This window comes from Mucor mucedo (genome assembly GCF_025094135.1).
Source record: "Mucor mucedo strain NRRL 3635 chromosome Unknown EV154scaffold_116, whole genome shotgun sequence".
NCBI lineage: Eukaryota > Fungi > Mucoromycota > Mucoromycetes > Mucorales > Mucoraceae > Mucor > Mucor mucedo.
Genome location: NW_026252400.1, coordinates 12,152 through 135,913, shown reverse-complemented (window position 1 = coordinate 135,913; position 123,762 = coordinate 12,152). Strand labels below are relative to the sequence as shown.

General features: G+C 37.1%; 44 protein-coding genes and 1 non-coding gene across 45 annotated transcripts in view; 27 read left to right on the top strand and 18 right to left on the bottom strand.

Moving 5' to 3' along the window:
- The first annotated feature begins 4,422 nt into the window (after positions 1-4,422).
- Positions 4,423-5,514, top strand: EV154DRAFT_554995 (uncharacterized protein). The gene is made up of 4 exons (XM_051605246.1): positions 4,423-4,660; positions 4,713-5,024; positions 5,090-5,263; positions 5,327-5,514. Exons 1-4 carry the CDS (start codon positions 4,427-4,429, stop codon positions 5,474-5,476), a joined length of 870 nt encoding a protein of 289 aa, XP_051453459.1. The 5' UTR covers positions 4,423-4,426; the 3' UTR covers positions 5,477-5,514.
- Positions 5,515-8,799: 3,285 nt separating this feature from the next.
- Positions 8,800-9,516, top strand: EV154DRAFT_574852 (uncharacterized protein; the record flags this gene model as incomplete). The annotated part of the gene is made up of 3 exons (XM_051606439.1): positions 8,800-8,887; positions 9,162-9,215; positions 9,287-9,516. 3 exons carry the CDS (start codon positions 8,800-8,802, stop codon positions 9,514-9,516), a joined length of 372 nt encoding a protein of 123 aa, XP_051453458.1.
- Positions 9,517-19,340: 9,824 nt separating this feature from the next.
- EV154DRAFT_t104 lies at positions 19,341-19,424 on the top strand. Its single transcript has one exon. It is a non-coding gene; the product is annotated as a tRNA-Tyr (tRNA).
- A 2,766-nt stretch (positions 19,425-22,190) lies between these two features.
- Positions 22,191-23,408, bottom strand: EV154DRAFT_428091 (uncharacterized protein; the record flags this gene model as incomplete). The annotated part of the gene is made up of 3 exons (XM_051596395.1): positions 22,191-22,971; positions 23,034-23,118; positions 23,174-23,408. The coding sequence occupies 3 exons, from the start codon at positions 23,406-23,408 to the stop codon at positions 22,191-22,193; spliced, it is 1,101 nt and encodes a 366-aa protein (XP_051453457.1).
- Positions 23,401-24,097, bottom strand: EV154DRAFT_522601 (Tim10/DDP family zinc finger-domain-containing protein). The gene is made up of 3 exons (XM_051603015.1): positions 23,982-24,097; positions 23,859-23,927; positions 23,401-23,803 (listed from the first exon to the last, which is right to left on the bottom strand). Exons 1-3 carry the CDS (start codon positions 24,027-24,029, stop codon positions 23,666-23,668), a joined length of 255 nt encoding a protein of 84 aa, XP_051453456.1. The 5' UTR covers positions 24,030-24,097; the 3' UTR covers positions 23,401-23,665.
- A 238-nt stretch (positions 24,098-24,335) lies between these two features.
- EV154DRAFT_568042 (uncharacterized protein) lies at positions 24,336-24,779 on the bottom strand (the record flags this gene model as incomplete). Its single annotated transcript, XM_051606054.1, has 1 exon — positions 24,336-24,779. The coding sequence occupies one exon, from the start codon at positions 24,777-24,779 to the stop codon at positions 24,336-24,338; it is 444 nt and encodes a 147-aa protein (XP_051453455.1).
- A 728-nt stretch (positions 24,780-25,507) lies between these two features.
- Positions 25,508-26,353, top strand: EV154DRAFT_522598 (uncharacterized protein). Its single transcript, XM_051603014.1, has one exon. The coding sequence runs from the start codon at positions 25,767-25,769 to the stop codon at positions 26,022-26,024; it is 258 nt and encodes an 85-aa protein (XP_051453454.1). The 5' UTR covers positions 25,508-25,766; the 3' UTR covers positions 26,025-26,353.
- Positions 26,354-26,474: 121 nt separating this feature from the next.
- On the top strand, positions 26,475-28,367 carry EV154DRAFT_605959 (elongation factor Tu). The gene is made up of 5 exons (XM_051607506.1): positions 26,475-26,577; positions 26,644-26,687; positions 26,745-26,805; positions 26,862-27,172; positions 27,256-28,367. Exons 1-5 carry the CDS (start codon positions 26,484-26,486, stop codon positions 28,165-28,167), a joined length of 1,422 nt encoding a protein of 473 aa, XP_051453453.1. The 5' UTR covers positions 26,475-26,483; the 3' UTR covers positions 28,168-28,367.
- Positions 28,368-28,431: 64 nt separating this feature from the next.
- EV154DRAFT_522592 (NUDIX hydrolase domain-like protein) lies at positions 28,432-30,497 on the top strand. The gene is made up of 7 exons (XM_051603013.1): positions 28,432-29,043; positions 29,108-29,427; positions 29,484-29,582; positions 29,649-29,804; positions 29,860-29,958; positions 30,024-30,130; positions 30,188-30,497. The coding sequence occupies exons 1-7, from the start codon at positions 28,694-28,696 to the stop codon at positions 30,422-30,424; spliced, it is 1,368 nt and encodes a 455-aa protein (XP_051453452.1). The 5' UTR covers positions 28,432-28,693; the 3' UTR covers positions 30,425-30,497.
- Positions 30,498-31,948: 1,451 nt separating this feature from the next.
- Positions 31,949-33,379, top strand: EV154DRAFT_605957 (uncharacterized protein). The gene is made up of 5 exons (XM_051607505.1): positions 31,949-32,198; positions 32,270-32,449; positions 32,517-32,717; positions 32,778-32,917; positions 32,978-33,379. Exons 1-5 carry the CDS (start codon positions 31,997-31,999, stop codon positions 33,008-33,010), a joined length of 756 nt encoding a protein of 251 aa, XP_051453451.1. The 5' UTR covers positions 31,949-31,996; the 3' UTR covers positions 33,011-33,379.
- Positions 33,380-35,056: 1,677 nt separating this feature from the next.
- EV154DRAFT_428121 (Oxysterol-binding protein-domain-containing protein) lies at positions 35,057-37,169 on the top strand (the record flags this gene model as incomplete). Its single annotated transcript, XM_051596398.1, has 2 exons — positions 35,057-36,902; positions 36,967-37,169. 2 exons carry the CDS (start codon positions 35,057-35,059, stop codon positions 37,167-37,169), a joined length of 2,049 nt encoding a protein of 682 aa, XP_051453450.1.
- Positions 37,170-37,243: 74 nt separating this feature from the next.
- On the bottom strand, positions 37,244-37,740 carry EV154DRAFT_522584 (uncharacterized protein). Its single transcript, XM_051603012.1, has 3 exons — positions 37,645-37,740; positions 37,444-37,566; positions 37,244-37,380 (listed from the first exon to the last, which is right to left on the bottom strand). Exons 1-3 carry the CDS (start codon positions 37,696-37,698, stop codon positions 37,369-37,371), a joined length of 189 nt encoding a protein of 62 aa, XP_051453449.1. The 5' UTR covers positions 37,699-37,740; the 3' UTR covers positions 37,244-37,368.
- A 605-nt stretch (positions 37,741-38,345) lies between these two features.
- On the top strand, positions 38,346-39,264 carry EV154DRAFT_554987 (ribosomal protein L23/L15e core domain-containing protein). The gene is made up of 2 exons (XM_051605245.1): positions 38,346-38,500; positions 38,835-39,264. Exons 1-2 carry the CDS (start codon positions 38,488-38,490, stop codon positions 39,254-39,256), a joined length of 435 nt encoding a protein of 144 aa, XP_051453448.1. The 5' UTR covers positions 38,346-38,487; the 3' UTR covers positions 39,257-39,264.
- A 938-nt stretch (positions 39,265-40,202) lies between these two features.
- EV154DRAFT_471096 (NADPH-dependent cytochrome P450 oxidoreductase) lies at positions 40,203-42,547 on the top strand. The gene is made up of 2 exons (XM_051597867.1): positions 40,203-40,424; positions 40,487-42,547. Exons 1-2 carry the CDS (start codon positions 40,215-40,217, stop codon positions 42,410-42,412), a joined length of 2,136 nt encoding a protein of 711 aa, XP_051453447.1. The 5' UTR covers positions 40,203-40,214; the 3' UTR covers positions 42,413-42,547.
- EV154DRAFT_450070 (uncharacterized protein) lies at positions 42,514-44,268 on the bottom strand. The gene is made up of 2 exons (XM_051597198.1): positions 43,468-44,268; positions 42,514-43,404 (listed from the first exon to the last, which is right to left on the bottom strand). Exons 1-2 carry the CDS (start codon positions 44,135-44,137, stop codon positions 42,641-42,643), a joined length of 1,434 nt encoding a protein of 477 aa, XP_051453446.1. The 5' UTR covers positions 44,138-44,268; the 3' UTR covers positions 42,514-42,640.
- Positions 44,269-44,339: 71 nt separating this feature from the next.
- EV154DRAFT_522576 (uncharacterized protein) lies at positions 44,340-45,430 on the bottom strand. Its single transcript, XM_051603011.1, has 2 exons — positions 44,829-45,430; positions 44,340-44,758 (listed from the first exon to the last, which is right to left on the bottom strand). The coding sequence occupies exons 1-2, from the start codon at positions 45,394-45,396 to the stop codon at positions 44,403-44,405; spliced, it is 924 nt and encodes a 307-aa protein (XP_051453445.1). The 5' UTR covers positions 45,397-45,430; the 3' UTR covers positions 44,340-44,402.
- Positions 45,431-45,779: 349 nt separating this feature from the next.
- On the bottom strand, positions 45,780-48,749 carry EV154DRAFT_428120 (heat shock protein 70 family; the record flags this gene model as incomplete). The annotated part of the gene is made up of 8 exons (XM_051596397.1): positions 45,780-46,464; positions 46,525-47,229; positions 47,295-47,377; positions 47,434-47,568; positions 47,624-47,988; positions 48,071-48,170; positions 48,238-48,495; positions 48,591-48,749. 8 exons carry the CDS (start codon positions 48,747-48,749, stop codon positions 45,780-45,782), a joined length of 2,490 nt encoding a protein of 829 aa, XP_051453444.1.
- Positions 48,750-51,074: 2,325 nt separating this feature from the next.
- Positions 51,075-52,708, top strand: EV154DRAFT_568030 (uncharacterized protein; the record flags this gene model as incomplete). The annotated part of the gene is made up of 6 exons (XM_051606053.1): positions 51,075-51,401; positions 51,508-51,751; positions 51,837-51,940; positions 51,992-52,090; positions 52,196-52,337; positions 52,425-52,708. 6 exons carry the CDS (start codon positions 51,075-51,077, stop codon positions 52,706-52,708), a joined length of 1,200 nt encoding a protein of 399 aa, XP_051453443.1.
- A 1,146-nt stretch (positions 52,709-53,854) lies between these two features.
- Positions 53,855-54,317, top strand: EV154DRAFT_485510 (uncharacterized protein; the record flags this gene model as incomplete). The annotated part of the gene is made up of 2 exons (XM_051598759.1): positions 53,855-54,016; positions 54,162-54,317. 2 exons carry the CDS (start codon positions 53,855-53,857, stop codon positions 54,315-54,317), a joined length of 318 nt encoding a protein of 105 aa, XP_051453442.1.
- Positions 54,318-54,658: 341 nt separating this feature from the next.
- Positions 54,659-55,619, bottom strand: EV154DRAFT_522570 (uncharacterized protein). Its single transcript, XM_051603010.1, has 4 exons — positions 55,546-55,619; positions 55,367-55,489; positions 55,148-55,308; positions 54,659-55,085 (listed from the first exon to the last, which is right to left on the bottom strand). The coding sequence occupies exons 1-4, from the start codon at positions 55,582-55,584 to the stop codon at positions 55,046-55,048; spliced, it is 363 nt and encodes a 120-aa protein (XP_051453441.1). The 5' UTR covers positions 55,585-55,619; the 3' UTR covers positions 54,659-55,045.
- A 290-nt stretch (positions 55,620-55,909) lies between these two features.
- On the top strand, positions 55,910-59,548 carry EV154DRAFT_522568 (uncharacterized protein). Its single transcript, XM_051603009.1, has one exon. It carries the CDS (start codon positions 55,989-55,991, stop codon positions 59,382-59,384), a length of 3,396 nt encoding a protein of 1,131 aa, XP_051453440.1. The 5' UTR covers positions 55,910-55,988; the 3' UTR covers positions 59,385-59,548.
- A 930-nt stretch (positions 59,549-60,478) lies between these two features.
- Positions 60,479-63,003, top strand: EV154DRAFT_522560 (uncharacterized protein). The gene is made up of 3 exons (XM_051603008.1): positions 60,479-61,585; positions 61,640-61,828; positions 61,940-63,003. Exons 1-3 carry the CDS (start codon positions 60,565-60,567, stop codon positions 62,767-62,769), a joined length of 2,040 nt encoding a protein of 679 aa, XP_051453439.1. The 5' UTR covers positions 60,479-60,564; the 3' UTR covers positions 62,770-63,003.
- EV154DRAFT_522549 (Cation/H+ exchanger) lies at positions 63,004-64,917 on the top strand. Its single transcript, XM_051603007.1, has 8 exons — positions 63,004-63,190; positions 63,249-63,514; positions 63,600-63,644; positions 63,702-63,784; positions 63,850-64,038; positions 64,100-64,148; positions 64,206-64,385; positions 64,443-64,917. The coding sequence occupies exons 1-8, from the start codon at positions 63,079-63,081 to the stop codon at positions 64,872-64,874; spliced, it is 1,356 nt and encodes a 451-aa protein (XP_051453438.1). The 5' UTR covers positions 63,004-63,078; the 3' UTR covers positions 64,875-64,917.
- A 1,412-nt stretch (positions 64,918-66,329) lies between these two features.
- On the bottom strand, positions 66,330-67,053 carry EV154DRAFT_428108 (uncharacterized protein; the record flags this gene model as incomplete). Its single annotated transcript, XM_051596396.1, has 3 exons — positions 66,330-66,562; positions 66,621-66,847; positions 66,914-67,053. 3 exons carry the CDS (start codon positions 67,051-67,053, stop codon positions 66,330-66,332), a joined length of 600 nt encoding a protein of 199 aa, XP_051453437.1.
- Positions 67,054-67,795: 742 nt separating this feature from the next.
- EV154DRAFT_29970 (uncharacterized protein) lies at positions 67,796-68,650 on the bottom strand. The gene is made up of 3 exons (XM_051594852.1): positions 68,637-68,650; positions 68,421-68,582; positions 67,796-68,355 (listed from the first exon to the last, which is right to left on the bottom strand). Exon 3 carries the CDS (start codon positions 68,290-68,292, stop codon positions 68,035-68,037), a length of 258 nt encoding a protein of 85 aa, XP_051453436.1. The 5' UTR covers positions 68,293-68,355; positions 68,421-68,582; positions 68,637-68,650; the 3' UTR covers positions 67,796-68,034.
- A 979-nt stretch (positions 68,651-69,629) lies between these two features.
- EV154DRAFT_574820 (uncharacterized protein) lies at positions 69,630-72,149 on the top strand (the record flags this gene model as incomplete). Its single annotated transcript, XM_051606438.1, has 4 exons — positions 69,630-69,785; positions 70,806-71,104; positions 71,388-71,544; positions 71,807-72,149. 4 exons carry the CDS (start codon positions 69,630-69,632, stop codon positions 71,948-71,950), a joined length of 756 nt encoding a protein of 251 aa, XP_051453435.1. The 3' UTR covers positions 71,951-72,149.
- A 31-nt stretch (positions 72,150-72,180) lies between these two features.
- Positions 72,181-72,898, bottom strand: EV154DRAFT_574818 (uncharacterized protein; the record flags this gene model as incomplete). Its single annotated transcript, XM_051606437.1, has 1 exon — positions 72,181-72,898. Exon 1 carries the CDS (start codon positions 72,670-72,672, stop codon positions 72,181-72,183), a length of 492 nt encoding a protein of 163 aa, XP_051453434.1. The 5' UTR covers positions 72,673-72,898.
- A 1,336-nt stretch (positions 72,899-74,234) lies between these two features.
- EV154DRAFT_545490 (cytochrome P450) lies at positions 74,235-76,438 on the bottom strand. The gene is made up of 9 exons (XM_051604657.1): positions 76,130-76,438; positions 75,988-76,060; positions 75,638-75,910; positions 75,245-75,573; positions 75,148-75,175; positions 75,023-75,081; positions 74,829-74,948; positions 74,482-74,764; positions 74,235-74,417 (listed from the first exon to the last, which is right to left on the bottom strand). The coding sequence occupies exons 1-9, from the start codon at positions 76,412-76,414 to the stop codon at positions 74,299-74,301; spliced, it is 1,569 nt and encodes a 522-aa protein (XP_051453433.1). The 5' UTR covers positions 76,415-76,438; the 3' UTR covers positions 74,235-74,298.
- A 1,048-nt stretch (positions 76,439-77,486) lies between these two features.
- On the top strand, positions 77,487-78,120 carry EV154DRAFT_605944 (30S ribosomal protein S21e). Its single transcript, XM_051607504.1, has 3 exons — positions 77,487-77,607; positions 77,708-77,886; positions 77,990-78,120. Exons 1-3 carry the CDS (start codon positions 77,558-77,560, stop codon positions 78,019-78,021), a joined length of 261 nt encoding a protein of 86 aa, XP_051453432.1. The 5' UTR covers positions 77,487-77,557; the 3' UTR covers positions 78,022-78,120.
- Positions 78,121-78,669: 549 nt separating this feature from the next.
- On the top strand, positions 78,670-80,355 carry EV154DRAFT_568021 (uncharacterized protein; the record flags this gene model as incomplete). Its single annotated transcript, XM_051606052.1, has 3 exons — positions 78,670-79,147; positions 79,220-79,765; positions 79,829-80,355. 3 exons carry the CDS (start codon positions 78,670-78,672, stop codon positions 80,353-80,355), a joined length of 1,551 nt encoding a protein of 516 aa, XP_051453431.1.
- Positions 80,356-82,652: 2,297 nt separating this feature from the next.
- Positions 82,653-83,391, top strand: EV154DRAFT_428125 (GAF domain-like protein; the record flags this gene model as incomplete). Its single annotated transcript, XM_051596399.1, has 4 exons — positions 82,653-82,757; positions 82,831-82,980; positions 83,042-83,200; positions 83,275-83,391. 4 exons carry the CDS (start codon positions 82,653-82,655, stop codon positions 83,389-83,391), a joined length of 531 nt encoding a protein of 176 aa, XP_051453430.1.
- A 276-nt stretch (positions 83,392-83,667) lies between these two features.
- On the top strand, positions 83,668-85,110 carry EV154DRAFT_522527 (uncharacterized protein). Its single transcript, XM_051603006.1, has one exon. The coding sequence runs from the start codon at positions 83,779-83,781 to the stop codon at positions 85,045-85,047; it is 1,269 nt and encodes a 422-aa protein (XP_051453429.1). The 5' UTR covers positions 83,668-83,778; the 3' UTR covers positions 85,048-85,110.
- Positions 85,111-85,219: 109 nt separating this feature from the next.
- On the bottom strand, positions 85,220-86,659 carry EV154DRAFT_522526 (uncharacterized protein). Its single transcript, XM_051603005.1, has one exon. The coding sequence runs from the start codon at positions 86,506-86,508 to the stop codon at positions 85,504-85,506; it is 1,005 nt and encodes a 334-aa protein (XP_051453428.1). The 5' UTR covers positions 86,509-86,659; the 3' UTR covers positions 85,220-85,503.
- A 1,128-nt stretch (positions 86,660-87,787) lies between these two features.
- Positions 87,788-89,345, top strand: EV154DRAFT_522522 (uncharacterized protein). Its single transcript, XM_051603004.1, has 6 exons — positions 87,788-87,947; positions 88,039-88,145; positions 88,230-88,344; positions 88,402-88,999; positions 89,055-89,141; positions 89,214-89,345. The coding sequence occupies exons 1-6, from the start codon at positions 87,852-87,854 to the stop codon at positions 89,282-89,284; spliced, it is 1,074 nt and encodes a 357-aa protein (XP_051453427.1). The 5' UTR covers positions 87,788-87,851; the 3' UTR covers positions 89,285-89,345.
- Positions 89,346-89,805: 460 nt separating this feature from the next.
- EV154DRAFT_471062 (uncharacterized protein) lies at positions 89,806-92,161 on the top strand. Its single transcript, XM_051597866.1, has 4 exons — positions 89,806-90,580; positions 90,630-91,512; positions 91,577-91,823; positions 91,879-92,161. Exons 1-4 carry the CDS (start codon positions 89,908-89,910, stop codon positions 91,906-91,908), a joined length of 1,833 nt encoding a protein of 610 aa, XP_051453426.1. The 5' UTR covers positions 89,806-89,907; the 3' UTR covers positions 91,909-92,161.
- A 194-nt stretch (positions 92,162-92,355) lies between these two features.
- Positions 92,356-94,231, bottom strand: EV154DRAFT_29724 (uncharacterized protein). The gene is made up of 2 exons (XM_051594836.1): positions 93,484-94,231; positions 92,356-93,364 (listed from the first exon to the last, which is right to left on the bottom strand). Exons 1-2 carry the CDS (start codon positions 93,836-93,838, stop codon positions 92,586-92,588), a joined length of 1,134 nt encoding a protein of 377 aa, XP_051453425.1. The 5' UTR covers positions 93,839-94,231; the 3' UTR covers positions 92,356-92,585.
- A 596-nt stretch (positions 94,232-94,827) lies between these two features.
- EV154DRAFT_545485 (phosphatase 2C-like domain-containing protein) lies at positions 94,828-96,907 on the top strand. Its single transcript, XM_051604656.1, has 4 exons — positions 94,828-95,191; positions 95,282-95,623; positions 95,697-95,864; positions 95,927-96,907. The coding sequence occupies exons 1-4, from the start codon at positions 94,867-94,869 to the stop codon at positions 96,541-96,543; spliced, it is 1,452 nt and encodes a 483-aa protein (XP_051453424.1). The 5' UTR covers positions 94,828-94,866; the 3' UTR covers positions 96,544-96,907.
- A 4,741-nt stretch (positions 96,908-101,648) lies between these two features.
- EV154DRAFT_522504 (UDP-Glycosyltransferase/glycogen phosphorylase) lies at positions 101,649-106,036 on the top strand. Its single transcript, XM_051603003.1, has 13 exons — positions 101,649-101,751; positions 101,820-101,850; positions 101,913-101,924; positions 102,026-102,393; positions 102,489-102,754; positions 102,826-102,997; positions 103,078-103,720; positions 103,803-104,115; positions 104,173-104,497; positions 104,560-104,619; positions 104,683-105,123; positions 105,196-105,726; positions 105,793-106,036. Exons 1-13 carry the CDS (start codon positions 101,695-101,697, stop codon positions 106,000-106,002), a joined length of 3,429 nt encoding a protein of 1,142 aa, XP_051453423.1. The 5' UTR covers positions 101,649-101,694; the 3' UTR covers positions 106,003-106,036.
- EV154DRAFT_450029 (uncharacterized protein) lies at positions 106,037-107,344 on the bottom strand. Its single transcript, XM_051597197.1, has 5 exons — positions 107,144-107,344; positions 106,934-107,084; positions 106,789-106,878; positions 106,403-106,726; positions 106,037-106,324 (listed from the first exon to the last, which is right to left on the bottom strand). The coding sequence occupies exons 1-5, from the start codon at positions 107,269-107,271 to the stop codon at positions 106,121-106,123; spliced, it is 897 nt and encodes a 298-aa protein (XP_051453422.1). The 5' UTR covers positions 107,272-107,344; the 3' UTR covers positions 106,037-106,120.
- A 323-nt stretch (positions 107,345-107,667) lies between these two features.
- On the top strand, positions 107,668-109,483 carry EV154DRAFT_554965 (RIO1 family-domain-containing protein). Its single transcript, XM_051605244.1, has 3 exons — positions 107,668-107,855; positions 107,917-108,629; positions 108,696-109,483. Exons 1-3 carry the CDS (start codon positions 107,793-107,795, stop codon positions 109,381-109,383), a joined length of 1,464 nt encoding a protein of 487 aa, XP_051453421.1. The 5' UTR covers positions 107,668-107,792; the 3' UTR covers positions 109,384-109,483.
- Positions 109,484-111,465: 1,982 nt separating this feature from the next.
- Positions 111,466-112,328, top strand: EV154DRAFT_485489 (uncharacterized protein; the record flags this gene model as incomplete). The annotated part of the gene is made up of 2 exons (XM_051598758.1): positions 111,466-111,938; positions 112,232-112,328. The coding sequence occupies 2 exons, from the start codon at positions 111,466-111,468 to the stop codon at positions 112,326-112,328; spliced, it is 570 nt and encodes a 189-aa protein (XP_051453420.1).
- Positions 112,329-112,362: 34 nt separating this feature from the next.
- Positions 112,363-113,136, bottom strand: EV154DRAFT_522497 (acyl-CoA N-acyltransferase). The gene has a single exon (XM_051603002.1). The coding sequence runs from the start codon at positions 112,992-112,994 to the stop codon at positions 112,401-112,403; it is 594 nt and encodes a 197-aa protein (XP_051453419.1). The 5' UTR covers positions 112,995-113,136; the 3' UTR covers positions 112,363-112,400.
- Positions 113,137-113,206: 70 nt separating this feature from the next.
- On the bottom strand, positions 113,207-115,612 carry EV154DRAFT_522495 (Cation/H+ exchanger). Its single transcript, XM_051603001.1, has 9 exons — positions 115,426-115,612; positions 115,102-115,367; positions 114,968-115,012; positions 114,828-114,910; positions 114,574-114,762; positions 114,464-114,512; positions 114,227-114,406; positions 113,777-114,169; positions 113,207-113,716 (listed from the first exon to the last, which is right to left on the bottom strand). The coding sequence occupies exons 1-9, from the start codon at positions 115,535-115,537 to the stop codon at positions 113,630-113,632; spliced, it is 1,404 nt and encodes a 467-aa protein (XP_051453418.1). The 5' UTR covers positions 115,538-115,612; the 3' UTR covers positions 113,207-113,629.
- Positions 115,613-117,618, bottom strand: EV154DRAFT_522486 (uncharacterized protein). The gene is made up of 3 exons (XM_051603000.1): positions 117,280-117,618; positions 116,794-117,165; positions 115,613-116,655 (listed from the first exon to the last, which is right to left on the bottom strand). The coding sequence occupies exons 1-3, from the start codon at positions 117,599-117,601 to the stop codon at positions 115,847-115,849; spliced, it is 1,503 nt and encodes a 500-aa protein (XP_051453417.1). The 5' UTR covers positions 117,602-117,618; the 3' UTR covers positions 115,613-115,846.
- A 4,886-nt stretch (positions 117,619-122,504) lies between these two features.
- EV154DRAFT_605928 (cytochrome P450) overlaps positions 122,505-123,762 on the top strand; it is a 2,203-nt gene continuing 945 nt past the window's right edge. Inside the window, exons 1-4 of the mRNA XM_051607503.1 lie at positions 122,505-122,830; positions 122,897-122,969; positions 123,042-123,314; positions 123,376-123,704. Of these exons, the coding sequence (XP_051453416.1) occupies positions 122,546-122,830; positions 122,897-122,969; positions 123,042-123,314; positions 123,376-123,704 (960 nt within the window). The 5' untranslated portion in view covers positions 122,505-122,545. The remainder of the gene's footprint in view (positions 122,831-122,896; positions 122,970-123,041; positions 123,315-123,375; positions 123,705-123,762) is intronic.

Genomic DNA, 123,762 nt, shown 5'->3' with positions numbered 1-123,762 from the left:
TTATCCAGATAATACTCGGATGTAATGATCCCATATAGAAAGACCATAATGAGATGTCAATAACAATAACAATAACATTCATTCTTAAACTGTGTATGTCTTGTAGCACAACATTCAGGGGAAAATGTAGTTCTTATTTAAGATAGCTGTGGCACCTCAACGTGGCTGATGTAACCTTCATATGTTTTCATATTCATGTTATTATTTAAATGTATGCCTTATACTTGTATGAAGGATGATATGAGATCAAGCCTGTACATAAAGTAAATGATCAGTATTTAATATAAAGTACCAATAAGAATTATATTTAGGATTATCAAATGGAAGATTTAAGAAGTGTAGATAGAGTCATATATTAAGTATATAGCCTCGATCACGACAATGCTACGCCATTATTCAACTGCGTTTCATCACGGATAGTCGAAGGACTAAAGGCGTCCATAATGTTTGTTAATAAATATTTCATATTGGTAGATGACATGATTAGTTCAGGGTTGTAATAAAAAAATTCTTATCAAAGCATGTAAACCAGACAGGTGGTCCAAAGAAAAGGAATCACAGTTGCGCTTTCGGAAAATCTTTCACCATGTACCAATAAATATAAAAATTTATTTTCAGTTCTTTCGGACTTATAGTGGTAGTAAAAAGTGAAAAAGAATAAAAACAAATTTCACGAAGTGGAAATTGGCTTATTTTATACTCTCTGGGCAAATATTTCTCCGAAAATTACACCCTCGAGATTGCACCCTTTTGCCCCGCACAGCTCATTTTGTACAGCAAATAAAGCGTTTGACATGAGATCATAGATATATCATGTCGTATATTGTAAAGCTCTGTTTTACTGTAAATATATGACAGTTAGCTTGAAATAGCCGGTGATAAATTCGGTTGCGTATAGTTTTTTATACATTACATGAGCTATATGGCGTCAATTATTGGTCGATTGCTTTGCTATCGAACGGTTCATAATAGAAATAAATGTTTATTATTAGTCTCTAGGAATGATATTAGAGCCTCAATTATTAGATAGATCTATAATATTGGTTTGGATGGGAAGTTTAAATGAAGAATATTGGACGGATTACGAGGAAAAACCGATTTATTTGTATAAAAAAAAATAGAAAAATTAGCAACAGTAGAATATACACATACCCTGCGTTTATAAAAATATAGATCACTCATTTGAATTACCATGCATTCATTTGTATTGCTGTAATTATTGCGTATCCGTTGATTTTAAGCATATATTCCTTGATTTAAAGTGTCCGTCCATTGATATTGTCAGTCATACCTCTAAAATATCCCACTTACAAACACCCTACGTGAATCCATTAACGCATCACTTATTATTAAAAGTTATGTCTGAATACCCATACCATTGAACCAAAAATCATACATTTAAATCAAGTCTGTCAAGATTGGCCATATGTCAAAGAGGGCCTTGCAGCCAGACATTGCATTGATCCAACCATCATCAATCTTCCTCGTGATCCAAGTTCGTATCAATCCATCCACTTTTATATACAAACGTACCAGATGCGATAATAAGAAACAGGGTGGCCATAAAAATTGCAATCGGGTCCGTGACAAAATATGATCCACATAGCTGCACTAAAAAAAGTATCAAAGAGGAGCTATTGTTTAGGATTAGTTTCAGCTTGGTTTGTGTTACAAATATTGAAGCATTACCTCGAAATATACTGTTTTCTGGACAGATAGGGTCAGTAAATAAAAAAAGAAAACAAAAGCCCCCGTTACAATATTATACCTATGAAAAATAATGATGAAAAAAGCAAGTGTATTTGAGGTGGGTCAAAAAGCGGATACAACTTCTTTGCCTACAAGGTAATTGGGTTAAAGCATAGATAAAACTGAGTCATGTGAAATGTACCATAATTTGTGAGCCATGGCAAAAAAAAAGGTTTGAGGAGAGAATAGAAACCTGGCTTATGGTCATTTGAATTAGTTTTGCATACGGACAAATAATAGAGTATTAACAAACTATTATGCTTGAAAATTAGAAGGCAGGTTTTTAAGGAGAGCGGTAAGGAATACTACTGATTCGAATGGGGGAGTAAAGATTACGAGAAGTTAACATGGCTTGTATAAACGTGCTTATATTTGTTACCTTTGTCGGTCGGCACAATGAACTAAGCAAGTTGGTATTATTTTTGAAGTTAAGGAAAGGAAAAAAGAAAAAAGAAAAAAGAAAATGTCGAAAACTAAGAACATCAAATAATCATTATGATAGAAATAGAAATGATGACTATAGAAGATGAAAAAAACGGTGAGAAATAAGATACATAAAAATTAAGAGTGCCTTTATAGCAATCACATCCTGAATGAGAAAAGTGATGTAGCATACATCAAGTGTTCGATTTACTTATATACCCGAATTTTTGAGTGGTTTTTAAAAGTATAGGGTTGCTTTGCTTTTAATTTGTAGGCAGAGGAAAGGGGCGCGTTTATTATTAATTTTTTTTTATCTTTGCATAGTAAATTAGAATTGGAAGGAATGTTTGCAAAATCTATACGAGAGAGAAATCAGTGACTGAAGCTGGTTAATTCTTCGAGCTCAGTTTCGGTCAGAGTATATTGCGGTCGTTTAAGTTTATGAACGTTAGAAAGCAGAGTGTCAAAATCTGTTGAAGGATTGCTTAGAGTGGTGAGAGGAGCTTGTTCAGTTAGAGTAAGAAGAGCTGAGCTATCTGACGAGTTCTGGGGAATGGTTGAGAAAGTGGGGTCGAAAGAAACTATTCAATTTAAGGTTAGTAAAAAAAAATTCAAGCCGTAAAGAATTTGATAGTATTTATGTTTACCTTCAAATACAGACAACCAAGACATATCACATTTTAACAAATACATGTGATTTCATGCGATATTGTTACAGCAAAAGTCAGGGCAGCTTTAATTAATCATTTGAAGATCGTCCACCACAACATCATAGCTTACACTAGAAATCGAGAAAGAAGAAACAACTTAAACATTCTACCAGCAGAATCATTTCTCGCAGTTTTGATGCTATTCAGTGTTCTTTACTACATTACAAGAGTATTTAATTCGGCTTAAGATATCAGGTCATTTTTTTTTAATATAGAATACCTCTTTATATATCCATAAAATAAGACACTTCAAAAAAAAACAAGAGGGGGACAGGCTACTGATTTTTGATGGGTAAAGCAGCCACGGAGCTTCTAAACCGGTTTTTGAAGCTGATGACTACATTTATTCCCGCGTTAGATCAAACGCCATCTAATTTTTAGGTCTTTTGGATGAGCCTTTGGTCCCCAAATAAACTTAAATATCCAATAAAAACTTTACATGTGCCAATTACTCTCTGCCAATCTCTCACTTAATCTGTAAGATATTTCGATTTTCAGTCAAATTCACAGTCTCATGTTTACTTTATCCTACAATTATATGATACCATTGGTAAGAACCGGGAAGCTTAAGACAGAGAGTTTTTTTCTTCTTCTACAAACGAAGACTAAATATAACCTAAAACTTAAAACCTAAAATTGATCATGATAATAATACATCCACAAACAACTCTTTTAGAGACGTGTAAAACATACACATCAAATTAAACTCATAAACCTGGTTCCCACCATCATAAGGTAGAGAAATTATTATTCTCAACTTGTCGTCAAAACCCCATAATATACAAAAATGACGTCTCTAACAACATTTGATTTGATATATTATTACTTTTCAACTTATAAAAGGGCTTTTTGACTTTTTCTTTCTTTATTCCTTTGTTCGCCAAAAGAAAGGAAAAAAGAACTTTTGTACTGCCCAATTTTTTCCTCTTGAAAGGTTTTTTTTAATGGAGGCAAAAGTTTTTACTGATGGCGGGGTTGGTGCCAATATAACATTTATCTATCGGAGGAAGAAGGCAGTCTAGAATTTGGTTTCCGTTACAGACAGTGTCTTACACTGCTACAGGTATGATAATTTTATATACGTTCTATCCAGTCTATTCGCAAAAAGTCAGTCTTGCAATTTATTTTATCATTTTAAAGTATTACTTCATGATGTATAGCCTATTGGAGCTGTTCCCCCAGTGTCCAGTGGGTATTATCTGATTAATTGGTAAGTGATATAGCTTTTTTCTCTATCATATCTTTTTATGTTCATACTAACGCAAAATTTGTACTACGGTTAGCTCAACACGATGCAAATTACAAGGAAACTTAGATATGTTTCTATAGCCGCGGTTTTAACACTGTTCGGTACCATCTCTTTACCAAGTAAAGTCATTCCGCATGAAAAAGCCAAAGGAAAACTTTGACGTCATTCTTTTCTTATTCGGGTATTTGAGGAGATGCCAAGTGTTTCAAAAAGCAAGGTCACATCATATTTTGGCATTTAAAATCTATCATCATCCCCGGAAATAAAAGCCTGTATTTTAAATCTATCATAATTTATGAGTAAAAAGATTAATCCCCAAGAGAAACCCGACAACCTTAATGAAACTTCTTTTAGCGAGCCTGTCGTAAAAAAAGAATTCGGATATGAGCATGATTTCGATGCTATCAACGCCAAGGTTGAAAGTTTGTCTGCTTGCGTTGCGGATTTGCAGCGTCAACTGCGCGAAGCCCCCACAGCCGCAGTCGGACGATGTCCTAAGCCCAACAGAGGCAAGCAAATCGAGCTCGGTGTAAGATAAATTAAAATATTTCTGTCTAAATAATTATTAACAAATATTATAGCGCTTGGTCCATGCTGCGTACGTACGCTGTGTTGAGGAAGACGAAATAACGTTCAATTTAAGCGGATCAATGGTAAAGGACAACAGCCATGTTCGTGACAAGATTATTGAGTACTGCAAAGAATCATCGTACTTTGATAGATACCTCCTTAAATGTAAGACCGGTTTTACTTCTAGGGGTAAATCAATTGTTGAAGGAGTGATTTTATCATTCTTCAACAACATGAAGGCTAAGATAAGAAGTGATCGAGACCCCCTTGCAGTCCGTCAAGAAAGGATGAAAGGCAAGAAGGTAAAGGAGAGAAGATCGAGAGTAAGTGATACTTATAATATAAATAATATAAAAAAATTTGCTAAAGAGTACCTTTTTCTTATTAGAAACTCTCTCGTAGATTGGCCATGTTCAAGCGCCATCCCGAATCAGCACCTTCTGTTGCAGCACAAGGTGATTGTGACAAGGTTCTGGTAGGTGAGTGCCAGTCGGATGAAGAGGATGGATCCAATGATGATGGTTCGTTGGATTGTTTGGTACCAGCTTGGAGATCTGAGACTGTAGGTACAATTAGTATGACAATTCTCAAACATTACTAATATTTGTGATACCTTCCTTTTCAGTTGAATAATTTTTTTCAAAATCTTGACAATCTCCATGACAAAGTAGCAACAAGAAAGTGGGGTCAAAAACCCAGAAATAATTCTGTAGTTGACAAGGCATTGCCTCCTGATCTTGAGAGAGATCTTCCTACTTGGTCCAAAGCTGTATAAAAAACAATTAAAAATGCAATTAAAAAAATAAATCGGCTTTACTATTCTATGAAAGGTAAAGAAGATATTGCTATTACTCAAAACATCAAAGTACATACCAATGAGGAGTAAATGTTTGCGATGGGAAGGATACAAAGTTCAGACTCGTCTTTAAAAGTGATTTGACAAACTCCACTGTTACTCGAATTGAGCGTGGTGATCAACGTTTGGTGGGGCTTGTAAAAACAAACACAAGCAAAGGTGAAAGTAACGGCCAGAAAAACTTCGACTTCGACATGAAGAAGTATGTCATGTCTGAAGAAGAACTTGATCTGAGCAGGCCTCAATTGAAGAGACATACGAGCAACGTTGTGGCTGTAATATGTTCTTATAAAAATACCTCTGCCTGACACAGTTTTATTTGAGTTGTAATAGTGACCCATGATTGAATTTGGCTTACCCTGCTTTCGGGTTGGAGCACCATCAACAAACAATTATGAAACTCCTCGGATATCGAGCGTTAATAATTAACCAAGTGACCGAATTGGGCATAGAACATGACCATAAGTTTCACATGGACTTGTTGTGTCATTGTATGCTAGGAACTCAAAATTATCGAAAGTGGATATGACTGTAAGATCACCGCTTTTAACAAAGGGAGTAGTATCTTGTTCATCTATCTTGAAGCTCTTGAAAACATCACCATCATACACGTCATATTAATGGTCATCGTCTTTAAATTTCTTGATTTCCAAGCTTAACGGAATCGGTAAAATTATCGCGCTTATAGAACTTTCGCAACGTTTCCATGGGATTGAATTTTACATGTACATCGCACTGGGTAGATACTTTTTAGCTTTCGTGACAATGTACATAGGTTTGCCTCATATTCGAGAAACATTACCCAGTAGATCGGAAGGGTAGCATATTTACAGGTGAAATTAGCTTGACGGTGAAGATCGTCATGCTCAATTGAAAAAAGGTAGTAGCACTTTAAACAATCAACGTATTGTTTGGCACCGCGGAAAAAAAAAGCCATTCACATCAGATTTTTTTTGGATCTAGATCTTTTTCTTGGAAATTAATGGGTCCTCTCCATCAATTACGGTGCGACATTTAAAAAACCCATGATAATTTTACTGGCATTTTCAGTAAGATGGGAATTTAAAAAGAGCATCATAAGATAGAACATAAACGTGAGAGGTTCTGAAGGAAAAAACCGTAAACATAAAGTATCATCAGAAGCAGAGCCAGAAGTTTTACCAGGAGTATTATTAGACGTATCACCAGAAGTGTCTTCACCTTCATTGGTACTATTCTCGGACACAGTGTCGCTTACATATTCGGATTTCAGTACGATATCTTTTTTTTTTGTTTGTTAAATAATTTTAGTATATTGGTGGGTATAAAAAACTGTATATATTGACATGGCCTACTTTCGTCATAATGCTCATCAAAAACATTTATTCCATGGGAACCATCTATTAAGATGTCACCTTCAGCATCGACATAAGTGGATACCAAATTACGGTTCATAGTATAAACTAAAAGGCAAAAACAAAAACGAAACAAAAAAAGGGACAGTACATGTGTACGTTATAATCTTTACGTATCTACAATATATGTTTTGTATTATTCCGTTTAACAACAGATATTTTTTACATCGTTCTTCACAAACACGTTTATCAGTGTTCTCATAATGTCGGCTGATAGTTGACTGGTTGGCCATAACGTATTACAGAAGTATGGCCGTTTTTGAGGGGCCAAGTATAGTGCTTACGAAAAAAATAGATAAGATGTGTAAATGTGTAAAATAGAGTTAAAAATTTGAACATCTTAAAATATAATTTTTATCAATGATTGAAGTCGACACTTGTGTGTTCGAAAGGTTGGCAGGCTAAAAGTATTCAGGTCCAATTGACGCTCCGTAAAAAAAATTGAGATCCTCTTATTTTCTATAAAAAAGTATACATTGTGTACTCGTGGGGAGGATATCATAGCTTCTTTTTCAAAACTTGTTAGACCAGTATACTTAACGCAATTAAAAGCTTGCAGTCCTAATGTCTTGTTCTTTTTTTATTTTACCAAGCGTAACACAATAATTGACCAAGGCTGCTGTTCCAGAAAAAAAAAGTTTTTTGTTTTGCTTTCTTTTTCTTTTTCTTTTTTTACGAAATGTATATCCAAGTCAACGTAAGTAACATAATCTAATTGGAGGTATCATTACGATAAAGGGTGGATTGTCGATATTCCAAAAGATGGACAGCGATATCATTAGTAATAATAGGAAGGTAATTAATTTTTTCTTTTCTTTTTTTTAAAATAAACATGACTGACCCTCCTGAAAAGTTGCTTGTTAACTAGGCATTTGGATTAGGATTATGAGTATATTAAATACCATTATTTTGGGTGAGGCATTACAATGGACTCACATCGTGTTTATAAAGCATTGCTTTTATTTACAAACAGATCAGCGCCGCTATATTTACTTGCATGAATGACGATTGGGATAAGGATAAAAACTTAACATCCCTATTGGTACTTATACACCAATGACATTTATCTTTCCTATTGAATTATATATTGGATGTATCATCAAAAAGTTCACGGTTTTTCTCTTATAAAAAATAATACAAATTTATTATCACATCCACCATACAAATGATGAAACCGATATCTCACATCCACTGTCTATTTTACAGGAACTTGACCTTTCATCACCAAATTTTAATAGGACGTGGATCACAGCTATATGCATTAAGAATCCGGAGATCAGTATTCTACCATGACTTTTGCTCACGACTTTGAGCTGGTAGTATCGTCTTTTTTCTTTTCTTTTTTAATAAATCAATGCTTTTTGGAACTCAGAATAGCCCACACAGACACACTGTAATAAGCGTGCAAAAACATCAGTTTTAAAGCTATCTCGGTGAAAGTAGTACCATTAGAATGGAATTATATATATATATATGGCGTATGTTAAGTATGGGAAAAGAACCTCATTTGACAACTTATCATATCCACTCATAGGCATAAATAAAATCAAAATATATAACCCCACCCCCATAAAAACATGTAAAACTATCAATGCCGGAGCAGTCTTTACCAAAATAGCACCATTAGAAGGGGAAGACGTCTAGGTATTGATAAAAATCAAAAAAATTTAAAATTATGGCCAGATAAACAAACTTTTTTTTTTTTTTTTTTTTTTTTTTTGCTTGACCACACCCCCAATATGGCTTCTTTTTTTCCTGGCTAAATTTTCCTTTTTTGTTTTTTCTTTGCTTAATGATTTCTAGCTCATCCTCAAACATTACTTTACGCAAGTTTATAATCCACAACACATGGCCTCGAAGACTACAAGTTCAACAAACGAAACGTTATTGACCTTTGCATTGAATTTAAGGAAGCATGTACATTACACCCTAAAACGTAAAAAAACTGGAACAGCCATTTTAACAGCATTATAAAAAATTTTAGAAGGTCAAGATGCCTTTTGTCTCTAAATGCAGCTACAGTTTTAAAACTGGCACAATAACAATCAGTGTTTCTTATTCACGTCGCAACTAGAATAATGTTTTTTTCTCAAAACTTTCTAAATACCCAGCCTTTGACAAGCAGTGAAGTTCTAGAGATAATTTTGCAGCATTTTATAAGCGATAATCTCTATGATTCTAGATTTTTATTGATTCGGTATAAAATAAAGAGGATAATTATGCGAGATTGATATCTGATGTAGAGGCAAATCCCTTTCGTATCAGTAAGAAAAAGGAATGGCATGACTACAGCTTGAGAACATATTCAATTGCTGAGGAGTACAATACTTAATAGCCTATATGATGCGATCAGACATACTCGTGGAAAGCTTGTCTTGGGATACGGACGAAGATCAACAAAAGCAACGCTTACCTTCCAGCGTGTTAACCGATAGACCCATCATCAATCCTTCAAGGGGAAGAGTCAGTGTCGCTGCAGGTATGGTCGTCACTCCCGATGAATTAGAAAGCACTATCGGTTCAGGAAAATACAAGACCTTCTCACCCTCTGACATAATCCCATAATCGGTACCCTCAGTCCTTAATTTTTTGACATCGGCTTTTCGTTCACAATAGACTCGCTAATGATTTTTAGACTATTTTCGTGGTCGTATTTGGGGGTGGAAAAATCATGATTAGGTTGTTGTTATGTTGGGGATACAAAACGCATGTATTTTGGTGCAGCACAACAACAACAAAAAATGGAGAAAAAAAAATTTTAACCACTCTAAAAAAAAACACACGAAATTATTCCAACTATCACTCGAGGTCTCAGTAATCTTGCTGAGCTTTTAAGGCTAATTATACGCACACCATACTTTTTGATTGGTGAAGAGAATAAATGTGGTTTTGAGTGTGAGCTCATGCTCTTAGTCTGAATTTTATTTTGTGTTTGGGTTTTGATTATTATGAGATAAAGTAAATAAGTTTGGGAAAATGTTGAGGATAAAGGAAGTAAATTATAAAAAGTATCCTTTCTAGTTGTTTTGACACGTCGTTGACACAAATGTCTCGGTGCGCGTCGAATATTTTTTGGGGGAAATGTTTACTGTTGGCCATTTTTTGACTTTGGAAGGCTTCTTCGTTTTGTTGTCAAGTTGAGGCAAAATCATATAAAAATGGCTGTTGGGAAACAAACGTTGTACGGGATTATTCATTGTTTCCATATCCAGACCAAGAAGTGGTACAAAAGTAATTAAATCTTTAGCATACATGACGTTTCCATCATTGTCTCTCCATGCGATATCATACTTATCGACTTTTGGTGTGGTTACATGTAAAATGCCTGGCCTTTTAAACGTAACAGCAACAATTTGGGGGCATCCGTAACAGTCAAACCAAAGATAAGTCATCAAGACAGGGGGCCTTTGTTGATTGCAACTTTTTTGAGGTATGCGCTTCGTTTAGCCCATATGTGTTGTAAAGAGTGTTAGCATATTTTGGCTTGATCTGCTTGATCACGGCCGTTGATGGTTTGCGAAGACTTAGGGGAGTTTTAGTTTTTTTTTTTTTTTTTTTTTTTTTTGCTCATTAGATATTCTTTCATCGTCGTGCTCCACACCAAGTTTGTTTCTTTTTTTGTCTTTTGGGCGACCCTTTTGAATTTCCACTATTTCAGGAGCAAAGGCAGTATCCAAACGGCCAGTCGAGTACTTATAAATCAACGCATCCATGTCTTTTATAAGATAGACTGACTCCTGTTGACTTTCCAAGACTTTACACAAAGACAGCAATTTTTCACGTCTTAATTAAACATGATTTGTGTTTCTACCTAATTCAGGGGGAGAGTCTTTTCCCAACTCGGCAACTATAAAAACCATTAGTTTCAATTATGGGCAAGAACATGATGGTGTGTCAATGAATTTTGCATAATTTTAGATTTTACCATTCCCTTTAACGTAAGATATTCTCCATCTTTGGTGAACGATGGACAATGGCACTTTGTTATTAACAAAAGAGACGGCAAGTATATGTCTGCATGGCAATCTGAAATTTTTTCTCATATTACACAGACAGTTCTCACCCGACCAAACATGACTTACATGGTCAGGGTTTTCTTCTGAAGTCTCCATTTCAATTAACTCGTTTTTTATGCTTTCAAAAGCAAAGCTGTAAACGTTTAAACGAATCAAAGAAAATTGGTCAGCGATATCATGCTCTAAGAAAACTGGTCGTTGAGAAACGGATTCTTTGATCAATAGCAAATTACAATAGTCCTCCTAAAGATGAATTATTTAGAACTAAAAACAAAGAAGAGATCGTGTTTTAACTACTACGTACTCTTTTTTTTTAACCAAAGATCAATTTTTTCCGTGACAACAGCCATGCTTCCGGATGAAGTGTTGTTACTTCTTTTAATGTGGGCATGGGTAGACTCAATTCTATTGGATGTTCTATTTGTCGTATTTGGGTACGATTCACTTAAGAATAATTAAGCAAATCGTTTAAATAAATAAACTATGAAATTAAAACAACCTTTGATGTTGCATATCAGCATACGCTTGTATACTGCTATACAACTTCTCCTACTTCGAGTACATACTTCTATATTAAAGATTGCATGATTGGCCTAAATACGATATACGAATGACAGCTGGATACAGAATGTTATACCACTGAGTTACGATATCACCGATTGAGAAGAGAATCTTCTCAGATCAAATCAAGAATTATAAGAAAAAGAAACCTAATATTAATAGTTCTCTCAATGGATTAGCTACCCATAGAGAGAATAGAACAGCTATTAATATAAATGGTTCATTTACTTAAATATTGTTATAATTCTACTGCTGATAAAGAGTATAAAGAAATAGTGTAGGAATTAATGGATACCTATCTTCTAAAACCAAATATACAAATACTGTTCTATCAAACAAGATAGACAGTTTATAAGATAAAGAAAAAGGTAATTGTGAGACTGGGTAAATTGAATATCGTTTTATTATTGAATTAGAGGATGGTTTATATAGGAATTGACAAAGTCCTTTCGGTACTTGTCAATTAATAGAGCAGGCTGAGAGAATGATTTATAATGTGAACATATTGCAGTAAGCATGTGTGGACCATGCGTGCATTGTAAGCTGTGATATTATTTATAAGTTGTTTTTATCATTTGTTAATGCAGATGTTGCGTGTAAACCGCGTGTACGTGAGGTGACACAAAATAACTATTTCGAGTTTCTTCGCTAAAGTAACTCACAGAATAGTGCTTGTATACACTACGAGATATTTGTGTATACAACAAATACCGATAAGGCATTTTATATTTGGGATAGTATTTTAAGTGTGTCGTAATACTAAAGATTTATTAGAATACTCATGCTCCCGATCCACTGATATGGGACAACGTTAACTGGAAACAGTTCGAACGAGTACTATTCATTTAACCTATAGCGGGAAACAAAGTAGACATCTATTCCAAAACCAGAAAGGTTAACTCATCATTAAAACTCAGGAGAGTTGTGCAATATGAAAAGGATCAATTATTTCATAGCAGCAGAGTTCTTTTAGTCTATTTTTACCTTTAATAAAGATATACTTTTATCTCATTACTTTCCAGTTGTATCAATTTTGTCAAATACCACATACAAAATGTGATAATAATGTAATGGATAATATTAATAAGTGTCGGGATAATGCAATAGTGATGTATGGTGATAATAATATGTAATTTTATGGTGATAGATATAAGAGTTAATAATAATGTAAGTAATCAGATTGTCGAATTACTGAAGTAGTGTTGTGATATCTATATTTTAGGGTGTTACTTCTTTGATCGTTTTCTATTGGCCTCATTGGCATTGGGTACAATTCTTCTCTTTTGAGCTTTAGATTTCTGAAACCGTAATTCTATCTCAAGTAGCATATGTATGTCCGGTCGATGTTCGGTTCGGATAAAGTAACAGTCCGGTATGTCACGTGACTTTGAACATTATTAAGTATATATAACGTTAATATACTTCCAAAATTGTCAGGTTCTTTATCCTTGTTTAAGTGTCGCTCCCGAATTAGGTTAATGTGCTAATGCGTACAGTCAGGAATATAAATAACTTTAAACAGGAAGAAAGTTGTTTTATTAGATTACGCGTCTAATTACAATATACTACTACTAAACTAGTGACGTAACAGCCACGTGATCTATTTTGACTAATTACTCTAAGACCAAATAACGTCTTGACAACACCCCCCTTTCAAATAGTTGTACGTCTCGTGCAACTGAACTTCACAGAAAAAAAATTACTCTCTTGACTTTCCTCGCTTTCTTGGACCCGCAATTGGGCGAAACACTCTTCGTTTTTGACGATTGAACGACACCGCTTTCAGTAGATCTTGCAATTCTTGTTCACCTTCTGTGCTTGCTGTTGCGATCCTACTTCCCTCGACATGCTTGCGAAATGTGAATGGCCAAGATGGTACCACACCCGGTACTGGTGGCAGCATTGGGACCGTCGTCGTCATTACCTTGTCTTGCCCCACTGTCAATGACGCTTCCATGGGCGTTATTGACACCGCAGTCGTTGATTTTGCTTTTGCAGTACCCGATGTCAGAGGTGGTGGTAGTATTAAGGCCTTCGATTCTTGCCTTGCCGATGAAACTGGCTTCGCTGGTTGTATTGAGCTTCGCTTTATTTACCTTGATTAGACTTTCAAACTTCGCCTTGTCTTGAATAAACTTTTGTTTAGCCAGTTCTTCTTCTTTTTTCCGCTGTTCCTTTTCTTTTAGCAATTGCTTTTCTTCTTTTATTTGCTGCTCCTTCTCCTTCAGTAATTGTTCTTTTTCTTGCATTCTCAACTCCCAGTCTCTTCGTTCTTGAATTTCCTCCTTTTCTTTTAACTGTTTTTCCCTAAGTAGCTGAGCCTCTTTTTCTTGCTGAAGACGTTCTTTCTCCTTCTCTACCTGGATTTGCTTTGCTTCTTCTTCTTGCTCACTACGCCGCTTCTTCTCCTCCGCCTCCACTTTGAGCTGTCTTTTCTTATCTTCCTCCTCATCGACCGCCTCCATAATTTCAGTGTCCTCGATATCATCCCCAGAGGATATGTCTTTATAGCCATCCATCATGTTATCGAACTTGACCGATTCGCTTGAGCTATACATACTACTTTGGGACCCAGATTTCATCAGCTCATCGGATGCATCCTCTCCCATCTCCTCATCTACTGTTGGCTGTGATATAGTTGGTGATTGAGCTTCCTTATCGGATTCCATGGTAATATCCTCCTCAGATGTCCTCAGATTTGCTGACGCTGCATCTTCACCGACGGGCTGTTCAACGATACTTGTACCAGCACCAGAATCATTCTTACCAGCCTGCGATACAATGTATCCTCCCCCTCCTCGACCGCTTCTAGTTGATGTGGCTTGTTTGACAATTGCTCGGCTTGCTGTTGGGTTGTACCACGATTCTTGAGGCTTCTCACCCTTGGCATGCTTCAGACGATCCTTGTGAATTCTACCCTTTACCTTCTCCCCTTCGACCGTTTCAAGACTATAAGTGCCAAAATCATCATATTCTTGCGTGATAATATATGGGCCCTTAAACCGAGGTTCCAGCCCAAATTTACCCTCATGCTTCACCATCACCAGATCACCCACCTCGTATCCCACCGGCTTAATCAGTGCGTCCCATCGTTCCTTGTCTTTAGCACCCATTGCCTTTAATTTTGCTTCCGCCGCTGCCCTATGCTGTCCCAGAGCCGATAATTCTCTTGCTGTAATATCTGCTATAGTTCGCGGGTCCTGCATGGATTCGGAACAGACGTAAGGCTGTAGTTCATCTCCTGGAAGTTTGGGATCACGACCATATACCAAAAAGTAAGGTGAATAGCCAGTAGTCGAGTGTTTTCTGATTCTAGTAGCCCACAGCGCTGGTTCCACATAATCATCCCATTTGTGCAAAGCTCCTTGTACATACTTGCGAAGCATCTGTTTGATGATACCGTTATACCTTTCTACCTTTGCGTTTGTTCTTGGATGAAATGCTGACGTGAGTTTGTGATTTGTGCCCACCCGCTTCAAGTATTCTGATACGAGGCCACTATTAAAATTTGCTCCCCTGTCTGTTACAATCTCCACCGGCACACCAAACTTCATCACAATTTCCTCGTAAATAAAGTCTGCGACTGCCTCCTTTGTTGCATACGGTAAGGCCTTTGCAATTGGCCAGTTGGTTACATAGTCTACCGCTGTTATCAACCACTTGTTGCCTTTGTCTGTCATTGGCAATTCTCCCACAAAGTCAATATGCCATCGTTCAAACGCGCCTGGTACGTCGAGGGGGTGCATAACGTCTTGATGTGCTTGCTGCTGTGTACCACACAGTTGACATGACGGACATCTTGACACCCAAGTCTCAATATCATTTCGCATACCCGGCCACCAGTAACGTTCTCGAAACATGTTGTCCATATTCTTGATACCGGCATGGCCATAACCTTCATGATACTTATTGACTAGATCCGCTCGTTCTGAAAAGGGTATGAACTTCACCTCTTTTTCCACTAGCTCCTTGTCTTTATCACGGCACTTTGTTTTCCTAAAGACCACATTGTGCTTCACGATAAAATGTTCCTTCTGGTTCTCTAAAACCTCCTTCAGTTCTTTATCCTTGACCTCACCATCTTTATTGTTAATGTACAGTAAAGGCCAATCGTAACGAAATTCATGAGGCAGTTTGTCCCAAATGGAATACAAGTATTGAGGCTCCATCGGATTTTGCTTGTCTTGATGTGTTGCTGCGACCTGCGTATCACCCGGTGTTGATGGTACCCGTGATAGTGCATCAGCTGCCGTATTTTGAGCCCCTGGTTTATATTTGATTATTGGTGAGTACATCTCTAGTTCAGCAATCCAGCGTACGAGTCTTGGTGTTGGTTTAACCTGCTTGCGAAAATATACTAGAGGGTTGTGGTCTGAAAACACAACATAACCTGCAACACAGCCATCAATATAGCATCGCCACGTACGAAGCGCATGAACTATGCCCAATAACTCTCGCTCCTGTGCGGGAAAAGTCTGTTCCTCCGACGAGAGTTTCTTAGATTCATATGCTATTGGATGCCACGCAGAGGGATTTGATGGACTTGGTTGTAATAGGACTGCGCCAACCCCAAAATCACTGGAGTCTGTTTCGATTCGAAATGGCAAATTCATGTCAGGTACCTGTAACAGCGGAGCTGAAGTCAAGAGTCCCTTAATTCGATCAAAGCTTGCTTGACAAGAAGACGTCCACACTATAGCTCTCTTTTTGGGTCCTGTACCTTTTGTCAATTCCGTTAAAGGTGCGGCAATTCCACTAAACCCCGGTATGAAACGACGGTAGTGCTGGCTCAGCCCAAGAAATTGTCTAACCTGCTGAACATTCTCTGGTATAGGCCAGTTTTTGACAGCCTCCACCTTCTCCTTTGCCGGTAAAATGCCTTTTGCTGATACTTCAAATCCCAAAAAGGTTAACTCCCTCTTAGCGAAGTGACACTTTGCCCTGTTGACCACCAGCTTAGCTTCATCAAAACGCCTTAAAATTTCCAATACATGCGCCTTATGTTCCTCCTCGGTCTTGCTAATATCAATACGTCATCCAGATATACCAAACAGAACTTATCTTTGCAGTCTCCAATAACGGTATTCATGAGTGCTTGAAAACTTGGTGGAGCATTACTCAATCCAAAAGGCAGCACAAGGAATTCATATTTGCCATACCTGGTGTTGAAAGCTGTCTTGGGTACATCCTCTGGCTGAATCCGTATCTGATGATATCCTGACTTCAAATCCAAAGAGGTAAAATAAGATGCTCCTTTAGCTGGTCTAGACATTCATCGATACGTGGAAGAGGACTAGTGTTACGTACAGTGAGCTGATTAAGAGCTCTATAATCGATACACATACGGAGGGTTTGGTCCTTTTTTCTGCAAAATAATACCGGTGCACCCCATGGAGAAGAGCTTGGCTGTATTAATCCCAATGCCAGTAACTGCTTTAGTTGTTTTCGCATCTCCGCCAGCTCGACTGGGCTCATCTTGAACGCTTGTCGATCAACCGGCTTGGCATCCTTGGTGTTAATTACGTGCTCAAAACCACGGTCGGGAGGAAGTCCATTCAGTGTGTCTTGGAATACACTCGGGAATTTTTTGATAACCTCAGACCAGTAGATATCCAACTTATCTTCTCCGGATGCCGCTTCAGTACTTTCAGACACATACAGAATACAAGCTTCCGTCCCCTTTTTTCTCATCCATCTATTTGCTTGTTGGTATGTAATCAAATAGTTGAGAGAATCATGGTGATCACTTCCAACTCCTGCCTCGTTTTCCACTGTATCCTTGGTAGGTATAATTTGAAAAGTCTGATTTTGATCAGGCTTTATTAGCAACGTATCATCTGCCCACTGAATAGCCGGTGCGTGTGCCTTTAACCACGATCGACCTAGGATTAGATCAAATTTGCTGTCATAAACAAACGCGCAAATTTTACTTTGATATCCTTGAAGATTAAGGACAAAAGTGAACTTCTGATTGATTGTATCGACCACTCCTCCGGCTGTTTCTACCACCCGTTGTGCTTCATCGAGTGTCCCATCCAGACGGTCCGCCATGACCGGTGAAATATAACACTCACTAGCACCTGTATCTACTAAAGCTCTCACCACAATCGGATTGCGACTCTGGTTGTTTGCTTGAGCATTACCCTCGTACAAAGGTAGAACTGTCTTTGTTGAGGTGGTGTTATGAAGCTCAATAAGATGACAGATGTCATTATCACACGCTGTAATATCTATCGTGTTGCATATCAGTGATGTATCGAGAACAATAGAATTACGTTCACGCACCTGATGAGAAGACTTATCGACATTATCCTGGTTTGGCAAGTAATGGGTAGAACTTTCAGCTTTATTAGAACTATTTCCCGCAGAGGTACTATTATTATTGGTGTTGTCTTGACGTGATTCACCGGCGTTGGCTTCCATTACATGTAGCTCTCTGTTTCGGATCTTTCTCAACAACTCACGCTCGCCGCTCGTGACCTTCTTGAATTCGAAACAATCACGCTTAAAGTGACCCGTCTTACGGCAGAAATAACATTGCCTGTTATTACTGTTGCTGTTGTTGGAGCCCTTGTTGTTTGTGTAACTATCTTGACCTTGTCTTGAGTTTTCATTCCTATTACCACGGTTCGCATTACCAGTGTAACCCGACGAAGACTTTTGACGACGGTAGTTTTGAATAACATCCAACTCCATGGGGTCATTGACTTCCATTGACGATGAGTTAACATGAGACTGTGTAGCCAGATGACGAGCTAACACATGAGATTGGGGCGAACGAGCAGCTTCGTATGACAGTGCTGTAGAGAAGTAGTAGTCTAATGTACGCTTGTTACGAGGAATGTTACGTAAAATAGCCCTTACTTCATCCGAAAGAAGACCCCGCATAAATCTATCACACTTCTCGTCCTCCGTTATATCTTCGAGCAGAATACACACGTCCGTAAATGACTCCACATAAGCCTCAATTGTTGTAACCTGTTTGAGAGCAGCCAATTGATCACGCGCGAGGAGGTCAGAGTTATCCGGTCGAAACTTTTCAATCAACAGCGTCTTGAACACGCCCCATGTTTTTGGTTTGTGTGCCGTCTTCCTCAGCTGCCTGTGCCAATGGAGTGCACGTCCACTGAGATAGCTCGTCGCAAACAAATACGTTCTCTCTTCATCCCACTCATAAAATTCTTGATGACTTTCCACCGATGTGATCCAATCATCTATAACAATAGCATCCCGTACACCATCGAAACAAGGAGGGGCCTTGAGGCGGTGAGGTACATCGCTTGTCTGTCTTGCTTGAGAGCTCATTGCTGCCGCATGCTGTTGTTGTTGAATAGTTAACTGCGCAATTTGACCTTCCAAGTAAGCAATTCGCTCTTGCTGATTCCCTGATGAATCTCCCATGACTTACTTGTTCTTGTAAGAGTCACTGTTTTCCTTGATTCCTTATTTAATCCCGCGTTGAGTTATTTAGAACGCTCCCTTTTTGTAACAAAAAAGTATAAAAATAATAAGCTTCCCCAAGAGAACAAAAAAAAACGTCTTTTTCTGTTCCCTCTATAGTCTGATCGCTTTGTGCTGGTGCTACCAGTTGTCAGGTTCTTTATCCTTGTTTAAGTGTCGCTCCCGAATTAGGTTAATGTGCTAATGCGTACAGTCAGGAATATAAATAACTTTAAACAGGAAGAAAGTTGTTTTATTAGATTACGCGTCTAATTACAATATACTACTACTAAACTAGTGACGTAACAGCCACGTGATCTATTTTGACTAATTACTCTAAGACCAAATAACGTCTTGACAAAATCATCAAATCCGATCTTAGCTCAGTTGGTAGAGCGGGAGACTGTAGTGTATATTGTCATCTCTAGGTCACTAGTTCGACTCTGGTAGATCGGAATTCTTTTTTACTTTTGGTGGTGCGTGTAGACCTGTTTTGGTTGCTGTTCTTGGGTTATTATAATGCAGATACAATCTGGTTAATGATTGTGTTTTTTTGGTTGATGACACATACACACTATATATCCTACCTATAATCTACTTGACATTTAATAGCAACCCAGCACTGAAACATAAACCATTAACTGATCAAGATATTAATGTCTACTTCTTCCCAACGCTCCCAGCTGATCATCCGGGAGAACAATCTATTTCAATCCTTTGATATAAAAAGGGTCCCCTTTTCCATTTAATAAAAAGATATCTAGTTTTAGTCTCAAACAATTTAACCGTTTATTTCTTGGAATATTTTAGTTGACAAAGAGTTACATATAATTGGAATAATGCAGTAAATGATTGACTATTCAGTTCTTAGTGAGATCCATGTTGTTTTATATGGTTATCTGATAAGTATGTATGGTAACGAGTATTCTGTCAAACAAGATAGATAGCTATAAGGTAAAGAATAGGGTAGTTATGAGATTGGGTAAAATTAAATATCGTTTTGTTACTGAATTAGAGGATGGATTATATAGGAATTGATAAGTCATTTTTAGTACTTGTCAAGCAATAGAGTACGCTGAGAGAATGATTTATGATGTGAATATACTGCGGTAAAAATGTGTGGACCATACGTGCATTGCAGGCTAATGTATTCTTTATAAACTGCTTTTATCATTCGTTAATGCAAATGCTGCGTGAAAACCATCTTTTTTGAGCTTCTTCGCTAAAGTATATGACAAAATAGTGCTTGTATACACCAAGAGATATTCGTGTATACAACAACGACCCAGTACAGTTTATCACAGCCTGTTACTGAGGTATCAGCTAATGATAATACGTCACTTAATAATTCGATCCAATCACTAAGACAATGCCATGTTTCAGAAGATAGAAACAAAGTACCGTCGACTCTTTACCAGATTCGATTTCACGGACGTTCTAATATAAAAAGCGTCCTTTCTTTTGCGATAACCTTCCCTACATAGCTTTAATAAAGGATTGATATGGACCCGTTTTTATTAATTCTGCTTTAATCTAAATGACATCTCAAAACATCACAGATATTATTAGAAACATGCTTTTTGATATGTTCCACGTTATCTGAGTGATCCAAGACATAGTAGATAGTTAGATGCTATCTTTCTGCTATTCTTGATGAAATATAGTCTCGCTTACTTGATTAGTCTCACAAGAGGTAAAGAATATTTTTAATTTGGCATAAATTGGAATTGGTTGGCCAGTACTCAAAAACTCTAAAACAGACCTCGCCTTTCTTCCGATTCGTGTATTCACTAGTATGACAGCAGGAAGCTCGACCTTCTCAAAAGTTGTAGTCCTCGTAATAAATGACAAATGGTCAAAATAGCACCCGACGAACAGAGATTTCTAGGCGGGACTTTCTATATTTTATTGTGATTTCTGGTCATCCAGAATGTGGTTTAGAAATTGTTTGTTTCTCGTCTGGGTACTTCTTGATTATGCAATGTGCTGTGCTATCGTCAAAGTCAAATTATTAAGAAATACAAGCTGATTTTGGGTCAAGATGAATGGATATACCACAAATCAGTTCACGAGTAAAACTGTCAGATTGTTTCCTCTTTTATCGGTGTTGTTGTTAATGTTCTTTAAAAACGGCATGTGGAGTATACAAACTTTAGAACCTAATGAGATAACCTAGTCTGACTACTATTCTTATTCTTTCTAAAGACATTCGTCTGAATATCTAATTGTTGCCGTTTTCATCTTTTCGGAAAACGCTTTGAAGTCTGTCCGAAAGTTGTTTTTTTTTTGTCCAAATTTAAAGTGTTAGTACTATAATCAAGCTCTACATCTGCTGATATGAAAATTAAGTTACAAATAATCGTAGATATGCAAAAGACAACAGACAGAAATAAAAAAAGGAGGAAATATTATTTGCATCAATTACAAGATAAATCGCAAAACTGGGTGAAAACAAAGACAAAGAATATTTATTACTGAGTAACTGTAGGAATAATCCTATCCCGTTTAACAATAAGACATATTATTATTGGCAGCAACAATAGTGTTTAAAAGTAGAGCAAAAGTGTCCTGATGTTCATACCATTGAATTCACCCTATGTTGGAGATTTTTTTTTGTTTTGTTAAAAGACAATTTTTTTGGGCTATGATGATAATTTATTTTGTTTTTTGAAGAGAATCAACTTGTTCACGTAATTCACGTATGACGCAATCACAGAATAAAGCGACCGTCTTCTTGATCATGACCAAACCTTTGTCAGTTTTGCGTGCAATTTCCGACGGATCAAAGTCATCAAAAACGATCTCAAATCTAAATTTGCAAGCACTACAAGATGCATATAAGTTAGTTTGTGTGAAAAATAAATAAAAGATAAATATATAAATACTTACGCATTAAAAAACCGAAGATTTTCAATAGCTCTGTAAGTGCGTCTGCTATCATTGTGTATTTTTGTGATAAATCCAAACGGTCTTCTAGAACGTTTCACGACACTATTATATACATTACAAAGAACAATACCGTCACTTTTTTTTTCACAAAGGCAATACGGGTTAGTAACATGTATACAGCGGACTAGAGGTATACTCACGCCAAAAATTGCAAAAATGCATCCTCATCTTCTTTGGGGTCGGGAAATTCATCAACGACATGACCATCCAAATTATCCATTAACAGAGCATGATATCTTCCTACATAAGGATTTTGTCAAGTTCTCAAACTAATTATTTTTGTACTTCCCTCGTGCGATTATTACCATTCAAATCATTTTCAAATGAACCACGTTTCAGCCATTCGGGTATACCATTCGTTTTTTTAGTACTGATGTCTGTGATCTTCTTTAAATTTGTTTGTTGCTCAAGCTCGTTTTCTGTCAAACTTAAAATCGAGGTTTTACCCATCAAAGCTTGAATTTCGGGCGTAAACATAGCAGGAGGGCTTCCAATATGATGAGGTGGATTAAAAGCGTGTGCCTCAACTACATCAAGGTATTTATGAATAGCAAGCCTCTCTTTTTCCAATAATTCAAAATCGGAAGAGCGATAAAGAAACCCGTCACCATCCTCGTCCTCTTCGTCATCATCCTCTACACGATGTTGATTTTCCAATTCCTTCATAGATTCCAATAGATCTAATGATGCATGCCTTAATTTACTTACGGCTGTATCTGATAAATCGTGACGGTGGACCGTGTAATTCCTTACAGAGCTTAACATTTTTGTCACTGTTTGTAATAAAGGTATAATTTGGAATGTGCTATTTTCAGTTGATTCAGCTAAAGGGTGTGAGGAAGCCGATGAGGAGGAAAGGCGTGGTCCAGTAACCATGGCCCATGTTGAAAGCGTAGTTTGGATATCTTCAAAACACAAACTCAGCAGTACGTCTAAATCTGTTTCAATATCCAAATCAATCCAGCTTGGAGGTGGTGCGCGTGGTGTAGGTAGCTGATCATCAATATCATCTGGCTCTTCCATTAAAGGACCATGAAACCCTAAAGTGCCTCCTCTTTTTTTTTTAATTAGGCTGACGTTGGACTTCAGTTCTTTTAAACGGATATAAACACTTACTTGTTTACTTTCAAGTCCCTTTTAGCATAAAAGTTTTGTAATCTTTCGATAGAACCAAGGGTTAATACGGATGATCTTCTTTGAGCTACAACTATTGTCAGGACTATTTTTTCTAGCTTTATGGTTGCACATGATTATACCTGATCGAGCAAAACCTTTTGTCTGAATGCCGTTTATAGGTTTTAAATATCTTCGACCAAATGGACTTTGTGCACGTACAATATTATCGTTGGGGGGAAAAGGAGAAGATACTCTTCTCTCAAAACTTGAAAGGTCGTCGTCTGTCAGAGGAGGAAAGTTTGAAAAGGAATCAAGGCTACCTTGTGTTGACATAGCGTCCTCTGAGGACGGTGAATCTAGAGGGTGCTGCAACATACTGCAAAAAGCGGGGGCTTAAGAAAGAGTAAAAGAAAAAAGAAAAAAAGGAAAGGAATGGTTGGTAAATAATAGCTAGTGCGATCTCCCCAGTCACGGTGTCACAACCAAGGTTACATTGTTTTACAGGCACATAAAAAACATACTTGACTTAAAAATAATTTAAGACAGGAGGGAAAATAAACTATATTGATATAATACATTTTTTTTTTTGGAGACAGTATGTAATCTGGCTTTTAAGCGCGTGTATAGTTAATTTACATGGAAGTATTTCTTAATTCTTCAAGTCTCTTGACAATAAACATGCTGGTGTCAAGGAAGCGATCGACACAGTTTGATAAACAAGCTTCCTCACTACGATCCAATTTGTTATTCACCTTGGAAATACACTTGTCCTACAACGCATCTTTAATCTCCCTTCCTTCCCCTCATATGCATAATCTGACTTACCCAACAGTTATCAGTTAAAGAATGTACAGTTTGTTGAACGCGAGCCTTGGCTTGTTCAGCTTCAAGGAACTAATATTTCATAGTTAATATCCACTAATGACTTTTGCCTGTTCTCCCATTTACCTGAGCAAGTTCACGTTGATCGTTTTCTGAGAATTGAGGTTGAGACATTTGATGTAAAAAGTTAGAAAGAAGAACGAAAGATTAAATAGACTGGGGGCAACCTAGTCTTTCCTCACTCCGCATTGCGCTTACTCAAAAGTGGCTTATAGCTGGGTTTCACTTTTTTGCATATTGACATTTCGATTTCAACAAAATCATACACAGGTACAATGATAAATGACATTCGCAATAAAAATGAACCCTCTCTTTCAGTCTCAGTTAAAAAAAAACCTCTATTTATGGTTGCTTTAAACTTTAATGTATTCTTTTTTAGATATCTAATTTCTATATGTACAAGATATGAGGATCGTTAACTTAATCTTCCATCGGGGTTATTGTTTTCATTTTATCAACATTTGTTTGTAGCGCATCGATAAGATCTGACAGTTTGTTTAATTTACATTGATCATAGTAAAAATTGTCCAGATTTCCTATAATACTGTTTCCAACCATGGAGTAAAAGTCCCAATTGTCAAAGGAGTTAGCCATTGTGTGCGCATTGTCTGTATGAAAGTATAACTCGGTAGCTGTATCAAAGGCTTGATCACAAAAGGAACATGAATGCATAACAATCGAACACTCTTCTTCACTGTAATCCTCATCATCCTCATCATCCTCATCAAAATAAACCTTGGGACTCTGACACGAACAGCTGAATACGAGCGATCTATTTGCAAAGTCAACATTGTTGGTGGAAAAATTGAGCCTTCCATAACGGCGTTGTGATTTTGTGCAGGCATTGCATCTATTATATTGCATTTCAGTTCGTATTTTTTTTTTAAAAACTAAAACCAATAATAAAAATTTGGTCTTTTATATAATTTTATAACAATGCATTATTGCTACAAAGAAATATTAATAACAAAACGATGATGATTGTTATATATAAAAAGCCTATTTATAGAAAGATTTCAGCGTGTCAATTATTGTGCATGAAAACTTTCTCTTTCTGGTGTTTGTCATTTTGTTAAAAATTTGTATCCAAGTCACAGCCACGTGTACAGACTAGCTCCATATTGTTTCTTTCATGTGTAATTGTCGACACTTTAAAATAATTTGATTGTCCAAAATATTAGTACTTTGGAATACTATCCTGATCTCCCAGGTACTAACAAGCTTTTAATTAAAAACCGATTATTTCCATGCTAGTTACTTTTGATATTTTTTCTTATTTTATCCCTGGAGAACCATCAACTTTCAATGGTGCTACGACTATTGTCATAAGTTTAGGGAGATGAGTCGTAATTATCTTTTGGTTTTAACTCAGCCCCATTTTATAACGCTTTTAACCAGTCCATGTGAAAACAGTAAATCATAAATTAAGCATTAGCATTGCCCGCTGTTATTGCTGTCCACAATGCTTATAATGCTTAAGTATGATGTGGTTTGTGGTTTGTCGAGTTATACACTATATTATCACGCTTTTTATTTATAGAATACAATTCATGCTCAAACGAAAAGTGCTCTTTTACTTTCTGACAAGTCAAGTCTGAGTTCAGGTCTTAGTTTAGACGTATTATTGGGAAGTGCCTTAATCTTTATCTTCCAATTAATTAAACCAAGCTTTGTATCTCCTTGTAACAGGTTTAGAAGAAAGTAAGAACTGTTTATTCATCAATGTGGGACATCCTTTATTTATATTTTCATACTTTAGTATGTGCATTATTTGATACATTTTTGGATTGATATGTTGAAATCTGTTTAGTCTAAGGGCCTTTAACTTCAATGTAGTCCAAGCGGCGACAAATGAAATCAGTTAAATCTCAGCAATGGCTTTTGGGAGCTGCAAATGCGCTAGACATTTTATTTTTGCTTTCACTTTATCACCTAACAATAAACATGGCACCTCATCCCATTCCCAAGATCTACCCAACTCCCACACCAGAAATTCAAGAGCGCTTGAAGCGTAGATTGCAGACACCTAAAGCCATGGCACCTGCACCCAGAGCCCGAAAGATTCAAGTTTTGTCATGGGCAGTTTCACTTTGTAAGTATTCCAGTTAATAATTTAAATCATTCGGGTCTTCTTTCTAAACATTTATTGTAGCACTAAGTGCATATGTCGTATTATTTGCTGATTTTGGTACAGAGAAAAACTGTTATACCCCTGTAAGTAGAATAAAAAAAAGAACACCTTCATGTAGCTAATGTGAATATAGATTCGTGAATGGTTTGAGAAAAAGAAGCAAGGTTTCTGGTCCTTGAGTGAACAAGAAAAGAAGGAATTAAAGGAGCAAGGAAAGCTTTAGATAGACATATTCAATCATTGTAAATAAATCACCTGTAATCACACCACTACTTCACCCATCAATGCATTAAAACCCCATTTGGTCTTTTTTCTTTTTTTTTTTTTTTTTTTTTTTTTTTGTGACTCTCTTCAAAGGATGAGAACCGGGGTAAAAAATAAAGGGCCTGGATTTTTTTTCCTCTTTGACATATCCCTTTCTTCTTTTTGCTTCAAAAATGTTCTCTTTAAAGACAGCAGCCAACAAGGTCGTATTCCCTGCCACTCGTGTCGCTTCTCGCAGATGCATTTCATCCTCTGCTTCCAAGTCTGGTAAGCACACCTACATTTCAGACGTACCTTTTTTTTTCTTTCATATCACATACTCATAAAACGTAGCTTTGATTTCTACCCGTATGGCCCTTGCCTCCGGTAACAAGTTCGTAAGTACTCTACTACGGAAACATACACGTTAATAAGATATTGACCTGAATTTTTAGACTGCCAACCTCCTCAACCAAGGTTATGTTTCCTCCGCTCCTTCTCGCTTCATGTTCTTTGGTAAGCATTTCATTTATCCCCTTCTCTTCATACTGCTTACTTATAATTAATAAAAGGTCGTCGTACTATGGCTACCGATTCTGGCAAGTTCAGCCGTAGCAAGCCTCATGTCAACATTGGTACCATTGGTCATGTTGATCACGGTAAGACCACTTTGACTGCTGCTATCACCAAGACTTTAGCTATTGAAGGTGGTGCCCAATTCATGGATTACAACCAAATCGATAAAGCTCCTGAGGAGAAGGCTCGTGGTATTACCATTTCCACTGCTCACGTCGAATACGAGACCGATAACCGTCATTATGCTCACGTTGATTGTCCCGGCCATGCTGATTACATCAAGAACATGATTACTGGTGCTGCTCAGGTAAATTAGGCTATATACAGAGAGAGTGGAAAATAAGAAAAAGAAAACTAAACAAATATTTTTTTTTTGTATGCGTATTTTAGATGGATGGTGCTATTATTGTAGTTTCCGCTACTGACGGTCAAATGCCTCAAACCCGTGAGCATTTATTGTTGGCCCGTCAAGTTGGTGTCCAAAACTTGGTTGTTTTCATTAACAAGGTTGATCAAGTTGATGACCCTGAGATGCTTGAACTTGTCGAGATGGAAATGCGTGATCTTTTAGCTGAATACGGTTTCGATGGTGAGGCTACACCCATCATCAAGGGTTCTGCTCTTGCTGCCCTCGAAGGTCGTGATCCCGAGATTGGTGAAATTCCCGTCAAGGAATTGATGGCTGCTGTTGATGCTCACATTCCTACACCCGTTCGTGATTTAGACAAGCCTTTCTTGATGCCCATTGAAGATGTCTTCTCTATCTCTGGTCGTGGTACTGTTGCTACTGGCCGTGTTGAACGTGGTACCATTAACAAGGGTAATGAAGTTGAGATTGTCGGTATGGGTCCTACCATCAAGACCACTCTCACCGGTATTGAGATGTTCCGTAAGGAATTAGATCGTGGTGAAGCTGGTGATAACATGGGTGCCCTTTTGCGTGGTATCAAGCGTGAACAAATTCGTCGTGGTCAAGTTATGTGTGCCCCTGGTACCGTCAAGTCTCACAAGAAGTTCATGGCTCAAATCTATATCTTGACCAAGGATGAAGGTGGTCGTCACACTCCTTTCGTTAACAACTACCGTCCTCAAATGTTCGTCCGTACCACTGATGTTACTGTTTCTCTTACACATCCCGAAGGTACTGAGGATCCCGATGACAAGCTCATCATGCCCGGTGATAACGTAGAGATGCAATGTGAACTTGTTCACGATATTGCCCTCGAAGATGGTCAACGTTTCACTATTCGTGAAGGTGGTAAGACTGTTGGTACTGGTGTCGTTACCAAGGTTATGGAGTAAGTTCATTTTGATTTGGAAAAAGAATCTAGCTGTATAAACCCCCCAAAAAAGAGAGATTTTCCTTCTTCTTTTTTTCCTCTCAATCCCCCTCATTATTACTTTTACAAAAGACAAAAAAAAATCTATAGATAAAATAAAAAAAAATACATATAAAAACGCAAAAGTGTGGTACCAGCAAGTAGTCGTTATGGCGGTATATTATAGGAATTGAATGAATGAATGAATGAATGAACACACTCAACAACAAGGGACATTTAGATCATTGTTTGGGATATGCGAGTTTTTGCCCCATAGTGTAGTATATTTGAGAGGGGAGGAGGAGCGTAGCGATTGTTTATTATCTAACAGTGCCTACACACACCAGTGATTCCTATTAGGTAAGAGCTTTCCCATCTGTTGGAATTTCAAAGCTTTAATCGCTGACTAATTCCGTCCGGGAAAGGGAAAAAAATGGAAAAAATAAAATGATTATAAAACAATTGTGCCTGAATTGATACTAAAGAAGTACTTTTTTTTTCTTTTCATCATGAGCTCTAACCATTCCAACTTGTTTGAAGCCGCTGCTGCAGGCGATATAGACTATCTCCAAAAAAACAAGAGTCAAATCAATGACAAGAACGAAAGAGGCTGGACAGCGCTTCATTTCGCTGCTCGTTTTGGACAATTAGAAGCAGCTGAATTCTTGCAAAAGAATGGTGCCGATCTATCCATGACCAATGGAGAGGGAAAAACAGCAAGCCAAGTAGCTATTTTTTGGGGAAATGACGAAATTGCGAAATTGCTTACACCCCATGTCGAAGAAAAAGCAACAACCCATACAAACCCTCTTTTCCCTGACAACTATACCGCCGTATTTGCCGGGAATCCTTTGAACAGGCAATTACAATGTACTATTTAGAAGTGACAATACATAATAACCCAATGCATTATTTAATCATAGATATGGCTGGAACCGTGGAAAACCCGAGTTTTTGTCTGCCCTTGCTCGTTCACCTAGATCCAATTACATTGTCTTAAACAAATTACAAGCTCTGTATAATACGGAAGGAGGTATTCATTATATCAAGTATAACCAGGTATTTTCTGCCGTAGATCGAGTTTATACAGACTGTGGATTCAACAATGCCAATACGGACACAATCCTAGTCTTTTTAGGTATTGATGAAAGCGAGGGCCAAGGTGCTGAAGGACAAGCTTATTGGGCTTTGGACTTGACACCTACAGGAGTTCACCAGGCTGAATATACCCAATTGATCGCAGGTAAAGAAATAAAGCATCATTTTTTTGTTAAAGCCACGTACTCACAGAAAGAATAGGATTTGAGTCTAGCACGCTCGAATTTGCCCCAACGCTTCCACGTGCATTTATCATGGACAAGTCAGTCAGCTCCATTATTGCCCAAGCAGCTGCCATGGGTACGATGAAGTCATTTGTGAGCCAATGGATCATATGATACTAATGTAAAGAATTTATACGTATAGTGGATTGGAATACTCGTAACGCCTACTGCTCAGCATGCGGTAAACGTACCGTGTTAGAAGAAGCTGGCCACAAACGTAGTTGTATCTCCGATCCTGAGCAAACAATCAAATGCATTAGCCACACTGGCGTTCAAAATTTTGCCTATCCTAGAACTGGTAACACTATTTTTTTTTGAGTTTTTGTTTATTTAGCTAAACCAAAATTACGTAGATGCCGTTGTCATCGTTTGCATAATTCATCCTAACGGTGATAAAATTCTACTAGGCCGTAACAAGAGATGGCCTAACAAAATGTTTTCTTGCATTTCAGGTAACAAAGAACAAAAAACAAAAAAAAAGTGAAAGCCCACGTTATTTATACATAAAGGAACACAGGCTTTATAGAAGCCGCAGAAACATTAGAAGAAGCTGTTCGCCGTGAAGCATTTGAGGAGACTGGTATTATTGTAGACCGAGTGGCCTATCACAGTAGTCAACCATGGGTAATTTATACGAAAATGTAATTTTTTGCCAAGATTTTAACCCCCCCTTTTTTTTAGCCCTTCCCCAACTCTCTTATGCTGGGCTTTTTGGCTGAAGCCGTGTCAACCGAGATTAACACGGATCTTGATCAAGAGCTGGAATCCGCAGTGTGGTATACACGTGCGGAGGTAATAGCCGCTTTAAACAAAGACCCAGATGCAAGCTTTTCGATGGCACCTAAAGGCTCACTTGCCTCTACCCTTGTTCATTCGTGGATTAACGATAAGAAATGGTACCCAAACGCAAAGATGTAGATACAAATAAAGATGCATCGCAGTAATAAATATAAATAAACAAAGCGCTCTTGTTTACAGTGTTTTCCTTTCATTTTCAGACCTTTTCGGACTTTTAGATTTTTATATCCAAATATATATTTGGACTTAACATATTTGATAAACATCTATCCCAAAATGTCTTTGAATAGCTAATCCAACCTTGCCAATATTAAGCAATAGCAGTAATTCTGAGTGTAATATGAACTACCTTACCCAATTATTGTCTTCTTCACATTTGCAAAACACTCTTCAATAGGATTAGGAAACGGCGAGTAAGGTGGTAGGAAAGAGGCTTATAGCCACGTTTGTTAATCGCTTATATGACAATTTCAGAGTAATGAATTATTATCAATAGTACCGGTACTTCGCCATATTCTTTTGCAGTATACTCTAATTACCGAATGATTAAAATTCGATCTTGTTTTATTCCTCGAGACTTGAACGACTTTGACGTTGTTTAGAATACCCTTGCCTCACTTTCCCAGCTCAAAACTCTCGTTCAGAATGAAGTTGAGTAACAGAGAAAGTCCAAATTAGAAAAAAGTAAACGCCTCACTTGGATAAGAGAACATGTCATGGATTATACGGATCCAGACGTAAATTAACGTGTTTTTTAGTTTTAACAATCGTTTTCTTCCATTTAAATTTTCACAACATATTTCGCAGTAATAGCCCTTAAAACCGTATACGATACATGTCTAGTCGATGGCGTAGTCACAATGACTGGTGTACCCTTCTCTGACTATCGTCGATGCTTAATGTGGTTCCTGAGGAATACAAAAATGTCTAATCTTGGTCGAAGTCTCTAAGTAAAATGGGTTTGTATCTTCTTCGATCCCATATCATTATCGCATTCTTCATCAAAGATTCTTCCTTTTGTCTCCATAGAAAAAAAAAAGGATCATTTTGTATATTCTCAGAAAATTGTCATCGAAATTCGATATACATACGAGGTCATACCCAACGAAGCCTTTCACCTTATATGCTGATGAAAATAACTCCACCGTAAAATGTGCTTCTAGTTATTTTAAAACAACAGTAAAGTAGCAATGGTCGGTATAAGCCCTAAATACCAAAGGAGGGTATCCACCCGCTCTACCACTGCTACTCGAGACCAGGATGAAACTAAAAACAACGCGGTAATTGGCTTTAGTTCACTGGCTTCTATCCCTTCCTCCGTTCCGAAGAAGAATATATAACTCAATTAAGTGAGCTGGGTATATTGGCCCCGAAACTTTTCAAATACAAATATGCTCATTATAAAATAGATTCAACTTCTATACATTTTCAACACAACAGTCTGGCGACGTTGCGAATTCCGGTAGCTAATTTAGGCGGACGACTACCACCCAGATATGTCACACAGGCCAAAACTTAAGAAGTCTGAAAGAAAACGCTGTATGAGCAATTTAGGCGGGGAGTTAATTTTAGAAAAAAGGGCTCATGAGCAAAAACTATAAAGTTAGTTTTTGTGTAGCGCGTAGTTTATTTCGCCTCTCTTTTCTCTTTTTCTTTTTCTTTTTCTTAATATATTATATATAAAAAAATAAAATGGCTTATCAATCACCTCCTCCTACTCATTACGGTACACCCGGTCAAAAGCCTGCTCAAGTACAAGGCCAACAAGGCTATGGAGCACCCCCACCAGGCCAATATGGCGCCCCACCTCCTCAACAAGGTGGTTACGGTGCTCCTCCTCCACAAGGTCAAGGACAATATGGAGCACAAGGTCAAAGACCTTATGGCGGTGGTGGTAAGCAAAGATTAAAATAAAATACTCATGATTTTTTTCTCACACTCAGCCCCCCCTCTCCTCCTCCTCAGCTCAGCAACAAGGACCTCCTCCCGGTGTTGATCAACAACTCTGGTCTTGGTTCAAGGCAGTTGATACTGATGGTTCAGGACAACTTTCTGCCGATGAACTCCAAAGAGCTTTAATTAACGGTGACTGGAGTCCCTTTAATATCGAAACAGTCCGTTTAATGGTCAATATGTTTGATGCTGGTAAAGAGAGAAAATCTTGTGTGGGGTTATAAACAATGTTCGGCTTACTAAAAATGTGTTTATACAGATAACAGTGGTACTATCAACTTTAATGAGTTCTCTGGTTTATGGAAGTATATTGAAGATTGGAAGAGATGTTTCCAAGCATTTGATGCTGATCGTTCTGGTAGCATTAACCAATCTGAAATGGGTAATGCTTTAAGATCGTTTGGTTTCAATGTTTCTCCAAAGTTTATTGCTACTTTGATCCAAAAGTTCGACAGATATGGTAGGTTTATCATAGAAAACTATGCTTAAAACGTGATGAATTAACCCCGTATATTAACAGCTACTATTAAAAACACAGGAAAGGGAGACGTTTCTTTCGATAACTTTGTGCAAGCTTGTGTTACCATGAAGACCTTGACTGACTCTTTCAGACAATTCGATAATGACCAAGATGGCTGGATTCAAATCAATTACGAACAGGTAACGTAAAAAAAATGCGAGATGAGCTAAAGGTTAGTCTAACTCGTTTTGTTTATCTAGTTTTTGGATCTTGTCGTTCGCCAACGTGCCTAAAAAAAATGCCATTTCTTGTTTACATGCAGTGTAAAACCGCGCCAAGGACGGATTTTGAAATAAAATAACTACACAGGACGAACCTTTTTTTTTCCTCAATGCTCAGATTTTACTTATTGCCAAAAGCATATCATGTCATTGATGATGTAAATGTGTATGATGTTATTTTCTGACCATGATTTATTGACAAGTATGTCAGACCATCACGTCGTCATCGTCCAACTTATTCTCCTTGTTTCCATGACAGCTGTTATGCGACTACTCATCAATCTCTTTCTCTTAATGCTATTGCAAGTGAGAATCCTTGTCATTTAGCATTAGAATTATCTACTTTGTAGGATTCATAGACTTGTTTCAGCTTGATCTATCAGGAGCTCAGAAAAACAAATTGTCATCACCAAATATGAAGGTTTCCATAGACGACAGACCATTCATGACTTTTATAAGTCCAAGTTTCGATAGGCTATGAGTTACAAAGGAAGAGAATATTAACTATTTCAAAAATGAAAAATCCTCGTAGAGTGTACCCTAGAACATTATATCTCATAGTTGTTATGCCTATGAAAATAGCCTACAAAGATCATATTGCACTCAACTGCATCACTCAGTCGGGCTTGCAATTGCACGTTGCAAAAAAAAAAAAAAAAATCCATCGTGGGTTTCGCTTTAGACTTGTCTTCCTATTTGCTTATTTCTATTAATTGAGAATTTGCGCTCGTTTTTGTGCTAGTAAGTTAGATTTTGAAGTGTTCTAAAGCCTAATTCTGCTGTTGCATACAAAAAGTAGCTTTTGCACGCTACTACAAGTTTGTCTTTTTAGTGCATCACAACTTTTGCCCAAAGCTATTCCGCTTCCATTCAAGTGTTTAGATGTTTCGCTAGAACCCACAGCAATGTCTAGTGTTAGTTGATAATTCTAGACAGTATAATTTGACCTCCTTGTCCAAAACAATTGCATTGTTTCCAACTTCATGTTTTCGTTCGTGTAAAAAATACATAACATTACATAAAAAATAAAACATCCGGCAATAAAATAGCCGCTATTTTTTTTTTTTTTTTAAAAAAAAAGTAACCCGTTCATCAATTGTCACTGTTTTTACCCCAACCTGCCTTATTTGTGTGTCTGTGTGTGTAAAAAAAGTGCACACTGATTTTTGGGCATGTGAATTGGTTGTTCCACGCCAAAAAAGGTCCTTTTTAGATGACAATTAATTAAAACTCTCGACTATAAAAAAAAAAACGAATATTTTTTTTGTTCCTCCTCAATTTTTCTTTTTTTAACCCTTTCTTTTCCCTCTTTTTTAATAATGGAAGTAGTACAAGTTCAACCAAGAGATTCTTATTTACATAATATTTATGTGCCTACAAGAGGCACTGTCATACGATGGTCTTTTACTACGAAACGGAATAATATCTCTTTTGGTCTTTACCGAAGAAAAGGAAAAGAGCCTTTGCCCAACTCATCTGACATTGTGTTCCGTGCTCAACAGCAAATGCAAAAGAGACAAATGTCAATTCCTTCTGATTTGGGACTTACCCCTAAACATGAGCAAGGTGAATATTAAAACCCTATTCTCTACTCACTTTGCTTAATTTTTTTCTTATTATTAAATTAGACGAAGCAGCAGTAGAGGATGATAATGAATCCAGTTACCTTAATTCTTCAGCTCAATCCATTCATAGTCAGCAAAATGGAATTAGCGCTAGTCGGCCTCGCTCGAAATCAGTTGCGACTATCAAGTTAAAGGAACATGGTCTTGATGAGATTATCCCTATACAACACACTCAATCATGTGACCATAAAGTGGAAGGAACTTATTGTGTAGAAGAACCAGGAAACTATGTCCTTGTCTTTGGTAATATACATATATAATATATATATATGCATATACAGGAAAAATAACAGGGTGAAAAATAGATAATACATTCTCGAGAAACACACCTAAAATGTTGACTTATTCGGTTGCATTGGGAGGACCAGAGGATGTCCAACCTGTTTCAAAGGGGGAAGTTTCAGGTTGGTTATTGAAAAAGAAACGTAAGAGAATGCAAGGTTGGGCAAAACGATGGTTTAGCCTTTTACCGAGTGGAGTTCTCTCTTACTCTACTTCACAGGGTAGTGTAACTCGAGGTTCAATTCAAATTCTAGTCGCCACTATTTCGTACAACACAAAAATGCGACAAATTCATATCGACTCGGGCACCATGATTTATCATTTAAAGACATTAACCGAAGAGGATTACGACAAGTGGTGTTCTGCATTAAAGGATATCCGAACAAATATAGATGACGATTCGCCTCTTCAAGAAGAGTTTAATAAGTCAAACATCAGTATGAATAAGCGCCTTTCTTCTCGTGGTTTCGGTGGTATTCAATCTGACAATAAAAAAATGAGAGCAGAAATTGACCATGGTATCGAATCCTGTGCTATTCAACAACAAAATTTAGACTATTTACTCAATTCAATTAATGAATTGGTTGCACTTTTACCCGGCCATGGCAACACAGACCTTTTCAATAAGTTAGAACAGCAGAAACTTCAAATTCTATCGGGGATGCAAGAACAAATATCACAATGGCAAAATGTGCAAAATTGCCTCAATAGTCAACGCCGTTCGGGGTCAAATTCACCAGTGGTATTTCAACAGCAGGATGGATCCATACCCGAATATGATCCTGTACATCGTACAAGCAGTATCTATTCCCACGTCTCGGGTTATTCAGATCAGTTCTTTGATGCAGAAGATATTAATTTAAGTGGTGGCGAAGAGTTCTTTGATGACGATAATGACCGTGATTCTAGTATCGATGACGAGGAAAGTACAGACGAAGATTCAGGTAATCACAAGTATTACATATATACTCTATTTTTTTTTTTTGCATGGAAATTAAAAATATTAAAAATAGATGTGCTGGATTTAACTTCAGCAGGTGATTGCAAACGTCGTACAAAATTACCTTCGCCTTGTCTTGTTGACATCCCATCCAATTTCTCCACTGTGTCCAAAAATGTCGGTAAAGATTTATCTTCTATTTCTATGCCGGTCACTTTAAATGAACCCTTGAATGCACTTCAGATAGCTTGTGAAGAGCTTGAATATTGTGAATTATTAGAAACCGCTTCTACCATGACAGATTCGATGGAAAGACTTATGCTGGTCACGGTGTTCTCCATTTCTGCTCACGATTCCACACAGTACCGTACGACCCGAAAACCATTTACACCCCTCATGAACGAAACATATGAAAATATTCGACCTGATAAAGGCTTTCGATTTGTGGCCGAAAAGGTCAACCATAAACCACTCATTATTGCTGCTCATGCTGAAGCTAGGGGATTCAAGTTTTGGCAAAGTACAAAGCTTGGTACGCAATTTTGGGGTAGAACCATGGAAGTGATGACTCAAGGAACTTTCCATGTTACTTTAACTGGACATGACGATCATTACACGTATTGCAAACCATCCAGTTGGTTGAAAAACTTGTATACTGGACCAAAGTACTTGGAACATGCGGGTGAGTGTAAAGTAACCAATACAACTACGGGCGAATATGCCATGGTTACATACAAGGAGGGTACAGGCGGTGGATTGTTTGGTGTGCCCACAAAGCGTCATGATGTCATTGCTACACTTTACAACGCACAAGGTAAAAAATGTCGACGCGTGGTTGGTAAATGGAGTGATAGTTTGGCAGAAGAAGTTGGACTGGACAAGAAAAAGTTAAATGTCTTATGGAAAGCACATCCTCCTAATCCAAATAGTGAAAAATATTTTGGTTTTACAAAGTTTGCTACAGAACTAAATGAGATGACTGAATTAGAAGAGGGCAAATTACCGATCACAGACACTCGATTAAGACCTGATCAATTGTTATTCGAAAAGGGTAATTGTTTTTTTTTCTGATTTTGGTCACAAAGTGATTTAACGTTTTTGAATCGAAAAAAAAAAATTAGGTTTGACTGACGAAGCACAAGTCCAAAAGGATCGTGTTGAACAAAAGCAACGCGCAAAGCGTGCAGAATTGGAGGCAGCAGGGATCGAATGGAAGCCAAGATGGTTCGCTAATAATGGTGGTAGTGATTGGGAATACACTGGTCAATACTGGCCCACACGTGAGTCTGGTAAATGGCCCAAAGATCAATTTGAAATATGGTAGTTGTTCCTATTTTAGATCATTACACACATGTTCAATAAAAGAAAAAAAAAAGAAAAGAAAAAGGACCCTGACAATTTTGACAAACAAAGCATTTTTTAATTAAAAAAATATTTCTTGCTATACATGCTTATTGAATGATTCTCATGAAAGAGTCCATAATGTCTATCGGCTGTTGGTTTCTAGTAGTTATTTGATGAATTTATTTGTTGCCCTAGTAGGAAAAAAAAAGTGTTAGAAAACAATGCAACTTCATTTGACATTAGCTAACACATACACGAGCCATGTTGATAGCACCCCAAAGAGAACCAGCAACACCAGTACCGAGAACGAGGAAGGTGGTGTAAACAAAGAGCTTATCTCTGGGACCACGGAGGAACAAAAGAGTGTTGGAAGGAGCCTGTTTTAAGTTGGTTAATTCACAAAGTTCCGACATGCCACCAATTTTTTATTGAAAAAAAAAAAGAGTATCACTCACTTGGAAGTATCTTTGCTTGGCTTGGACGGTGTTGGGTCTGAAGACGAGAGACATTTTTATTATAACGGAAGAGTAGGGTTAAAAGAGCAAAAAAAAATCAAAACAATTATCTTTTATTTAATGTGCGGGGTGCTGCTGCCCAAAACTTCAAAAAAAAACAATACGTCACACGTGTGACGGGTTTATGGCTTTTCTCTTTATGCCTACTTTTTTCATGCGTTTTCATTCAGATACACTACTCACAGCAATGAGCTAGTAAAATAGTAGACAGGTGAAGTGATTTGATAGTCTTCAGCGTAGTGTTTCACTAGGATCGTACTACAGAAATCAATCGAAACAAAATTTTAAAATAATGTGACATATTTATCAGAGTGTTAAACTTTTTTTACTTTTTTTTTAACGTTAACTTTTGCTTGAAGCGGTTTTGGCTTATAATAGCTATTCTGCTGATCTGACGTTTTGTGTCCAATTTCAAGTATAAATGGGGAAAGTGTAAAACATTGTAGTCGAACATGTGTTCATAGCCTGATATTTTTAAAGCTCAAAAAGCCTACAAGTTTATCATAGCATTAGTACATATTCTTTTTTTCCCCAAAATAAAGCTTGAAACGATGCAAATCTATGGTAAGCTTGCTACCGTTTCCATGTGCCTGAGCCTTGCATTGAAAGATCCTAATTCAAACTCAATTTATTTTTGTCCGGACCGGAGATTCTCTGAACAATAGAGTGATTTTTGGGTGCGTGTGCGCGTGAGTGGCAGAAAAAAAATGGAAATAAACACGATAGAGCCCGATGCAAGCTATTAATCCTCCTCTTTAGAGAAACGTGGTAGACGATATAACAATGGCCAACCAAGGTAAATAAGTTTACTTGCTATGGTTTAGATTCAAGCAGATGGAAAATTAGAGATAGATGCAGATTGATGGATGATAGACTACGATTTTTTTTTAACTGGATAACCCCCACAAAAAAAATGTATGGAATGGTGTGGCTCACAGCCATGTTTCGATTTTTGACAGCAATTATTACAACAGTTATTCAGCATTTGTCAGTTTGTCAGGAAAGAGCACCACAATTTTTACACAACATAACAACTCTATGCATAGATTACACTGTATTTTTCTGCTTAAATCTAATCCATGCAACGAGTAGTGTGCTTTAATTCATGCTGACCCTTTTGTAATTAATAGCTTCAGTCAAGGCTCTTAACGCCAAGAAGTCCGCTCTCAAGGGTGTTCACGGTAAAGCTGTTCGCAAGATCCGCACCTCCACCCATTTCCATATCCCCAAGACTTTGGTTTTGAACCGTGCTCCCAAGTACGCTCGTAAGTCCATTGCTCATGCTCCCCGTATGGATCAATACCGTGTCATCCGTCAACCTCTCAACACCGAGACCGCCATGAAGAAGATTGAGGAACACAACACCTTAACTTTCCTCGTTGATGTCAAGGCCAACAAGAACCAAATCAAGGATGCTGTCAAGAGACTCTATGACGTTGAGGCTGCTCAAGTCAACACTCTTATCAGACCCGATGGTTACAAGAAGGCTTTCGTCCGCTTAACCGCTGATGTTGATGCTCTTGATGTTGCCAACAAGATTGGTTTCATTTAAATTATTCATCTTATTTTAAATACAATCTCTTCTTTTTTTTTTCTTCTTTGAATTCTTACCCTTTCTTTTTAACCTAAGCAATTTCGAAGCTGAGATGGAACATGGATTTAGTTAGAGACCGAGATAGAGTGAGAGTGCGTACAGGAATGATTTTTATGTTGTTCCTGTCATTGGATTTTGGTCGTATTACGCATTGGCCCAAAAAATCAAGCATGTTTGACACTCGTGGGCTGTTTTAATATGTGTCTTCCGATTTTCACTCAAATCCAATTAAAAGAGCTTGAAAAATAACTTTGCATAACCCAAGTTTTTAAGCTCAATTCCTCTTTTTTCATTTTTTGGCGTGTAAGACGTAGTTTGCGTAGTCATGGTAGTTTGAAATCCATCAAATACTTACAATAGTAACAGAAGACTTAATTATTAAATTATGCCAAAACGATAAACAAAAAGAGAGACGGAAGCTTTTAAATAAAATGAGATTGACAAACAGAAATAACTTGCTCCTCGGCAATCTATTAGAGTAAACAGCGTTTTAAATAAGCCCTTTAGAAGACCAAGTCGCCAGTAATTTTAGGATTTGTTTGGAGCTGAAGTAGGAAACACAGAAGGAACAGTAATATTATGTACACAGCAGTTGAAAGCAGCCAATAAGAATGTCAAAAACAACATTGTAGATTGTTTGATATAGTTACTGCAGACCAAACGTTATTTTCTCTCTCTCTCTATCTCTCTCTCTTATTTCACATGTAAACTAATCATAAGTGTACTCTGGGGTGACAGAGTTCTACTAGGTACAATATCGCCACATAAATCAATTGAGTGCTCCTTTTTAAATGAGAGTGGCACACGGTGAAATACCAAGTCATATTTAGGATGCCGACACCCCTTCTTTTTTTTTTAAAACAATGAAAAAGCCTAACCTATCTTTTTTTTTTCTTTCTTCATCATCATTACAGCAATGGAAACAAACGAGGAAAATCCTGTTTTATTCGACACTTCAGACCTACTCTTGGTTGGTGCTATTGGACTCACCACCGTAGCTTGGTTTAAAAGACAACAACTGAAGGAATTGATTTTTGGTAAGAAGAAAATAGCTGCACCTACCGCCGGTTCTGGTTCGGCTGTCGGCAAGAAAGAAACCAACTTTGTTAAAGTCATGCAAGAACAAGTAAGTTGAACCATGCGGGGGGAATGAGTAAAGAGCATCATCTCAATCTTTTGTATGATTAGGGTCGTCGAGTCATCGTCTTTTATGGTTCGCAAACGGGTACAGCAGAAGGCTATGCTGCTCGTATCGCAAAGGAGTGCTCCCAAAAATTCGGTGTCAATTGTATGACAGCAGATCTCGAATTGTACGACTTGTCCTACTTGGACAGAGTGCCCAAGGATAACCTTGTGATTTTCGTCTTGGCTACTTATGGTGAGGGTGACCCCACAGACAATGCGATTGAATTTTGGGATCTTGTCACAGAAGAAGAACCAACCTTTTCTCAAAATATGGAAGAAAAACCCTTAAGCAACCTCAACTATGTGATGTTTGGTCTTGGTAATAAGACATATGATCAATACAATGAAGTATCCAGAAGAGTCAATAAGAGCTTGTCCCAACTCGGTGCTCATTTGGTAGGTGTAGCTGGTGAAGGTGACGATGATGGTTCATTGGAGGAAGATTATCTCGCTTGGATTGACACTTTATGGCCTGATTTTTGTCAAACTTTGGGTGTTGATGAAAGCTCCGCCAGATCCGGACCAAGACAACCCGTTTATGCCGTACAAGAATTAATCGAATATGAAAAGGAGGATGTCTATTTAGGTGAATTGGCTGAAAGACCTAAACAAGGTGCTAAAGTCATTTTTGATGCCAAGCGTCCCTTTGTTGCTCCCGTCACTATGCGTGAATTATTTCATGGAGCAGACCGTCACTGCTTACATGTCGAGATTGATATCAGTGGTACAAACCTCCGTTACAACACTGGTGACCATGTCGCTATCTGGCCTACCAACAGTGAGATTGAAGTCGACCGTTTGGCTTCCGTATTAGGCTTGACTGACAAATTAGATACTGTTGTCGATATCAAGGCCATTGATCCTACTGCACCCAAGAAACATCCTTTCCCTGTACCCACCACCTACCGTTCCATTTTCAGATATTATATGGAAATTTGTGCACCCATCTCTCGTCAAATCCTCAATTCATTTGCTGAATATGCCCCTACAGAAGAATCCAAGGCCGCTTTGATCAGATTAGCTACAGATAAAGATGAATATCGCTTGCAAGTCACTGATGCTTGTCGCAATTTAGCTCAAGTGCTTGAATACGCCTGTGGTCACAGTAACCAATCTGGCCTTTTTGCCAATGTTCCTTTTGATCTTGTGGTGGAAAACATTGCTCGTATGCAACCCCGATTCTATTCTATCTCTAGTTCTGCTAAAGAAAGTCCCAAGGTAATTACAGCTACTATTGTTGTACTTTCCTACCATCCTATTGCTGCCGCTCACGAAACTGTGTACGGTGTCAACTCCAACTTCTTATACCGTATCCAAATGCAACAAGGTATGCCAAACGACGGCCAAGAGCATCCTGTGTATGATTTGTCCGGTCCTCGTCAATCATATCTCGGTGAAGACGGACTCTGTCATAAGTTACCTGTGCATGTACGTCACTCCCAATTCAAATTACCTCGTAACCCTTCTGTCCCCATCATTATGGTCGGACCTGGTACAGGTGTAGCTCCCTTCCGTGCTTTTGTACGTGAAAGAGCTCTTGCTAAGCGTGATGGTAAACCTGTCGGTACCACCTTATTGTTCTACGGTAGTCGTAACAGAGATCAAGACTTTTTATATGCTGAAGAATGGCCCGAACTATTTGAAACATTGGGAGGTGATTCTCGTATCATTACCGCATTCTCTCGCGATCAGGCACAAAAGGTCTATGTTCAACACCGTCTCCAGGAACAAGGCCAACAAGTCTGGGAGTTGTTACAAAAGGGTGGATATATCTTTGTCTGTGGTGATGCTAAGAATATGGCGCGCGATGTCAACCAAACTTTCATCAATTGTGCTATGGAGTTTGGTGGCATGACGGATGCTAAAGCCCATGAATACGTCAAGGGTTTAAGAACTACCAGTCGTTATCAAGAAGATATTTGGAGTTAAAAAAAAAAGACATAGAGATCATCCTAGACACAACACAAACACATCTAAAATTAAATATTATGTATAATTGCATTCCATTCTTATATCCCCCTTTTTTTTTCCTACTATTTAAAATAAACAATTTTTTTTTCTTTTTATTGTTTCCATGAGTGAGTGTGTGGGGTAAATAATGTAAAGACATAATTACGAAATGATGCGCGTATGATGAAAGAGAAGAGGAAAATAAAGTTAGTCCTGTTTGAGGCTCATATTGTCAGTTGGAGTATGAGCTTCTGAGTTTCCTACAACAATGGCTACAGCAGCAGCAACAGGGCATTGGGTTGTAGTTGGTGTACCAGGGGTGGAATTAGGGTTAGAATTGTTATCCATGGTATCGGGTTGAGCAATCATCATCTCTTGACGAGGACCATAGAAACGTTCAGGAGAATACTTGGTTTGTAATGTCTGAAGCAAAGGTTGATTTTCGATCCTTTGAAATTCACGCATGAATTCTCCCCACTCACCCGTATTGAAATTATGTAACAACTTGCGACCAGACACTTGTTTACTCAATAATAAAAAGCCACGTCCAACTACACCACATACTTGACAAATACGCTCGCCAATCGTCAACCGACGTCGAATGGCTTCCCAATTCGTACTCACAAGTACCTTTTCAATATCAGCACGACATTGCACTAAGATGGGTCTGGAATCACTTCCATCCATTTGTTGCTGTTGTTGACGTTCGACTTCTAAATCACGGTATGCCAAGTACAACTGAAAGTATTCGTAATTGTAGTAAACACCTGCATTCTTGGGCGCAAAATCACAATCATAATGAGCAGGTAAATTAGCAAAAGCAGCGAAACGATGAATGGGTGCAAGTACACCAAACTTGGTTGATCTTTCGTGTCCTTGAATAATTAACTTGACTTCACTATCTACAATATTTGCTTGATGTAATAAGTCGGCTTCAGATACTTTTAATAAGTCTTGGATCACCTCGTTACCTAAAAATATCAAGTATATTTAATATATCATTCCAGCTACATAAAATATTGGGGCTAACTTACGTCTGACTGCATACTCTTTATCTCTGGGAGAGGCCTTCTTAGCTCGCTTTACAACAGTACCGTCTTCATTCTTGAGCGTCTTTCTCTTATTAGCAGCAACAGGAAGTGTAGGAGGAGGCGCAATTTGTTGTTGCTGTTGTTGTTGTTGCTGATCAGGCATAGCGTGTGCTACAGAGGATAGGGCGGCTTGTAATAAATGTTGAGGAGAACCGTCGGCAGCAGCAGCGGAAAAGAGGTTAGAGGTATGGGTGGAATCCACATCGTGCATCAAACCAGCGGTATTAGAGCCGGTCATTTTGATAGGATCCATTGGCATTTCATTAGTAGGCTGTTGGAACAGTTGTACGGTATCATGTTGGGTTCCTGATACGTTTACAGCGAAAATCTGCTGTTCTTGACGGAACATAATTTTGGACATGTTGGGCACTTTTAAAAACGACACGGTGTCACCCAAGGCATGACACAGAGCAAAGAACATGGCAGAGGTTTGCTTGGGAGATCCTTGTGTCTTGATGTCTTTAACACATTGGTAGAATCGTAGAATACGATCGTCACTCAAAATATCAGCCAAAGTGGGTGACAGAATACTACAATCTTCTTGTTGATTAGGGGCTGACGAGGTGGGAGAAGGAACATAACCATCGCCAGGTGTTGAACTGCCTGTATCCATTATGTAATTTTTAAAAGTCAAATTTTTATTTTTTATATAGAGTGTTCGGTGCTTTTTGAAAAAAAAAGTTCCAGTCCGGACGAAGCGCAAAAAAAAAAAAAAGTATAGAAAAACGTAAAGAAAAGAGTGTATCCTAGAACGAATACCCCAAAATACTCCTCCCGGACATAAAAAAAAAAAAAAAAAGAAAACGGAAAAAAAATTTTTACAGTGAAGTATTTTACGAACCAATCAGAATTCATTCGTCATTTTATTACGTAATAATTTAATGATAAGTTTGCTCAAGATGCCAGACCTCGTTTACAGCTTCTTCAATCGCTTGTGCATTGGCTTTAGAGGCTAAACCAAGAGGATTACGACAGACACCATGACCATAGCCTAATCTGGTTTGAATAAAGCTCTTGATGCCTGGAATACCGTGCCATCTACAGAGTGCATCATCGGCCTCCACAAGCTTATGTTGTAACTCAGTTGCCTCTTTTAATTTACCATCTTCATATAATGTCTGCACTTGAACACAGAGACTAGGGAAGATATTACCTGCTCCAGGAATTAATCCAACAGCTCCAATCACTAACTCGGGTAAGAAGAAATCAGCAGATCCAGCCAATAAAGTGACCTCTATTATTTCCAAATTCTGCATTAGTAATTTTTAAAAAAAAACAAAACAAAAACAAATTCAATATCTTACCTTTGGGATCTGTCTTTCTGACTAAATTTGCCATTTTACCCACGTTACCATCTGTTCCCTTGACACCAATAATATTAGGATGACGCGATAATTCCACAAGGACCTGAACACTTAAGTCAAGACCTTGACAGACACCAGGGTAGTTGTAGATAATGACAGGCAAGGGAGATGCATCTGCTACTGCTGTGAAGAATCGGACAATAGCATCATGGTCAATAGCTCCACGATAGAAAGAAGGAGGTAAAATTAAGGTGAACTCAGCTCCTTGTTGGGCGGCTTGCTTGGTATAGAGGATGGTGGTTCTGGCACTTTGAGCAGAGGTACCTGCAATTAATTTCAATGCAGGATTGTGCTTCTTGATAGATTTGGCGGCTTGCTCGATGACAAGATCTCTTTCATGTTCGGATAAGCTAACAGCTTCTCCCATAGAACCTAAAACTACAACACCAGCAATACCAGACTTGGACAAGTATTCAATATGCTTATCGAAGGCTTCCAAGTCAAGGTCTTCATTTTGCTTGAAAAAAGTAGGTACAGGAACAAAAACACCGCGTCCGAGAGAAGTCATATTTGTGTATGTTTATTAAGAAAAAAAAAGGGGTTAATAAATAAAATGAGATGGAAGGACAAATAAAAAACAAGGTTTATATAGTATTTTAGACACTCTCTCACGCACACACACCCAATTGCATTAAATGTAACCTTAAAAAAAATATTCCTTTATCCCGGTCAAGGAGATTTCCCAGCAGAACAAGCCACGCGTTATTTAGCACCCGATTACTGTTTTCCTCTGACCAAGTGATGTCAGTGCGCCATTTGATGAATAAACAAATGAAGATGTGATTCAAAACCTTAATTATGAAATAAAAATTGATAAAAAAAAAACGCGATTTATTTATATATATAGGTAAGAGGGGGGAAAAGGGATGGTGAATGTCTACGATATTTTTTTTAAAGTTCATCATGTTGATGCTCCTCAGTCTTGGGTTCGCTGTCTTTAACGATTTCCTCTTGGGTCTCGTTGGTTTCAACAGGTTCTTCTTCCTTCTTGGGTTGAACAACCTTCTTGGGCTTCTTCTTACTAAGCAATTTCATTAAATGCTCTTCAACTGCCTTAACCTTTTCGGCCACCTTGGAGGTAACAATAACAGGATCCTCGGTTTCAGCAAGCTTCTTTTGGGCTTCCACTTGTTCAGCCATCCATTTCTCAACCTTTTCAGTTGCATCCATCAAGCCCTCAAGCTCTTCTTCAGTGTGGTAGCGAGCCTCTTCTTCTTTGGCGCGGATGCTATTGACAAAATCACGAGCGAGCTTAGCTGTAGTAGAAACATGATCAATGTTGTTTTGACGTTGATTGTATTCCCTAACACGATGTTGGATAGGATTTTCAATGGATTGAAGTTCCTTAAGCTTGCTGGTATAAACGTGTGTATCAGCATGTTCTCCCTCGTCATAGATCCATTCAGAAATCTCGGAAAGAAGCTCTCTAAATTTCTCGACTTCCTGTTCTGCAGCAACAATTTCAACAACATCATTGTACAAAAAGTCTTGAACACGATAAACAAAAGTTTCTAAAGCGTTACGAGACTCTTCACGAAGTTTCTTTTTGTTATCCATGATATCGAGTTCATTAATTCTAAGCTCGTGTTAGTTATGCTTCCTTATATATATATATATATATTTTTGCTTGTTTTACCTTTGCTTAGCGATAGCCTTATCTTTCTCGCTAAGAGGAATAATACCAGTAGGAGTGTATTCAATGACCAAAGGAACCTTTGTAATAGAAACACTTTCTTTGGGCTCCTCGGTTGTAGCAGTCTTGGTTTTAGCATCTTCTGTAGCGGTTTCGTTTTGCTTTGCATCACCCTCCGTTTTCTTTTCTTCGGCATTGCCATCCTTTCCACCAAAGAATGACTTTACCTTTTCCTTGAAAGTCAATTTTCCGAGTTGAAGGGTTGCTTCAGGCACAGAAATCATACCGGAGTTAGACAATTCAAAGGTGACACGGACCTTGGGTGGAATCTCAGAGGCCTTGATATCGTCCTTATGTTTCTTCATGGCTTCTGTCAAACCAGAGATCTTGACTTTAGCAATATCATCCATACCAGCATTAGCATCCTTTCCATAAGCAAGCTCGAATTCAAAGTCACTGACACGGTTAAATGTCATGATCTTGCGAGTGCCAATGGTACCAAACTTTTCAAAGAGGGTGGTGTGAACAGCTGCTTTAGCTTCCTTGCCCTTGTTTTCGGGAGTGTAGGCAACTTGAATAGGGAAAAGGGTAACATCCTTGATACTGATTTGCTTGCTCAATCTGAATTGGTTGCTGAGAGAGGCACCACGGAAAGCGGCACCCAAAACAGCAGCTTCATCTGCATTAACATTCTTTGCGATTTTTTGACTATTATTAACAGGAAAAAATCAGTCTTCACACTTTTTTTCGTTTATAGCTACCACTACACTTACGCTCCAACAAGATCAACCAATTGACCTTGGACAGATGGGACACGAACACCACCACCAACAAGGACAACAGAGTCGATGTCATCCTAGCATATATATATATAAACAACTTATTACAACACACTATATAATAAAATCATACCACAGTCATATTAGCAGCCTTCAATGCATCCTCGATAGGACTTCTAACGCGAGCAATCAAATCTTTACAGATATTTTCCAATTCAGCTCTAGTCACCTTGAGCTTGAAATCAAGGCCTTCATGCAAGTTTTCAATCTAAAGCAAAGAAATTAGGCATTTTTTTGAGGACTTGGAATGAAGTAAAACTTACAGATGCGGTTGTCTCGGTATTGGCACTCAAGATTTGCTTAACTCTGTTTGCTTCCTTTAACAATCTGGTCATGGCACTATCCGAAGATTTAATGTCTCCCTTCACACTAGCTTTATTGATCTTCATGAAACCATCTGCCAACAAAGTTTGAAGACGTACATCCAATTCGTGACCACCCAAAGTACGATCGAAACCCACACCTCTAACTTCTAATTGAGGAGCGGTACGTGTCTTTTTTCCTTCCTTTGTTTCTACATTTGAGAAAGTTACGATAGAGGCAACAGTGGAACCTGCACCCATGTCATAGAAAATATGGTTCTCGGCTGTCTTTCCAATCTCGCGGTTGACTGCAAAATTAAGCGCCACTGGAACAAAACAGAAGATTAGATAAATGGTTTTTTTTTCTTTTTGTTTCTTTCTCTATTTTTTTTTTTTTTTTTTTGTTACCAGCAGTTTCATCGTGCATTAAAGACAAGACATTTAAACCTGCAAGTTCGGCTGCGTCCAAAATAGATTGACGTTCGTATTGATTGGCAAATGGTGTAACCTTGAAAATCACGATTTTTTAATTTAAAAAGCATAAAGACACAAGAATTTCATAAAAAAACACTTACAGTGATGACAACATCCTTAACTTTCTCACCAGCAGTAGCAGAAGCTTGTTGTTTAGCATTCTGGAATTGATAAGCAATTAATTCTTCGATCGATAATTGTTGAGTTTCATTATGAAGAAATGCTGGCATATTTCGAGTAGAATCAAGCACCATATTGTTTACATATCGGTGACGGAATTCTTCTGTGAGAGGGTCATCAAAACGCTTCGCAACAATACTCTTCAAATTGGAATAAGTCAAGTGGGGGAATCGACCAGCCTAACAGTGATGTTAGTAAATATATCAAAGGTTCCCCCTCTCTCTCTCTCCTCTCTCTCTTTCTCTCTATTATTCTATCGAACAAGCAAACTTACTAAACTAATAGCATCACTACCATAAATACGCTCATCATGGCGAATAGTCACCACTGATTGTGTCTTTCTCTTAGAGTCCTTGTTCAATGCAACATCTAAAGGCATGCCGGGTTTGATAAGGCCCACTTTGAACCAGTCCGTGCCATAATCAATGGACATGACAGCTGCATGCACTGGTGCCATCATACATAATAGCGCAACTGTGTAAATAAAGCACAGCCAACGTAAAGTCATTTTCTGTGATAAAGTAAGTTAGAGAACTAAAAAAATGAGGTGTTTGCTTTACAGTAATTTAATTATTTTAGGTCCCTATTTAACGCTGAACTTGTCCAGTTACAATTGGACAGAAACGCGAATCTCGCACATGAATTCAAAGTCACTTTGAAAGTCACGCCTCGGAGTTGCTCCCCCTCACCCCCACCAGCCTTTCTACAGACTCCAAAATCAATGCATGTACGCATGGTGGTGTAAATTACGTGCATCATGGATAGAAAGCAGATTGTTTTATAATAGCAGCAACAAAAAAAAAAATACAAAAATCCGTGATTGTTAAAGTACGGGCCATCAATCCGACACGATGTACACGTATTCTTTAAATACGTGGCACTGTTACAAAGACTGAAATCGGTCTTCCTTTTCTTTTAATCACGGGGTGTAATTATACAAGTTTAGGAAATTAAAATCATGTATGGATCAAAATTAGAGAACTTCACAATGTATTATATCCAACATGACTGTTACTAGGAGTCGTCGGTACAACGGGCGAGAAGAATCAATTATACGACTTGATATATAAATATAATTATACGTTGATGGGTCAGCTCCATACAAAATAACTTTTTTATCCTTTAGCAAAAGGCCCCACTTTTGACTTTTGGAATAGAATTCGGTACTTCAAATTTATGCTTTTCTAATCGCTTGTGCAACAACATAAAATGTCAGTTTGCATGTGTGGTAATAATATGCAAAAATGTTTATGATGATTTTTAAACTTCAATCTATCAAACTTGATGTATACGTCAATGTTTTTTTTTGAAATTCTTGATACATGCTACTACTGAAATACTGATAGAAAATTACCAAGTACACTATCTTTATGAAAGAAATGTTCGTCAATGTCCAAACTAGAATTTTCCAGGCATGTTATCGCAGGCTAAGCATATTTACACTTAAGTGGTAAGCTCCATTTTTTTTTTACGGTCTTGAACCAATCTTTTTTCGGAAGATGAACGAAATTATTTTATTTGTACATACTGTTAAATCTGAAAGATGTTATGTGTTAAAATATAAGACTTTTTTAAATTAAACAGGCAGGTCCGAATAATAAGATTGTTGTATCTGATGTAACTGAAGACAAAAAGACACAATAACGATAACAAAGGATAAAAGATTGATATAGGATCAGTTATCCTGATAGTAAAGGAGAACTTGCTTCTTTATTTGCATGTCATAATTAGTGCACATATATCCAGATTATGCTGAGATTCAGCATTACGATAGAGTTCATGTTCCACTTCAGTCTGATGTTACGTGAGATTTAAACGTATTAATCTTGTAATAATTGCTGGCTGGTTATCCGTCATGCAATGTGATGATTATAGGTGGTAGATAAAGTAGAATATCCAATGTGCGTAACATAAATGTAGATAAAGTTTTTATTGGTTTCAATACAATTGCTAAATAGTAGCTGGAATCCTAATTGTGGATTCTGTGAGGTCGGACTTAATCTGATTATTTAGTGTGAGTGTAAGTTTAGACAAAGTCTTTGCATTCATGGAGTTAAAATGGATGAGGATAATTCTAGTGAGCTCGATATATCCTTCATGATTGGACAAGACCTATAACATTGAAAGTTACCATGTATACTCCATAATCGACTGTCAAAACATTGGTCGAGAATAACCACAACAGTTTGTTTGTAGCATTGTTGTTAGTAATCAAACAGTCCTGCTGCACATTCCGTTGGTATCTATATAATCCATACTTTTTTGTCTTTTTCCCCTTTCATAATCTTTTCGTTAATTATCCTCTTATTTTTTCAATTCTCTCACTACTTACAAGAAGAATAAAATACTTGTAGAATGTAGTCTAAAGGCATTCCGAAGAGGTGTCAATTCATCAGTAGCATCGTTAACATCGGGAATATTGTTAACATCAGTAACAGCGGTAACAGAGGTAACAACGGTAACGTTGGTTAAAAAACTTCGAATCAATGAACCGGATGAAAGGGAGGAAGAGGTAATCCGCCTGTGCTTGCCATAGAACTGAAGTCAATCAGTGATATATTTGAAAAGCATAATTCGTCAGTATTTCATAGTCGCTTTTCTTATTGACAGCCAAAGTGCACGTAGTCGTGAAGTAATTGTTAAAAAAAAAAAGCAGGTACATTTATTCTTAGACACTAATATTCTGAAAAGCACCTTTTATATGATGACATCTCGTTATACTTGTTCCCAGAAAGCATCCCACTTGCTAAAAACTAAAATGATCGAAGGAAAGCCAGTCAATAAATACTCGGTCTATAATTTCAACGGCTACTCGGATGGAATCATCAAGCAGTTACCCGAAAGATTCCAGATAGCATTTCCTGCTGCTTTGACTCACCGATCTGGTCTATCCAAGACTTTTCTTAATTTATTGCGTCCTTTGGTTCAAAATTCCGTTGGGCCGGGTAGAATTTCCAAGATTTTACGAGAGCTTCATATGTTTCAATACGATACAGTGAAGTACATGTATCTGAGCGCTGCCGTTGAAAATAAAAAGAATAAATCAGGTCAGCTTACTCTCTCCAATATGTGGGGTAGAAACAACGTAAAAAAGCCTGAAGCTTTTTTCCTCTTTTAGGGATGGAAGTAGATAATCCGGTGGTATACCTTCTCCTGGCTATATAAGCTATGTATATAATGATGCTATGAAGCAAATACAACCAGTCATTGATGCACAAATAACAGAGCTTGGTGGAAGAATTCTTTCTGGCGATCACAGTTTTAAGTTATCTAAAAAAATTATGAAAATCCCTGGAGGCCAAGCTGCATTTCCAGCCTTATATACTGTGTGTAATGAATATGGCGATATTCGAATGATGATACTGGATCCAACACAATTATTGGAACATTTAAAAGACTCGTTTAAAAAGTTGATCGTGTCCTATGAGATTAATAGTAACCCGTTACCTCTAATTTTTTTTTACGGACAACGTTGATGGCGATCGGCATTTTTTGGAACGTGTAATTCTATCCTTAAAAGATAGAGTTGTTCCAATTGTTGATGGTGGCGAGGATGATACTTTTGTTATCGAATCTGACGAATTATTGCCACTTTTACTGCTACCAGCAAATATTTCGGCACATGTACTTACGACACTCCCTTAAATGAATTCGGTTTGTTAAGATATTATTGAGGATATGCAATTACCAGCCAGTGGAATACTAACCGATAACGATCGCGTCTATGTTGGATTTGACATTGAATGGAGAGTGTTTGATAGCAATCGAAGACGGGTACTGAGAAAAACTGGCCTTATTTAGATAGCTTATCGAGACTGTGTGTATCTGTTTGGATTCTGCTCTTTGAGACCCGGATGTCCATTATTTACTCAAGTAAAGCAAATTCCCGAAAGCGAAAATGTCATAAAACTCGGAAGATCGGTTAAAAGTGACTTGGGCCATTTGGATGGTGATTTCCACATCAATTGTCGAGGTGATCAAGACGTTTTGGATTTGTGCGTAGAAAAAGGAGCTGTATGCCGTAAAAATGTGATCCTGGATTATTTGGTTCAATCAGTCCTTGGATTCAGAATGAACAAATCCCTTGATGTTCGACTCAGTAATTGAGATTCTATTCAATTGAGTCCTGAACAGATCAATTACGCTGCTTTGGATGGTTGGATTTCTTTGGATCTGCGTAATCGATTAAATTTGCTTCCAACCGTTAACAAGTCAATTGATGGAAACTCGTTGTCGGACGTGAATGTCGCAATATATTTCAGCTCTGCATGTAGAGGAAATCCTGTTGAGTTTGGAATAGCGTTATTTGAAAGCTCTGCCATTGATGATCATCAACAATTGACAAGCTCGCATGCTGAAAATTGCACTGAAGACCATTCTGGGGATTTTTAGAAGGCTGTTGTGATTAAAATAACAAACGTTATTAATAGCGCGTTTACTAGTCCATGTAACCATGGCGATAGAAAAAAGCTCAAAAGGTTCGGTGATCCACCTTTTCACCTGAACCTTCCAGCTCAAACCTTGAAGACTGCCGTTCTCCCTGCTGAAAAAGTGTTTCCTCTGGTGGTGGTATCTCCTGAAAGGGCCTTAAATCATCCTGGGGGTAACAATGGCATCAATGAATACCAGCGAATAAATGGAAACAATATTTCCAATTTCGAATTTATTGAAGAGACAGGCAATGATGACATTATTTCGGATGATGATTATGACTCTTCAGACAACGAATCATTCGAAATGGGTCAGACAGTTTATGATTCTGTCTTTGGTAGTCCGATTTTATTGAGGATGTTAGGCTGTAAGAAAATGAAGAACGGGTAGACTTCAGGGATGAAGAAATAACGCATGCAAGTCGAGTTCTGAAAGATATTTTTCATATCATGGATATTATTCCAATTAGCAGAAAGCACGGAGCATCAAAAGAATTTTACAAAAGATTTAGTGAGGCTATCTTTATTTTTGATTCTGGTGATAGGGCAAACGTAGAGACCAAGTTATCTTAAATGGGGAAGAATTAGGACGATACATGGAAGTACAACTCGGACTGGATTTTGGCACGTGTTTATCGTTTTCCTACCCCTAAAATCGCGTATTCTGTGGTCAAAAAACTGTTTTGGGATTTTCACAACGTTAAATATTCAAGAACAGGTCTTCCTTTGTTTGACAGGGTGGCAAGAAGCAAGGCTATCGGTGCCTTACGAGCTATACAACTTGGTTATATATCCGACGTAACCCATACTAGTATATGTCACAACGTCCGGATTAACAAAAAATGGTCTACATGTTTACAGATGTGTCCGTGGAACAAACGTAGTTGAGGAAGGCGTCCATACAAACATCATTAGAAATTCGGATTCATGAACTGTTCTGTGGAATTCATTTACTATGCTCTCTGTGACTATAGATTGCGTCACAACACTGATGTCGGCAGTATCAACAGATACAACAGTGCTCATAAAGGCCACTACAATCCTTGAATGACACAGAAAATCAACTACTTTCTCCTTACTCTCGGTATGGTTACTCGGAGATCATATCATGATCCTAATTGTGACTACATCAACTTTTCCGGAAACCCATCAAACGAAGAATTTGGGGGTGATTCCTTTATCTGATAGACTTTTGGAAGAGTACAGTATGACCACAACCGCTGATTGTATCCATGTCAATATACCAATAAAATTTGGTTACATATCCCAAGTATGTATACCTACCGCTCATGCCTCCAAGTCTCCCTTATCCTCTTATAATTTTATATTAGAATTCCAAGGAACATCCAGCCTAATTATAAAATTGAGATAAAAAATATCACCTATTAAATGAGGTGGTATTATATGAATAACAGATAGTATCCTCACTTTTGTTAAATCTGTTCCAACTAGTTTCGTTTATATCTTATACTGTCAGCTTTATGACCTTCGGGAGACTAGGCACTATTTTGAACGTCGTTTATAAAATTATTGTTATAAAAGAAAGCCGGAGGCGATGCAAAGTCATGTAAAATCGCACTAATTCAATCTCCTCTCTCATAAAACATGGGATTTGTGTGCAACGCAGCGTGCACTTGAAGTTCGTTTGAGTTTTCCTAAAAATGCGTGAAAGCACTTTTTCTTTAAAACTTCAAAATTTAGTGATAAGAAATGTTACGAAGAGACTTTTAATTGATACCTTTGCCAGTTTTGATGAGGTCAATTTTCAATTGTTATAGATCAGAAAGTATGCCTCGTTCAGCTAAACCTTAAGATTTAATCTGACGCTTTTAATTACATTGAGTTATAGCAAGTATAAAAAAAATAACCTCAAGATGTTATTAACCATCTATCGCGTCCTATGCAAAGTGTGGATCGATGCGTCATACATTATACTTTATTAATTATACATGGACTTTCCGTTGATTTCTTACACCAAACTTACAAAAAAAAGTATCCCTAATCATTTACAGCTAGCTTTGTATAAGGAATCAGTCGATTTAAGATCAAAATCTGGTTAAATAGCTGGATTTATCTCGCCACTTTTGAATTGCAGTCAACCTGCGTGTATTGTTACGATGTTGTGCATTTGTACAAATAGCAACGTAAACCTTTTTATTTGTGACGGGGCTGATGGCCGACACCTGTGAATTATTAATAGTAAGTCTGACAAACAGTGTCATCAGGATTTTATGTATAGTCTACAGCGGAGAACAAAACGTACTGTTTATAGGTTTAAGGTATATTTTTTTATTAAATTTCAACAAGTGGGGACACAGCAGGAAGAATCTACAAATTCCCTTTTTTAGTGTTCACGCGTTAGTTAAGGGGGGAGGGGTTGATGCATATAACTCTTTTTTACCATTCATTTTCAATCATTTCTTTTGTCATCTCATACTTGCTTAGAACTTGTGAAAGGTCTTCCAGAGCTGTTTGAACAGCAGAGATGCCATCTGTATCAAATTCGGACCATAATTGCTCAGAAAGATAATCCTTTAACTCCAAACATTCCTTGTATGCATCCTAATTTTGGTGGCGTTGGTACTGGATATGATCAAACAGGGCACATTTTATAACTTACTTTGGCAGTTTCGTTGCTCTTAATTTGTTGTGGATCCATCATGACCATCATATGTAATAGAAAAGAACTTGATCTTTTCGAATTGATCACTGCCTCCTCAACACTAATATTTAAAGGAGTTGTCTAAGACATAAAGGTGAGTTTGATGTCAATGTTTAAGCCTTGTTTTCTTGATATACCTTTGAGACTGAGTATCCTGCGACTTGAGATGAGGCCATTATTGAGAGAAGAAAGAAGAAAAGAGAGAGAGAGAGAGAAAGGAAATGTAGGGGATGATGTTAATATATGCGTGACTTTTTCGCAACGTTGTACTTTCACATGCCAATCCAGTACATGTTTCTCACACATGCAAAACAGGTGTCATTCTATCATGCCCCTCATTTTTACGTATCCGAAACATGTATTATCAGGTATAGATATATAGAAGACGGATTGTTTTTCAATTCGTCATTTACAGCGCGCATAATTTATAACTGCTGATGTTGTAAAATTATTTTTTAAAATAAAATAACGTGCATATTTTTACCCCGTCTATCTGATACCATATAAAAAGAAAATATTTTTTCGTCGTTCAAAAAATCCGCCTTTTTATTTTATTTTTCTGCGCACATACATATACGAAATGTCATATAATAAACGGCACCAAAAGGATGATTTACCGCAAGTCTTTCAAAGACTAGGAAACTCTTCTAAGCCTGCTTACCGTAAAGGAACAGGCAACCATAACAATGACAGCCATGGTTTAAGAATTGCTCGTTACAGTGATCCTGACCATCAACATCGAGGCTATCCAGATTATTCCAAAATCAGTCAATTGCAAGATGAGGCCGTATACTATTCTCCTAATACGAATGTCAATAACATCAACAACCCTTACTATGGAGGAAATAATAATAACAATTATCCCAGACCAAACAGCTTTAGGTTTGTCAGAAACAATGATACACCTATTGTTGAGAGACCTATCATTTCCTTTCTGCGTGATCCGCCTATAGCTCCTACTTATTTCAGTCCACAACAACAACAATGGTCCAATAATAACAAAATTGTTCATCAAGACGAAACTGCGGATGAGGAAGAGCAAGTGCAACACCAACACCAACATCAGCGTAAATTTAGTATCGCCAAAAAAATCCAAATTACCACTTCTTTACCGACAAACGCCCATAACGAAGATTCGTCTGATACTCAGCCCAATCATAATAAAAGAAAGGTGACAGTCGCTCCACGAGAAAGTTCACCCTCTACCACTACCACCAATAAAAGGTTCAAGGCCATTTCTCCACCTCCTCTTCCTCCTTCACCACGTACCACAAGTAAACGAAGAAGGTCGCCTTCTCCCACTCGTCGACCTCATCGGGCTTCGTCGGATTTTGATAGTGACGAGGAAGCTCCATTTTTCAGTCTTAAAGCAGATGCCTATAAACCTAATTATGTCAATGAAGACGAAGGAAACATCAATCATCGATTATCTGGCGTGAAAAAGTACAAGGATCTGAGGTCATGTCCTCCCTTGGGTTCTTTGGATCCGTCTGCTGCCCCTAGGCTTGGGGCTAATGCATACGCATCTACTCACCACAATAAAGTATGGGTCAATAATTCTGAATCTTTACCTCCCTCGAAAAAATTCTCGTCATCGACTCATCCTGTGCCGAAAAAACCTGTTTCGTCCTCTGTTGTGACTAAAAAGCTTAATTCTCCTGTTATCGGGCCGAAAAAGGGTACTTCTAATGTCGCTCCAGACTCTGAAGGCAAAGCCGCCCCTTCTTCTGTTAAAAGCTCTGCCCATTTTACTAGAACTTCCGATCCTTCTGCCAGAGCTACTAGTACTTCTACCAAGGTCAAGGCTAATAGCCCTTCCACTAAAGCTACCAGTCCTTCTGTTAAAGCTAACAGCTCTTCTGTCAAAGCTAATAGTTCTTCTGTCAAAGCTAACAGTTCTTCTGTTAAAGCTACCAGTCCTTCTGTCAAAGATGCCAGTTCTTCTTTTAAAGCTACCAGTTCGTCTGTTAAAGATGCCAGTTCTTCTTTTAAAGCTACCAGTTCGTCTGTTAAAGATGCCAGTTCTTCTTTTAAAGCTACCAGTTCGTCTGTTAAAGATGCCAGTTCTGTAAAAGCTACCAGCTCCTCTGCTAAAGATGTTACTCCTCCCGTCAAAGCAATTAAAGAACATACTTCTCATACTGCCAATGCGTCCGTTTCTACGTCAAAGGACATCGCCCAAACCGCCCAAACCGCCCAAAAAACTTCTACGATGCCTAGACATGACGCCACAAAAGTTTCTACTGCTAAAGATGATATTCCTGTGGTAACTCCCAAGAAGGTCTCGATGTCTTTCAAGAAATCCTTGATTCATACTAACCCTGCTACCTACAAAGAATCTGTGTTTAATCGAGAATCTGTTCAATCCATTCCAACTGCTCCTGCAAATTTCCATGCTTCTGAGCATATGTACTCTAAAGAGAAACATGAGCCCCAAGTCAAATCTGAGCCTAACGTAGATCCCAAAGATCATACTGAGCTTGATAACATGGTCGATTTAGATACAACATCTGCACATCCTGTGATTGTTCATCATAAATCTGTACATACGAGTCACAATACAGCGACTGCATCTAATACCGTGCATGCGATACCAGCATCACCCGATACCAGCAAACCATCTGACACTACTCAACTTGTCATGAATCAAGAAAATTCTGCTATAAAGAATATTACCAGTTCTATGCATACCTCTGTTCCTGTAACAGTCAAGCATGGTATCGAGAACAGCGGTAACCATATTCTACGAGCAAATTCTTCTGCTATTCAAGATGACAAGTCAAAAGATACTGCTGTTAGGAAAACAAGACGTGTATTTACAGATGGTCCAACTCAAGATAACGATGATCAAGAAAAGAAGAAACAAAAAGAATTGCAAAAAGACGCAGCATTAGAGAAGGAGAGAAAGTATGAGGAAACAAAGTCAAGAGAAGCGATTTTGGAAAATGAGAGAATAGCCAAAGAGAAATTTCTAGAGGACCAGAGAAAGGCTAAAGAGCAACAATTGGAGAAGGAGAGGAAGGCCAAAGAGCAACAATTGGACAAGGAGAGGAAGGCCAAAGAGGCATTAGAGGAGAGGGACCGAAAAGCCAAAGAAAAATTACGTCAACTGGCGATTGATGAACGTGATGATGTTGTTATGGATATTGCTCCCTTACCCAGACAAAATATTATTAGTAGTCCAATCATGGCCTTTCATAATATTTGTAAAAAGCCATCCAATGCCCCCATAATTCTGAAGGAAGAGCCCATGGATGAATGCACTGAAGCAGTCTCTCGTGTAGATCCACCTAATGATAGTACAGAAATTCTTGAAAACAAGGCCTGCGAATCTGCAGTCAATCACACAACAGAATCTTCTACCAATAGTACAATCGAATCTATAGTCAATAATACCGTCAACAGCGCGACTGAATATACCATTGATAATACGATTGTAACTGCCCTGGATAACATTATCAACTCTGCCATGAATGATGCTACACAGTCTGTCGCTGATAGTGCTATTGAGTCTATTACCAATGACACAAACAAGCCTACTGCCGATTCCTCCGTGACCAGCACCATTGAATCTGCTGTCAATGACATAATTGAGTCCGCTGTTAATAACAGTTTCGAGTTTACCTCTGATTCCTTATATAAATCTTCTGTTTTGCCTGACGAAGACACACAAATGGAAGACGTTGTGAATAAATCAGCTAAAAACTTACCATCCATCGTGACAGAAGAGGCCGTGCTCAACACTTTTTTTAACGCGCCACAACAGTTGGCATCACCACCTGCTTCTTCTCATACAGAAGGGTCATCGCCAACTTTACCGACTATACCTAAAAATTCAGAATTGTCAGAATTAAATACCACGAAGAAGAGAGGAAGAGTACCACGGCCTTGGAAAACAATTATGACAGAATCTGGAGATATTTATTATCTCAATTCAGTTACAGGTGAAAAAAGTTTAGAAAGACCTGTCGCATAGAAGTCGCAAGAATTGTAATTTACCTTTTTCAATGAAAAAAAAACTGTATAATAAATATTTGTTCGATCCAGAGGGGGGATGATACCTTTACATTAGTAGTGTAAAAATCAATTTTGCAACCAAATTAATCGACCCTTCGTAAGATAATTCAAAATTTGTAAAGCTAAATCATACACTTTTACACATATTACACTCGTAAGACAATCACTTTCGATTGTGTCATAAAAGTAGATAGTTTTTGGAAAATAATAATCATAATAAAAAAACATTGTAGAGTCAACAATAATTATTGTCATATTTATTTAAAAAAGTAAAAGAAGTGGTTTATATGTTTGATTCCAGATAAAGAGGTTTATCGCGCTACGCTTAAGAACTAGAGTAATTTATGTCATTGAATACAATATTTATTTTGGAGTTTTAGTGCTATGCATATAGTGCCCAAGTGCCAAATGGCGCCTTTATAAACACCTTGCGCACTTGAAATTTGCCATTTGATTCAAGGAGGCCAATAATACAGTGATTTCACTTGAAATTGGGACACATAATTTTATTTGAGATGATATGTAGTATTTTTTTATACGATCATTCTTTGAGGTACTTGTAATTTCAGGCCAATCTAGTGGGGGGGGGGATTACAGCCACTTCTTGGACAAAGATAAAATGAAAGTGAGGCAAAAAAAAAAAAGTTTTGTGCTAAATCACTAAAGTTTAAATTGTGTAGATTTTGCTTGGTTTAGCAGGTATGTAAAGAACCCCCAAATGTTTTTCGGGCGATTTTTTTTTCTTCCTCTTTTCAATATTTTGTAATGTACAAACAAATAGTTCTAAACAAAATCTAGTCTGTGTAGGAAATAAACAAAGGTAGTGTCTTTAAAAAAATATATTGCAGGACGAAGTAAACTACCAAAATTTCATTACCCGAAGGCTTGACAATGTTCGTGTCAGGCAGTGGTTAACAACAATATGTATATTGACGATATTAAGCTGGCAAAACAAGGAACTCCGATTGACATTGCCAAACAATTATTTCTTAACCCCCAATGGAGCCAGTGATGATCAGATATCAGGTCTCAACTATGCGTCATGCAATTTATTTGACTGTTGAAACAATCACGTGCCGCGAAAAATAAAAGAAAGGCCGTTTTTTTATTTCTTAACTTTTCTTTCCTTCCGCAGCAAAATGTCAGAAATCAGTTCACCACACCAAAAGACATCCAAAGAAGGAGCTGATGTCCGCGAAATAAGGCACAATGAACGCAGAAACACTAGGCCAACAAGCAATGCAGATAACAGAGTGGTTATAGTTATTGATGACACGCCACCTGGTTCACCCATTCACGAAAGTAGTCAAGCAAAGGAAGATCGTGGCACTCGAACTAAGGAGATACAATTGACGACTAACATAGGAAAAGGTAAGAGTAATACAAGTGACTATAAGAACTCAGATAAAGCATCAAGAAAAGTGACGGTCTCTGCAGAGGATAAAGCCACGAAAAAGCAAAGTAATAACGATGACAAAGCCATCAAACCCAGACAGTCAATATCTCCTGTCGCTCGCCAGATTGGTGCCCATGGATGCAATACTTCACCACCGCGTAACCATAATACGGATACAAGAGTGGATTATAGAGCTGATAATAGGGATCGTTTTTCTTGCCGAAGTCCTTCCCTGCGCCGTTATCGTTCACGGTCCCCTTCAGCACTCTATCGTCGATCACCTTCGCCCTATAACATGAATAGGTTAGCATCATCTTCCTATATTCCCGATTATTCTCTTTATTACCGTTATCAAGATAGGTCACCTCCACCGAATTATTATCACTCAAGTCGATCAATTTCGCCAATCTACCGTCGCAGTAGCAGATCGTCTTCACCTCTCTATTACCAACAGCAAAACGACGCAGCGTTTTATTATCGGTATGATCGATCTCCTCCATCCCGGTATAGAAGCCGATCACCATCTATACCATACCGTAGGCCAAGGTCCAGTGACTCCCCTCCATCTGGATATACACGACCACGATTACCATCACCTTTTTATACACACCGTTTACCATCTCCCACACACCATGGTTGCTCAACTTCTCCAACTTACCGTGGTCGTTCACGCTCTCCCCTACGCCGTGGTCGTTCACGCTCTCCCCCACGCCGTGGTCGTTCACGCTCTCCCCTACGCCGTGGTCGTTCGCGTTCTCCCCTACGCCGTGGTCGTTCGCGTTCTCCCCTACGCCGTGATCGTTCGCGTTCTCCCCTACGCCGTGATCATTTACCTTCACCAAGACGTAGTAATCGTTTATCTTCACCAAGACGTCTTAGTCGTTCACCTCCAAGACGCAGTCGTAGCCGATCGAAGCAAGAACGTAAACCCAAGTTATCGGAAAAACAAGACCAACAGAGAAGTGCAACCAAACATACTACTAAGAAACATATTGGTGAAGCCAGTAGTAGGATTAACCCTTTTTTTGTTTTGTTTTTTTCTGTTTTTTTTTGTTAACATGTTGATATCTGAAGCGATTAACCCTTTACTGAAACATATTTATACATATGCTTTATAGTTATTCTAGTATCAGATTCGCCACCTACGACGCCAGTATCCAACCAAAAACCCAGTATTCCAGCGCCCCAAGCAGAATCCAGTATGCCACCACCCAGGATGCCTGCATCTAACACAGAGCCCGTCATGCCAACGCCTCAACCAGAATCCAATCGTTCATCATCAGCCATGCGCCACTCAGCCTACGACCGCTTCACTCCTAATTACATATCTATTATTAAATCGATGGACGCTTTACCGATAAAGGTTATGGAAAACTTTGGACATATGAATAAGACATTGCCAGCCGGTCAGGACACAATTCATTTCGAAGCTAAAGAAGGTGGACAAACAGGTATGACTGATAACACTCTAATTGAAACAGACAGGGATGATAATGTCATCGGTAAAGACATGTCAGCTATGAGAGAAAATACACCAGAAGCTGTAGAGTTGCCTACGCCAATAGCGACAGAGTCGTCTAAACCCGTACTTACAAAAACCACCAATCCAGCAGTCGCAGATGAAATTCTGCCAGTCGTATTGTATACACCTAAACCAGTGGTAAGTATGTTTAGTTACTTACAGAATCATACTGACAGTAGAAATAAGGGATATGGAAATGAACCATCACTTAAAAATAACGAAATCAACAGCGGCAGCGGCAAAGTGCCAATAGCGTCAGCTTCAGTGCAATCTGTAGAAAAAGATTCTGCTAGCGATAGTTTGGGTGGTACCAGGAGGAAGGTGGCAAGACTGTTACCACCATGGAAAGTGAAGATGTCGGATGAGGGAGATATATATTATTATAACCCTATTACAGGCGCAACTAGTGAAACGAGACCCGCATAAACATATAATCAATGTAATAATAAACGTCATTTTCATAATTTTTAATACAGAAAATAGCGCATGATCTATTCCTAGAAATAAAAAGACACAAGGTCTCTCATATTCTCGACGTCTCGCACAAATGGCGCACTCTCATCTTCTTCCTTATGCAGGGGAATTAGGGAACGTTTGTCAATTACATTGATTGGTATGCTGATAGTCAACAATCAAATGACTACCGATCTTTAGTATATAATACACCTTTTCCTCTCTTTTCTTATTAAATTGTGATAGTTTTGTCTAAATAACAATTTCAATTTTATAAAGAGGATGGATATTGACACAACAGTTTCGACTGTAGCAGCTGTATTAGGAGGCTTTATTTTATTATATGGAGTGTGCTCTCTTGTAATTAAAGAGAAGCTTTATATATCAGAAGCATGTAATGAATGTCTTTCTTTAACAAAGTGATTTAAATAGCTCATTTTTTCTTTTTTAAGCTGTTGCTATTTTATGCGGCATTTTATGTGGACCGGTAGGATTCAACCTTATCAACATTGATGACTGGGTTTATAAAGAGGATGTGTCACGACAATTTACACGAATTGTAATAGCCATCCAAGTCATGGCTGCTGGTGTTTCTTTACCCAAGGCTTACTTACGAAAGGAATACAAGTCGTTGCTGATTTTATTGGGACCTGTTATGGTCTTTATGTGGGTTGTGAGTGGCCTTTGCGTTTGGTATTTCATTCCCGGTTTAAGTTTTGTAAGTGGCGGTAATTGGATCAATTCAAAGTTTTATTTTTTTCCCTTGTTTTAAACCTTATTTTGTTTTTTTTGCGCTATTTTAGCTGGAGGCACTCATGATTGCGTCTTGCTTTACGCCTACGGACCCTGTTAGTCTTTCAGTCACATTTATATCATTACATGTTATTAAACTTTTTTTTGTTTAGGTTTTGGCGAACTCTATTGTTCAAGGCTATTTTGCAGAGCAGCATGTGCCGCCTAATATTCGCCATTTAATCGTTGCAGAGAGGTAAGCTCTTTTTTTTTTCGCAGCAATACATAAATATATTTTATTAATAACTGTTTGAATATTAGCGGTGCTAATGACGGCCTGGGATATCCGTTCTTATTTTTGGCCATTTATCTTATTCAGATGGCTACAGCTGGCGACGCAGTTCTTAAATGGTCCTGGTATATTATGGGATACGAAATTGGTTTCTCCATTGTTATTGGATTTGCCGTGGGATATGTCGCCAGAAAAACCTTGCGGTTTTCCGAAGAAAGGTAAGGATTGACCTTCAGTAAACCTGTGCAAGTCTTTTTTGGGCTCACAAATCATTTATAGAAACTGGATTGATAAGGAATCGTTTTTGGTTTATGCAATTGCCTTATCTGTAAGTTATCATGCAATCCCATGAACATGAATAATCACACTTATAATAATTTTGTAGTTATTTTTGATGGGTTCTGTCGGGCTGTTAGGAAGTGATGATCTTTTGGCTTGCTTTATTGCAGGAAACTCATTTACATGGGATGATTGGTTTAGAACTGAAACAGAAAATGCACACTTGACAGAAGTGATCGACATGCTTTTAAATCTTAGTATATTTGTCTATATTGGTCTAACCATGGTAGATACCCAAAGTCCTCTCTTACAACGCAATTATTAATTTTTTTTTCTATTGTAGCCTTGGTCTGCATTCAATAGTCTCGAGACAAATTTGACTATTTGGAAATTACTGGGACTCGCAGCCGCTGTATTATTATTTAGAAGGTTACCCATCATCCTAGGATTGTACAAATATATACCCGCGATTTCAAACTGGCGACAGGCCATATTTATGGGGTGGTTTGGTCCCATGGGTGTAGGCGCATTATTTTATTACACAATTGCTATCCAGTTTTTTGAAACAGACGGAGAAAATGCGTATGCCAGACTCGTTATTGAACCGATTATTTATTTCATTATATTATCTTCTGTGGTCATCCATGGTATCACAATACCTATATTTTTCTTGGGATCTTTTGCCACACGGACGCTCACTAAAACAAATTCAAAATCATCCTCTTTACCCAATGAGGTAAGTGTCATACAGATTATGTCAGAAAGTTTATTCTGATGATATTGTTTTTTTTTTATAGACCTCCTTATGTGACGAATCTTATGTCACGTATGGTACTATCCTTCCAACCAACAATTTGGATACTTCAAAAATGGATGGTGCCTAAAAGAAAAATGTTTCCGACGTTTGAATTAAAAGCAGCTTATCTTAATGAACCTCTAAGATATTTAAAGTGCTGAGTACCAGCACTTTATAAGTTATTACTACTTATGACAGGATTACCAACACTCTCGCCTATTTGTGTTACGGTTTACATGTTACTAATAAAGAAAATAAGTATTTAATTAAATAAACTAGTTCAGTTCCCAAAATTACTATATTTGTAACCGAATTTATTCTTGTATTCAAATTAAGGAAAAAAAAAGGATTTAATTTTTTTTTTTTTTTTTTTTTTTTTGATTCTGTGTTTTTACAGTCAATTGAGTAATTTTACATTTGTATGTGTTGTAGAGTAATGGGGTTTATAGACGGCGATTTAATAAGTAGTTTAAGTGAGCACCACGTAGTAGGTTGCGATCCGAGTGTGTAATAAAATAAGGCTTTTAACTAAGCGATATGGGGTTCTGATCTTAGTATAAGAGCAGAATGGAAGATAAATGGAGTAGATTTAACTTATATACTTTCGATATTCTTGGTACTTATCGTACAAGATGATGAAGAGTATGTGATTATTGAGTGTAATTAAAGACAAGACGATGGTATTCTTAAGGACAGAGTCATTAGATGATATCGAATGTGTAAAATTAACAGAGTAAATAAACTATTCCTTATGGATTGAATGAATTCAAAAGGATGATCTTATATACGAAGTTGGATAGATAATAAGTCGATATTCCGTTCAAAAAGAAAGGATGATAACAATATTATATTTGACAGAGTCACTTAAAGATGGTATTCCGTTATGGGGATGATATCTTTAAGAGTTAGGTTATAAATTAAACTATTCTTTAGGCTGTAAGCTTAAAGATGATCTTAATAAATAGACAATGGGGTTTGAAAGGAGGTATTCTTATGGCTTGACAGCTGTAAGATGATTCCGTGACAAAGAAGTGAGTTTTATATGAATTATTCCGTTTCCAAAGGAAAAGGATGATCTCGTATAAAGTAGTGAAGAAAAATAAAAGAAAAATAAAATAAAATAAAATAAAATAAAAGTTTTAAGAAGTTGGGGTTGAGGGTTTTGGTTTTTAGATTTTGTTGGTTGTTTTTAGTTGAGCTAAAAAGATTGCTGAAGTTTTTATTAAATAGAGAAAAAAGGGGGTTATTTATATGGGTTTAGAATTAGAGGAGTTGAGGCTGATAGTCAGTACGATGAAACGGAATCACGTTAGATCACCGGATCTTACAGTGTAAAATATCAGCTGAGTGTGTCTTTTCACAAAACCGTGCGCGGCTGTGTAATATTAATGATTTAACACCAGGGGACAAGGACGTTTTCGGTTTTTTCCTACTTTAATACTGAAGCATTTCTTTATATGCAGCACCTTTTTTTTTGTATCGGAGTACTTTTTCATGATTTTTCATGCATTTTTTGTACACGGTTTTAATTGGTAGCAGATCATCAATGTTGGCAATAAACGACTTCATATCATATATAGATGTTGGTAACCTTATTGAACAGATTTCTTGCATCACATAAAGGCCTTCAGTAAGTAAGATTGTTACATAAATGGTAACCTGAAAACCTGTTTAATATAAGTTAATCAACCAATCCATTTATTTTATCTTAAACCAAGTATTTACCAACAACATGGATTCCAAGAATCCCATAATTGGAATATGTATCGATAGCCTCCTTGCTGAAGCACCCTATCTTGATCAAGTCGCACAATGTGGCATGATTGTCACTGATCTTGTCTTCTCCTTTCACCTCACCCACACAAATGATGTTTTTAAATTGCGTATCTACTAAAGCCACCCCAGAGATATCTGGTCTTTCTGCACAATCATCTTGTACTTTCAAGTTTGACCTATAATATAATACAATTGATATTAAATATGTAATACCTAAAATGAGCTGACAGACGCTGACTTACCAGATTAAAAAAATATTATCATCAGGGCATTCAATTAAGGACCGAATCAGAGCATCAACATATGTGTATGAAAGATCGCTTTCTTGGATCTGCTGATTATACTTTTTTTGTGGAATGCGTTCAATGCTATATAATACCATATAAAATAAGTTAAAAATGAACAATCAAAATAAAAGTATATACTAACAAATTTCTGATTATATGAAGAACATCATCAAGGGGAGTATTCATTTTCTCGGAGCAAAAAGACATTATCTTTGATGAGGCTTCTCTCGAGTTGATTTTTTTATCAATGGCATCCTATAAAAGTACTGTTTAGTAATCTTATATAAAAAAGAAAAGAGAATGGCTTACTTTGATAGCATCCCTTAAACCTCTCTCTGTTTCTTGAAACAACTCCTCATCCTCTATTCCAAAACATTCCTTTACTTTGTTGCTTATCTCCTGAACAACTCCACTACCAAGCATTTCTTGTAAATCAGAGTCTACTGCATCTCTTTTCAATAACATGATATGGGCTTGCGACCTAAAAGAAAATTAATCTAATGATCAGGATAATAAAAATAGCAAAAGAAATATTTACAAGAGTTTTGCTATATCAGTCTCGACTGTGGATGCTCCACGCGACAAATTATTCTGACAGTGGATCTTGTATTGGTTCCATGATGGTAGAATATCTACGTTGTTAATCATAAACTTTGCCGTATAATTCGTATCGATCTCACAGAACACATTAGTTGTAGGGTCGCCTCCATCTAAATTTGATACGAAAATATGAAAATGGTTAAGAAACTATTTACATGATAACATATTTATTAACATACCTTCATCCCTCTCCTTTCTGTTTCTCTTCTTCTACAGTAGATATTACATATGTATATATTTGTAAGTGTTTAAATCATACTTTTCTGAGTGTTAAGATACATACACTATTGGCCTGATTTATTACAACTTTTGAGTTGCCATTCGCACTTAGTATCGTGGATTTGTTCATATTTATAGTAACACTACTATTTGTCTTATTATTCTTCTGTGGTAAAAAACCTTGCAATTCAGCTTTTGTATACTTAAATAATAGAAGACGTTAAATAAAAAGAAATAAATATATACATAACATTTTATCATACGTCTCTTTTCTTAAGGTTGCCTATATATGATTTTAAATTTCTATCCAGACTTCTCATTCGTCTTAATGATTGTAAACTTTGTTTGAATTGTCTGAGAAGTAAGTATACTTCTTCTAGATTTTCCGGATTTGTTCCTGTAATATATTCTTCAAATGTCCATTCATTTACAGGTTTACTATTAAAAAAACCATAATCCTGAACCACGGGATCAATTGTTGCTTTCTTTGATAGATAATCTTTAGGGCACGGCATTACAACGAAAAAAAAAGAAGAAAGATGATATTTCGAGTACAGTCGTTCTAATGCCAAAGGGCGCTTTTTCATGGAAATGTTTAGACCTCCGTATTTTTTTCAAACGTATTTTTTTTTATACCACTTACAGCAAGTCTGGCCAAGACCAGAAGGCCAGTATAAATAAAACTATTAACAGTGCAATCACAGCCATTCACAGCCTCTGAGTTTCCGAAAACTCAAGAACCCTCCTATAGGAGGTCACCCCTCCTATAGCAAAGACTAGCCGCAGCCGCAATGTCACAATATGTCTTTTTTTCATTTTAGCTTCTTTTCAAAGAAACAAGAGTCACTACTAAACTAACCTTTTTACGAGATCGGTCATTTTTATACGATAAAGAAGTATGTTAAGGGAAAAGAAAAAGGAGAAGAATAAAGTGCGTGAACCAGCTTTATTTGTAGGCTGATAAACAAGCTTATGTCAGGATGATTTAATTACTTGTTTCATCTTTCATAATGTTTGGGCCTTTACTTAAATTAGAAACATTGGCAAAAACCTCCCAAGCAAATCAGAACTTGGTAGTTGTCTATCTGTGCTCCAGTAGTAGCTTGTAATGACAGTGAAGCAGATTTTATGGAAAACAGAAATCGATCATCCCATGAAGTTTAGATGATATGGCATGTCAATCGACGTGTAGACCATCGCGTGATTCTAAAAAATACGTTTATTTGAAAAAAATACGTTTAAAAAAAATACGGAGTTCTAGACATTTCCGTTTTTCATAACTCAGATGGCGGCTTTTTTTTTATATGTAAGTTCGTTATTTCATACGAAAAATAAAATGACTACTCTTTTTTTTTATGAAGATGGTCAAGGTAAAATAATCGATGAGCAAGGAAATAATGCTATGGACTGGGATGACGAAGTTACACCTTTTCAGTTGAGAACTTTGACTCGTATAATGGATTATTGCAGGAAGCAGGAGGAAGGAGGAATGAGGGCCGATTTTTGAGGACGATTCGTAAACCTCGATGTTGATATGGAGGACGTTATAGACGTAATAAAAAAAAACAGATAAAGGTATACAATAAGTACTCTAACGAACAAAAGCTATTGTTTGTGTATTACAACCGAACCAAACTGCTGAGATCAGCTAAATTCCGGACGCTTAGAAGGCGGTACATGCGAGCGAACAGCGCAAAAATGGGCCAAGAGATTAAAAGAGGACAAAGATTGGAATATTTTTAAAAAGCAAACTAATTTGGTCAACAGGTCAAAACCACAATTGAATGATAGACATAAAGTTCATCTTCTAGAGTTTTGCGACAATTGACCACAAGCACGAGTGCTCGATGCAATGGACTCCCTTACTCAAAAATTCTTTGACCTGACTGTGAAGAAAAGCACTGTTTACAGCTTCCTGAAAAATGAGTGCAATCTTTCGTTTAAAACGATAACGCAAATGCCGATTGCTAGAAATAGTCCAATTAAGATCCAAGCTCGCAAGGATAAGGTAACCAAGTGGTGTGCTACGGACATGATTATCTAGAGAGTTGTGTGTTTGTGGATGAGTCTGCGTTTGATATTAACATGAGGCCTCCCAGTGGATGGTCTGTGAAAGGAACTTCCGCTGTTACAATTACTCCAACCACCAGAGCCGTATCTCATACTGAATTAGATGCCATATTAACAAAGTTTGTTGTCTCCATGGAACTTCAAAATCCTCAAAAAGAATTAAAATCGATCACAGTGGTCGTAAAAGAAAAGCACCACCCACTGAAAAGAAAAAGTCACTGGTCACTATATGAAGTTTCTCAAGAAGAGCATGGATGAGATGGATCAGTATCCAGAACTAAAAGGCCATTATATCGTAATGGACAATGCGCCTATTCATACCGCTGACCAAATTGATGAGATGATAACTGCAAGAGGATACAGGAGTATCTATCTTCCTCCATACACCCCTGAGCTTAATCCGATAGAGAATTTTTGGTCTAGACTATTGTCACGAGTAAGGTCAAACGAAGTTCGTTTGTAGATGTTGAAGACCTAGCTACTCGCATTGCTGAAGCTTGTAATAATGTCCCTCCGAAGCAGCTGCAAGCGTTTGCCCAGCACTCCATTAATTGTTTTGATATTTGCTTACGTAGTGAAGCTTTGTAAGGGTTGTCTATTGAAAAATAGCTCTAAGCTTTCTTAATAATAATACGAACTTTGATTTAAAAAAAGCCACCTTTTGAGTTGTGAAAAACCGCCCTTTGGCGTTGGAACGACTGTATATCAAAAAACTGCTTTTGTATTTGTTTGGGATAAACGGATGTTTTTAAATGACTCTGACAATGTACCTAATTACTTTTATGATATATTTAACTTATTACGTAAAGAGTTAACACTATATAAACCTTACGATGCTCTTTCAAGTAGCACATTTAATTCATAATTTCAATGCGAAAAGGCTACTAATGCTTACTCTTATTGCAATACCACAGTCAAATGTTAATCACTATGTACGGCACGAAACTTGGCTGATAAGGAAATATCCTTCACATCTTTTTTAACCGCCACACTTGCGTTTTCCTACGCTCATGATGTTAAACGGTTATTTGTTGGAAAGGTGGTGGAAAGCAATGGAGTTGTCTGCATTCAGCGTTACAAGCTTCAACCGCCCAACATGAACTTGGCAATGGTCGGCTGCCAACCAACTGAACAATACAGCAAGTTGGAAGAAGTTCAGGTTGAATGCATGTTACATATATCTTCGCATGAAGGCCTTCCTCTGGCCAACTTCTGCAAATTTGGTTCCTTCTTTTTCATTACAACAATTACTCAGCCGTAAACAATAACGATATCTTAAGACTAGAATGAGTCATATTCTTTTTAAATAAAGCAATAGAGTTTCATAGCATATTAAATCGCTACATCAGACTTGAACTCCTCACTACCAACCTTGGGCCTGTGTAATTCTTTAGAATTTCTTTATTACGTAATAATTTTGTGTAAAAGTAGGACAGCTGAAGCCGCTATTTTTAACTTTGACATGACACTCCTTTTTTTGCTTTCAATGTCCAATTACAAAAAAATACATTCTAGATCTCAATTACTGCCTTTACTTTAGTCTAGGAAGCAGTGTTTTATTTCGCGATGATTGTGCCATTGCATTGAATCCTCAAAACCCAGTTCATCAGCAGTCGAATCTTTGCTTCCGCATCAGGCTTTCAGACGAAAAGGATCTCGGGTCGTTCATAGATGAGACCGCTGCTGCTTTCAAGACGGTGTCATGTTAACCCAGGTATCATGTTGATGAACTTTCTACACCTTTTTTAGAACGAATTTGTACCGAGTTCCTGAGTCTGGGATACAAAAATATTGGTATTGATACAGACTTAAACAACCATGATGGATGCTGCCGAAAAGCAACGATAAATGATTTAGATCGCATGACTAAGAGTATTTTCAGCATCGTTTGGATATGACGATTCGAATTGGCTCAAATATAAACTAAAAACTCAATTATTGATGTCTGATACCTTCCAGCTCTTTGTTACAGAGGATCAAGGCGTCATTGCTTCAGTGGTCATTCTTCATATGCCCCTTGGATTACCACATTTAGGACACGTTAATTCTGTTGCCACACATCCCCCGATTATCAACGTAAGGGGATGGCTTCAGTGTGCTTAAGTTATGCGCTTCAACGTACTTGTAAAGCGGGCCAAAAGTTTTACCTGGAAACGTACGATGATTTGTATCATGCACATCGTATGTATGAAAAGGTCGGATTCAAGCATGAAGGCTTATTGAAATCATCTATGATCGCTTTTAATGACAATAAATAACAATGTAGAATGTAGAAAAAAGGGGGTATTTTTTTTTTTATTAATTTATTGTTCATGTGTGTCTAAGGATTTTCGCTAATACGGCAGTGAGTATAAAAACTCCTGCTGGAACTCTTTCAATATATCCGTGGTAGTGTCATCGTATACCATACTAAATGCTTCAGTTACTGTTTTCAGAGCGGTGGTAATATCTTGTTTTGTCAAAAGTTGCGGTGTTGAGGATTGCGAGCTGCTAACACTTTGTTCTGCATTCAGTGTTGGACTAAAATGACAAGATAGACTTGTATCACTGCAGTCTTCTTCTGTCACCAAATTTTTTATCCTAAGCCATCGCTTTTTGTTTTCTCGTGCCCTTCTATTTTGATACCACTGATTGACTCGTCTCACGTCCGAATCATTCTTGCGTTGTAGAACACCGAATGCAATCGACTCCATCTCTACTTTACTAGGGTTGCGATTGCAATGGAATTCATCCAACAATTTCTGTGTCTGCTCATAATTGAATCTACGACGGGAAGAAACAACTGTGCCTGGAGTAGGCTCGTCAAAGTCATTTTCTTTTATCATAACGATTTTTTTTTAGAAGATAGAAGGACGAAAGAAGAATGTGCTACATAAAATAGAATAATCATCAATTATTAAACTGCTGTAATCTCCTGTTTTAATCATGATTTAACTAGTAAAAGACTCGTGCAAAGATAAGGTTACTGGGCTTTATATAAACGACCGTATAAAAGCTCATCACTTATTCACAGTAACAAGTTTGTATCAAGATCAATTGCATCATACACACATCATATAAGAAATCAAAAGTAAAATTTGATGCGACAGTGACGGTCTTCATCTATTTTAAAGGATCGTAAAAGATCAAAAGTGATTGAGAGAGAGAGAGAGAGAGAAAATTAGTAGGTAATTTTTTTCATCAAGCACAAAGGGTGATATTATATCATTATGTTCATCCTGTCAATACATCTCGTAACAGGATATATCCCTGGAACCAGTAATAGCCCTTTTTTACAAGATTAACACATAGCAAGTACGGTAAGATATGATTTACTAAAACCTGTAAAACGTTGATATATCTTCTATAAATAACTAAATATGAGAAAATGGAACAAAGAAGGTCAAGTATTCACACTGTACGATTATTATTAAAAACGATAGGGTATGCCTTCGAGTTCCAGCTTTAAAAAAAGCACAAGACGCATTCTGGAGAAGCTTTAGCTGAGTATTCCATTGCTTCATCTTACCTTTATGTATATCAAAAACAGACATAACGGCAACCTTTTAACTGATTTTTGTGGTTATATTATTCATCTAATTCATCAGGATCACTGTTGGCTTTGAAATGGCAGACTCTTTTAAATTACCACAGGGATACAATGATATACTGGGTGGCGTCAATAATGAAAAGTTTGCTGAATTCAAGGCCATCACAAAAACTACTTTCATAGCTCACTCAGGAAACACAGCGATTATTTATCTTACTATGAACAGAAATGATGTCCAAGGATTAGAAATTGCCTTGTTTTTTGAATGGACAGCATGCTCTTGCCCAACTTCGCGATAGATTTCAACTACATTTTAGGATAGTAAATCATGTTGCTAAATTTAGTACATACAAGATAAACCCGTTAACAGAAATTTACTTGCAAACAAAAAACATCAAAATTATGGATCTACATGCTAATTGTTAGCACGATAAAGATATTCTCTATGACATTATTGCTTCAAGAAACCTATTGTAGTATACATCGCGATAAAGATTTACAAAAACGCTTTATTACTTTGTTTTTGTGAAACCAATGTATTGTGAACCACATTCACTAATTCAATGTTTGTGTCTCAAGAAAAGAACAAAGACTTCTGGTCGAGGATAAATTATAACCGAATATAATTGACTTAAATAGCAATAACGAAAAAACCGTGTGTCATGAGAAGCATCACTAGAACCGTAAAATAATATCTGAGTCAAAATCGCACGTTTCTCACGCATGACTGGTTACAAAGATCTGTGTTTTCCCGGAGTCACTGGTGATCGTGAAGGAAATACAGAAATTAAAATTAAGATTTACAGCTTTTTTTTTTTTGTGAGTTTGTGTACTAAAAAAAAATAAACATTGCACATTATGCGTACAGCCCGGTAAGAAAATGTTTATTAGGAACGCAGAAAAAGAAAATAAATATTTTTTTTTAATAACGCTTTTTAAAAGTGATATCCAAGTCCTGAGGGCTCAGAGTTAAATAACCATATGTGATGACACCATCTTTATGAATTGAATTCTCGGGTGTTGACCAAGTAAATTTCCGCACTACACAAGAAAGAAATGGTGAGTATTATAAAAACGCCCCTCATGTAAATCAATAAAATCTTACAAAGCATAGACAGCATCACACGCTGCTCTATCAAACTAAAGGTCATGCCAATACATTGTCTTCCGCCGTAGCCAAATGCCATCATCAAGGTTTTACTTTCTTCATTTTCAAATCTATCTGGGTTAAATACATGGCTGTCTTTCCAAAGCTTCTCGCTGTGATGAATATTAAATATGTTGGCATTGATGGGTGTGCCTTTAGGAATAAATGTGCCGAATAGCTCTACATCTTTGCTAGCACAGCGAGGGACTAGAGTAAGAAGAGGCCCATTGATACGTAGCGTCTAAAAATGTTAAAAGGTTTTAAACAGATGCTTATTATTGGCAATACATGTTTCTCAATTTTACCTCCAACATAATTTGGCTGATATAGGTCATTTGTTTTGTTTCTTCGATTATAGGCAAGATGTCCACTGGCTCGTCTCCTAAAATTCTGATGGCTTCTTCCCTTGCCTTTTGTTGGATTTCCTGATAAGAAATAAAAAAAAAGAGGGTTAATTTAATTGCGATTAACTTTTGGCGATAATTCTTTCACGGCTTACAGGATGTTTTGCTAAATAATGAATGGCGAAGGAGAGTGTACTCGATGTTGTATCGTGGCCTAAATGTTTAAAAAACGAGTGTCAGATTTTTCTAGTTTGGGAAGGAAGTAGGACTATGTATAAACCTGCTACAAAGAAGAACCGTAGGTTGCTCTTTTTTTAAGGACGGGAGAGGAACAATTAATAAGAAATTTGCGTAGTAGACCTTTTTTTCATTCATACCATTAACTCTTCGTCTGTCATAACACCTTCACCTCTAATTTCACTTTCGATCAATAAGGTAAGCAGATCTCGTTCATTTTCTTCCAAGGCGTCATTTTGGTAGTTTTTATCTTTCAAGACAAGACGTTTATGATCAATGACATCTTGTAGCATATGCCGAAAGCGATCCATTTCTTGATGAATGTAGACACGTTTGGGGAACATCCAGAGGTACTTTTTATCAAAGGCGGGGAAGACAAAGAAGAAGGTATTCCGGATTCCCTTGTTGCAAATATTATAGGTGCGCACCCAAGGACTATTTGGATCCTTGATTGCGTTGAAATCGAAGCCTATAAGCAAGTTTTTTTTTTTTAGTACAGGGGAAAGCTTATAAACAACTCTTATCTAAATTACCGAATCCAGCTTTGCCAATGACTTGCAAGGTCCAACCTTCCATCATGTTTGAAACATTGATAGTATCACCCATGGTCTCCATCACCTGAAACATGTCTATAGCCAACTCACCAAATAATCGAACAGGCATCGCACGATGAAAGGCTGGATTAGCCATTTTTCGTTGTGTTTTCCAGGCTTCACCGTCCAGTAGGCCTATATTGGGGCCTCCGATAAATTTATCAAAAAGTGTATCCGAGTAGATGTCCGTCCCTGTTAATTTAGGAAAAGTTTCTGATTTTTTTTTTCCCTCGAATTAGTTCTTGGTAGAGCCATACCGGTGAAGGTTTTTTTTTTTTTATAAATTTTACCTTGTTTCATTAGCATTTCTTTGGCAACCTGAGGATTGCAAATAAAGATTTCCCACCCCGCTCTGCCATATTCCTAAACATTTTTTTTTCTGGTTAAACAGTGGTCGTAGAACAATCACAAAAAAAAGGTGGGGTTTCTTACCAAGTAGAGTCCGTTGTGGTTTTGAGGATCATCAATGATTGGAAGATAGACCCGATAAGCACGATTCCAATAGGGCTCTCCAATAAAAAGAGACCGAATGAGACTAAGGGGGCTAATATGAGGAATATGTCGAAGATGTTTGGGCGGTCTTAATGTCTTTAGGATGAGATAGGTCATAGACATGGTAATAGCTGCTGTGATTGCTATCGCTTTGTTTTTAAAGGTAAGCTTTGGAAGTACATGGTGGTTATACACCGACACAAGTTGGTTTGTAGAAAAAGACATTTTATAAAATGATAATGAAAAGAACACAAAAAAAAAAAAAAAAAAAAAAAATGGGGAGGGGAGCAGCCATATATAAGTATTTACTCAAGTGGGTTATTACGTTAGAGAATATGATTCATAGAGTCAGATAGCTTGATTGAGTCATGTAGGACCCGTTTTTTACCTTGTGGCACTTTTTTTTTCGGGTGCGGGTTTGCTCGTGCGCGTGACTATGGAAGAAACGGGTGGATGTCAGAATTCCATTTATATACATGGCTACCCAAATATCTCCGAGTTTTAAATGGTGGCATGGCATAAAGGCATTCAATATGTAATGGATAATCAGACGCTATCTTTCATCATTTTTCTTTGTTGAGTCTACAGCCTTTTTTTTGTTTTAGTTTATTCTGGGGGACGTACAGCATGGATAGGGATTTGCTGTAATGTTTTCACATTATCTTACTGTCATTTTTCTACATCTTTATGTAAGAGTGTAAATCTACACAATGGATGCCAAGATGTAGATACTAAAAATAAAATTGAGTAATAGTAAAATGATCCATCGTTATTGTTGCTTTTTACGAGTTAATTGAACAGTTAGTTATTTCAGTAGATGATAAAGAATATCCGGCCCTTATGTGAGAGATATTATTTATCCCATTTAACTGAGTACCGATACATCTACTGTTTTATATGTTGCTGGTACCTTAATCCCATATCTCCGTATATCTACCCAAAGTCATATAGTTCATCTGAACAATTATCAATTAGAATATACCATCATTTGAAATTATTATATGTTATTATCCTCCTTTTGGAAGTACTGTAAGTTGAGCATTGACCCCAAAACTTTTTTAAATAAACATTTGTTCAACTTATCCAGTGTAGTCTGGGCGATGTTGAAAACTCCTGTAAGAATCACGGTAACTAAATTTAGGGCGAGTGACTATCCCCCGAGATATGTGACACAAGCCAAATTTCTGGGTTGGGGATGAAAAAACAAGAAAAAAGACCAGTCACTCCGGACCACGAAGAGAGAGAAAAGAGAGAGAGAGAGAGAGAGAGGGAGAGGCGGAGGTTGAACGATGCGTGGCTTAGAACGAATAAAAAATTTGCAGGCGAGGGCATCGTATTGAATCCTTCTCTTTCCCACTATACATCACAATGGAGAACTCTGAAGGCCAAGTCATCGATCTTTACATTCCTCGCAAGTGGTAAGCGACAGAGACCTTTTATAATAACGAAACGTTTGCGGGAATCAGAAGAGAATGAGAGAATTAAAAAATAAGTTTTTTTTGTTTGAATAAAAAATAGTTCCGCCACCAACCGTCTCATCACTGCCAAGGACCACGCTTCCGTCCAAATCAACATTGCTGATGTTGATGCTGAGGGTCGTGCTACCAACTCTTTCGCCACTTATGCTTTCTGTGGTTTCATCCGTAAGGAAGCTGAGGTCGATGATGCTCTTAACCGTCTCTCTCAACAAGATGGTTGTAAGTATTTTTTTTATTATTATTATTTGGGGAAAGGGGGAGAAGCAGAAACAATGGATATAAGGAAAGGGAAACTGATGGATTTTTTTTTTTATATGTGTAGACTTGAAGAACGTCTTCTCTTACCAACAATAAATTTTTTTTTTTAACTAAAAAAAAAAAAGTTTTTGGTGATTTGAAATTCCATGTTTTTTTTTTGAAAATAAAAAAAACACGGTAGATTTTTTATACAGTATAATTTTTTATTTTAGTGTTTCGATATGGTAATCAGAATCTTTGAGCTTTTTGTACCTGCGTTAAAAAAAATACCCTGTTTGTTTTTGTTTTTTGTGTGATTCTTTTTTTTTTTTTTTTTACTAAGCCTAAGCCTCCGTCATGGGCACCAGTCACGTACACACCAAGCCAAAAGTGATTTAAAAAAAAAAAAAAAAAAAAAAAAAAAACTTGAAATTGCAGCTTGCAGGAAAAAAGAAGGCAAGAGGAGGCCCCTATAAATCTTAGCTGTAAGTCCCCTCAGCCCATTTAATTGTATGAAAGAAGCAGTAAGTCAATCCCTTTTATTTACTCCTTTAAACAAAAAAAAAAAAAAAGACGACAATAAGTCATAGTAACCCCCTTTCCCTTTCTTCTTTTTTTTCTTTTTTTTTTTTATCCTTTTTTTTTGTTGTTGTTGTTGTTTACGTTGTGATGAAAGCATATTATATATTCCTTTTTTGTTACTTTCATATACTTGCTATTCATTGCCAACAATGTCTCAGTCTAAATGGGTCTAGTACGTGCGGCATGTTCAGTTCAGCGCATGTGAGTATACGAGATGCCAAATTCGTATCGTTACCATGGCTAGTGAATGTGTCTACCGTCAATGATTTCGACCATCAATTATTAAACTATGTCAACTCGAGCAGCTTCTGGAACATGGAACTAGGCTGTAAATCGTCTTCGAGCATCCATAATCGGGCTCGTTATGCAGTCAGCCTCACTTGTGCAACCATCATTTTTAGCCCGAAATCAACCAGTCTGTGTAATCCAGAAAATAACACGGTCATTCCGCTCTGTCAGTCCACCTGCGAATCCTACTCGAAATCCATTCAATCCATCGTCTCCTCCGCTAAATCAGATGCCATTTGTAATTTAAGCGGCGGAAATTTAATCACGGCTGGTGTCAATAGTTTATCACAGCAGTGTAGCACCAATGACGCCTTGAAGGGCATTCCCTCCACTGGCTGTATATCCGGTGCAGATAATGAGTTGGACATGTGCGGTAAAAATAATAATAATCTTGAGAGAGTATCCTTTTTCTTTGTTTCTTATCTATTTTTTCTTTACTGTTTAGGCTTCGGACAGGACTTGGATACGCTCTGTCATTATTGTAACGACTATGATTCTACCTTGTCCTGCTGCAAGGAATATAACTGTCTCAAGAACAAGGAGATGCTTATGACGGGCGGTGCTATTGCTGGAATTGTGGTGGGAGTGACGTCTGGTCTCTGTATCTGCGGCTTTATTGGGTTTTGCATGATTCGCAAAAGTCAAAAGAAACAGTCGACTCATCCCGGAGGCTCCATGTACAATATCAAGAAGGAATTAGAACGCATGCCACCTTCAAATTCAACCTTGATGATGAGTACGCCTGAGCAACATATGATGAAACATGTCTATCCGATTGAAGACGAAGATTATATGGAACTGGTGCCTGATATTAACATTGGCTGTGATTTAGAAGCTGTCAAGGGTCATGTCTTTAAAGTGAATTCATTAGATAAACAATTTGTACGAGTCATTTATCAATTGAATGCGCCAGAGAATCCGGATGAATTAGAGTTGATTAAAGGTGATATTATTCGCATGTACTATTATTTTGATGACGGCTGGGCGTTTGGTAAGTAGATGCTATAAAAACTAAAAAGCAATGAATGACTCACCCTTTATTTTATAATGTAAGGCGATAACTTTGGTTCAGGATTAAGAGGATTATTTCCTATTCTTTGTGTGGTGAATTTGACTGCGGAAGAAGTGCAAGAGTTGATTTACCTGTCTGAATTACCAGAGGGGGATGAAGAAGAGAGTGGAGAGTATTACAGCTCGATTCGACATTTCTCTACGGGAGTGGAATATGGGCTTGATCCCAAAGGCACAATTCGATTACAGAACTTGCGACGTACGGTCACGTATCGAGAGAAGCAGCAGCAGGCAACGAAAGGGGAAAATAATTTCCAATACCTGTGTGCAGCGTCTTCGTCTATTTCACCACTTTCGCACAACCTAATGATGAATGCAGGAGACCCCAGTGTTCCTCCACAAAGAACAGCTTCTATGCATGCTACTTTTGGTCCTCGTAGGTTGGGTTATTCAAATGGCTTGCAGGATCCCCTTCGACTCATGCAAGAGGAACACTATTCCGAATCTTCTGGGAGTACTGCAATAGCCAACAATACTCCTGATAGTAAATCCTATTTGAATGGCTTCTAATCTCTTTTATACATATATATTTTACCCCAAACCTTTCTTTGTACATCTTACCCGTCTTTTTTAAACAATGTACCGTGCTTTACCCCCCCCCCCCTTTTTCCCTACCCTCCCCCCATACACACACTCTTTTACTACTACCCCGCAGAGATCTTTGACATTTTTGTGTGAGACGAATTCCCACCAAAAGAAATACTTTTTTAGCATTTCACATCGTGGTATTCTTCACTAAAAATTATCCATAAAGTCACGCCCATAATTTTACTTGTATCCACTTGCTGTCGTGAACAGACTCCATTGTATTTCTTCAAGAAAGCATGATGCATTACTGCTTTTATTTTTTATTTTTGGGGGGGAGGGTTGTTAACGAATATCATTATATACCAATTTTTGACTGTAAGATCGCTCCAAAAAGTGTTGTTGCTAATGACTATAGGGTTCATAAGGGTTTACATGTAACTTACCTTTTTTAGACAAAGTAGAATTTAGTTTTTTTTGGACTAGCTTTATAATAATTTCTGAAAGATGATGGTCAATTCAAGGCTAATCTTTACCTGCATTTAAAACAAAAAAAATCTAAGCGATAACTTGGGCGGATAAGTTTCTGTTTATTGTTGTAGTTGTTCTTGCTTGACTTGTAAACAGTGGATGGCGATTGCCTTTTCTAAGGCCTTCCAATATTTATTGCTTGAAATGAAGAATTCCTGCCAAATCTCTGTTCCATCATTTTCCTCCCAGCAAATACCTCGGTCAGCTTACTTTTTTATATGTCAAAAAGCTGATGTTTGCTTCTTTGTGCTTTTGTAAAAGCGCGAGTTGTTGAGCATTTAATGATACAAGTGGTAGAATTGTTCATCTCCTTTAGAAATATGTATTATTAGAGAATGAAAGTGTATGTAAGACTAAGTCTGTATTCAGTTTGTCAACCAAGTTATATACAAAAAAGTCGCAGATTATTAGTTTGGATGCCAAATATCATTCTCAGTTGTTTTAATTCTGATGACACTCTTTTTTTTTTGCGTAAATCTGCAGTGAGTAGCTTGGGGGTTTTAATAAAAGATAAAGCTTGGGTTGGAAGGCAACATTTGAAGTTTGTAGATGAAACTTTGCATCATTCTCTGTTACCTTAGGATGGGGTTGTTTCATTGTCAATGAGTGTACATAAATGTTTAGTAGAACATACTCTATAAATCTTTCTACGGATTATATAGGCTGAGATAGCTTATCCCATCACCCTCTTTATGTGCGTCTACCACATCAAAAAAAAATATTGTGGCATTTATACGTATTATTATGACTGATACTTTACCGTGATTTGTTTTATAGGATGATGATCCGATTTATCTCTAGTTATACCTTACTCTTTACATGCTTTATAAGTCGATGAACAGTATTGAGCTACGCTAAGCTATGATGAAATAAGAAGAACTGAGATAAAGAAAGAGAAAGAGAAAAAAAAAGAGATGTGCTGGAAACGAGGAATAAAACTTAAAAAAAGTTCAATTGGTGGAAATTTTTTAATAAGGTGTTTAATAAGCTCATATGAATGCATTTAGATTAAGTGAACTTATAAAAAGACTCATAAAAAAGGCAGACAGAGCCAAATACCGATATTCGTCACTTTAGACCAAGGATCAGTCTCAGTAGAGAGGACGGATACCGATAAATACAACTTGGGGATCGGCTGTCAGGGGGGAGTTCTAAACAAGTTCAAGACAGTGTACACAGGGGAATAACAAGATAGTGTTGAAACACTGAGAATTGGGTGCTTTACTTTAAAAGGGGAAGTAACAAGACATATATTTAGGCTTTAACCAAGCTACTCTATTGTACACAAATATGTATTATGTTAATATAAAAGAACAATGAAAAGGCTGTCAGTTAACTTAAAGAGGACTATTTAAAAAGGTCCTTTATATATCTATGCAATAATAGTTTCTTTTTTTTTTTTTTTTTTTTTTTCGGGCTTTACCTGTTTTTTCCCGATTTTTACTTGTGATTCGTCCAAAGTAAAAGGAAACCTGGCTTGAATTTAAAGTAGAAACATTTCTATTTTTAATGAAAACTTCCCCGGTTGATGTAATACGCATTAGCTTTTATAGTCATGATTTAGAGACATGATGTACTCCCTGCTTCATTTTTGTAATAGGTGAAACTTACCTAAGCCAAAAAGGGATGAGGGGTGTGGACAACTCCTTATCGTTACACTGAGCGGGAAAGATTTTTTTTTTTTAGTTGATGTCTAACTTTTTTGACAGGCGGGGGGTCGGGTTCTTTTTTTACTCTGTTTAAAAAAAAAGATGAAAGACATTCAAGTGAACACGGATCCTACACTTTCTCGTAAGGAATTCTATGCAGAGTTATTGGAACAAGTACAAAGTATTTGTGAGGACCAAACTTTCTGGGTAAGAAGAAAAACAACACGTTTTGTGTGTGTGTGTGTGTGTGTGTGTTTTACTCATCTCTCTCTAAAAATAGGTGACGAATTTGTCGAATGCCTCCACGGTTATTTACCATGGGTTAATTTCCTTGCAACATTTCCAAGAAAAGCCCATCAATTGGTGTGGGTTTTATATTACTAACCCCAAGAACAACCAACAATTGATTTTAGGTCCTTTCCAAGGCAAGGTAAAAGAAAAAAAGAAAAAGAAAGAAAAAAAAAAGAAGCTAAAGAAGAGAAAGAGAAAAGGTTGCTTGTACTGTGATTCCTTTTGGTAAAGGGGTATGTGGAGCAGCTGCTAGTACGGGAGAAAGTCAAGTTGTTGCTGACGTACATCAATTCCCTGGTCATATTGCTTGTGATTCAGCCTCAAATTCGGAAGTCGTGATTCCATTGATCAAGGATAGTGTAAGTGCTTATATTTTTTTTTATTTATAGTTAATGGATAATAATAGAAACGCTTCTTTCTTATATATATATAGCGTGTGTTGGGTGTTTTAGATATCGATTGTGAAAAGATCGAGGGTTTTTGTGACGATGATAAGGAAGGATTGGAGGCAATTGCTAAAGTCATTGTGGATTCTTGTGAATGGCCCTGAATAATAAAATAAGCCCCCCCCCCCCAAAAAAAAAGGAATTAAAAATAGTTGTTTAACTCCTCTTCTGCCCACTATTTATAAAACACGCACAAAATCATCCCCCTTCTTTTAGTGATGAGAAGGGGAAACTTGTACAAGCGCCCAATTAATTGCTTTTGAGGTTCTCTCTCCTATGTAATCGGTTGTGTTTATCATTCAAAGATAAATATAACGGGTTTTTTTTTGTTTCTACTTCTTTTTTTTTTTTTTCCTTTTCTTTCCTTTAGTCTTTTTCTCATTTTGTATCATTAAATTAATAATTTATATATATATTTCTTTTTACTAAAGAAATAATTTAAAAAAATAAAAAAAAAATCAACAACACACAATTCTACATAATCACATAATATGGCCTTTATTGTATCAAAAGACATGCTTGTAAATGAAGAGGGACAATACAAGATGTATTCAGGCAACAACGAAGAGGAAAGCAAGTTGTATCACCACGAGCCTAATGCGGTAGTCAATCTAGAAGGTGGTAGTGCAGTAGAAGAAGATACAGAAGATGAGGATGACGAAGACACGCCACCTGTTGGTTTTAAATCGTCTCCTCCCCCCGCCATCCAGACCTATTCACCACAGCTCAATCTTAGTTTGTATTCACCTTCTGTCGCCTCAATTCAAACCAGTCGTTTCTTATCTGCTGCTGCTACTGCTGCGTCTACAGGTACTGCTGCTGCTGCTTCTGCTTCTGCTGCTGCTGCTGCTGCTGCTGCTGCTGCTGATAACACTAAAGCTGCAACCACAACCACTAGAGCGCATGCACCTTCACGAACTCCCCTTTCCCCCTTCCACAAAGAACCATCCAGAGCAGTCCAAAATGCAACGGGGAAAAAAAGTCCTTTAGATTCCTTTTCATCCTCCCAAATGAATAAAATGGATCTACGCTCGCCACCCACACCACAACCATCGCAGTCGACATCACGATTGATGAATGCTTTCCAGCGATTAAAAAAGACGTCACAACGGAGTGGCAACCATGTGGTACCAGTAGATGTTATTAAACCATGTGCGTCTAAAAGTTCATTAGCGGATAAGATCAAGAATAAATTCCAGCCGAAAAAGAAGGAAAATGAAAAGAAAAAGATGACAACGAGCATGCCACGTTCATCTTCATTTTCTTCTATCCGACATTGGTCTACACAAGCAAACGGTAATAAGAGGATGGTGAAATCGAATTCGGTGACGTCGTTTCCGACGAGTACATGCTCGACGACGAGCTCAAAGGAGTCAGTGACGGAATCGGTCAAGATGGCTCAGAGTTTGACACTGACGAAATCGATTTCGTCGCATCGATTGTATAAGACCGCGACGACACAAGGGGAGAGTCGACCACGACAACCGTTACGAGCGGTGAACCCAAATGATTCGATGCGAGGGGATCCTCATTTACAGACGACGAAAAAGAAGAACAGTGTAGTACGATTTACAAAATTAGTGTCGGTGCGAGATACATTTTCCAAGATGGATTATGATCGCGCTTCAGATCCCGAAGCGGTGTGTACACGATTGACTCCTACCATGGCTCAACAAATAAAGGAAGAATTAAATGCATATAAATTGCATGAAATGCAGGTGCATGAATATAGTAGAGTTCACACTCATTTCTTTCTTTAAAAAACACGCCTCCCCTTTTTTTTGAAAAAAACAAAAAATAAACATGATTTAAATTAAAAAAAAGTGATTTTGTGCTTTTAGACGAAGCGGTTAGGTAAAAAATTTTATTTTTTTTTGAACATATTGTTTTTTTTTTTTTTTTTTTTTTTTTTTAAATGAAATAATATCTACAGTTCCAGAGATTTGATATTTTTTTTTTTTGTTGTTAAAAAAAGAGTGGAAGATTGTTTTTTTTTTTTTTTTTTTTTGTCTACAAAGTTCCATTCATAAAAAAAAAATTATGTATATATGTATATATATAAATAAATAATAATTGGTAGCATAATAATCACACACAGGGATAATAATAATAAAAAAGGGGGTGGGAGGGGAAAAAAAAAATAATATAACAGATACATCTGATAAAAATCAAAATGAATGGAAGGGTAAAAAAAAGAGAAAAAAAGGTAATCATGTTTAGTAAGCAAGTAACAAACAGGATGGTATATCAGGAGGCTTCTTGAGTTGAGGCAAAGATACATAATGTGCATCCATGTATTGTTTTTCTTGTATTATTTGTTGAATGATCAGATTGAAATCTATCTTGTTTACATGTTTCATGATAGATGCCACCCACAGGGTCATGTCCTCGATAAGGGGATTGACAACAGTCTGTACTGGCGTGTCCTTAGCAATCACCGTGTCCATAACAACAACAATGGGATTTTCCTCTCCTTCTTTGGGCATGACCACCTGTTCTATTGTTTCAAGAACATTATCAGCAGCAGCAGCAGCATCAGCATCACAAGTAGTAGAAACTACAGAAACAGCATCAGCATTAGCATTAGCATTAACAGCGGCAGGAACAGGAGGAGCAGGAGGAGCAGGATCAGCCAAAGTAGGCGGAGGAGGATTTAACAGAGCGATCATTTGTTGATCCCCATCATAACAGCAGTCCACGGGTATCTTGTGCCTGGCGTTAGAATGATGGAGTTTGGAACCTAATTCGATGAGAACTTTGACTACGGCATAGCGACGAAGAAAGACGGCGAGATGCAAAGAAGTATTTCCTTGACCGTAGATATGATTGACAAAGATCTTGAGTTCATCCTGGGTAGCGTGGGATCTCAAGAGGGATAGGAAAAGAAGGACAGTTTGTTCCTCTGCAGAGATGAGAGCCAACTGAAGCGAATTGAGGTCCGAAAAGGATTTTCCAAGATAGAGTGAAGATTTAGGATGGGATAATTTGACGATTTTGTGTTGCTGTGAAGCGGGTAACATACTTGCGTCATTGGTGATTCGAGAAGTGAGGGCGACACGAACGATATGTTCGAGTCTGGCGTCCTTAAAGAAATGGATGAGGCCGCGTTTATCATTCTCCTTGATCAGTGTTTGCATAGTACGCCATAGTTTTGCTGGAGAGCAACAACTGGAGGAGTTACACCCTTTATGAGGAACGGCACCACCAGTCTCACGTGCCATAGCTACTACTTTTTTCTTTTTCTTATTACAGATATAAAAAAAGAAAGAGAAAAAAAAAGTCTGGAGATTTCTGTATTATTATTATTTTTTTTTTTTTTTTTAAAAAAAAGAGGTTTGAAAAAAAAAAATAATACAGGAAAAATTAAAAAAGATTTTATTTTTTTTTCATTTTTTTCGTGAAATGTTGGGTTTATATAAGTTTTTTTTTTCTAGTTATTTGTTTCATACAGAAAACAACAAACAAATGCCCCCATGCTTCTCTAATTCTCTCTCTCTCTCTCTCATTTTTTTCTATCTTTTTTATCTCACCCCCCCTTTTTTTTTTAATATGACGATAAATGATTACCAGTTTTTTTTTTCGCACTTTAAAATCCCAAACGAATCATTGCTGAGAAAATCAACTAACCTTTTTTTGGGAGTAGAGACATACTCAAGGGAACAACCGCAGGAATATTTTTGTTGTTAAAAAAGGGAAACCATGGCATTGATAATAGATGTTGAGACGTAAAAGAGGTTGCGATGGAGATCCTGTATCCCCCCGTTCCCTTTTCTTGTCTCAGCGATGAGATGTATCTAATAACAGACATTTTGATTCTATTCATGCAAGTTTCCCGCCTCTTTTTGTTGTTGTTGTTATTGTGCGTGCCCTTCTAACGGTTTAGTGATGGGAGAGGAAACTCAATATGTTTGAAAAAAAAAAAAAAAGTACGTCAAACTTTTTTTTGTTTTTGCAGTCTTTCGGGGGAAAGAGTGATTTCTATCAAACCTTCCCTCCCCCCCTGAAAAAAAAATAACCTTTTTTTTATATGTATAAAGAAACACTCAAACTTTTTTGTTTACTTGATGCTTAAATGACTGAACGAAAAGTATTTTGCGATTGGAAAATGTATAGTAGTCATTCTATGTTAGAGGTCAGGGGGGTAAGATAGTCACAGACAAAAAAAAAAAAGTCTTTGTCTTTTCTCTCTTGATGGATACGACTTTCTTTTGAAAAGAGGTGTTTATGTGGGTTTGCGTTACTGCGAGATGTTAAAAATAATTGGAGGATGATTTTTTTTTCTTTTTTAAATAAAAGGTTAATTCTTAATAAAAAAAATTTACTTTTTTGGTGACACTCTATTTTCTATTTATAATCAATAAAAAAAAAGGAGGGGTTGTGTGTGTGTGTGTGTGTGTGTGTGGGGAGAAAGAAAAGAAAAAAAAAAAAAAAGAGGGAAGGGGGAAAATGTGAAATTTTTTTTTTCTCTTCTTCTTCTTTTTCTTTTTTTTTTTTTTAAGTAAAAAAAAAAAAAAATAAACCTAAAAAAATAAAATAAATAATTTAATTTTCTTAATATTTGTATATGCCAGTATATAACAATTCATCGACGAGTTTTTTAAGCGATAATAATGATAAAGGAAACGAGTTTAAACGGGAGACCAAAGATACAGCACTGAGAGTAAGGACGCCCTTTTTTTTTTTTATTTTTTTTTTATATATTTTTTTTTTATGAATGAGAGGAAAAAAGTGTTTCTTATCTTGTTTGTTAGTCTTTATGGAGAACACGAAATTCACTCTATGTGGTGCTGTTAACAATATTTGAGGCATTAGTGGTGATTATATTGGAAGCAGTTTTATTTGCTAAATTTAAGCAAAAGTATGGAAAAAGGGGTGTTTAGACTCATGTGAAAAAAAAAAAAATTAATTTCTTTGTTATTTTTTTTTTATTTGGAACAATCAGGATGGATTTACTGTCAGATTCTAAGACTGGAGTTGGATTATTAAAGGGAATTCCCGTGTATCTTATCATCTTTATTTTTTCCCTCATCTTTCAAGTGGCCCTTGCATGGGATGCCGTAAGTGTGAAAGCAACAGAGCTAAAAGAAAGAGGAAACTAACTATGATTAAAAAAGGTGCACAAGAAGAATACGATTCAAGTCATTGCATTTATACTATTTAATTTATGTTGTTTCAGTTACGCGGTATTCCAGTTCTCACAGATTCAAAAAGCGATTCAAGCAACTTTAGGTGATGATCCCTTTTTCTTTGAATTACAAAAACTCATGATTGCCAATCCAGTGGTGATGGGGGTATGTCAGTTGGCCTATTTCTACTTGGGTGCACGATTGTATTTGGAGTTTGGGTGGCGAATTTATAAAAAGATTGGGGCCGATCCAGATATTCGTAGCATGTATCGTTGGTATCAAATCTTTTTGACCATCATCAAGCTGGATATTTTCTTCTTTTTAGGTTTTTCGATTCAATATTTGGTACTGATATTACACCGTGGTGATGTAGAATATCCATTAACCATTGTAGCCTTACCATTGACCTGTATCGTCTTGATTTTGGCTGTGTATGCCGTACGACATGAATCCAGACAGCTGATGTTTCTGTTCTTTGTTGGCTTGGCTGCTGGTGTAGCCTATTTTATTTTCAAGATCTGTCGCATGTATGATTCAACACAGCATGACAAGTTTTTATATGTGTCGAATTTCCTGTCTTTTTTCGGTAAGTATACTACATACACACAAAAAAGAAAAAAATAAATTAATTTTGAATTTAGCATGTGTAACCTTGGTTTTATTGCTACTGACGATTGTCAATGCCTCTATTTGCTGGTATAATTTCGATAAAGGCTTAAAAGCCCATTGTAAGTGACTGGGGGGATAAATAATCTGAGAAAAAAAAAAGGTGGCTAATTTTTATATGTGTGTATGCTTAGTATTGCGAGATTTAGATGAACCATCTGCCTCTTCTCAAGAAAATGGTGGTCGTACATTATCACTCGATTAATTAACACTATACCCCCCCCCCTCCACTCCCCTTCTTTCCCTCTTGTATCTAGTATTACATGAAATCAATTTTTTTTTTTTTTTTTTTTTAATTGACAAAAACCCATTTTATAAATGCCAAGGCGGGTTTGGGGCTGATGGTTACCAAATTTGGGCTGATATTTTTTTTTTAGAGAAGGAAGGGCGATCATTTATGTTATTGTCCAGTCCCTCAAGAAATAGATAGTCCATACAGCAGATGGATTGCATGTGTTTTTTTTTTTGGGTAGATAATGGTTACACTGCGTATAAGTGATTTTGATAAAAGAATGAACCCTTTTCTCTAGTTTTGCTGCTTAAAAAATGTATTGTTTTGATTTTTTAGGATTATGATTTTCCAGTCCCCGATACAACATGATTTGGTTCCATCCGGGGAATGAAGAGAGAGAGAGGGCTGCGAAAATTTTAGCTGGAAAATAAAAAAAAGGGTTTTTTTTTTGGAACCCCCCTTTTTTTTTTTTTTTTTTTTTTTAACAAAAACTCCCCACTTTTTATTATTTGGGGACACCTTTTCTTTTTTTGTATTGTTTTAGTTTGGTGAAGGAGGGAAATTCGATTATATATAAAGAAAATATATTAGAAATTATGCGACAATTTCTATCTAAATTATTTGGGTCAGTTCGACTCGTACAAGAAGTAACGAGAAGTAATGACACTAATAGGACAGATGCCGAGGATCCTTCCTCATCCATGGAGAAACGCAACTCCAATGACAAGCCAATCATGTTACAGACGATCGAAATACCTACACTTAACTTGTATTGTTATCAACCCACACAAAAGTTTACTGTACGTCATTATAATAAGCCTTTCACTCCATATATAAACGAAGAAAAGAGTAAATCACAAAAGTTACTCTGTTTATGGCCTTTACCTACTGTCACACGCTACATGATTCTGATTGCCACTCTCATGTCTATCCTAAATTGGTTAGGTGTACTATCGATCGCTTGTTCTGCACCTTCCTTTATCATTTATCGATTGGATTTTAAAAATATGTGTTTAGCTCCCTTTCTCTTTGACTGGACTTTACAAGGTATGATGCTCTATGGTTGGAATCTCTTAATTCTCGGCTTATTTGAAGAATCTTTAACTCTCATGTTGGGAGGGGGAACTCGACGTTTCATTCATTGTCTCTTCTTTGTCTTTCTTTCCTTGTCTACCATTCGAGTCGGTCTAGGTTTCATCTTTTCAAAATCTACAGGCTGGGCCTTTCCTTCTCTCTTCTTTAGTAATTCCATGCATGAGTGCAGTCAAGGTAATATATAACTACTTATCACACAGTATAAAACTAACTCATATAACAGGACTGGCACCATTCTTGTTTGCATTGTTGGTAGTGCAATCGCTGTGCATCGGTGACAAGTACATCTTGATATACGGACAAGGAGAACATCACCAGATCACAGTTGCTAAAGTGACTTTGCAGTTCATCATGTGTCTTGTCAACTATACGACGCAGACCATTCTCTGGTGGTCACTCTCGGGACTATTCACGGGCTTTATCACGACCTTGGTGATGCAAGCTTGGCTTGCCTTTGAGAAAAGAGAGGTGAAGGATCAAACAGAATTTATGACTTTGGAACATTATCGACGTACACCTTTATGGCGATTATTGTGGTCTGCCACCAAAAGATCAGGTTGGGTCGTCCTACTGAGTTTACCCATCTTGTTGGCTTGGAATACCTATTATACTCGTTCATTTGTAGTGAGTGGCCACCAATTAAACACGATATCCCATGATCGATACCTATTTACATTTGTATTTATGACTGCACCACGTCGAGGAGATCCAGCCTATTTGACACGAACGATCGAATCCTATTTAGAGAACTGGCCTGAAAATCCAACAGTGGATTCACCTTATGCACGTATGCAGGCAATTATCTATACGCATTTCACCAACCATACACAATTTGAGGAAGCAAAAGAACATTTCTCGGGTACAGTGAAAGGACAAAGGTACTTGAAATGGGTCCATCAGCAAGGTGAGACATTGAATCAGAGGTTACATGTGTCCAAGGCCTTGGATTATGTGACAGAAACCTTCCAGAGCACCTATTATGCCTTGATGGAAGATGATTTCCCTGTATGTGGTCAACGTGAATGGCATGAGATTGAAACAGTGATTTTCAAGGCAGAGAAGACAGTGCCTAACCATTGTGGCGTCTTTGTCGGTACAGGTGGCAGGTAAAAAAAGCTAAAAAAAAAAAAGAGTTAAATGTAAGAGAGAGAGAGACTAATTGATGCGTAGTGGACTGTTTCTGAAACCGGAGATGGCACGTTTGACATCGCAGTTATTGTTGCACTATGTGGATATGCCACCGGACATTATTATTCAGAAATGCTTGATGGGACAGTTGCCGCAATGTGCTGCATGTAAAGATTCACTTGTGACCAGTAAAACCTTGCTCATGTATCATATTGGATATAATACTTCCACCAGTGATGATCGTACCTATAAAAAGGATGAATTCCAATGTGGATGGCGTCACCCCTTTGTAAGTCTTTTAAGATATATACATGTATGTGTGTACTCATTTCTTTCTTGTATAGAATGGTGATCCAAGTGTCATCACATTGTAAAATTAGTAATAGAACTCTCTCTCCTACCCCCCCCATTTAATTTCCCTTCTTTGTACATTATTTTATTATTTATTATTATTATTTTTTTTTTTTGTTCAGCATAATCCCCCCCTTAATAACCTTTCCCCCCATTCCTCAAACCTTTTTTTTATTATTATTATTATTAGATGACATTTATGAAACTTTTTATAGCAGCTCCCCCCAATTTTTTTTTTTTTTTTATATACAAAAAGTGAACAAAGAATTGTTGCACAAGAACGGAAAGGCATCCGATGATACAAACAAACAAAAAAAAAAAGTCCGCATGAGAGAGAGATTGAAAAAAAAAAAAGAGAAAGAGTTTTGCGCTATGGGCAAGTGCGTTGTCAAGCCTTATTGGTCCTATTGTTTTACAGAAGTGACATATCTGTCATGTTATTTACATTTACTTTTTTTTATTTTTTATTTTTTTTTTTTTTTGGAGAGCGAACAAAAAAAAAAAAAAAGTGGAAAAAAAAAAAGGGGGTTAAAGGGGGGGGGGATTTTTTTTGTGTGTGTGTGTGTGTGCATGTGTGAGTGTAGAAAAAAGAGAACAGGGGGGTTGAAAAAATATACAAAGGAGGAATTTTTTTTTTGTTTTTTTTAAAGAGGGCGAAATATGATACAAAAGTTGAGAAGTTAAAAAAAAGTTGCCTTTTTTAAAAAGAAGTCTCCCAAAAGTTAAACTCTGGAAGTTCTTGTGCACAAACAGCAGAAGGTTCAACATCGGGTGTCAAGGACAATGAAAGAGAGGAAGAAGTACAATAAGGAGGATGATTGAATAGAGTCGTGTTGTTATTCCAAAGAAAGACGTTAGCAGAACTAGGCGGAACAAACCAATGATCATCACCTCCAAAATGGTATTCAGAGGGTGTACCCGCTTCACTGCAACTACTACTAGAATTAGAACTGCTGCTGCTGCTGCTGCTGCTGCTGCTGCTACTACTACTGATGCTGCTGGGCCAATCAGAATCTCCTTCGTCAAATATTAATTGTGATTCGTCGTAAGTGTCAGCCGATGAAATAATAGAGGAAACATCATCCATACCCAAAGAAGACATTTCATCATATTCATCCTCCTCCTCTTCTTCTTCTTCTTCAGGATGCGTATGGTGATTAAGAGAAGCCAATACTTTGCTTTGATGTCGAGCGGCATAACGCCATGTGACAGTAGAAAGTAATTTAAGACTATGATCATCATCCATTTGAATAAAACACCTTGGACAACGAAAGGTTTCTGCTAATGCCTTTTCATCCAATGCAAGACACTCTAAATGTAACCAATGACAGCAATCATCACATTGTACCATCACACCAAATTCTTGTCGTGAGGAAGTACATATACATTGAATCGTATCCTTCTTTTTCATCATCATCGGTGCTGTCGTTATCTCTTTGGGTGGTCTGCCTGGACGACGACGGCTTGCCCCATTTAGAACTACATTTTTTTTTTAAAAGTCAGAAAAATATTCTCATGGACGCTTTTTTTTTTTTTTTTTTTTTTTTACGCCAACATGTAAACAAATTTTTTTTTTTTTTTATATGTATATATTTTACCTTTGGGTGGTTGAATCTTTTCTAGAGGATCATGAACAGCCATTTCAATTAAGGTAGCACCTAATCGTGAAGCATGATCGAGGGTGGATTGAGGTTGAAGAAGTTCGTGATTGTTGGTAAAAGTGAATTCGATTTGGTTAGGATGATGAAGGTCTATCTGAGCCTCAGAGGCAACAAAGGTCAGATAACGCTTGAGTAAATCCAAATGATGTAAGACGGGTTTTCTTCTTTTTGGTGTGGATGGTGTGGATGGTGTTGTAGAGGTGGTGGTGGTGGTACTGGTGGTGGTGGTGGAGGAGAGTGGTGGTGGTGGTATTGACCAATCAGCAGATGACAACTTGGACAAAGTTTCCATGGATACATATTTATTATGATGAGGATGAGGATGAGAAGTGTTGTTGTTGACAGACGGTTGCACGAATCGTTTAGAGAGATGCGATAGACGACTTTTTAAGGTCTTTGCGATAGCCTTGATGTCTGTTAAACTAGATTTTTTGGTGACGGAAGACTGTTGTACACGATTCAAATACACAATTTCCTTTGTCTGGCAACTAAAATAATCATTTTTTTTTGTCAGAAAATCATTGTGTACCGTTACTTTTTTTTTTCCTAGTTTCTTACGTTGATTTCATTTTACAAAGGGGGGGGGGGAGAGGAAGGGGGGGGTATTAGATAGAAAGTAAAGTAAAAAAAAAAAGAAAGTTTATGAAAAAAAAAAAAAAAGAAAAAAGAGGTAATTATTTTTTTTATTTTTATTTTTTTGGATGTAAAAAAAAAAAAAAAAAAAAAAAGGGTGCGAATAATAAAGCGATCTCTTTGTTGGGAAAAGAGGAATAAAGTTTCGGTGATGATTTTCAAGCTATCCGAGTTTAAATGTCCGCATAAAAGGGTTACCATGGATCTTTTTTTGGGCCTTAGTTCCCTCAAAAAAAGACGTCATTCCTATCAGTTGAAAGAAGTTTTTAACAGCAGCGACAAAAAAGTGACACTGCTGTTATGCAACACTCTTTTCCCCCATTAGCCTTGTGTAACAGACACTTACCCTCTTTTCTCTCTTTCTCTCTCTTTAATGTGTGTAATGCGATGAGAGTATTTACTTTTTTTTTTAAAAAGAGGGATTTTTTGTTTCAGTATCATTTCTCCCACCAATGTTTTGTTTTTTTTTTTTTATTTATTTTTTTACGCCTTTTTTTTTTTTTTGGAGCCAATCAGTTCCAAAATAATTAAATTAATCCAATTTTGGAAAAGAGTGGGGGGGGGGGGAAAAGAAAGAACTCTTTTGGGGGGTGGAAAAGAACTGATTGACGTCAGCTGAAGTGATCTTGACCCTTTTTTTTATTATTATTTTTTTTATCTTTTTTTATTATTACAGTTTTTCTCGTGATGGCCATTCCAGTACGAACATTAACTGCTCTTGCAGGACTTGGTTTAACAGGTGCAGCGGGAGGTTACTATTTCATTAAACCTACCGTGGTTAAACCCGTACCTTCTCCTACACCAGTAGCCAAATACCACGACTCGCGTCCGTTTACTTTATTACCCAGTACAGATATTGACCAACGTCTTCGGTCAGGACAGTTTGCGAATAAGGTATCTACACCCGAGGTCAAAGCTATTTATTCCAACCAATTAGCTTCCAATAACCCCGTAGAGGATAATTACAGCATCCATACATTGGGTCAAGGTCTCATTGCCGGTGTCTACGACGGTACATATATATATATATCCTATTGTTTAGGAACCTACCTATTGGAAACTCACGTTTAGATGACCTTTTTTTTTTTTTTTTTGTGTGTAGGTCATATTGGTCCTCATTGCTCTCGATTAATCAAGGACCAATTACCCATCTATATGGCTCGTGCAATAACAACAAACGAACAAGAGGGTTCCACCGAAGACGCGATTTCTACTGCCTTTGTCGATTTGGATCAGGATATTCAACAACGATTTTACAACTTGTTTCCAAAGAACTTGAAGCATACCACGGAACGAGATATTCGTGCCGCTATTGCACGTCAACCCGATCAAGCTGCGACAGAAGCGATTATTCAAGAAGCGATTAATGGATCTTGTGCTTGTGCGGTTTATATTCATGACGGTGTGATTTATTCTGCCAACACAGGTGATTCTCGTGTCGTCAGTAAGTGGGACCTTTTTTTTAAAAAAAAAAAAAAGATAGCAACCGATCTCTCACATTCACACACATTTTATAGTTGTGAGTCAGGATGAGGAAGGAAATTGGAAGGGTAGACGATTGGTAGAGGAAGAATCGCCTGCTAACCCTGAATGGCGTGCTCATATGCTTTCACAACATCCCGAGAGTGAAGCAGATGTGATTGTCATGAGAAATCGTATTTTTGGACTGATTGCCGTAGGTGGATGTAAGTGTGATTATAAAAAAGAGGGAAGGGGGGAAAAAAACTAAAATCAAGTGTTTCTTTAGCGTTTGGTGATATTATGTATAAGGTACCTGTTGATTATCAGATGAAGGTACTTCCCTTTATCCCTTATGACATTTACAAAACTTTTGCTCGTTATCATCACCGTATTGTTGTCAATTACCATACACCACCTTACCTCCAATCCAAACCACTTGTGTCACAACACAAGTTAGAGAAGGGTGACCGATTTGTGATTTTGGGTACGGATGGATTATGGGACGAATTAAGCTGGGATAATGTACGTAGTACGAATGGAGACCAAGTGGCTGCCACAATGATGAGTCAATGGAAAAAAAAGGGAGGTGAATCCAACCCTGCTACCCATTTAGTGCGTCAAGCCTTATTATTTGAGGCTGTGTATAAAAACGTGGGTAAGAAGGAAGCGGTGGAGGATGAGACATTGGAATTGTCTAAACGTTTGACTCGAAAGCCATCAAGAAATTACCGAGATGATATTACAATTACTGTGATTGAGTTGGATACAACGGAGGATACACCTGTGTATGAAAATGTAGGACCTGTGCATGAAACAAAAGAGGTTTTATTTGATGTGCCTCGGTTAGCAGAACCTGTGAAACAGGCTTCTTGGTTCTCGGGCTGGATTTGGTCTCGCTTGTAGTATAGCAACCCCCATGAGAATAATAATTGTAATAAAAGGGGATTTTCTTCTTTTTTTTATATATATATGTGGGTAGTGGGGGGGGGTTACTGTTGTATGAACCGTTTCTTGGTTACCTTCAAAAATAATGATAGTTTTGGGACTGCTCTCCCATAGTAGATTGTTTTAATCTAAGCCCGCCTGAAGGCTCTCTATTATCATCATCAGATATAAAATTTGGCCTTTTTTTTTTGTAATTTCAGAGAGAGATATTTATGAAGTCATCGTCGCCTTATCAACTGTCAAAGAAAAAAAAAGTGCATCTCCCGCTCAAAAAGAAAGGGGGTGGGTTCTTCCAAGGTGATAACATCCCTTTTAGTAGTAGTCGTAGTCTAACTATTGTTCGGTTTACCCGCCAATTTGTAAAAAAAGGGGGGGGGGGGAATAAAAAGACTAAGAGTATAATAACAGTCTTTATGATTGGATAAACCAAGGTGAAACGAAAACTCCAATCCGTCAAAAAAAAAAAGAAAAATAAACAACCCCTCTATAGCAAATTAAAACAAAATAAAAAAAAACAATCAACAATAAGCGTGCGATGATGATTGATCGGTGATAAAATGGATCATCATCGTCAGCGGGAAAGGGTTGGTATCCTTCATTGACATTTTTTGTGTTGTGTTGTGCAGATGAAACTCTCTTTATGCATTAAAAAAAAAAAGTGCTCAGACAACGGGACATAGGGGGTCTGTCTTTTATTTTTTTTACATGTAGTGCCACAACAAAAGCTTTGGGTTAGATTCCGTTTTTTTTTTTTTTTTATGCCGCCCCCAAATATTTATCAAACAAATCTTATCTGCGCATTGGGCTCTCTCTTTTTGAAATAAGAAAAAACCTTATATGTCGTCGATAGACATGTGATACAACAACACATGTAACTCATCTGATGTTTTCGTAAATTACATAAATAAAAAGTCTTGTCTAATAATCAAGTGTGTCCGACCGATTTTATTTTTTATTTTCAAATCTGGAAATCACACAAGTGTCTAACATCCAATCATTTTTTTTTTAGGGAATCGTAAGAATTATCGTCCCCCTTCAAAAAAAAACACACACACACACGTATAGACTAGAATAAGGTTTGTTCATTAGATGACTTCCCTTTATTTTTTCTCCCACTGAAAGAGTGCTTCCCCCCATCCCTCCCGTTGAGAGTGATACATTATCTTATCCATGATATACTGACAGGCATGATCTAAAGCACACTTTCGTTGCTATTGACAAACAAATAAAGTCTTTAAAAAAAATGGCTGACCTTTGCCGGAGGGGGTCTTTTTAGTCTTGTTAAGATCACTTACTCAGACTCGAAGGCACAATAGTAATGTAGTATTCACTGTTAAAATGAGCTACCTGGATATCTCCCACACTGTATAAATAGATCACTCAACTCTTCTTTCATGAACTTGTTTTTGTCGGAATTCCACTAGTTATTTCGTAATTCAGTGTGACAAAATTAAGTTTTTCTTTTGCAGAATTCGTAACATGTTATCGAGGATATATATCCCATTTTGTGGGTCTCTCTTCCTTTTTTTTTTTTTTTAAAAAAAAAAAAAAAGAGACCCTAGAAATCACACACAGACACACACTCTCTCTCTTTAGTGAACTACGAGTTTCTATTATTTTATCATTGTATTGCATTTGAATAACGAAATGGGTTTTTGATGTCTGAGCAATACAATCATTGAGCCTGATTAGGACCAGTATCAAGGTTACTCAAGGTTTCGTGCGCGAGTCATGCAATGTGTCTCACTTTTATCAAAGTTGTTCTCTCAGTGTTTTTTTTTTTTTGGGTGGGGCTGGATGACTCTCTGTATGAACTACCAGATAAGGGATTAGTAACAACTTTGCTCTCTCCTAAAGATGGTCTTTACGTTTTTTTTTTATATAATCGTGTACTATCACTTGATAACAAAAACATGATTGATAAAGGAGGACTTGTTTATGTCAAGATACTTAAATCGGTGATAGTTCTAGACCTTTAACAAGAATTTGTTTATGTCGGGAATGTGTTTTTTTTGTTTAGAATGAATTTGTACTTTTGATAATTCAGGGGGGGGGGGGGAACAATAAAGACAAAAATAGTGGGCAGACCTTTTCTATGAAAAAAGCGTTCAACTCATCATATTGTTGAAAGCCTATCTACAACTTATTCTGATGATCATAAATTCTAGTCTCTTATCTTTTTTTTTTTTCTAAAGGAAAAAAATAATCATTTATCTCTTTGTTATCGATATAACGTGCTCAAAACTCAGCTAGAGTCTTCTTCAGAAACGAATCCAGCTCTCTGGCATCAAAGGAAATAAATCATGATACTGTACGAGGATGTTAATGTTGTTTTAAGGTATAAATTGAAAACATATTAAGACTTATAAAGAATGTATCTAGGCAAAATAACTTTTATTATATAATTACAGCTTTCCCAACTAATGATTTTCCAAAAGGCATTTTTAAACATTACCTTTATCGTTTCACTAGGAGTTGTTATTCCTGTCAGGTCCTTTGAAGCCTGTTTTCCACTCCTTTCATCCAAAAATTATCACAATCAATTTAATTTTAACCTTCCATCGTTTTAATAGCACGATCATTACCAGAATCATTTTTTGATTACAGAAAGACTGTATTTCGAGTCTGACGGTTTCCTTGTCAACAGAAAAACTCGGCTTCAAAAAATAGCTTTTTTTTTTTTTTTTATAAAATAGCTATCACTTCATTGACCGACATAGTCTCAACAAAAAAAAGATGGAACGTGTCGTGTGTCCTCCCATCTCAAGTTCATTAAGACCTTCTCAGTTGTATTTGTCTGCTATCACTTTTATATCCGTGTTGAGCTGCTCATACACTCGTCTTCCAAAAGACATCCTCGGAACTGCCCTTTCAATTTCTTCTACGGGTTGAATACAGATAATAGACTGTTGAAAGCAAATGGCTTGCCATCAAGTATTATTGTGAATCGTTTGAATAAACAATAAAAAAGTCAAAAAGGAAAAAGTTTAGTGCGCATATAATTAGCCTGAAGGATTAAGCCACAGACATTTAAATATTTCATGCAATTTTTTTTTGTTTTTTGTTTATGAACTTGTTTTTTTCTTTCTCAATCTTCCAAATGTTCAGACTCTAATGTGATAACAGATAAGTTTTTGAACTTGCTCAGTAAAACGGTCCAATTGATAGGTGTGTCAACGTCGTAGGCCCCTAGTTGCTATACTTTCACCACTCCGCCGAATATTGCCAACGTTTGTAGGCCAAACGGACACGCCGGACTTTTTGTGCCTGCCTAAGCCTAGTACCTTATACAGCCACCCTATTCTCATTTGAATCTTGACTCGGACACGTTGTTCCTTGCGGTTCCCTTGTGTTCAGCCCAAGCCTTGTTAGAATTTGATGGCAATTGACACTAGAAATAGACGAATTACTGATAATATTTTTTTTTTTTCTATAAAAAAAATATAGACAAAGTTGCAATTTCCTACACTCAATCATGTAGTGATGTTACAATTTATACAATGCGTCTTCCTTATAACATATACCGGTGGTTTAATGTCGTTCTCAACATAAAAATAAATATACCCTTACCAATTATCAAAGGATTACAATTTTTTCTTTAATAAATTTATATCTATTTGATAAATCAATCGAATTATTACTTATCATGTTTGGCTACAGTTACTAACAGGAGCATAGTATACCAGGATAAGCAGTCCTTTCTAGATAAACCAACAGATTGATTTCAGGCTTCTTCGCTCAGTATTTTTGACACGCGTCAAGAAATCTATTATAAGTTGCCAAATCAGAAAAACTTGATTGATGGGGGCAAACTTCTTGAAGTTATCTAGACGGCCTCGAAATGTACATCTTGGTTGTACGGCTTGATGTTGACATATGAAAAAAAAAAAAAACCTCCAGTTTAAAAAAGCATTGATAGGCTGTATCCTCAGATATAATACATTGCGGAGACTATCAACCACCGAGAAGCGGGATGCAGTACTGTTTTTGTATATTAACGGTGGCACATGTTTCATATTACCAGGACAAAAAAAAAAGGGAATATCTATCGGTTGATACGATGAATGTCCCAATAATTTCAGGTTATTCGCTTTCAGGAAGGACCCAACAAAGTTTCATCTGCTTCTGACAGTTCCCATTCACTTGAAGGCGGGATACTAGTTAGCTTTTCCAGAACTCAGATACTGCCGTGTGATAAATTGGCAGCACTTGACGACTATATTGTCAAGCGTAACCGTTTAAATGACGCTTCTGCCATTGTGGTTTGTAACTTTAAAATTCTTCAACCTCCAGCAGAGTCTTTTTCAGTTTTCTTTAATAGCAATAATACATTTAGTCTGTTATTACAATTACGCAGATTAAAATCAGCAGAAATATTGAATTCAATTCCAAGCGAGACTTCAAATAAAAATAAAAAAAAAAACTAGAAAACGCGCAGACATAGTTAGCATATGTTTATTGTTACTTAAGATTATCCTATTCCATGTAATAGCTACGCACACCCCGGCCGTGCCTAATTTATAAAAATTGGCTGTGTGTTTTATTTCGTAATTAAAACCGACCTGTAAACAGCCTTGATTTATTTAAAGTTTATGTTCATATAATTTATATTCATTATCCGAGGCTACCTTTTAACGATCGAAGCTTATTTTTTTTTTATCAAACCGAAAATCTCAATGTTGATTAAATAATATGAGTATACTAGTTATTATCCTTTATGCATTTATTCCATGAAGATGGCCCTTAAACAAGGCGGGGCGAAGCTTATGATTTAATTCCATAAATTAAAAGCGTAGAAGTATATGGAGTCAATGTAACAAGTTTTGTTCAAGCACAAGAAAGTGCCATTAGGCATCTCTAACGAATAGCATCATCCAGTAAACTTTTATATCTAAAAAAAAAAGCAATTTAAAGTGCATAATTTCCATCCCAAATGATATCATACTGTGACTTTGGGGTGATAAAAGAAGGAGCGATCACCAGACGGGGGGAGGCGGACATACGACAAGTGTCATTGCATGAATGGGGAACCTTTTTTTTTTTTCCCTCTTTTATTCTTTTCATTTTTTTTTTTTTCTACAATATAATCAATATTAAGCATTTACACATATGACGGACTCTATAAATCATAATGTCTTGCAGTTTGTTTCAGCAGCTGCACAGGTTGTATGTATTTAGCAGGTCCAATTTGTTTTCTAATATAATTAACCTGTATTTCTGTATTCCATATATAGTTTGAGACACAGGAAGGTGAAGACTTGAAAGGTACCATTGACTCGTTGTCCCTCACAACTAGATTAACATTTTCCCTCTTGTTTTGAAATTAGGTTCTGCGAGTGGTAAACACAAAAAAAAAAAAAAAAAAAAAAAAAAATCGAATAGACTCATCGACTCGTTTCTTGAATTTAAACTTTTTCTATACATAAAAAAAAAAAACTAGATTTACGACATTCGACTGATGGTTTATTCACAAATAGTAACCACACCTGGGACATACCTAAAACATATAACGACACAACAACCAAAGTGGTAGAACAAGTTGTATGTGAAAAACCCGATCAAATTTGTCAATTGTTGGCCGAAGCAACCGGAGAGGAACCAATCATTACCGCAGCTCCAGTAGAAACCGTATCAAATCATAGCGATCAAAGCGTCGAAGAAAGACTGAGAAATCTATTTCATTTGCCCAATCATGAGATATTAAAGGGCGAATGGCCTTGTTACATTGTACAATCTGCTATCGTGCCGGGCTTTATGTACCTAACCAGCAATTATATTTGCTTTTACGCTTCATTGCCCAAAGGCCAGGTAAAAAAAAAAAAAAAAATAGGTGGTGTGATGAATGAGGGGATAACGTGCATCAATATATAATAAAAAAAAGGGAGGACTCACATGTCATTTAGATTGCTTTCAGTAAATCCGGTTATCTTTTATTAAAAAAATCTGGAAAAATGAAGACGAATTATGAACGCTATTACTTTGATATAAAACAAGATGTGCTAGCATGGTTTGAAAGTTCTACAGATACATATTCTCCATTAGGCAAAATTGATCTCAAATATGCATTGGCTGTACGTCAATCCACAAAAAGAAAATATGGTCTTAGGATAGTGACAATGAATAAAACCTGGCATCTTCAGGCAGATACACATGCTGCGGTTATAGAATGGTACAACAACAACAAAAAAAAGGTTCCCTTTCTAACAAAAACATGTTCATTCTTATCTCTTGTTATTGTAGGACAAATGCTCTACAAAAGGCAATATTTAGAGCGAAAAATAATGGCAGCAGTTTAAAAATCACATTACCCTTTGAAAATATTCTGGATATTGAGCAAACAGAGGCATTTGAGTTCCAAAGGTTTCTTAAAATAAGAGCCGTTGGTATTGATGATAGTTTTGTTATGGATGAGGTAAATAGTGATTGAATAACAACCAGCCCACACAAAAGATCAATTATGCCCTTTAACATCCTCTTTTTTTTTTTTGCTAGTATTATTTTGCATATTTCTCAGATATCGAGCATACTTTCTATTGCTTAAAATCAGCATGGGAACTCCATTCTAATCATCAGAACCAGCATCAATCTACCGTGTCGCAACATTTAAGCTACATGGAAGACTCTGAAAACAACTCTCCATCGCTTTCTATCTCGGATTTGTACGACGCTGATTCTCAGCCTATTACCATTGGGTCTTCACTATCCCAACCTGCTCAGCCTAAACGATCCAATTCTGTTGTGGCCAATGCATTGGCCGTTCCTGGTGTTCTCAAAGACTTTCTTTATCCGTCTACGTCCACCAGTAAATCCACGATAAGGTCGGATGCCTCGATAAAAGAGGAATCGTCGAGCTCAGGTGATGAGGAGCAATCACTGGGTTGGCTACATGAGAAGCGTAGGTCTGGAATGAAGTTGATGTATGGATTATTAGGAAGTAATACAATGGCTGGTAGTCCATCCACTGCTTTTGAAATCGACGATGATGAGGATGACGATGAAGATGACGATGAGGATCATACATTTAATCCAGCACATACGGGGTTTCAAGCAGACGAAGCGGAAGTGCTGGATGATCGTACCATGACCAACTTTAAAAAATACTTTGTCTTGGCCGAATCTGAAAAACTGTTAACAGGTAAAAGAAAGAGAGAGAGCAAAGGAATAGAGTTAGATGGGGAATAATGATTTGTCTTTTTTTTTTTTTTTTTTGGATACAGTATATCGATGCTCTCTAATGAAAACATTGCCTTGTTACGGAAAGTTGTATATCTCTACCAATTATATATCATTTAACTCTAAAGGGTTTGCAACAAAAGCAAAAATGATTATACCTTTCACTGATGTTATACGAATTCAGAAGCTCAGAAGTAGGGGATATATTTTCCACTCTCTTAGTATTCTTACGCAGACAAAGAAGGAGGTTTTTTTGGAGTTTTCATCCATCACTCGACGTAACAGTTGCTTTGCCAAATTATTTTTGCAACATAAGCGTGCTTTGGAATCTCAACTTGAGCCTGATCAGATTGAACAGTAAGTCAGAAAATTTCATGAGGAAAAGTGTATTATAACTTACTTTCTCTACCCTAGAAACATCAAGGACTGGGAGATGAAGTTGATGGAAGATGAAATCAAGGACAATATCGAAAGAGTGGTTCCAAAGAATTCAAACCTGCCAATTCTTTCACGTATACCAACTGAAACTATTGTTTACAAAAAACCGGAAAAGTCACTTCATTTTACCTGTATCACAATTGGAACGAGAGGTGATGTACAACCCTATATCGCTCTTTGTAAAGGATTGATGAAGGAAGGACATCGTTGTAGAATAGCTACCCATGATGAGTTTCAAGGCTGGATTGAAGAGCATGGCATTGAATTCAGAACTGTTGGTGGAGATCCTGGTGAGCTTATGGTAAGTTTTTTTAAATATGCGTATAGATGAGAGGGGATTTCAAGAGACTAATTTGTTCATAGAGAATTTGCGTTGAAAATAATTTCTTTAGTGTCAATTTTGTTGTGGAAGGTCTTCGACTTGTACAGTATAAAATATACTTTAGTAAATTGTGTTTCAATTAACCGCTCTCCATATATACATAGTTCAAGGATTGGATTGATGACTTATTAACATTTTCGTGGAAAGCTGTACAAGGCACTGACATTATCATTGAGAGTCCCAGTGCCATGATTGGCGTTCATATGGCTGAAGCACTACGTGTGCCGTATTTCCGATCCTTTCCCATGCCCATGACCCGAACAAGATCTTTCCCTCATCCATTTGCCACACCAAATAATCCAAAAGGTCGAATTTATAATGACATGACCTATGTTTTATTCGATCATGCAATATGGAGAGCCATTGCTGCACGCACGAATTCTTTCCGACAATCTGTTTTGGGACTACCTGCCACTAGCTATGAAAAATTGGAAGTATGGAAAATCCCGTATCTGTATTCTTTCAGTCCTAGTATTGTTCCTAGCCCTCTTGATTGGCTAGATTGGATTCATTGTACAGGCTATTGGTTTTTGGATAATCCTCAGGTACCAACTAATTGATTCAGCGAGTCCCCCCCTTTTTTTCCCCCTTCTTTCTAACCAAAAACACTCTTCTAGACGGGTTGGACACCAGATCCGGAACTCAAAGCATTTATTGAAGCACAAGATATCCGACCGATTGTCTATATAGGATTTGGATCGATTATCGTATCTGATCCACAAGAGATCATCAAAGTGATTATCGAGTCTGTTCTGTTGTCGAATGTAAGGGCAGTTGTATCTCAAGGGTGGTCTTCCCGACTCTCAGAAGGTACAGGTAATGAAGGTGAAAACATGTTAAAGAAGCATCCGGGTACTATCTTGAGTGTCCAGTCTGTTCCTCATGACTGGCTTTTCCCCAAGATTAGAGCCGTTGTTCATCATGGTGGTGCAGGAACAACAGCTGCTGGACTCCGAGCAGGAAGACCGACGATCATCAAACCGTTCTTTGCTGACCAGTTTTTCTGGGGTGAACGTATAGAGGAAATGGGATTGGGAAGGTGTATCAAAAGTTTAACTGTAGAACAGTTATCAGCAGCACTTCGTGTAGTTTCCACAGATGAAAATATGCTGAAAATGGCTAATAGAGTGGGACAAAAGATCAAAGCTGTAAAGTATATCTGAAGAAAGAAAAAAAAAAATCTTCATGGTAACTAAAATTTCATGTGTATCTAGGAAACAGGCGTTGAGACAGCCATCCAATGTATTTATCGCGATATGGAACTTGCGAAAGCTAGAACCATGTCCTCGATAAAAAAGACATCAGCAACAGATGATGATATTATGTCGGCTAGTTTTGGAGATGATGATCAAGACTGGACCTTGATTGATGATGCTGCTTCCGGCTCAATTTCTCCCGGATCATGGAAACCAAAAGATATTTAATAAATTAAGGCTGGGGATAGGTAGTGCGCGATATATGTATTCGTTAGCAATATTATTTTTTTATTTTATTGAGAGTATTTACAAAAGGAAGTTGTTGTTTTTTCATGCATTTTTATCATTAAGTAGAACGCATTCTTGCACTAGCTTCGCTGGTGATAGATTCGATGACATCCAACTTGAGTAATTCCTTTACAGTATAATCTAAAGAAGCCTCGTATGTGTATACAATAACCGTATCGTTGATATGCATATATTGCTTAGCTAATGCTGAGATACAATTCGAAACTCTGGCAATATCTTGTCTCTCTTCCAAGGTGATGTCCTAGATAAAATCGTAGTCATTCCATTAGCTTACATGTGCCTATTTTACTCGATTATTCTCTCTCCCTCTATCTCTTACATCGTTTTCACTGGAATAATAGACGGTAGCATCGGTATCGTCACCAATCACTTGACTGAATTTCTTATGAACCCAAATATAGCCATTGAGACCAAGGATCACGTCAACACCACAAGGGAGCGAGTGAAATTGTGATTTACAACGTTGAACGAGTACAGGAGGAACGCAAACAAAAGAACCGTTTCTTAATTTACAGAATTTGAAACCACGAGTGTGGAGACCCATAGTTCCATCACCGTAAAAGGCTTGTACTTCGGCCACTAACACATCGCCCTCTGCAAAAAATTGTCTCATTTGAAGTTCATCGGCTTCATTTTTACGTCTCTACAATTGGGAATAGGGTTAATGACATCTTTAGTCTGTGTCCCGTTCTTTTCGTTATTTACTTGTACGCCACCAGGAAGACTGACTGAACTTAATAAAAGGTTGGCATCTTGTCTAGCATTAGTATCAACTTTCCAACGTCTCATTGCGACCTATTATTGTGATGAGTACATGGCATGAATAAAAACGAAATTACTCAAAAAGTACCTCGGTAATACGGCCAACGACAATATCACCAATTTCACCGGTATAACGAGTCTTTAAAGGTTTGACAGACAATAATTTATTAACTCTTTCCACAGCACCAGCAACGGAAGAAATGACAGTTCCTTCACCGTCAGTATAGGTACCATGACCTCTGTTTGCAATCGTCAGTTTCTTCGCCATAACACTTGTTTTTTTATTTTTATTTTTTACCTCATGAATTGTTGATCTGTTGTAACTGTCTCACCTGGGTTGACCAAATGAGCTTGTTCACCGTCAATTTCCATACGATCGCTTTTGACCTTTGTTGTAGGTACTGGTGATAATATAGTCAACTCCATGTTTGTATAAAAATAAAGCAAAAAGAGGAAAGTGGAGAGGGAGGGAGAGAGAAAATTTTGAAAGTCAAGTATTACGCGCACTTTCATTTCGATATAAGCCACCCTCCTGAACAATCAGCATTAATCTTTTGGATATTGCTGCATAACACACTAATGAGCAGTAAACCTTTTTCTAGTTTTTTTGCAGATATTATATATTGTTCATACTTGTAACATAGGGAAATCGAGCTTTATCTCCTTCACCCCCCAAAGAAACTCAGGTTAAATGAATGTGACCAATAAAAGAACGGGAGTTCTGTAATTATGCTTTCTAAAGAAATCTTTCAACTCTTCCATTGGTTACATCCCATTTTGGGGCCTGTTGGCAAGCCAGCCAGCGGGCGTGACTTTATTATTCGAGAACAAGTCACTGAGTTTTTTGACATTTTTTTAAACCCGACTTTTCGATAAAACAGAATGGAAGCTTTTTTTTTTTTTACCTTTTGCTTTTATAGATCTAACCCATAAAATATAATTAAAAAATGAAATTGGACGCTAAAGCCCTCCGTTATATGAGCTCCGAAGACTTTCGAGTTTTGACAGCTGTAAGTATACATTAAGCCAGAATCAGATCGAGATCTCGAGAAACTAACAAAAAAGCTATAGGTCGAAATGGGTTCCAAAAATCACGAAGTTGTTCCTAGTTCACTTATTGCCCAAATTGCCCAATTACGTGCTGGTGGTAGTCACAAGCTTGTGGGTGGTTTAGCAAAGAGAAAGTTGATTGCCAGAGTTCAAAATATGAGTTACGATGGTTACCGTTTAACCTACGGTGGATACGATTATCTTGCTTTAAAGACATTTGCCAAGAGAGGAACAGTCTACTCTGTTGGTAACCAAATTGGTGTTGGTAAAGAGTCCGATATTTATTTAGTTGCAGATGAAGACGATAATCAACATGTTTTAAAGCTTCAAAGATTGGGTCGTATGTCTTTCCGTACCATCAAATCCAAGCGTGATTATCTTCAAAATCGTAAATCTGCTTCTTGGATGTATATGTCTCGATTAGCTGCCATGAAAGAATTCGCCTTTATGAAGGTCCTTTATGAGAACGGTTTCCCCGTACCTGAACCTATTGATGCCAGTAGACATTGTGTCGTCATGGGCTTAATTGATGCTTTCCCTTTACGTCAAATCGAAGAGGTCGGAAACCCCGGTAAACTTTACTCAGAATTGATGAGTATGATTGTTAAATTGGCTCAATATGGTTTGATTCATGGTGATTTTAACGAATTCAATATCTTGATCAAGAGTGATGGTTCTCCTGTATTAATTGATTTCCCTCAAATGGTTTCCACTTCTCATGTCAATGCTGAATTGTAAGTAAATTTAGTTTTCTCTTTTTCTTCAGATTAGAATTCTAATTCTTCTCTCTCTCTTTCTAGCTATTTCAACCGTGATGTCGAGTGTATTCGTGTCTTTTTCCGTCGTAGATTTGGCTATGAAAGTGCATTATATCCCAGATTCACTAAGGATGTCAACCGTGAGTTCTGTTTGGATGTTCAAGTTGCTGCTAGTGGATTCAGTAAGAAAATGCAAAAGGAATTAGAAGCATACCAAGAGGAAATCAAAGACATGTCCGACGAGGAAGAAGAGGAGGACAGCGATGATGACGATGACGACGAAGAGGAAGAAGAAGAGCAAGATATACCCTCAGAAATGACTGAAGAAGAAAAGATGGAGATCAAATTAAGAAATATGCGTCTTGGTAATACAGAGGAAACTGAATCTGAAGAGGAAGAGGAAGTGGTGGAAGAGGAAGAGGAGGATGACAGCGCCGAAGAAGAATTATCTGAAGAGGCAGAGCTGGCCAGACGTGGTGAAAAGATTGAACGTTTAAATAACCGTGATTTTAAAGCTCATCGTGATGTGAAACCCAAGAAATCTACCAAGAAACTATCAGTGACTGCAGCAGCGGCAGCTAAAGACGAAGAGCTCAAAAGCAAAGTTGCTCGTACTCTCAAGAGTCAAACCAACAAGCAAAATGTTAGAAATACTCGTGGTAACAACCTCAAGAACAAGGGAAAGAGAAGTGACAGAGCAGCTGTCAAGGGCGGCGACATCTTTGATTAAAAATAAAAACGTCAAGACATTATATAACACATTGCTTTTCCCCTCCCATTTGTCATATTACCTAATAAATATCATTTAAATACATCTGGATTACTTACAATTTATGGCTACAAAATGCGTTTTCGTGAGTATCACAAATGGGCTAAACAGTTTGTTCCTGATTTTATAATTGCAATCGGTTATTTCAGAGAATGCAGTATGCACAACTTACTTAGTTATTCAACTTGCTTTTTATCTAGTCTGTCGTAAAAGTAACTTTATCCCGAGTCTTTTAGCATCAATGTTACTGATCAAGAGGCTGTTGAAAGTTGTTGTTTTATCTAGATATACAAGAAAACCCCCCGCCCCCCTCGTAGTCTAGGTGAAGCTATTAGATTAAAATATAGTTTATTTTCCTATATTCTAAAATATCAAGAAGATGGTTTATAACTTCTGCTAAAGTACATTGTCAAGATGACGATATGTTTGCATCAGAGACGCAAGCCCTATTAGGTGACTCTTAAAGGAGCTCATACAAATGTAAAATTTTCTTACATAGACACAGGCCTTTTTGTTTTACCAAAACAATTAATATACACCGCCTTTACATAACAAACAGAACTTGCTGTTACCTTTTGGGCGCAGAAATGCACCTCTACATGATATTGGGTATTTAATATAAACATATATATGGATAAGTTTGGTATGAATAATTAATACATGTAACTACAACTTGATTAAAGGGGCTCTCTAGTTGATAAAAAACATATTTGCTTTGTTTATGTTAAGGGCAGTTTTCAAAGAATTGTGTTTAACAAACTAGATAGAGCATTTAAATTGCTCGTGGTTTTTAGAAGCTTTTGAGCAGTTAGAGACTCTGATTGATTTGCTAAAGCTGCTTCTCTCACTGGTCACAGTACTTAATATGAAAAGTACGGCTTTTAGGTTGCCTGGATGGAAAAACTCATCCTTATCAAAAATTCTGAAAGTTATCAATAAGTCAATTTTTGACGCCTGTGGATTTTAGCAATAGGAAAACTATCAAGTCCTCACCCCTGCCCATCTTTTGTTTATGGCTAGTCCCGCCATGATCATCTTTTTAACAGAGTTGGAGTTTATAGTTCGAAGCTTTGCATGAAATTCACTAGAATAATGATCCATAGTTATTAATCGTTTGAGTCCAGTTAATTTATGTTGTCAACTTGTAGCTACTCCATTATCATGAGGTGATAAATGGGATTTGGTTAAATATTCTAATTATTTATAATGAAACATATCAAAGCAGTAAGCGGGTTAAATATTTATTGCACTTGAATCAAACGCCAACAAGGAGTGAAAGACTTGTTTAACATATCCAGGGACCAAAAGAGCCGCCACACAGACTACAATTATTTTTCTTGTGTTGCCGTTATGTCTATCTTTGATATACATAAGGTAAAAAGCAATATAATACCCAGCTAAAGCTTCTCTTGAGTGCGTCTTGCGCTTTATTAAAGTTGGAACTCGAAGGCGTACTCTATCGTCTTTAATTATAATCACGCAGTGTGAACACTTAACCTTCTTTGTTCCATTTTCTCATATTTAGTTATTTATAGAAGATATATCAACGTTTTACAGGTTTTAGTAAATCATATCTTACCTTACTTGCTATGTGTTAATCTTGTAAAAAAGAGCTATTACTGGTTCCAGGGATATATCCTGTTACGAGATGTATTGAGGATGGGCATAATGATATAATATCACCCTTTGTGCTTGATGGAAAAAATTACTTACTAATTTTTTCTCTCTCTTTCAATCACTTTTGATCTTTTACGATCCTTTAAAATAGATGAAGACCGTCACTGTCTTATCAAATTTTACTTTTGATTTCTTCTATGATATATGTATGATGCAATTGATCTTGATACAAACTTGTTGCTGTAAATAAGTGATGAGCTTCTATACGGCCGTTTATATAAAGCTCAGTAACCTTATCTTTGCACGAGCCTTACTAGTTAAATCATGATTAAAACAGGAGATTACAGCAGTTTAATAATTGATGATTATTCTATTTTATGTAACGCATTCTTCTTTCACCCTTCTATCTTCTAAAAAAGAATCCTTATGATAAAAGAAAATGAGTTTGAAGAGCCTACTCCAGGCACAGTTGTTTCTTCCCGTCGTAGATTCAATTATGAGCAGACACAGAAATTGTTGGATGAATTCCATTGCAATCGCAACCCTAGTAAAGTAGAGATGGAGTCTATTACATTCGGTGTTCTACAACGCAAGAATGATTCGGACGTGAGACGAGTCAATCAGTGGTATCAAAATAGAAGGGCGCGGGAAAACAAAAAGCGATGGCTTAGGATAAAAAATTTGGTGACAGAAGACAGCAGTGATACAAACCTATCTTATCATTTTAGTCCAACACTGAACGCAGAACAAAGTGTTAGCAGCTCGCAATCCTCAACACCGAAACTTTTGACAAAGCAAGATATTACCACCGCTCTGAAAACAGTAACTGAAGCATTTCAGGCCGTTCCCAAGCAAAACTTTTTTCACGTTTTGGGAACAAAAGTATTTCGCTCAAAATAGTAATTTAAACTTTAAAAAAAAAATTTACCAGCCAAAATTTATGGGGGGGTTGGGCAATTTACAAATTAGTAATTTATACCCCCCTAGGGGGGGGGGTATAAATTACAAAAAAGTAAAAACAAGTGTGACATGACTTAAAATAATATTGCTAATTACTAAACTAGCATGTCTAATTTACTGGTTGTATAAAGGCCACATTACTATCCTGAGTATAGTAAAATTATAAGCTAGTACTTATACTGGGGGGACCAAACCTTTTTACAAATTGAGCGATTTGTTTTTGAAAATAAAGTTTGCTTGGGAACGGCCTTAGTATGGTATACGATGACACTACCACGGATATATTGAAAGAGTTCCAGCAGGAGTTTTTATACTCACTGCCGTATTAGCGATAATCCTTAGACACACATGAACAATAAATTAATAAAAAAAAAACCCCTTTATTTCTACATTCTACATTGTTATTTGTTGTCATTAAAAGCGATCATAGATGATTTCAATAAGCCTTCATGCTTGAATCCGACCTTTTCATACATACGATGTGCATGATACAAATCATCGTACGTTTCCAGGTAAAACTTTTGGCCCGCTTTACAAGTACGTTGAAGCGCATAACTTAAGCACACTGAAGCCATCCCCTTACGTTGATAATCGGGATGTGTGGCAACAGAATTAACGTGTCCTAAATGTGGTAATCCAAGGGGCATATGAAGAATGACCACTGAAGCAATGACGCCTTGATCCTCTGTAACAAATAGCTGAAAGGTATCAGACATCAATAATTGAGTTTTTAGTTTATATTTGAGCCAATTCGAATCGTCATATCCAAACGATGCTGAAAATACTCTAGTGATGCAATCTAAATCATTTATCGTTGCTTTTCGGCAGCATCCATCATGGTTGTTTAATACTGGGCCTTGTAATTCCCAGGACATGATTAAATCTGTGTCAATATCAATATTTTTGTATCCCAGCCTCAGGAACTCGGCGCAAATTCGTTCTAAAGAAGGCGTAGAAAGTTCATCAACATGATACCTGGGTTGACATGACACCATCTTGAAAGCAGCAGCGGTCTCATCTATGAACGACCCTAGATCCTTTTCGTCTGAAAGCCTGATGCGGAAGCAAAGATTCGACTGCTGATGAACCGGGTTTTGAGGATTCAATGCAATGACACAATCATCGCGAAATAAAACACTGCTTGCTAGACTAGAGTACAGACAGTAATTGAGATCTAGAATGTCTTTTTTGTAATCGGACATGAACGCAAAAAAGGAGTGTCCTGTCAAAGTTAAAAATAGCGGCTTCAGCTGTCCTACTTTTACACATAATTATTACGTAATAAAGAAATCCTAAAGAATTACACAGACCCAAGGTTGGTAGTGAGGAGTCCAAATCTGATGTAACGATTTAATATGCTATGAAACTCTATTGTTTTATTTAAAAAGAACATTACCCGTTCTAGTCTTAAGATCTCGTTATTGTTTACGGCTGAACTGAACTAGTTTATTTAATTATACTTATTTTCTTTATTAGTAACATGTAAACCGTAACACAAATAGGCGAGAGTGTTGGTAATCCTGTCATAAGTAGTAATAACTTACAAAGTGCTGGTACTAAGCACTTTAAATATCTTAGAGTCTCATTAAGATAAGCTGCTTTTAATTCAAACGTTGGAAACATTTTTCGTTCAGGCACCATCCATTTTTGAAGTATCCAAATTGTTGGTTGGAAGGATAGTACCATACGTGACATAAGATTCGTCACATAAGGAGGTCTATAAAAAAAACCAATATCATCAGAATAAACTTTCTGACATAATCTGTATGACACTTACCTCATTGGGTAAAGAGGACGATTTTGAATTTGTTTTAGTGAGCGTCCGTGTGGCAAAAGATCCCAAGAAAAATATAGGTATTGTGATACCATGGATGACCACAGAAGATAATATAATGAAATAAATAATCGGTTCAATAACGAGTCTGGCATACGCATTTTCTCCGTCTGTTTCAAAAAACTGGATAGCAATTGTGTAATAAAATAATGCGCCTACACCCATGGGACCAAACCACCCCATAAATATGGCCTGTCGCCAGTTTGAAATCGCGGGTATATATTTGTACAATCCTAGGATGATGGGTAACCTTCTAAATAATAATACAGCGGCTGCGAGTCCCAGTAATTTCCAAATAGTCAAATTTGTCTCGAGACTATTGAATGCAGACCAAGGCTACAATAGAAAAAAAAATTAATAATTGCGTTGTAAGAGAGGACTTTGGGTATCTACCATGGTTAGACCAATATAGACAAATATACTAAGATTTAAAAGCATGTCGATCACTTCTGTCAAGTGTGCATTTTCTGTTTCAGTTCTAAACCAATCATCCCATGTAAATGAGTTTCCTGCAATAAAGCAAGCCAAAAGATCATCACTTCCTAACAGCCCGACAGAACCCATCAAAAATAACTACAGAATTATTATAAGTATGATTATTCATGTTCATGGGATAGCATGATAACTTACAGATAAGGCAATTGCATAAACCAAAAACGATTCCTTATCAATCCAGTTTCTATAAATGATTTGTGAGCCCAAAAAAGACTTGCACAGGTTTACTGAAGGTCAATCATTACCTTTCTTCGGAAAACCGCAAGGTTTTTCTGGCGACATATCCCACGGCAAATCCAATAAAAATGGAGAAACCAATTTCGTATCCCATAATATACCAGGACCATTTAAGAACTGCGTCGCCAGCTGTAGCCATCTGAATAAGATAAATAGCCAAAAATAAGAACGGATATCCCAGGCCGTCATTAGCACCGCTAATATTCAAACAGTTATTAATAAAATATATTTATGTATTGCTGCGAAAAAAAAAAGAGCTTACCTCTCTGCAACGATTAAATGGCGAATATTAGGTGGCACATGCTGCTCTGCAAAATAGCCTTGAACAATAGAGTTCGCCAAAACCTAAACAAAAAAAAGTTTAATAACATGTAATGATATAAATGTGACTGAAAGACTAACAGGGTCCGTAGGCGTAAAGCAAGACGCAATCATGAGTGCCTCCAGCTAAAATAGCGCAAAAAAAAACAAAATAAGGTTTAAAACAGGGAAAAAAAAATAAAAACTTTTGAATTGATCCAATTACCGCCACTTACAAAAGTTAAACCGGGAATGAAATACCAAACGCAAAGGCCACTCACAACCCACATAAAGACCATAACAGGTCCCAATAAAATTAGCAACGACTTGTATTCCTTTTGTAAGTAAGCCTTGGGTAAAGAAACACCAGCAGCCATGACTTGGATGGCTATTACAATTCGTGTAAATTGTCGTGACACATCCTCTTTATAAACCCAGTCATCAATGTTGATAAGGTTGAATCCTACCGGTCCACATAAAATGCCGCATAAAATAGCAACAGCTTAAAAAAGAAAAAATGAGCTATTTAAATCACTTTGTTAAAGAAAGACATTCATTACATGCTTCTGATATATAAAGCTTCTCTTTAATTACAAGAGAGCATACTCCATATAATAAAATAAAGCCTCCTAATACAGCTGCTACAGTCGAAACTGTTGTGTCAATATCCATCCTCTTTATAAAATTGAATTTGTTATTTAGACAAAACTATCACAATTTGATAAGAAAAGAGAGGAAAAGATGTATTATATACTAAAGATCGGTAGTCATTTGATTGTTGACTATCAGCATACCAATCAATGTAATTGACAAACGTTCCCTAATTCCCCTGCATAAGGAAGAAGATGAGAGTGCGCCATTTGTGCGAGACGTCGAGAATATGAAAGACCTTGTGTCTTTTTATTTCTAGGAATAGGTCATGCGCTATTTTCTGTATTAAAAATTATGAAAATGACGTTTATTTTTACATTGATTATATGTTTATGCGGGTCTCGTTTCACTAGTTGCGCCTGTAATAGGATTATAATAATATATATCCCCCATATCCGTCATCTTCACTTTCCATGGTGGTAACAGTCTTGCCACCTTCTTCCTGGTACCACCCAAATCATCGCTAGCAGAGTGTTTTTCAACAAATCGCACAGAAGCTGGCGCTATTGGGATGTTGCCGCTGCCGCTGTTGATATCATTATTTTTAAGGGATGGTTGATTCCCATATTCCTTATTTCTACTGTCAGTATGGTTCTGTAGGTAACTAAACATACTTACCACTGGTTTAGGTGTATACAATACGACTGGCAGGATTTTATCTGCGACTGCTGGATTGGTGGTTTTTGTAAGTACTGGTTTAGACGACTCTGTCGCCGCTGGCGTAGGCACCTCTACAGCTTCTGGTGTATTTTCCTTCATAGCTAACATGTCTTTACCAATGACATTATCATCCCTGTCTGTTTCAATTAAAGTGTCATCTGTCATACCTGTTTGTCCACCTTCTTTAGCCTCAAAATGAGTTGTGTCCTGACCGGCTGGCAATGTCTTATTCATATGTCCAAAGTTTTCCATAACCTTTATCGGTAAAGCGTCCATCGATTTAATAATAGATATGTAATTAGGAGTGAAGTGACCATATGCTGAGTGGCGCATGGCAGATGATGAACGATTGGGTCCTGGTTGAGGTGTTGTCATGACGGGTTGTGGGTTAGATACGGGCACCCTAAGTGGTGGCAAACTGGATTCTGCTTGGGGTGCCGGTATGCTGCGGTTTTGGCTGGATACTGGCGAACTTGGTACTACAAAAAGTATAAAGCATGTGTATAAATATAGTTTAGTAAAGGGTTAATTGCTTCAGATATCATTACGTTATCAAAAAAAAAAAAAAAAAAAAAAAAAAAAAACAAAAACAAACAAACAAAAAGGATAAATCCTACTACTCTGTCGGTCTTGTTTTTCCGATAACTTGAGCTTACGTTCTGGAATCGATTGACCACAAAGTCTTGCTATGCGTAAACAATCACGGAGAAGTGGAGAGGGTAAACGCTTACGAATTCGTACTGTAGGTGAAGGACTTCGGCGTTTGGGAGACGCTGAACGAACTCGGCGTCTTGGTGGATTTGGGCGACCTCGGCGTTGGGGAGACAACGAAGGACGGAGGCGTCTTGATGAATTTTCTTGACGATACTTATTCATGTCAAGGGGCGAAGATGGTCGACGATAGAATCCGGAAGGGTACCGTGTACGATGACGGCGAGGGGATGGGCTTCGGTAAGAAAAACGATCCCTGTTCTCAGCTCTATAATCCACTCTTGTATCCGTATTATGGTTACGCGGTGGTGAAGCATTGCATCCATGGGCACCAATTTGGCGAGCGACAGGAGATGTTGACTGTCTGGTGATGGCCTTGTCATCATTATTACTTTGTTTTTTCGTGGCTTTATCCCCTATAGAGACTGTCACTTTTCTTGATGCTTTATCTGGGTTCTTATAGTTACTTGTATTATTCTTACCTTTTCCTATGTTAGTCGTCATTTGTATCTCCTTAGTTCGATTGCCACGATCTTCCTTTGCTTGACTACTTTCGCGAATGGGTGAAGCAGGTGGTGTGTCATCAATAACTATAACCACTCTGTTATCTGCATTGCTTTTTGGACTAATGTTTCTGCGTTCATTGTGCCTTATTTCGCGGACTTCAGCCCCTTCTTTGGATGTCTTTTGGTGTGGTGAACTGATTTCTGACATTTTGCTGCGGAAGGAAAGAAAAGTTAAGAAATAAAAAAACGGCCTTTCTTTTATTTTTCGCGGCACGTGATTGTTTCAACAGTCAAATAAATTGCATGACGCATAGTTGAGACCTGATATCTGATCATCGCCGGCTCCATTGGGGGTTAAGAAATAAGTGTTTGGCAATGCCAATCGGAGTTTCTTGTTTTGCCAGCTTTTACAGTGCAGTATTGGCACTTAAAAGAAAAAAAAACGTTTAAATTTTTTTCTATTTACTTGTCAACATTGAGCGAATTAGACATTGAAAATATGTCCATTTAGGTTTTTTTTTTGAATGTTTTATTCACTTTTTTTAACTATGCTCCTACAAGATAACGAGTTGTTAACTTTCGAACTACCATCCACTTTCTTACCAAAACGAGATATCGGCTAAATGTTCTGTACAAGATTTTTTTTTTTAAAAAAAAAAAAAAAAAAAAAAAGAGGGAGTTCCCATTCGCAGTGGCAATGTACTTCATTGATTCTCCAACGTGCTATCTCAAAGCCAAACCAGTGCTCTAGGTTTTCCCTGCTCTATTGCTACCCTCGGGCGATACCCCAGTATTGAACAACCTCCGAATTTATGCCTACGCTCAAACTCGAATGTTGACACCAGACTCTCTAAGACACTGTTTTCGACAAATTCACAAAGTACACTGTTAATTCCACCGAAGAATGAATTCATCTCTTCGAAGACCGCAACTTTGCGTACAGAAAGGCGTAGATCTAATAGTAAATTCATTATTAAATTTACCGGCAGGAACCTATGGAGTCGCGTCAAGTGAATGGCTCAACAATACAAGGAGCGACACTCTATATGAGCCTAAATTGGATGTTCAAAATCTCTTCCTCCTGTCCTAATCGAGGTACAAGCAATGGTGGACGAAAAGTTTATGATGAGACTAATGCAGTATGCGATAAATGTTATTGAACGATATGATTCAAAGCCCGTTGTGTTAATTTTCTGTGTTGGCAAGATCTCACCCAAATCATTATCTGCTCAATTCACTCAATATACCAATAATCAGCGACACTTGCGGGCAATGTCTAGAACTCCTTATTTTTTTCAAACGTATTTTTTTCAAATAAACGTATTTTTAGAATCACGCGATGGTCTTCACGTCGATTGACATGCCATATCATCTAAACTTCATAGGATGATCGATTTCTGTTTTCCATAAAATCTGCTTCACTACTGGAACGCAGATAGACAATTACCAAGCTCTGACTTGCTTGGGAGGTTTTTGCAAGTGTTTCTATTTTAATTATAGGCTCAAACATAATGAAGTAATTAAATCATTCTGACATAAGCTCTTGTTTATCAGCCTACAAATAAAGCTGGTTCACACACTTTATTCTTCTCCCTTTTCTTTTCCCTTAACATATTTCTTTTATCGTTTATGAAAGTAATTGATAATGTACAAAGGTTAGTAAGAAATGATTCTTGTTTCTTTTAAAAGATGTTAAACCAAAAAAAAGATATTGTTGCGGTGTTGCAGCTGCGGCTAGTCTTTGCTATAGGAGGGCGGCCCCCTTGGCAGGGTTCTTGAGTTTTTAGAAACTCAAGGGCTGTGAAAAACAGTGGTTTGCACTGTGAATGGCTTTGTTCATACTGGCCTGCTGTTCTTGACCAGAATTGATGTAAGTGATACAAAAAATACGTTTAAAAAAAAATACGGGGGTCTAGACATTTCCATACTTGCGATCATTTCCATCTCCAGTTTGGGCTCAGCAATGTTTCTTAGTGTTTGAAAACAACGATGATGTTGGAAGTTATCCTCTGGAAACCCTTCAGGCAATATCTTCTTTTTTCTGTCAACAAAAGGTAACACTCTTTGATCACTCATATAGCGAAGACAACACCATTAAATTTTTATACAAGATAGCGAAAGAGGTAACCGTTGAAGAAACCCAGTATGAAAGTAACGTTCAACAGACTTTGGATATAGTCTTGACAAGTAATGACAAGTGCTTAAACCGAATTAAGAAGTCTTTAACAGGTGTTCCTGATATCAAAAAGGCAGAAAGGTTAATCGAAAAAGGCCTTACGTACAACGCTAGTGTCAAAGATAGTTATCCGATATATCCACAGACTCTCAAAGCGATTTAGAACTTCCTGAAAAGTTACCTGTTGGAAACAAACGTCCTTCTACAACACCTCAATTAGCAGCCGAAATCGCATTTATCAAAAGATTCAAAGCAAAGGTTGGTCGCATGAATTGGACTCAATGTCTTACAGAAGCCCACGAAAATCATCTCTTATCACGCTATACAACTGGATCCAGTCTTAGCGCCAATTCCAGTACACATTGTCGTATTTGGGTACGATTCACTTAAGAATAATTAAGCAAATTGTTTAAATAAATAAACTATGGAATTAAAACAACCTTTGATGTTGCATACCAGCATACGCATGTATACTGCTATACAACTTCTCCTACTATGAGTACATACTTCTATATTAAAGATTGCATGATTGGCCTAAATACGATATACGAATGACAGTTGGATACAGAATGCTATACCACTGAGTTACGATATCACCGATCGAGAAGAGAATCTTCTCAGATCAAATCAAGCATTATAAGAAAGAGAAACTTAATATTAATAGTTCTCTCAATGTATTAGCTACCCAGAGAGAGAATAGAACAGCTATTAATATAAATGGTTCATTTACTTATATATTGATATAATTATACTGCTGATAAAGAGTATAAAGAAATAGTGTATGAATTAATGGATACCTATCTTCTACAACCAAATATACAAATAACGATAAGACGTTTTATATTTGGGATCGTAATTTATTCATTACAAAGATAATGAATAAATGATCAACTATTATGTTCTATTGCCAATTACACTTGACAAACAAGTATGCATCTTTTACAGTAACGGTTGCATGATCTGATAAATAAGTGTCTCGTAATACTAAAGATTTATTAAAATACTCATGCTCCCGATCCGCTGATATGGGACAACGTTAACTGGAAACAATTCTAACGAGTAGTATTCATTTAACCTAAGGCGGGAAACAAAGTATAGATCTATTCCAAAACCAGAAAGATTGACTCATCATTAAAACTCAGGAGAGTTGTGCAGTATAAAAAGGATCAATTATTTCATAGCAGCAGAGTTCTTTTAGTCTATTTTTACCTCCAATAAAGAAATACTTTTATCTCATTACTTTTCTATTATAAATATTTTGTCAAATACCACACTTTTTACATGACATTACAAAGCATTCAATAGAAAGACTCTCTACACCCATGAAATATAAGTGATAAAAAAAAAGCAAATACGGCTTCATATTTGTGGGATCAAATGACTTTAGTGCTGGAGATAGAGAGGGAGAGTGAGATTAGATTTTTAATATATCACAAAATTTACATGTGTTGTATTCCAAGCAATATAGCGAGAGAAAATACAATAATAAGAGATGTAGTAAAATCAATTAGAACCGAATAGGGGCCAAAAAAGAAATTGCTTTTTACTGCTTGAAATAGGCCTTCAAATTTATACTGTTTTCATGATATAATATGTGAGTTCATTCGATATGTAAAAATATAGCATGTCTGTTTGGAATACTTACTGAATAATGTAACCAAAAGCTTATTTTAAATATTAGATTTAAAATAGAGTTTGTTTTTCTATCTGGTCTCTCTTAAACTAAAGTATCAAGATCGTTTATAATTTCTGTTAAAGTGCAATATCAAGATGACTGTATGCTTGCATCAGAGATATCAGCCCTATCAGGCGACTCAAAGAAGCTCATACAAATGAATAATTTTCTTAAATCATGGACACAGGCCCTTTCGTTTACCAAAAAAATCACAATATACTGCCTTTGCATAATTAGGTATTCAGTATAAATATATACATGCCTAAGTTTGGTATTAATAATTAATACATATACAACTTGATTAAAGGGGTTCTCTAGTTGAGTAGGAACATATTTGTTTTTGTCTAGGTAAAGGCCGATTTTTAAAGAATTGTTTTCAACCAATTTGGTAGAGCATTTAAACTGCTCGTGGTTCTTAGAAGCGTTTGAGCAGTTATAAATTCTGGTAGATTTGCTAGAGCTGTTTACCTCACTGGTCACGGTAATTAATATGAGATGTAAAGCTTTTCAGGTTGTCTGCATTAAAGATGAAGAAAATAAATCATTAATGCTTGCACTCGGGTACGGTAAAAGACAATGTATCGGCATGAAATTTGACCGAACAACGTGTGATTTTATCCATGCTTTGTAAGCATTGCTTTTCCCCCTTTTTCTAGTGCCGGAATTCATTTGGTCCACGACAGGAAACTCGATTCATAAAGACAGTGTGATTGCTTATGGTTATATCACACTGAGTCCTCAGGATTTGGACATTAAGTTCAAGAAACGATATTAAGAATTAAAAAAAGAAACTTTTTATACCCATTTTTCCTCTCTTTGTTTGTTTGTCTAGATGTATATAGTTAATCTGACAACGAAAATCCCAATACATGCTGTACCGTACCCCAGAATAAACTAAAACAAAAAAAGGAATTAGGCAATAACAAAGAAAAATGATGAGACGTAGCGTGATTACCCATTAAATATTGAATGCCTTTATCATCCCATGCCACCATTTAAAACGAAGATATTTGGGTAGCCATGTAAATAAATGGAATTCTGACATCCACCCGTTTCTTCCATAGTCACGCGCACGAGCAAACCCGTTCCCGAAAAATAAAAAGTGCCACAAGGTAAAACACGGGTCCTATATGACTCTATCAAGCTATCCCACTCTGTGAATCATATTCTCTAACGTAATAATCCACTTGAGTAAATACTTATATATGGCTGCTCCCTTCCCTTTTTTTTTTTTTTTTTTTTTTTTTTTTTTTTTTTTTTTTTTTTTTTTGCGTTATTTCTTTTCATTATCATTTTATAAAATGTCTTTTTCTACAAACCAACTTGTGTCGGTGTATAACCACCATGTACTTCCAAAGTTTACCTTTAAAAACAAAGCGATAGCAATCACAGCAGCTATTACCATGTCTATGACCTATTTCATCCTAAAGACATTAAGACCTCCCAAACATCTTCGACATATTCCTCATATTAGCCCCCTTAGTCTCATTCGGTCTCTTTTTATTGGAGAGCCCTATTGGAATCGTGCTTATCGGGTCTATCTTCCAATCATTGATGATCCTCAAAACCACAACGGACTCTACTTGGTAAGAACCCCCCCTTTTTTTGTGATTGTTCTACGACCACTGTTTAACCAGAAAAAAAATATTTAGGAATATGGCAGAACTGGTTGGGAAATCTTTATTTGCAATCCTCAGGTTGTCAAAGAAATGCTATTGAAACAAGGTAAAATTTCTAAAAAAAAACCTTTACCGGTATGGCCCTACCAAGAACTAATTCGAGAGAGAAAAAAATCAGAAACTTTTCCTAAATTAAAAGGGACAGACATCTTCACGGATACACTTTTTGATAAATTTATGGGAGGCCCCAATATAGGCCTACTGGACGGTGAAGCCTGGAAAGCCCAACGAAAAATGGCTAATCCAGCCTTTCATCGTGCGATGCCTGTTCAATTATTTGGTGAGTTGGCTGTAGACATGTTTCAGGTGATGGAGACCATGGGTGATACCATTAATGTTTCAAAGATGATGGAAGGCTGGACCTTGCAAGTCATTGGCAAAGCTGGATTCGGTAATAGATAAGAGTTGTTTATAGACTTTCCCCTGTACTAAAAAAAAAAAATTGCTTATAGGCTTCGATTTCAACGCAATCAAGGATCCAAATAGTCCTTGGGTGCGTACCTACAATATTTGCAACGAGGGATTTAGAAATACCTTCTTCTTTGTCTTCCCCGTCTTTGATAAAAAGTACCTCTGGATGTTCCCCAAACGTGTCTACATTCATCAAGAAATGGATCGCTTTCGGCATATGCTGCAAGATGTCATTGATCATAAACGTCTTTCCTTGAAAGATAAAAACTACCAAAATGACGCCTTGGAAGAAAATGAACGAGATCTGCTTACTTTATTGATCGAAAGTGAAATTAGAGGTGAAGGTGTTATGACAGACGAAGAGTTAATGGTATGAATGAGAAAAAGTCTACTACGCAAATTAATTATTAATTGTCCCCCCACCCACC

Excerpts from the sequence above, each read along its gene's own strand:
- EV154DRAFT_554965 (XM_051605244.1), top strand. The coding sequence starts at position 107,793 with ATGAAATTGGACGCTAAAGCCCTCCGTTATATGAGCTCCGAAGACTTT. Across the intron at positions 107,856-107,916 it reads ACTTTCGAGTTTTGACAGCT|GTCGAAATGGGTTCCAAAAA; the intron begins GTAAGTATACAT and ends AAAAAGCTATAG. Across the intron at positions 108,630-108,695 it reads TCTCATGTCAATGCTGAATT|CTATTTCAACCGTGATGTCG; the intron begins GTAAGTAAATTT and ends CTCTCTTTCTAG.
- EV154DRAFT_471096 (XM_051597867.1), top strand. The coding sequence starts at position 40,215 with ATGGAAACAAACGAGGAAAATCCTGTTTTATTCGACACTTCAGACCTA. Across the intron at positions 40,425-40,486 it reads TTAAAGTCATGCAAGAACAA|GGTCGTCGAGTCATCGTCTT; the intron begins GTAAGTTGAACC and ends TTGTATGATTAG.
- EV154DRAFT_554995 (XM_051605246.1), top strand. The coding sequence starts at position 4,427 with ATGAGTAAAAAGATTAATCCCCAAGAGAAACCCGACAACCTTAATGAA. Across the intron at positions 4,661-4,712 it reads GCAAGCAAATCGAGCTCGGT|CGCTTGGTCCATGCTGCGTA; the intron begins GTAAGATAAATT and ends CAAATATTATAG. Across the intron at positions 5,025-5,089 it reads TAAAGGAGAGAAGATCGAGA|AAACTCTCTCGTAGATTGGC; the intron begins GTAAGTGATACT and ends TTTTCTTATTAG.
- EV154DRAFT_522584 (XM_051603012.1), bottom strand. The coding sequence starts at position 37,698 with ATGTCTCTCGTCTTCAGACCCAACACCGTCCAAGCCAAGCAAAGATAC. Across the intron at positions 37,567-37,644 it reads CCAAGCAAAGATACTTCCAA|GCTCCTTCCAACACTCTTTT; the intron begins GTGAGTGATACT and ends AACTTAAAACAG.
- EV154DRAFT_605944 (XM_051607504.1), top strand. The coding sequence starts at position 77,558 with ATGGAGAACTCTGAAGGCCAAGTCATCGATCTTTACATTCCTCGCAAG. Across the intron at positions 77,608-77,707 it reads CTTTACATTCCTCGCAAGTG|TTCCGCCACCAACCGTCTCA; the intron begins GTAAGCGACAGA and ends AATAAAAAATAG. Across the intron at positions 77,887-77,989 it reads TCTCTCTCAACAAGATGGTT|ACTTGAAGAACGTCTTCTCT; the intron begins GTAAGTATTTTT and ends TTATATGTGTAG.
- EV154DRAFT_522486 (XM_051603000.1), bottom strand. The coding sequence starts at position 117,601 with ATGTCAGAAATCAGTTCACCACACCAAAAGACATCCAAAGAAGGGGCT. Across the intron at positions 117,166-117,279 it reads TAAAGCCACGAAAAAACAAA|TGGATTATAGAGCTGAGAAC; the intron begins GTAATAATGATG and ends CGGATACAAGAG. Across the intron at positions 116,656-116,793 it reads AAAACAAGACCGACAGAGTA|TACCAAGTTCGCCAGTATCC; the intron begins GTAGGATTTATC and ends TACTTTTTGTAG.
- EV154DRAFT_522560 (XM_051603008.1), top strand. The coding sequence starts at position 60,565 with ATGTCAGAAATCAGTTCACCACACCAAAAGACATCCAAAGAAGGAGCT. Across the intron at positions 61,586-61,639 it reads TCGTTCGCGTTCTCCCCTAC|GCCGTGATCATTTACCTTCA; the intron begins GCCGTGGTCGTT and ends GTTCTCCCCTAC. Across the intron at positions 61,829-61,939 it reads ACATATTGGTGAAGCCAGTA|TTATTCTAGTATCAGATTCG; the intron begins GTAGGATTAACC and ends TATGCTTTATAG.
- EV154DRAFT_450070 (XM_051597198.1), bottom strand. The coding sequence starts at position 44,137 with ATGGATACAGGCAGTTCAACACCTGGCGATGGTTATGTTCCTTCTCCC. Across the intron at positions 43,405-43,467 it reads TAAAGAGTATGCAGTCAGAC|GTAACGAGGTGATCCAAGAC; the intron begins GTAAGTTAGCCC and ends TGATATTTTTAG.
- EV154DRAFT_522497 (XM_051603002.1), bottom strand. The coding sequence starts at position 112,994 with ATGGTGTCATGTCAACCCAGGTATCATGTTGATGAACTTTCTACGCCT.
- EV154DRAFT_522598 (XM_051603014.1), top strand. The coding sequence starts at position 25,767 with ATGAAATCAGTTAAATCTCAGCAATGGCTTTTGGGAGCTGCAAATGCG.
- EV154DRAFT_605957 (XM_051607505.1), top strand. The coding sequence starts at position 31,997 with ATGGCTTATCAATCACCTCCTCCTACTCATTACGGTACACCCGGTCAA. Across the intron at positions 32,199-32,269 it reads AAGACCTTATGGCGGTGGTG|CTCAGCAACAAGGACCTCCT; the intron begins GTAAGCAAAGAT and ends CCTCCTCCTCAG. Across the intron at positions 32,918-32,977 it reads TTCAAATCAATTACGAACAG|TTTTTGGATCTTGTCGTTCG; the intron begins GTAACGTAAAAA and ends TTGTTTATCTAG.
- EV154DRAFT_545485 (XM_051604656.1), top strand. The coding sequence starts at position 94,867 with ATGGCCATTCCAGTACGAACATTAACTGCTCTTGCAGGACTTGGTTTA. Across the intron at positions 95,624-95,696 it reads AGGTGATTCTCGTGTCGTCA|TTGTGAGTCAGGATGAGGAA; the intron begins GTAAGTGGGACC and ends CACATTTTATAG. Across the intron at positions 95,865-95,926 it reads ACTGATTGCCGTAGGTGGAT|CGTTTGGTGATATTATGTAT; the intron begins GTAAGTGTGATT and ends GTGTTTCTTTAG.
- EV154DRAFT_29970 (XM_051594852.1), bottom strand. The coding sequence starts at position 68,292 with ATGCCGTGCCCTAAAGATTATCTATCAAAGAAAGCAACAATTGATCCC.
- EV154DRAFT_605959 (XM_051607506.1), top strand. The coding sequence starts at position 26,484 with ATGTTCTCTTTAAAGACAGCAGCCAACAAGGTCGTATTCCCTGCCACT. Across the intron at positions 26,578-26,643 it reads ATCCTCTGCTTCCAAGTCTG|CTTTGATTTCTACCCGTATG; the intron begins GTAAGCACACCT and ends CATAAAACGTAG. Across the intron at positions 27,173-27,255 it reads TGATTACTGGTGCTGCTCAG|ATGGATGGTGCTATTATTGT; the intron begins GTAAATTAGGCT and ends TGCGTATTTTAG.
- EV154DRAFT_545490 (XM_051604657.1), bottom strand. The coding sequence starts at position 76,414 with ATGTCTTTTTCTACAAACCAACTTGTGTCGGTGTATAACCACCATGTA. Across the intron at positions 75,176-75,244 it reads TGACAGACGAAGAGTTAATG|AGCAACCTACGGTTCTTCTT; the intron begins GTATGAATGAAA and ends CCTTAAAAAAAG. Across the intron at positions 74,418-74,481 it reads TGTGATGCTGTCTATGCTTT|TGCGGAAATTTACTTGGTCA; the intron begins GTAAGATTTTAT and ends TTTCTTGTGTAG.
- EV154DRAFT_522522 (XM_051603004.1), top strand. The coding sequence starts at position 87,852 with ATGCCAGTATATAACAATTCATCGACGAGTTTTTTAAGCGATAATAAT. Across the intron at positions 87,948-88,038 it reads CCAAAGATACAGCACTGAGA|TCTTTATGGAGAACACGAAA; the intron begins GTAAGGACGCCC and ends CTTGTTTGTTAG. Across the intron at positions 89,000-89,054 it reads GAATTTCCTGTCTTTTTTCG|CATGTGTAACCTTGGTTTTA; the intron begins GTAAGTATACTA and ends TTTTGAATTTAG.
- EV154DRAFT_522549 (XM_051603007.1), top strand. The coding sequence starts at position 63,079 with ATGGATATTGACACAACAGTTTCGACTGTAGCAGCTGTATTAGGAGGC. Across the intron at positions 64,039-64,099 it reads TTGCGGTTTTCCGAAGAAAG|AAACTGGATTGATAAGGAAT; the intron begins GTAAGGATTGAC and ends AATCATTTATAG. Across the intron at positions 64,149-64,205 it reads TTTATGCAATTGCCTTATCT|TTATTTTTGATGGGTTCTGT; the intron begins GTAAGTTATCAT and ends ATAATTTTGTAG.
- EV154DRAFT_471062 (XM_051597866.1), top strand. The coding sequence starts at position 89,908 with ATGCGACAATTTCTATCTAAATTATTTGGGTCAGTTCGACTCGTACAA. Across the intron at positions 90,581-90,629 it reads CATGCATGAGTGCAGTCAAG|GACTGGCACCATTCTTGTTT; the intron begins GTAATATATAAC and ends CTCATATAACAG. Across the intron at positions 91,513-91,576 it reads TTTGTCGGTACAGGTGGCAG|TGGACTGTTTCTGAAACCGG; the intron begins GTAAAAAAAGCT and ends ATTGATGCGTAG.
- EV154DRAFT_522504 (XM_051603003.1), top strand. The coding sequence starts at position 101,695 with ATGACGGACTCTATAAATCATAATGTCTTGCAGTTTGTTTCAGCAGCT. Across the intron at positions 103,721-103,802 it reads ATCTGAAAAACTGTTAACAG|TATATCGATGCTCTCTAATG; the intron begins GTAAAAGAAAGA and ends TTTTGGATACAG. Across the intron at positions 105,124-105,195 it reads GGTTTTTGGATAATCCTCAG|ACGGGTTGGACACCAGATCC; the intron begins GTACCAACTAAT and ends ACACTCTTCTAG.
- EV154DRAFT_522568 (XM_051603009.1), top strand. The coding sequence starts at position 55,989 with ATGTCATATAATAAACGGCACCAAAAGGATGATTTACCGCAAGTCTTT.
- EV154DRAFT_522527 (XM_051603006.1), top strand. The coding sequence starts at position 83,779 with ATGGCCTTTATTGTATCAAAAGACATGCTTGTAAATGAAGAGGGACAA.
- EV154DRAFT_522592 (XM_051603013.1), top strand. The coding sequence starts at position 28,694 with ATGAGCTCTAACCATTCCAACTTGTTTGAAGCCGCTGCTGCAGGCGAT. Across the intron at positions 29,044-29,107 it reads GCCGGGAATCCTTTGAACAG|ATATGGCTGGAACCGTGGAA; the intron begins GCAATTACAATG and ends ATTTAATCATAG. Across the intron at positions 29,583-29,648 it reads TGCCCAAGCAGCTGCCATGG|TGGATTGGAATACTCGTAAC; the intron begins GTACGATGAAGT and ends TTATACGTATAG.
- EV154DRAFT_522576 (XM_051603011.1), bottom strand. The coding sequence starts at position 45,396 with ATGACTTCTCTCGGACGCGGTGTTTTTGTTCCTGTACCTACTTTTTTC. Across the intron at positions 44,759-44,828 it reads CAGAAAGACAGATCCCAAAG|AGGTCACTTTATTGGCTGGA; the intron begins GTAAGATATTGA and ends TGGAAATAATAG.
- EV154DRAFT_450029 (XM_051597197.1), bottom strand. The coding sequence starts at position 107,271 with ATGGAGTTGACTATATTATCACCAGTACCTACAACAAAGGTCAAAAGC. Across the intron at positions 106,879-106,933 it reads TCGTTGGCCGTATTACCGAG|GTCGCAATGAGACGTTGGAA; the intron begins GTACTTTTTGAG and ends TCACAATAATAG. Across the intron at positions 106,727-106,788 it reads GTCTTCCTGGTGGCGTACAA|AGACGTAAAAATGAAGCCGA; the intron begins GTAAATAACGAA and ends TCCCAATTGTAG.
- EV154DRAFT_522601 (XM_051603015.1), bottom strand. The coding sequence starts at position 24,029 with ATGTCTCAACCTCAATTCTCAGAAAACGATCAACGTGAACTTGCTCAG. Across the intron at positions 23,928-23,981 it reads ATCAACGTGAACTTGCTCAG|TTCCTTGAAGCTGAACAAGC; the intron begins GTAAATGGGAGA and ends ATGAAATATTAG. Across the intron at positions 23,804-23,858 it reads CTTTAACTGATAACTGTTGG|GACAAGTGTATTTCCAAGGT; the intron begins GTAAGTCAGATT and ends GATGCGTTGTAG.
- EV154DRAFT_522526 (XM_051603005.1), bottom strand. The coding sequence starts at position 86,508 with ATGGCACGTGAGACTGGTGGTGCCGTTCCTCATAAAGGGTGTAACTCC.
- EV154DRAFT_522495 (XM_051603001.1), bottom strand. The coding sequence starts at position 115,537 with ATGGATATTGACACAACAGTTTCGACTGTAGCAGCTGTATTAGGAGGC. Across the intron at positions 115,368-115,425 it reads GCTTTATATATCAGAAGCAT|CTGTTGCTATTTTATGCGGC; the intron begins GTAATGAATGTC and ends TTCTTTTTTAAG. Across the intron at positions 114,911-114,967 it reads GCTTTACGCCTACGGACCCT|GTTTTGGCGAACTCTATTGT; the intron begins GTTAGTCTTTCA and ends TTTTTTGTTTAG.
- EV154DRAFT_29724 (XM_051594836.1), bottom strand. The coding sequence starts at position 93,838 with ATGGAAACTTTGTCCAAGTTGTCATCTGCTGATTGGTCAATACCACCA. Across the intron at positions 93,365-93,483 it reads AAAGATTCAACCACCCAAAG|TTCTAAATGGGGCAAGCCGT; the intron begins GTAAAATATATA and ends AAAAAAATGTAG.
- EV154DRAFT_522570 (XM_051603010.1), bottom strand. The coding sequence starts at position 55,584 with ATGGCCTCATCTCAAGTCGCAGGATACTCAGTCTCAAAG. Across the intron at positions 55,490-55,545 it reads CAGGATACTCAGTCTCAAAG|ACAACTCCTTTAAATATTAG; the intron begins GTATATCAAGAA and ends TTTATGTCTTAG. Across the intron at positions 55,086-55,147 it reads GAAATGATTGAAAATGAATG|GGAATTTGTAGATTCTTCCT; the intron begins GTAAAAAAGAGT and ends ACACTAAAAAAG.